The 144,179-nt window shown below is 45.9% G+C and overlaps 3 protein-coding genes across 6 annotated transcripts in view; all 3 read left to right on the forward strand.

Moving 5' to 3' along the window:
* The first annotated feature begins 524 nt into the window (after nt 1–524).
* On the forward strand, nt 525–65,557 carry ACYP2 (acylphosphatase 2). 3 transcript variants are annotated; one of them, XR_014545875.1, is made up of 6 exons: nt 525–750; nt 3,783–3,799; nt 6,833–6,942; nt 37,264–37,314; nt 39,643–39,772; nt 64,181–64,283. XR_014545875.1 is itself a non-coding variant. In XM_083605691.1 (4 exons), exons 1-4 carry the CDS (start codon nt 699–701, stop codon nt 8,563–8,565), a joined length of 288 nt encoding a protein of 95 aa, XP_083461817.1. In that variant the 5' UTR covers nt 526–698; the 3' UTR covers nt 8,566–8,797. The 3 variants fall into 3 exon arrangements, 2 of the variants coding, with proteins under 2 accessions (XP_083461817.1, XP_083461816.1); XM_083605691.1 differs by lacking the exons at nt 37,264–37,314; nt 39,643–39,772; nt 64,181–64,283 and adding an exon at nt 8,457–8,797 and having other exon boundaries at nt 526–750; XM_083605690.1 differs by lacking the exons at nt 37,264–37,314; nt 39,643–39,772 and having other exon boundaries at nt 548–750; nt 64,181–65,557.
* A 16,626-nt stretch (nt 65,558–82,183) lies between these two features.
* On the forward strand, nt 82,184–96,197 carry CIMIP6 (ciliary microtubule inner protein 6). The gene is made up of 5 exons (XM_083605513.1): nt 82,184–82,374; nt 86,764–86,977; nt 88,720–88,876; nt 91,753–91,868; nt 95,437–96,197. The coding sequence occupies exons 1-5, from the start codon at nt 82,319–82,321 to the stop codon at nt 95,869–95,871; spliced, it is 978 nt and encodes a 325-aa protein (XP_083461639.1). The 5' UTR covers nt 82,184–82,318; the 3' UTR covers nt 95,872–96,197.
* A 30,492-nt stretch (nt 96,198–126,689) lies between these two features.
* Nucleotides 126,690–144,179, forward strand: part of SPTBN1 (spectrin beta, non-erythrocytic 1) — a 235,250-nt gene continuing 217,760 nt past the window's right edge. For both annotated transcript variants that reach the window (XM_083604697.1, XM_083604698.1), the window contains exon 1: nt 126,690–127,184. The gene's annotated coding sequence lies outside the window, so the exon portion shown is untranslated. The remainder of the gene's footprint in view (nt 127,185–144,179) is intronic.

Below are 144,179 nucleotides of genomic sequence, written 5' to 3' on the forward strand. Positions count from 1 at the left end.
CAGGAGCAGGGACCGAGCAACGGGAGCTCACCCAGTCGCGGGGATTCGAACCGCCGACCTTCTGATCGGCAAGTCCTAGGCTCTGTGGTTTAACCCACAGCGCCACCCGCGTCGCAGAACCTCAGTTGGTTAAGTATTTTTATTTATTTTTATCAAGAAAAATCCCTGCCCCCACCGGGCTACGCCCATGCCTGGGAAATTATTTTATATGCTGGGTACAGGAACGGTTTTCAATGTAGGGGCCGGAAAGGGCACTGCTCTACATCAAGTGGCAGGGAGTTCCAAAGGGCAGGCGCCAGCAACGCTAAGCCAAGCGAGCGGGTTGTTTAGCAGAATGTGGAGCGGGAGTGAACCCATGAGGGGCCCAGCCTGTATCCCTTCCTCCCTCGGCCACATCCCATCCCTCCAGCAGAGAGCTTGGAGAGAAGTCGAAGCCTCTCCCAACTTCCTTTCTCCTCAGAGAGAAAGGGATACCGGTGGCGGCTGCGCTCCCGGACTAGGCGGGCGGTCGCTATCCCGCGAAGCTTGAGCCTCCCGACTTTCCGTCGCGACCTCCGCCAGCTGAGGCTGCTCGAGCCGCTCTCGCGTCTTCTCCTCGGTGCTCTCGGTGCCCTTTCCCCACCGGTGACGCTGCGCGGCGGGGGGGGCGGCGGGTTGGTCTCCGGTGCCGGGTCTGGCGGTTGGACGCTTCCCTCACCATGTCTCGGGTCCTCAAGTCGGTGGATTACGAAGTGTTCGGCCGGGTGCAGGGTGATTATTATTATTATTGTTATTATTAATTATAATAAAGGAGGGGGAGGGGGAGTGTATTCGAATTACCAGGAGAAGAGAGGGGAAAGGGAGAGAGGGCGCATGCGCGAGGTTCCCTCAGGCTGTGGAAGCTTGCCGAGAGGGGGCGCGAGAAAAGGAGCGAATTCGCATGCGCGAGTACCGTCGCCTGAGGCGCATGTGCGGTTACGGGCAACGTTCGGAGTTCCTCCGCGAGCCAGAAGTGGAGCTTCCCCCTCCCCCAGATACGCAGGGACTCCGTTGCGCATGCGCAACATGCAAAGAAAACGTGCAAGGTGTTTGCTTTGGGTATCTTAACACCTACTGATTTCGTTGCTTCGATTGTAAGAATTCACCCCCCCACACACACAGTTTATTTCTTTCTCGTGCTTCCTTTACTGGTTTCAGGAGGAGCATTCCCCCCCCCCCAGCCTAAGACTGCAACTGTTATTATTTTAAATGGCTTATAATAATAATAATAAATTTTATTTATATCCCGCCCTCCCCAGCCGAAGCTGGGCTCAGGGCGGCTAACAACAATCAAAATAATCCAACATTCTAAAAACATGCATTATAAAATTAATTAAAATCAAATTGATGGCAACCATTAAGCAAAATTCTTAAGCAAAACCCTTAATAGGGTTGTTGTTGTTATTGCTGTTAAGGAGAGGAAATGCAAGAACCTCTGCCACAAAGAACCCTTCAGCACGTATTTCGTCAGTGAATAACATTGCACACTGCCTGGTTGGCTAATTTTAAGTGTTGGTGCTGACCTTTAAAGCCCTAAACGGCCTCAGTCCAGTACAGTGGTACCTCGGGATGTGAACGGGATTCGTTCCGGAGCCCCGTTCACATCCTGAATAAAACGTAAGACGCAACTGTGCATGCGCGGGTCGCGTTTTGCCGCTTCCACGCATGCGTGTGACATCATTTTGACCGTCTGTGCAAGTGGCTCCGTTGCTTCCGGGTCGCCGCAGAGCGCAACCCGAAAATACTTATCCTGAAGCGTATTTATCCCGAGGTATGACTGTATAGCTGTATATCTGAAGGAGCGTCTCCACCCCAACGTTCTACCTGGACACTGAGGTCCAGGCGCTAAGGGCCTTCTGGCGGTTCCCTCACTGCAAGAAGCCAAGCTACAGGGAACCAGGCAGAGAGCCTTCTTGGTAGTGGCACCCGCCCTGTGGAATGCCCTCCCACCAGATGTCAAAGAGAAAAACAACTACCAGGCTTTTAGAAGACATCTGACGGCAGCCTTCTTTAGGGAAGCTTTTAATGTTTGATGCATTACTGTATTTTAATATTTTTTTGGATGCCGCCCAGAGTGGCTGGGGAAGCCCAGCCAGATGGGTGGGGTATAAATAATAAATTATTATTATTATTAACATTGGTAATGAATAAGGGAGAAGCAGAGTAACAAAATGGAGCAAGGGGGGGGGAGATTAAAGACATGTAAACAGGAGCTGTTGTGCCTGTAGGTTAAAGACACATTTACTCACAAGCAAATCCTATTTATTTAATGTTATGTTTCTTACATTTAAATTCTGCCTTTCTTCCATCATGGGACCTCCCAAGGTATGTGGTTCACAGGCAGCCTCCCATCCAGGGACAGAACAGATCTGAACCTACGGTACTTTGCTTCAGCAAAGTGGTAGAAATTATACAGTGGGAAGACATGGGAAAAAATATCTTCTGTATATAGGATCCATAGCTAAAAGGTGGCCAGGATAGAGAGAGTGTGACTAGATGTGAAGAGAATCAATAACATAGAAGTTAAGAATGTATGTACAATGACTTTGGATCCACCATGTATAAAACAAATACTGTAACTTTATATTATAAGATGTTGCAACTTCATTGTTAAATTTATTTGCTTACATAATTCAGCTCATACTGTATATATGAGTTGGAAACCCAATCCTAATCAAGTTTACTGTGACACAGTTCATCGCGTTACATTCAACAGTTTCCTGCATTGCAAGTATCCTTAAATTTGCAGCTTTCATCCACAGGTGCTCAACCAAAGTTAATATGGTGTAAGATACAAGGAATGGTAACCAGTTTCATACACTGGGCAAGATACATCTAAAGAGATATTTAATCCCATTGATTTCACTGGGAAACAAAGAATATGCCATTTAAAGTAATGGGTCTGTCTGTTCCCTCCTGCTAATTGGCAGCAGGAAGCAGGATAATCAGGGAGGAGAATGGAAAAAGTGAATGCAACAGCACCAGGTAGTGGACAAAAATAATTGTGGCTGTTATGTTTCCTGCATGGTACTGACTCCATCCTTTTCCCCCAGCTGCAGAAAACAGGCTAGTCAAAAGAAAATCTTTAAACATGACATTTTCTGGTCTCAGTTCAGCTCTTGTTGCATATCACTATTCAATTAGGTTTATTTTATATATCCTGGCTCAATGAGACTTTCAGGGCAGCTGATACACACACACACATACACAAATCACAAATAAAACCACACAAATGCTGACAAAAATAAATTCTATAAGATTCTTGTAAAAACAAACATTTATTTACTTATTTCATTTTAGATTTACATACATGTCGCACAAACAACTTCAGCAAGTAAGCTCATTAATTCTTACCAACCCAGCAAGTAAAATAACCAGCGAACTTTTAAATAATATAAAACAACTGCAACAAAACCTATAAAAGTAGATAAAAATGCCCCCTGCATACAGCTGTGTATCTTCATGAAATTCAGACACATTCATAAAGATCAGTGGCACACAGCTGAGCTTCATGATGGAAACACACACCCATTTCTACAGCAAATCTATATCTCGCTTGCTACATCAGAGGACATAGGAGTTATTCATAATCATCTGATAATTTGCAAATAGTTATATCGAGCACAACAAAAACTTTGTGGCAAACATGCACCACTTACTATCAGTGTTTCTGGCAGCCTGTTTCCTGAACATACTAAAATGTTGCTGTACTAGTTTGAATAAAAACATTTATTTATTTTAATGTTCTTTTTATTCTTTCCTAGGTGTCTGTTTCAGAATGGTAAGACAACATGAACTACATCAATCTTTCATCGCTACTGTATCATATTTCTAAGAATAAAAATAAGGCCTGTGGCCTGTACAGAGACCCCAACAGTCTATAATGCCAAGTTTTCAAAGCTAATCTGAACAGTTAAGTATTGTGTGTCTGTGGTATGTGTTTTAACGGAGATCCTTTTTTATAAAAGGCAGTAGAACCCTGATTTTATGAAAACTAGTTGTATGAACAATGCATTTATGAGCCATCTTACTCAACCAGATGAGAAAAAAGCACCATGGTACCTGTGCATGAACTTTAACTTTGTGGAAAGGTCTCATAGACTTAAAAGTTTTTGCCCCTTGATCTTCCCGTGGCCCATACTCCCAAACATACAGTATGGAAAGATTACGTATGAGCAACACGCCATTTTTCACAGTGACCAAGAAACGCAAGCGAACTGTGCTCACTTTCCAAAGCAAAATAGAGATTGTGGAAAGATTGGAGAAAGGCGAAACAGCAACAGTGTTGGCGGAGGAGTTTGGAATTGGGAAGTCCACGATTTCGCAACTCAAGAAAAACAAAGACACCCTCCTGCATTTTGTCTCAACAATGGGTAGCGAAAATGGCAAAAAGAAGCGGAAGACGATGAAATGCGCAAAGAACTCAACGTTGGAAGATGCTCTCTATGCTTGGTTTTCCCACATGAGAAATATTGGTGAGCCAGTCTCAGGCCCACTTCTATGTGAAAAGGCCTTAGAAATGAACAGGAAATTGAACGGCAACCCTGACTTCAAGGCTAGCTCAGGATGGCTGGCGCGGTTCAAGTCTCGCCACGGGATTCACCATCTCGGTGTTCATCATGAGAAGCTTTCTGCTGATCAGCCAGCCACTCAATGCCTCAAAAAAGAATTTACAGATTTCAAAACAGAGGAGGACTCTGACGCCGAGAGCATTTACAACACTGTTGTCGTTCCTGGACCCTCACATTCGGAAGCTTACAATGCATTAGAAATAGCTCTGCAGTGGCTAGAAGATCAAGAAGAGAGTGATGTGGTACAGCTCCTGTTTTTGAAAAGCCTTAGAGATTTGGCTGCAAAGAAGATAGCGAATTCTCTCAAACAAAAATAAGACCTGAACTTTTGGCAGCAAGAAAAGACAATAATAAAAACTTGATTCTTGACATAGTCCAATGATCTGTTGCTGTTGATAATGCACTGTATGACTGAAAAATAAATCAATAAGCATTTCAGTTTGTCTTTCTCACTCAAAGCACTGTAGCTGCTGTAATGCTCAAAAGCACAGTTTTCTGAACTTTATTTTATGAACTCCTATCTCCTCAATTAGTTCATAAAATCAGGTTCTACTGTAAATGCTGTAAATGTGGACACATGTTCCTGTTAAAATACAGTGCCCTTGAAAACTAGACAAGGCTCTATTCCTCTATTGCCTCTGTTCAAAGCTTGTGGAGGGTCTCTCTCTGGGCCAGAGGTCCATCTGATGATTTTAAGTGGTGTTACTGAGAGCTTGTAAATAGCTTGATTATTTCTTTGGAAAATGTTAGCCTTTGAGTCTTGGTCTGAGCAAATGATTTTATTTATATGCTGGTGTTGGAAATGAAAGTAGAGCTCCAGAGATTTGCAAGTGATTTAAGAAATGGACCTTAATGGTTTAATTTCTTTCTTAATAGCTGGGCTCTTTGCAGCTAAGATCCCACCCATTCTCTTTTGCCACTTTTGGACATCTGGGGGTGGGGGAGCTTTGGAAACCAAATGATACATGCTTTCAAGATGGGAAGTCAGAAACCATATACAACTGAGCTAACGTTAATTCAGTTTTCTCTTTTTAGTAGATTCCAATGAACTATGCAACATGTTCTGTGTGCCCAAAGCAAGTTAATAACTCTTCAGATACTAATGAGCTTTGTTCTGGCACATGCAGCACCTTCTCCTTCTCTGTGTCCCGCTATCAAACCCAGAAGTCTTCAATTAACCATAGTTTCCAGTTTTGTCCAAACTAGGAAACTGTGGCGAGCAAGTTTGGAACAAGCCAAGTTCTTACACCAATTTCAAATCACAGTTAGATTCTGGTTTGTTCTGAACTTGGTAACCGTGGTTTCCCAGTTTGAACACTAACAGTGAATGAAAGTTAAATGAAGACTTTCTGCCTTATTGCAGCATGCAACTTGTCTTTTTTTCCTTAGTAGTCCAACTTTGTCCTTTTAAACTTAAGATGCCTTGCAAATTATGTTAACAGGAACATAATAGAAGTGCAAGCAGTGTCCTGTAAAAGCATGCAAAATTATATTTTTAAACAGCAGTGGGAGAATGTAACCTCAAATTCACTCTTCCAAGAAATGCCCCATCATAAAGTTCTAACTGCAGTTGTTAAGCACCCATGTCAACACTTGGATGATCTTACACAGACATAGGCAAACTCGGCCCTCCAGATGTTTTGGGACTACAACTCCCATCATCCCTAGCTAACAGGACCAGTGGTCAGGGATGATGGGAGTTGTAGTCCCAAAAAATATCTGGAGGCCCAAGTTTGCCTGGGCCTGATCTTACATCTGTGTTTAATAAGCCAGATATGAAGCAGCCTTTTGGTTTTGTACACAACTCCTTTGTGTCTTTCTTTTTTGCACGCCTGGATGCAAAGCAAAGATTGCTAACTCACCATAGTTTCCTGTTTTGCTGAACCAGGAAACTATGGTGGGCAGTTTCTACACAAGCCAGGATCCTAAATCATCATTTATAAAGGTGGTTTTTTAATCATGGCTCGTTTCACAGCCAGTAACCATAATTTCTTGGTTTGGATGAAACAGGAAACTCTTGAGACTTCCACACGGCATTCAGACATTCTGCAAAGCGAGATACGACTTTTGTGGGCTGCAACTCCATGTCTGTTGGTCCTCTTGAATCCTTAGGAAAGAAATTGTGCAGAAAGAAATGTGATGTTTTAAGGCTGAGCTGCATTATATGATTTCAGATACTGCATAAAATCTGTGTATCTTCTTCTTTCCACCCCCCTCCCATTTACCCGCAACCCTCTTACCAGTATACAGAAGATAAAGCTAGGAAAATGGGAGTAGTTGGCTGGGTTAAAAATACCAGACAAGGGACGGTTACTGGCCAGGTACAGGGTCCAGAAGATAAAGTACAGGAGATGTAAGTACAGCGTTTCCTGAAACGTGTGCTGTGCTGGCTTCACTAACTTGCAGGATTGGTTAAAACGCTTCTGCCGATTAACAAAATGGTTTGGGGAAATGATATTGAAGCTCTAAACTGGACTTCCTCCAGGTCTTAAATGAAACAATTTGCTCACTTGGACTTATATTCAACCTTGCGTTAAGTAAGTAGTTTGGTCAAGCCAAGGATGTCTGTTAGCACGGTGGAGCTCCCCCAGTCCATGGCACCCCCTGTATCTGCTCTGGGGATCCTCTCAACCCTCTGGATCAGATTTGGGGATGGCGAGAAGAGGGAGAATGTTCCCATTGTGCTAGTGGTAATCTGCACACATGAAACTATTACGTTGGATACTGCCCTAGATGTGTAAATTACAGAGATTGGCTCTGTTGTCACTTCCAGATGACCAGCTTATTAAGCATTCACCCTAATTCATTTGCACGAAGTGTGTAGAGGAAATTAGACAATATTGGCTGTTTATCGAGCATTCATTCTGATGTGTTTCTTGGGGAGGTTTTCCAGCATTGCGTCAAATAATTATCACCCCATACTTTTCAGTGCATTTCCCTGTCATACTTCTTATTGCAAATGTCTGATTTGATTTGATTTGATTATTTATCACATTTATATACCACTTTTATCTTCCAAAAATCTCAGGGCAGTGCACATGATTCTCTTCCCCATTTCATCCTCACAAAAACCCTGTGAGGTAGCTTAGGCTAGGAGATAATGACTGGGTCATTTGCTTCATGGCTGAGTGGGGATTTGAACCCTGCTCGCCCAGTGTTGTGCAAGAGCTCCATGTCTGCTTTAATTGTACCACCTGGATTTGCTGGCATATGACTGAATCCCGCCTGAAAATAGCAATGGCTTACAAACGCCCAAGGACAGAACAGTCTCTCGCCAAATGGTTTCCTATTAAGGGAACCAGCAAAATTGCTGCAGCTGTGGCTTCCGTTTATGGAGGTGACATGTGACTTCTGAGGACACCCACCTCCCTAAACAATCTGAAGTCTGCCCAAGCCCTGCAGAAGGAGGGGCTGTTCATAGAAGACCACCTTAGGGCTTCCATTTGCTAGCCACTGTTAAGGATTCCTATTAAGAGTCCTCCTTCCTTTGATATATGGGACGCGGGTGGCGCTGTGGGTTAAACCACATAGCCTAGAACTTGCCAATCAGAAGGTCGGTGGTTCGAATCCCGCGACGGGGTGAGCTCCCGTTGCTCGGTCCCTGCTCCTGCCAACCTAGCAGTTTGAAAGCACGTCAAAGTGCAAGTACATAAATAGGTACCGCTCCGGCGGGAAGGTAAACGGCATTTCCATGCACTGCTCTGGTTCGCCAGAAGCGCCTTAGTCATGCTGGCCACATGACCTGGAAGCTGTACCCCGGCTCCCTTGGCCAATAAAGCGAGATGAGCGCCGCAACCCCAGAGTCGGTCACGACTGGACCTAATGGTCAGGGGTCTCTTTACCTTTACATTTTCCTTTGTTATATAGCTGTTTCCAGCTTTCTAAAGCGCAGGAGATAGGGATCTGTGGACAACCAGCCCATGTCTCTTGGCCCCAAGCAAAGGATGGCATTCAAGGTGGAGTTGGGGTCCGCTGAGATCCCTTTTGGTTTGGGAGCTTGCTGATGACATCGTAGGCAAGCACATGTGATCTTTGATGAGAAGCTTGGATGCAGTCAGCTCCACACACACCCATTTGGCCATACATCATCAGTAGCCCCAGCCGTGCCTATGGGTCAAGCCTAAGCTATAGGAGTCAGAAGGAACAATGTGCGGAGCTTTTTCATTGGAAAATATTGGAAAGCTGTTTGAAGAATGAACTGAATCTGCACCATAGGGAGAGCAGGGGTTCCATAGAGTTCTGAATTCCATAGAGTTGTTTTCGCAAATAGCCTGATGCTTTCCAGATATTTAGACTGCAACTCCCATCAACCGAGATACACATCTGTGTGATTATTTTGCATGATTTGTCCTGCTGTTTTTACTATGGATCATTGTTTACTTTGGTTGTGATAATTAATCTAGTGGGTCAAGGAACTGTGCTTGGCACAGAAGCTCCAGCCCCGAACACTGACAATTGTATTCACACACCCCTCTGACCTCATTCCTCAGCTGCTGCTCACACTTTTGAACAAATCATCAAAAAATGAGGGATAGAAACTTGGTGGGTTTTTATTAAGTTGCACCCCAAACCATATTCTGAATTTCTGCACATTCGTGGCACACATGCATTCATTATATAGCAGGCATAGTCAATATGGTGCCCTCAAGAGAATATTTGACTCCAACTCCCATCATCCACAGCCAGCATGGCCAGTGTTCAGGAGTGGTGGGAGTTGTAGTCCAACAACCTCAAGATGGCTCCATATTGGCTATCCCCAGAGAAAATCCTGGATGTCCTGGGATAGATCCTGAATTACTTGAGCAGTCCTGCTGGGAGGTGAGGGTGGAGTCCCTTTTGTTGCAGGTTCCTCTTATAACGGTGTAAAAACAGAACTCCAAACGTGGCCAGGTGCCAAGACAAAAAGGGTGAGGGCAGAGGGTGGAGACTTGTTAGTCTAGTACTTGGAAGGAAGAAGACGAGAGTACTGAGTACTGCTGGGGAAACAGAATGCAATAAATCAAAGGCATTCTAATTCTGTTGTGTAAGGCTGATTAGAGGCAATTAGTTTGGTAGAAATGCTGTATTTCTGCCAAGATTGCTGATCGTTTCGCATAATACGTGATGGGGCCGTTAATTTATGTGTTGTTTTGACTTCAAGATAGGAATGTCATAATATTTTTTTGGTCTGGGGACGCAGATATAGAGCCAGGTATACGGTGCTTTAAAAAAGGTGGCGGAGCAGCTTTTAAGCTGATTGCATGGGGGAAGTGGAGAGGAGCTGATTCAGAACAAATCATCAGGGTGAGGGGGGAAATATTTATGATTGTTCAGGTGTGGGTGAGGTAGAACTAGACACTTAGAGGGCAGGCGCACACAGCAGCAATTCGGAGAGCCAAAGCTCTGTAGGGTAAAATACATGTATCAAACACATTTGGAGAAAGGCCCTATTTATGTGTTGATGCTCAAATGCTTGAAACTTCCAAGCCAAGATGCGTGAGTTGGAGGGTTGGGTCTTAAGAGAAGTCATAGATACAGTGGGCATAAAGGAAACTTGGTGGATTGGAGAGAACCAGTAGGACACGGTTATCTCTGAATATAAACTGCATAGGAAGGGACAGAGAAGGGCATTCTGGAGGTGGTGTTGCTCTGTATGTCAAAGAGGAAGTTTGAAACCCCACAGAATCGCTGTGGGTGGTGATACCAGGATCCAAGAATAATTGAGCACTGGAGGAGGCATGTTGTCCTGGCTGAAACGCTCAGGGTCACCTCGAGATGGAGAATGAAAACGAAGAAGCATCCTAAAGAGGAAATGCTGGAGTAATGGTTGAACTTCAGTTCCCCTCAGCAACCCTGGACTTATAAGTGGCACCCAGGAGCTGATGCAAGCTGTAGGTGTTGTTAAACTGATATTGAGCACAGCGCTATCTGATTTAACAGATATGTATAAAATCGTAACTGTAGAGTTGGAAGGGACCCTAAGGGTCATCTAGTTCAACCCTCTGCAATGTAAATGGACAGTTGCTGAGAAAATGCGAGAATGTTGATCTAACAAAAATACGTACCTTGTCTCAAAGATCACTCTCTGAGGACTGGAAAGTGGGCAGTGTAACAGCAATTTTTGAAAAGGGATTTTGGGGGATCCAGGAACTTACGGTTTGTTTAGCGTAACACCTGTTTTAGAAAAACTGATGGGAAGTATTATCAAACATAAAATTAGAAAGCTTATGGATAAACAAGTCTTGCTGAAGCTGAGCTAGCATAGCTTCTCCAAGGACCTAACTTTCTGAGCTCTAGGTGGAGCTGTTTGATGGGTAATGGTAACATGCACCACACTTCTCCTTGATGTTCACCTATTTTTAGCTGCCTCCTGAGACAATCTCTTCTTTCCCTGCAACATGGGATCTTTCCTCCTACTGCGTCTTAATAGTCCCTGTGTTGCCAATCAAAAAGGGCCATTACTCAGTGGTGGAGCATCCGCTTTGCTTGCAGGAGTTCCCAGTTTCAATCTCCGGGTAAAAAAGTGGTAAAGGTAAAGGACCCCTGGACGGTTAAGTCCAGTCAAAGGTGACTATGGGGTTGCTGCGCTCATCTCGCTTTCAGGCTGAGGGAGCTGGTATTTGTCCACAGACAGCTTTCCGAGTCATGTGGCCAGCATGACTAAACAATGGAACACTGTGACAGGAACCAGAGCGCACGGAAACACCGTTTACCTTCCCGCCACAGTGGTACCTATTTATCTACTTGCACTGGTATGCTTTTGAAATGCTAGGTTGGCAGGAGCTGGGGCAGGGCAAGGGGAGCTCACCCCGTCGTGGGGATTCGAACTGCCGACCTCCTGATGGGCAAGCCCAAGAGGCTCAGTGGTTTAGACCACAGCGCCACCCGCGTCCCCTTATCTCCAGGTGGGAGTAGGAGAGAACCCGGCCTCAAATCCTGGAGAAGCTCTGCCACTCAGTGTAGACAGTACTGAGCTAGTTGGACCAATGGTCTGACCAAGCAGCTTCCTAAGAGAATCAGCAGTTATTAGTGCCCCTTTTATTTTCATTGATTATGGGGAGATAATCATGGTAAATACATCACCAAAGCAGAATGCTGTCACTAGCAATACAATGTGCACTTTTCTGCTCCTCCTTTTTCTTAGGGGTAGGGCATTTCAGAAGGGATGTCCTTTATAGAGCAAGGAGAAGATACTGGACTCTTGCATCCCCAAAATGCCACCTGTTTCATGTCCTTTATTATTGCTATTTTTTAGGAGCGCACGTCAAGCCAGCACACAGAAAGACACGGCAGTTCTTTAAAGCATAGCCCACATTAATGCATCCAAATGCCAATGGCTTGTCCTTAGAAAAGGGGTGAGGAAATGTCTCCGTCCCGAGGGCCACATTCTCTTATGGGCAACATTCCGAGAGCCAAATGCCCTTGAGGGCCAGGGGCAAAAGTGGGTGGGGCATTGAATGCGAACTTCACTTTGGTACAGTAGGTTTGTTTTGACACCCACCCATCCTTCTCTGTCCTCCATCCAGGGAAGCAAGAGGCATGATATGAGCTCAAGGATACATTCCAGCCCGGCAAAAGTACTCAAGGAGGATGCAAAGCAGGGATGGGGAAGGGACATAGCTGTCAACCGTCCCTTATTTGGCGGGAAACTCCCTTATCCCAGCGCCGTGTCCTGCTGCTGTCCCTTATTGATGATGTCCCTTAAATTTCCCAGGTTTCAAAGGAAGCAGTTCCTCTCCCTCCCTCCCTGCCGACCAGGGAGGAGGGAGGCTCCAAATGTGTTGCTTGGCTGCGTTGCTCACCCAATAAAGAGTCTAAGAACAACTGGGGGTGGAGCTTGCATGCCTTGTGCCGATCAAATCGGCCGCATTGCCTGGGGACTCGCCTTTGCTCAGCGCTTCCCATCAGAGAGGTGACGGTGGTTTTCCTTGCTGCATCCCCTTTGCTGGGTTGCTGCGCTGTGGGAACCACTGCTTGAGGCTTCGTTTGGCTGCTGGCTGGGCTTTCTGCCTTTGGCTCGGAGGGGCTCAGAAGTTGAACCTCCCTGTGCTCTGAAAATCCCTTATTTTGGCTGCTGATCCCTTATTTTCGAGGCTGCTGGTCCCTTATTTTCAAATCTGTAAGTTGACAGCTATGGGAAGGGGTATGGCTCCGGAGCGTGTGTGGCCTGGGGAGATTCCCTGTTTGGTCCCCAGGCCTGAGGTTCCCCATCCGTATCCACAGTTCCCCAAAGGCTAAACTGAACAAGCCCATCTGCAGTGAATGTTGAAAAGGTCATGGCTGCAGGTGGAACCATCAGTAGGGCCTGTCCAGCAGATCTCAAGGCATAGCTTGGCAAATAGTGGAAGAGGTGCTTGTGACGTTAACATATGAGAGTGCTAGAGGTGAATTAGTTAAACGAGTTACCCAATCAGAACCCAGGGGGGTGGAGTCAGAGGGATTATAAAGCCAGCTCTGGGAGGGGCAAAAGGGGAGTTTGTTGGGTGGTTGGTTGGAGTGGGAGTGAATTGGGATAGAGTCTGTGGGTAGGTTGAGTTAAAGGTAAAGGGACCCCTGACCATTAGGTCCAGTCGTGACTGACTCTGGGGTTGCGACGCTCATCTCGCTTTATTGGCCGAGGGAGCCGGCATACAGCTTCCAGGTCATGTGGCCAGCATGACAAAGCCGCTTCTAGCGAACCAGAAGAGCGCGTGGAAACGCCGTTTACCTTCCCGCCGGAGCGGTACCTATTTATCTACTTGCACTTTGACGTGCTTTCGAACTGCTAGGTGGGCAGGGGCAGGGACCGAGCAACGGGAGCTCACCCCTTCTGATCGGCAAGTCCTAGGCTCTGTGGTTTAACCCACAGCACCACCCGCGTCCTGCGGTTGAGTTAGTGTAGTGAAATAAGCTGAGTCAGGAACAGTTACGGGCTAGGAAGACGAGTAAATATCTGAGAGGTGGTTTAATGAGTGAGAGCAGGTAATGGAAGTTATAGGTCTGGATAGGCACCCCATGATTGTAATTGACCGATACCGTTTATGAAACCACACGCTTGTTAAACTGCAATAAATAAACAAAAGTTTATGTTCCAATTTAACCCTGACTGGACTCAGTATTGTCCCAGGTAGGGCCTGGGTGGTGACAGTGAGAAATAAAGTGGTGGCACAGCGATCAGTAGATGGTGAAACGTCCGGGGACCCTGTGTGATCGCCACAGTGCTTACTTATATATACCCTCATTCTCTTTGAGCTCAGCCCTCACACAGGGAGGCAGAGAGAGATGCTCAGCTGCTGGTAGGCACCAGCCATCAAAGTCGTTGAACGATCGTTCTCTGTTTCACAATGTCAGTGCATCTGGCTGTTAAACCAGAAGGTTGGTGGTTCAAGCCCACCCAAGGATGGCTGTGAGCAGGATTCCTGCATTGCAAGGGGTTGGACTAGATGACCCTGGGTCCTTTCCAACTCTACAGTTCTATGATTCTGTGATCCTCTCCAAGGTATTAGAGCTCACTAAGGAAACCTCTTTAGCTATTAGACTATGAGACATCCCTTGTTTTAAAAGTCAGTTCAAGTGCTTTGCAGTCTTGGGTCCCCGGACACTGAAGGACTACAACTCCCATTATCCTTGACTATTGGCTAGACTGGTTAAGGATGATGGGGTTTGTAGTCCAACAACAGCTAGGGACCTGTGGTTGACGAAACCGATTTTATCATTGTTCATTTAACTGCTTCAAAATATTTCAGGGCAAAAACTGAGAAGACTCCTGTTTGGTTGATTTTTGCTTTTTGTTTTGGAGAGGCACAAATGGTGAGGCGTTCTTAGCTGTGTTTTTTGATCTGTAGTCCAAAAATGAAGCTGTTCCAATTGTTGCTATAGTAACCTGCCATGATACGACAGGCCTTCCTTTTTTGGTGCGGAGCTTGTTCCACGTTTACGTTGCAGCATAATTCTCATTTCCAGAGCCGGAGGTAGGAAGCTTGCTGGAGGTGGAGGTAAATTTATTTTCCAGAGCAAGGACAAAATGTAAATTTAGAAGCGATTGAAAAAGGCTGTTCTTTGTTCCTGCCAGAGGCTATAAGTAGCAACCGTGTTCCTAAAGGGTATCATGCCTGATGGAAAATTTGACGAGAGAGCTGGCAATTGATGAATATTGCCCCTCACTGAATTAACACCATTGGGATTTTCAATAATAATTCCAACAGGGTTGCAAACTGACCAGGAAAGAAATGGCCTGGCCTGTGCTTTGTCTGCACTCTCTTAGTACCTTGGTCTGAAAAAGCAGGTGAAGCATGCATGCAGAAAAGCATCACTACCTTCTAAAGCAGACCTTTGTTGGCAACAAAGGTCCGTATGGTTAAAGCTGTGGTTTTCCCAGTAGTGATGTATGGAAGTGAGAGCTGGACCATAAAGAGGGCTGGTCGCCGAAGAATTGATGCTTGGTGTTGGAGGAGACTCTTGAGAGTCCCATGGACTGCAAGAAGATCAAACCTCTCCATTCTTCAGGAAATCTGCCCTGAGTGGTCACTGGAGGGACAGATCATGAAGCTGAGGCTCCAGGACTTTAGCCACCTCATGAGAAGAGATGACTGCCTGGAAAAGACCCTGATGTTGGGAAAGATTGAGGGCACAAGGAGAAGGGGACGACAGAGGACGAGATAGTTGGACAGTGTTCTCGAAGCTACCAGCATGAGTTTGACCAAACTGCGGGAGGCAGTGGAAGACAGGAGTGCCTGGTGTGCTCTGGTCCATGGGGTCACAAAGAGTCGGACACGACTAAACAACAACAACAACCTTCTAAAGCAGGCTTCCTCAACCGCGACCCTCCACATGTTTTGAGACTACAATTCCCATCATCCCTGACCACTGGTCCTGCTAGCTAGGGACCATGGGAGTTGTAGGCCAAAAACATATGGAGGGCCGAGGTTGAGGAAGCCTGTTCTAAAGTCTGTGGAGCAAGCTGCTGCTAAAGGTACAGGAACAGCATCCAGGAAAAAAAAGTTGGCAATGCTAGATTTCTGTTTTGGTCATGTCCCACTGTACCAGAGCCTTGGAAAGAGGAGGCTTGAAGCTTAAGAAACCAAACCAGCTGCTGAATGTCTGTCCAGCTACTGTGCCTTTAATAGCAACTTGATCCGCAGATACGGGAAAGTTACGATGCTTATCTGCAAGCCATGACAAGGTTCACCTGGTGATTGATTAAGCCACCGTTAAAGACAGAAGAGAATATTCAAGCTTGGTCAGACTATAGACCTATCTCATCAAGCATTCGGTGTCCAGTTGTGGCCAACCAGATGTTTTGTGGGAAATCATCTGCTGACAAGGCCACAGGCATGCCCTTCCATCAGTTGCCCCATCAGTGAGGCGGAAAAGCACCCACTTCAACCACCAGTGCTGCACTCCCACAGAGAAACTGGGAGGCTTGGTGTTCAATCCTGACATCCATTGAAATATGCATGTGTTGAAGGGGCTGTGTTCAATGTGGGAGATACAGAGGCAGTGCACCATGGGCAAGAAGACTTATGCACTGTGTATTCGAGGGGGGAATATATACGGAGACTTTATGTGGGCGCCATAGGAGATACTGGCAGGCACACTGGCACCAGTGGGCACCACGTTGACAACCTGTTGCCCCAAGGCAACCAAGCAGTGTGTAAGGATGTCTTGCTCTGAATCTACTGTTCAGCCATTCCATCGGCTGATTCCAAATTCCAGTAATTTGATGCAGCAAACGTTCTGGTCGATGCTTATCCTTACTGCTTCATATGTTGCTTGAGTTGAACTGACTACTGATCTGTTTCCAGGTTCAGTTCAAGGACCCTGAAAGCCCTGAATGGATTTGGATCAGGCTATCCAAATGACTGGGGATGTGGGTGGCGCTGTAGGTTAAACCACAGAGCCTAGGACTTGCTGATCAGAAGGTTGGCGGTTCGAATCCCCACGACGGGGTGAGCTCCCGTTGCTCGGTCCCTGCTCCTGCCAACCTAGCAGTTCGAAAGCACAAAGTGCAAATAGATAAATAGGTACCGCTCCAGCGGGAAGGTAAACGGCATATCCGTGTGCTGCTGTGGTTCGCCAGAAGCGGCTTAGTCATGCTGGCCACATGACCCGGAAGCAGTACGCCGGCTCCCTCGGCCAGTAAAGCGAGATGAGCACCGCAACCCCAGAGTCGGCCATGACTGGACCTAATGGTCAGGGGTCCCTTTACCTTTACCTTATCTAAATGACCGTCTCCTTCCCTATGATCCTATGCACCCTTGTAAGATCTGCTGGGAAAGCACTGTTACGTGTCCTGAGGACTGTAAATGACATTAGAATGCAAGAAGAAATTGGATGAATGGTGGAGGTTTTCCGGGAGTTTTTTTAAAAGAAAATTGCAAGTGTGGTTTGGATCAGGACCTTTGCCCCTGCAGTGCCCTCCTCCCACAGTGGCTGCATGCTCTTAACCCAGGCATAGGCAAACTCCGGCCCTCCAGATGTTTGGGACTACAATTCCCATCACCCCTAGCTAACAGGACCAGTGGTCAGGGATGATGGGAATTGTAGTCCCAAACATCTGGGAGGGGCCGGAGTTTGCCTATGCCTGCCTTAACCTGTACAGTGCAGGAAAGCAAAGCTGACAATTTTGAGTTCCTCTCCAGAGTTTCATACAAACCGGCATCCACACACCCAGTTTCTTTTAGAATTTTTGCAAGCCCTGGTTGATGATGTGCCTTGCTTTCAGAAGGGCCTAGGTCAGCTATCCCCAGGTGCCCTCCAGGTGTTTTGGACTACATATCCCATCAACTCAAGCTGTGTTAGGGTTGATGGGAGTTATGGTGCAAAACATTTGGAGGGTACCAAGTTGGGAAGGCTTCCATAGGTTCACCAGTCCCCAGAATCTCTTGCATCAAGCAGCGATCAATGATGAAAGACTTCTTCCTGAGACTGACCCGTAAAGAGCTGCTACCAGCCAGAGTAGACAATGCTAGGCTAGATGGACAAATAGTACCCCCAGGCAAAAGTCATCTTTCGATGTTCCCATTTTCTTAAACTTTGTCTGATATTGTTTGCACCCAATTTGAAGGCCTGTGTACCCATTTTAAATGCTGGCAATTAAAGTAATCAACATATATTAGCGATTCTCTCCAAATTCATGGAAACCAAATTCCCACGGAGCTGCTGTCCCTCATTTGTATGAATGTGACAAAATTCTTTCTGCCAGCTGAAGGCTTAATACAATCTCTTAATTAGGATTTTGCAGAACGTCTCCTCGCAGAAGCTGAATCATGACATTTTCTTGGCTCTCAAAGGTCATTTTGCATGGAAATGCCACAAGCTTTGCTAGCTAGCAATTGTATATTAGTACCCCCCCACACTTTCAAAATGCATTCACAGCAGAGTTGTGGAGTTTATGCTCTTAGGTGCGTCCCAAAAGCCATTATTTACTATTCCAAAATTTGTAACTAACTTCCATAATTTTAACGAATATTACTTCCAGCTCACCTTCCATATTAATCTTTTTCTACAGCGTCTCACACCCAATTTTGGACATAAAGGTAAAGGGACCCCTGACCATTAGGTCCAGTCGTAGCTGACCCTGGGGTTGCGGCACTCATCTCGCTTTATTGGCCGAGGGAGCCGGCGTACAGTTTCCGGGTCGTGGCCAGCATGACTAAGCCACTTCTGGCAAACCAGAACAGCGCACGGAAACACCGTTTACCTTCCCGCTGGAGCAGTACCTATTTATCTACTTGCACTTCATGCTTTTGAACTGCTAGGTGTGCAGGAGCTGGGACCGAGCAACAGGAGCTCACCCCATTGCGGGGATTCGAACCTCCAACCTTCTGATCAGCAAGTGCTAGGCTCTGTGGTTTAACCCACAGATCCACCTGCGAATTTTGGACATACACCTCTTCAAAGAGCATGTCCATATTAATACTGGCAACAAACAGCCCAATCTAGCCCAAAGAGGTATTGGGCTCCCATTAATTCCATGGGAGAATTAAGCAACTGTTTTAAGGCTGCAGTCCCTGTACCCAGGTACCTTGGTGTAAGCCTTAGAGAACTCAACAGGAGTTACTTCTATGCACCCTGGCCCACAAGAAGCCCATTCAACAGCCCGCTGTGAAAAATTTGCAGCACACTTTGCAGATAAAGTTGCTCAGATCCGATCTGACTTGAGTGCTGTAGTTGAATCAGGTCCTGTGGATGTATCTTGCTGTTGCTTGTCCTGTGGCAATGAAAGCATGTCAGTTTGCGGAGCCTGAGGATGTGGGCAGCATCCTTAGAGAGGTGTCTGTGCTATAACCTTGCCCATCCTGTGAGGTAGGTTTGACTGGGTGTCAGTGACAGGGCAAAGCTCACCCGGTGAGCTTCAGGAATGAGCGGAAATTTGAACTCTGGTCTCCCAGGTCCTAAGTCCAATCCTCTAACCCAGAGCTTTCTAAACTTTTCATGTTGGTGACATACTTTTTAGACATGCATCATTTCGCGACATAGTAATTCCATTGTACTAGCAAACCAGAGGTTCAACTAACCCCTTTCCAGCCCCGGGAGGCGCATGGGGAGCGTTCGCGCGACACACCTACACCCTGTAGCCGACACACAGTTTGGAAAGCTGTGCTCTAACCACTATAGAGCACTATCTTTCATCTCTCTCTCTCTCTCTCTCTCTCTCTCTCTCTCTCTCTGTGTGTGTGTGTGTGTGTGTTGTGTTTCCCAGATTCCCCGCAGGCTCCTATGGAATGCTCACCTATCCTTCCCTCTGTTATGTACTGAGTTGAATAGGATCCAAATTGCAGCAGTCTGATTGGTCCTGGAACAATAGGATTCAGAATGCAGTAGTCTGATTGGTCCTAGAACAATAGGATCCAGAATGCTGTAGTCTGATTGTTCCACAGGAGCCACCCAATCCAACTGCAGGTGGAAGCGAAGCCGCAACCTGATTGGCCTACAGGAGAATTCCGGAATTAGCCAATCACGTGGGGCCCATTGTGTAAATAATGTATATAAATCAGACATTTCGGGAGAACTTGCATTCCTCACTACTATGAGCTGAATAAAGAGCATGAAATCCACACTTGACTCCGAGTATATTTCACCTCTCTATTCATTTTCATCCCTGTGCCCTCAGAAGGCCTCCGTTTCAATCTTTCCACCCCCACCCCCACGTCGCTGGATCAGGAGCAGGCTGCCCTGGCAATGAACTCCCCCCCCCCATTATTATTCCATCAGTTGTTTTTGGCTCCAGGCTCTCCGTCCCACTCCCTTTGAGAAAGCGCGAAGGAGAAAAGAGGAAAGGAGGAGACTGATGGCAACAGCACGAAGGAGGCCAGGGAGAAGCACTCGGGAGTCAAGAGCCCGAGCCGCTTGGCATGCAGAGCGCGCTGGCAGTGTCAGGGCATGAATTAAAGCCCACTGTAGTCGAAGGCTCTTCAATGCACTCGTGCGTTAGTCTGTTTGCTCCCTGTGTCAGCACTTTCCCCAGCTTGGAGTGCCTTTGTGTTCTTTAGCTGAGCTATAGAAGCTGCCCTTTAAAGGGAAGAACATGAAAGGGGCCCCAATACATCCATGGCAGCTGCTCTGCATACAGAAAGCCCTGGTTTAATCCCTGTCCTCTCCAGATGAAGTGGATTTTGGATAGCCGGGTTACAAATAATAATAATTAATAATAATAATAATAATAATAATAATAATAATAATAATAATAATAAAATTATTTATACCCTGCCCATCTGGCTGAGTTTCCCCAGCCACTCTGAGCGGCTCCCAATCAAGTTTTTAAAACAGTACAGCGTTAAATATCAAAAACTTCCCTAAACAGGGCTGCCTTCAGTTGTCTTTTAAAAGTAAAATAGTTGTTTATTTCCTTGACATCTGAAGGGAGGGCGTTCCACAGGGCAGGGGCCACTGCCCAGAAGGCCCTCTGCCTGGTTCCCTGTAACCTCACTTCTTGCATCAAGGGAACTGCCAGAATGCCCTCAGTGCTGGACCTCAGTGGATGGATGATGGGGGTGGAGACGTTCCTTCAGGTATAGCGGACCGAGGCCGTTTAGTGCTATTAAAGATCAGCACCAACACTTTGAATTGTGCTCGGAAACGTACTGGGAGCCAATGCAGATCTCTCAGAACCGGTGTTATGTGGTCCCGGCGGCCACTCCCAGTCACCAGTCTAGCTGCCGCATTCTGGATTAATTGCAGTTTCCAGGTCACCTTCAAAGGTAGCCCCACCAAGAGCGCGTTGCAGTAGTCCAAGCGGGAGATAACTAGAGCATGCACCACTCTGGCAAGACAGTCTGCAGGCAGGTAGGGTCTCAGCCTGCGTACCAGATGGAGCTGGTAGACAGCTGCCCTGGACACAGAATTGACCTGCGCCTCCATGGACAGCTGTGAGTCCAGAATGACTCCCAGGCTGCGCACCTGGTCCTTCAGGGGCACAGTAACCCCATTCAGGACCAGGGAATCCCCCACACCCACCCACCCCCTGTCCCCCCAAAACAGTACTTCAACCTCAATCTGTTAGCTGCCATCCATCCTCCAACTGCCTCCAGGCACTCACACAGGACCTTCACCGCCTTCAAATGCTGTCTGTGCAGTTGCAACGAGAACTGAAGCCATTTGGACCCGTGGTCTTGTTTAGGGGATGGACGAATCCTATCAATTTTCGTTTCGCCTAAGTGTCTCATTATTCCAGCCTTAAATTCAGTTTGCAACATTCCCTCGCTCCCTCCCCTTTACTCCTTCCCTCCCACGTAAGTTGACTATCTATGTCTGATCTTAAGCTGATGCAGCTCTCTCAACAGAAATGGACATACTACTTAGAGGAAGAATTGCATTTCCCCAGCAGCAAAGTCATTGCATCCAGCGGAAATGCTGTTCCCCTTGCACCATGGGCACTTCCGGTAGAGTAGACACTCAGAAGCTGCACAACAAATCATTAACAATACATTTACTGAAAAAAGAATGAATGAATGATCAGATGAGTGGGAAACTAATTAGGAAACCGATTCACAAGACTGTGAATTTAATTATTTTCTAACATTTATATCTCACGTGGCATGGAACCCAAGTCAGTATGCATGTGCTTGCCAGGTAGTCTCCTATCTAGGCACTGACCAGATCCTGACCTGCTTAGCTCCAGGAAAGTGATGGCCTCGTGTGTCTTCAGACTATACTCTGTTTCTGCAGTTACCAAGATCCAAAGATCTACATTAGACAAATTTATGGACTTAGGTTTACTGAGTGTGATTTTTTAAAATTTTGATTGGAAAAGACTACAACATCATATCTAAATATGCTTTTCAAATTTCCCCAACAATCTTCTTATTCTTCTTTGGCAATCACTTGTAGCCGAGTAAGATTGTCTTCCATAAACACAGTTTTAACAGTGAGTCTGTAAGTGACTATGGAGGCCAATTCTGGATCCACACATCCTTCCCATTGGTTTCTGGGTGGGAGTTCATCACGGTGTGGATTTGCCAAGTGTGCCTTCCTCGTAGCATGTTTCTCCCTTGTGTCCTGAGTTCGAGTGTCTTCAAAGCCCATGACACCTTTGGTAAAGGCTGTTCTCCAATTGGAGTGCTTGCAGGCAAGTGTTTCCCAATTGTTGGTGTTTATACTACTATTATTATTTTTTTAGATTTGCCTTGAGACAGTCCTTAAACCTCTTGTTGACCACCAGCATTATGCTTTCCATTTTTAAGTTTGGAATAGAGTAGTTGCTTTGGAAGACGATAATCAGGCATCCTCACAACATGACCTGTCCAATGAAGTTGATGTTAAAGAATCATTGCTTCAACACTGGTGATCTTTGCTTCTTCCAGTACACTGGCATTAGTTCACCTGTCTTCCCAAGTGTTGTGTAAAACTTTTCGGGGACACCATTGATGGAATCTTTCGAGGAGTTGGAGATGGCGTTTATAAGTGGTCCACATTTCACAAGCATACAGTAAGGTTGGTAGTACAATAGCTTTGTAAACAAGCATTTTGGTTTCCCAGCGAATGTCCCAGTCCTCAAACACTCTGCACTTCAATTGGGAGAAACCTGCACTCGCAGAGCTCAGGTGATGCTGGATTTCAGATGTGGAAGCTATCATACTGGGCTGGAAAGAACATTACCAACATCTCCTTAACCGCAACTTCCCAACAGTGGTCTGTGAGGAAAGCTGCTTCTTCCAAAAACTGAAGTCCAAGTTCTTCCATGAACAAAGGGTGTACCATTTTTCAATGTTTGAAAAGAGTGGGGAAATCCAGCTCACCCACATCCAGCATGGAGCGCTCAGCAAATTATCCCCCCGAGGGAAGGCTGCCCTGGACGAGTGAAACAGAAAGGTCTCCCACTCCCAGGTTCACAATTCGTACTGAAAAGGACAAACCATGCTAAACCCTTGATTTCATATGTGGGGAATGTTCACTCGTTAATTTCTTTTGTTCCCTAAGCAGTCATCCTTGGTGAAGAGGAAGCGAATGTTTTATCTTACATGTGTCCAATGGCTTCTTTCCAGTGAGTTGGCTTCAGTTCTCAGGCAGGTCTCAAAGTCCTCACTTCCTGTGCTCTCTGCTTTCCGAGCCACCAGGACCATTTTCCTAGAATCGTTACCTCTGGGAAACGAAACAGATCCTTCCTTGGATTGGCAAGCGATGGAGGGTGGAACAAATTCTTTTCAAATGTGCTCTTCTAAGAAAGCGAAACTCTTAGGGACTTCAAGTTGTGCCAACTGGGATTAATTGTCTGGATGATTTACAGCGTGAGGTGGAGTTCCTACCAGTAAGGGTCCACTCCTTGAACAGGGTGGGCCTTTAGCTGTCTGCTCTACCCTAAAAAAAAGGAAGAAAGAAACAATGAGAGAGTTTTTGGACTTAGAATTTCTGGAAGAAATCCTGAAACAATTCACTCTCTACAATGAAGCCCTTCGTATTATTGCTTCATTGTTCATTCTTCCTCTTAGAGTCAAAGTCAGGCTTATGTATATACCAAATCTTCCACAAATAATATTTGTACTCAGAGTGGCTTGCAGAAAATAAAAGATGGCGTCCAACTCCCCCCTACTGTCAGTGCAAGGAATTTTGCCTGTGCAATAAGACTTCCTCCCTTCTCCTCCTTGTGTTCATGCACTGCGCCTTTTCCAAATCTGCTCCGGGGGGTCGGAGTAATCTCCCAAACAGATTTAAGGGGTGAAATATACTCAAGAGTCGAGTGTGGATTTTATGCTCTTTATTCAGCTCATAGTAGCAAGGAATGAAAGTTTCCCCAAAATATCTGCTTTATATTCATTATTAACACAATGGGCTGCACGTGATTGGCTAATTCCGGGATTCTCCTGTAGGCCAATCAGGTTGCGGATTCACTTCCACCTGGAGCTGGATTGGGTGGCTCCTGCGGACCAATCATACTGCTGCATTGTTCTAGGACCAATCAGACTGCTGCATTCTGAATCCTATTGTTCTAGGACCAACCAGACTGCTGCATTTTGGATCCTATTCAACTCAGTACATAACAAGGGTTATGCAGTAGGAAAAGAGGGAAGAAAGACCCATTGTGGTAGCATAAATCCTTCCACTGATGGGAAGCTTACTTTGCACTATACAGTGGTACCTTGGTTTAAGAACTTAATTCGTTCTGGAGGTCCGTTCTTAACCTGAAACTGTTCTTAACCTGAGGTACCACTTTAGCTAATGGGGCCTCCCGCTGCCACCCCACCGCCGCCGCATGATTTCTGTTCTCGTCCTGAAGCAAAGTTCTTAACCCGAGGTACTATTTCTCGGTTAGCGGAGTCTGTAACCTGAAGCATCTGTAACCCGAAGCATCTGTAACCTGAGATACCACTGTAGTTCATAAACAGGGCTGTTCGTAAACCGAGGCACCACTGTATGTGCTTAGAAGTAACACTATTATACATGGAAATATAATATTATTTTAAAAACAGCTTTAAAATGGGTTTTTTTGTATTATTCAATAAGTCATAGGTACAGTACAACAACAATGCATACCGGGGTAAAGCATCCAGAAAAAAAGCACACCTTAGTGAAAATAATGTAGAAAAGTCCATTATATATTAAGTAGAACCAGTGCTATAGTAGCACCCACCTGACAGGTACCGGAACTGAGTTTCGATGAGTTCCAGCTGAATAAAAAAAGCCCTGGGGAGAACTGTTTTGCAAAAAAAATAAGCACATTAGGCAAAATTGCATACAAAAATGTGTATGTAAGGAAAAAAATTGCCGTCAACCGATGAATTTCCACTAGTAATTAAGAAAAAGCAAATTGATGTGGAGAAAGTGTGGGAAAGGAGATATGGGAAGGAACCAAAATCGACAGAATCCCTACTATATATCCATATTTTATTTATTTTTAGTACAGCTCATTGATTTAAAGATTGCAGTTCAGTCCCCAGCTCTTCAAAAGAAGCTAGGATCAGCACAAGATACATTTCCGCTTGGGGGAAATGGCAAGTTGGTGCCACCCTCCAATCCAGAAAAATCTTACTTCAGTAATGGCAATAAGATACCCAAACCTGAGGGCAACAGCTTTGGATGGGTGGGTTATGGGAAGTATTGTTTTTTTGCTAATATGTTATGTATTTTTCTTTTATTCTGCATTTTTATGTTTTAAACTGTCTGGTGATCTTCAGATGAAAGGTGGTATATTAAATGAATGAATGAATGAGGGGTGCAGGACAGACCATGTAGCATAAACACATCTCTGTCGAACAACAGGGTATGACTTAAGTGGTTAAGATATCTGAAAGCAGCCCTGTTTAGGGAAGTTTTTAATGTTTGATCATGTTTTTACTATTCTGCGGGGAGCCGCCCAGAGTGGCTGGGGAAACCCAGCCAGATGGCTGGGGTATAAATAAGAAAATTATTACTATTATTATTATTACTATTGTTGTTGTTAAGTAGGAACACCTGGGAGACTCTCCCTGCTGCCTCCCAGCATTTGCCGCCTGAGGCAGTTGCCTCACTTTGCCTGGTGCTAGGGCCGGCCCCATAAATAGAATTGTAGAATCATTCATCAGAGGATTACTTACATGATTTGCACACGCTAATTGCTTTGACTGAAGGGGATCCAGTTCTTTTCACCTCAGACTGCAACTGCTCACATGCCCTATAAATCAACCTTTCCAATAAAAGCCACTGTCAGTGTGAATAACACTGGCCTCTAGGGCACCATAAAACATGTCACACTATCTAAAAAGATACGGATTCTTTTATGTTAGGTTCCTTCTGGGGATGCAGGTAGGAGCAGGATGAAATCCTTTGTATTCCTGCCCAACTTGTATATGAAAGTTTGCATGTGTGGTGTTACAGATAAAGATGGCAGCCAAGGCCTAATCTTTCATAATAAATATGTAGCACTGTTAACAGTGCTATTTGTGGCTTCTGCCAAATAATAAAAGAATAGCATAAGGATCCATTGTGCTTTGCTTTCTCCATTTTATCCTCACGCCAACCCTGTGAGGTAGGTTAGGCGGAGAGATACCAAATGGCTCATGGTCACTCAGTAGGCTGAGTGGGGATTTGAACGCTTGCCTCTCCAGGTCTTCCACATCCTAGCCCATCACCCCAACTGCTGCACCACAGTAATAAAATTTAGCATTTCTTCTGTGCTAGATCAGCAGGTGTTATTGATCTCCATATTGCATTTGCTATGTTTCTAGATGCCCATCAACCAAGTTCCCTGAATGGTCTGCAACAATCAATTAAACAGGCAAATCCAATCCAATCCAATCATTAAAACCTTATTAGTGCAACAAATAATAGTAATAGTAATAACAACACAGAACCTAACATAAAACAAAATGAAATTTAAAGTGTAATGACATCAGCTCTCTGTTCACATCTGCCTTTGAGGGAGGGAGATGAATTTCAAGGAAGGAAGGAAGGAAGGAAGGAAGGAAGGAAGGAAGGAAGGAAGGAAGGAAGGAAGCTGGGCAACCATAAAATTAATACAGTAGCTAAAGAGGAGGCTTGGACTGTGACAGGCTTGCCAAAGTGAGATCTTGGAGAAGATGTGATTTGAATCTGGAATTTCTGGTGCACAGCTCTATTTATTAGCCACTACTGTTTGTGGTGGGTGGCACTGTGGTCTAAACCACTGAGCCTAGGGCTCGCCGATCAGAAGGTTGGCGGTTCGAATCCCTGTGACAGGGTGAGCTCCCGTTGCTCGGTCCCTGCTCCTGCCAACCTAGCAGTTCGAAAGCACGTCAAAGTGCAAGTAGATAAATAGATACCACTCCAGCGGGAAGGTAAACGGCATTTCTGTGTGCTGCTCTGGTTTCACCAGAAGTGGCTTAGTCATGCTGGCCACATGACCCGGAAAAACTGTTTGCGGACAAACGTCGGCTCCCTCGGCCAGTAAAGCGAGATAAGTGCCGCAACCCCAAAGTAGTTCGCGACTGGACTTAACTGTCTGGGGTCCTTTACCTTTACCTTTTTACTGTTTGCTAGCAGATCTTCCAGGTTCACACTGTTTAAAGATGGTCAGTGAACAGCAACCATGTCCCCAGATATAAAGGGAGAGGAATACCATTGCTAGGTATTTGTAATCCTCCACCATTAGATAAACATCTACCTTGGCTGGGGCTGTCATTCAAAACATCCGGAGGGCGCTAGGTTGGCAAAGTTTGGATATATATTATCGCTCCAGAAGTAGTGATGGCCACCATCTTGGGATAGCTTTCAAAAAGGATTAGATAATTTTATGGTGGATAGGGCTACCAGCCACCACGGCTGTGTTCTCCCTCTTCTGTTGGAGTCAATGTGGTTCTGAAAACCAGTTGCTGGGGTGTATCTGGGTAGGGTACTATGGCCTTGTGGGCTTCCCACGGACACCTGATTGGCCACTGTGTGAAAAGTATGGCGAAGCAGATGGGCTGTTGACCTGACTTTGCTGGCGAGAGGGAGACGGTGTAGCATTGTGGCTAGGACATTTATCCTTCCGCTTCCAATGTGTTATCTCTGACATTCTGAGTTAACAACTTCTCTCGGAAGTTAGCATTTAAAGGGCACGGCTGTAAATAGCAGCTCGGTCTTCAGTGGGTGGGTGGGCATGTTACTCATCCGTACCAGGGAACTCCCAAACCCATCCGTGAAAGCGTCAGCTGCAAGCAGCTTCCTTTCTCAGATTATCCTTATTCTTTCCTCTAGCACTTGAAGAAGTGTTTGTCATCTGCCCTCCCTAGGAGAATGCATTTCTCTTTTTTGCATGCTTGCAACACATAATCTTGGGGGATTCCTGGTTTTTCACTGGTTCCTCATTCTGTTGGATCACAAGTCTTCTTCTTGTTGTTGTTTAGTCATGTCCGACTCTTCGTGACCCCATGGACCAGAGCATGCCAGGCACTTCTGTCTTCCACTGCCTCCCGCAGTTTGGTCAAACTCATGTTAGCAGCTTCAAGAACACTGTCCAAACATCTCGTCCTCTGTCGTCCCCTTCTCCTTGTGCCCTCAATCTTTCTGAACATCAGGGTCTTTTCCAGGGTGTCTTCTCTTCTCATGAGGTGGCCAAAGTCTTGGAGCCTCAGTTTCACGATCTGTCCTTCCAGTGAGCACTCAGGGCTGATTTTCTTAAGAATGGAGAGGTTTGATCTTCTTGCAGTCCATGGGACCCTCAAGAGTCTCCTCCAGCACCATAATTCAAAAGCATCAATTCTTCGGCGACCAGCCTTCTTTATGGTCCAGCTCTCACTTCCCTACATCACTACTGGGAAAACCATAGCTTGTAACTATACGGACCTTTGTTGGCAAGGTGACGTCTCTGCTTTTTAAGATGCTGTCTTAGCCTGCTGATAATGCAAATATTATATCGTTCAGCTTTTGCTATGAAAGCATGCATAATCCCAGCGGCAGAGAGAAGTTCGTGCAAGGACGGTTGACGTTACACAAAGTCAGCATCAAACCAAGTGTCATAATTGCTGTTCTTAAAAGTCAGAACTGATAGGTAGCTTGATGGGAGATGCAATAAGTGGAAAGGTACTCACCTCAAAAGCTGTGTGTTACCTCCTCTATCAGAGACAGTATGTCTATGTATGCAAGTTGTTGGGGATCACAAGTTGAGAGAGTGATCTCATGCTCAGATATAAGCTTTCAAGCTGGTTGGTCACTGTGAGAGCAGAGTACTGGATGAGGTGAATCTTCAACCTAATTCAGCTGGGTTCTTCATGCATTCTTATGCTTATGAGAGGAAAAACATGGTGTGCAATCTGATGCTCATAGCTGGAGCTAGGCAAACATAGCTTGGAAACAGCAGTAAAATTAATTGCTTGTCCTCAGAACACTGAAATATTTTTTTCTCACAGGCCTCGGTCTCCATCTTAGTCCACCCACAGGCCTCCTGTTTCCCATTACTATTGTCAATTTCACATTTAGCTGTGGGAATGAAAGCCACACGCCGTAGTAAACATCCTTTTAAAATCACACAGCCAGTTCCTGTAATTTCATGGCTCTTAAGGCTGAGGATCATTCTTATATAGATAGTTTCTCTCTCTATTTAAGGGTGAGACAGATTTATGGATGATTCAAAAAGGTATTAGGAACAGGCAAATCTGCCGATTTTGGTTTCAGGCAGTCCCTCATTTTTCCAATCTAAAATCCAGATTTTTACATCAGGGCGTGACTCCCCTCCCCCAAGTCCTTATGAAAATTCAAAAACATTTTAGTACTAATTTATCCTACTGTGCACATTCGTATGTCACTTCCCTTAAACCCCCCTAATATAATGAGTTTTTTGTATGTTTTCTCTAATATATGCCTTTTTGTGCATGCTTTATTGTAGCATATGCAATTTGGTACACATAACTTGGCCGAAGAACTGCATTACAAAATTCAGAGAACTGTGAATTTCAAAGCATGGCTGTGTTTTTGTTCTTCTGCTGCTCCAGAAAGTGTGAATTAGGTAGATTTGCCTTAATTGTCAACTGAATCAAATTCTTCCCCATCGCTAATAGTTATTAACCCCAATAGTTACATGGAACAAAGCACATGGAAAAAGCTGCATGGGCCCTGACCTGACTGAGAGCCTGGAAGCGTTGGGGGCTCCTGGTCCTATATTGGTTCCCTGCCTGAACTTCTACCATTGCTGAAACAATAGTTCTCTTCCTGACTCCAAGCTCCAGCCTTCCTTTCTGGCCTGGGAATAGGAAGGGCAATGATAACGAAGGATGAATGTGAGCCAGTTAATGTATTTAGATGTTGTCACATTTGGGGGACTTCATTATATGGGATGGACATCTACAGAACACGATGTAACATACAACGTGGTCCCGAGAAACGAAAAGTCAACCCCTGCAGATCTGTAACTCCTGATTAGTATAATAACTCCTGCCATACAAATAATAGAATTTTAGAGTTGGAAAGGATATCATGGGTCATCTAGTAGAACCCTCTGCAATACGCAAGACGCACACACATTTCCCCTTACTTTTTAGGAGGGAAAAAGTGAGTCTTATAGAGCAAAAAATACGGTAAATTACAGACTTCGCTGCCAGAGGAAGCTGCGACAGCTGTCAACTCAGATGGCTTTAAATGAGGATTGGACAAATTAATAGAAGATAAGGCTGTCCATGGACTGCAGCCTTAAGGGCTCTGTTCTACCTCCAGTGCTGTAGGCACCTCTGAATATCAGATGTTGGAAATGTCATATGTTGTCTCAGTTAGGTTCTGCTTTGCAGGCTTACCATTGGCATCTAGTTGGCCACTGCAAACTAAATGGGCATTTTGGCATGATAAAGCAGACCTCCTCTTACGTTTTCTGTTAGGCTTCCTTTGGTGATGGATATAGCCTTTACAACGCCACTTTGGATGCAGTGACACAAGTCACTGCCAGAACTACCATAGCTAATGCAGATTTATGGGCTCGAGACAGTGCTCTCACTCAGTTCCCCTTAGGACACTCCAGTCCTACCAGCTTAAATGTCTGCTGGGGAATCGCTAACAAAGAGGCTCACTTAAAGCTGCCGGAGCCTCTACCCGCCCCGCTCACTCCCCCCTTCTGCTGCCCCTCCGACACAAAGGCACTCAAGAGTGCATGGGAGTTATTTAGATAATAAATGGCTTGTAGCTTCATTGCAAAGAAAAGGGACAGTGTGTTCGGAGGGAAGATTCTTGGGGAGGGCTCTGGAGTAATGGTGTGAAAGAAGAAAGGAACACACACACAACAAATGGAAGGCGCCAAATTATTAATCGTTATTGATCAGGCGTTAAGTGGCAGCTTGGCGCGTGATTCAAGAGACAAAGAGAGCACGGGCTATTTAACAAATAGATGTTATCTGGCCATTGCAACGGTGGGCAGAGGGAGGAGTGTGTGGTAATTAGCAGCATGCAGCCAGGCATCAACAGGCTCTACAAGGCTTGTAGCCAGGGTGGGGCCAGTGGATGTGAAGCATTGCTTCACCCACCCCACCTAGGCCAGAAAGACTTCAGCCTTGTGAGGTCTACTTTGTTGTCGTTGTTTTCTCAAGCCACAAGAGCCGCCAAACAGCCAGGCACAAAAGACATGCAATTAGACATCTGCACACATCCAAACCTACCCAAACTCTGAGATCAGCTCCAGAGCTTCCTGTTTCATGGCCCATCACTAGCAAGGGTACTAGGCCCAGGATTTATTTTGTTGGTGGCACCACAGTTGTGGAATTCTCCACCCGGATTAATCCTTCAAATCCCCTCTCTTTGCACATTTAGACTACAGTGGAACCCCAGTTGTCGAATGTAATCCATTCCAGAAGACTGTTTGACTTCCAAAACATTAGGCAACCGAGGTGCAGTTGCTGGTTGGCAAAAGCCATTCGATTTCTGAAGATTGTACGAAAATGGAAGCATTCACTTCTGGGTTGTTGGCATTCGGGTTCCGAATTGTTCAGCTTCCAAAGCGTTCGACAGCCGAGGTTCCACTGTACCAGTGAATGCATTTGTTGCAGAAGGATCACAGAATTGTAGAATTGGAAGGGGCCATAATCTACTCACTGGATTGAGTTCCATTCCAGACATGGGCCAAATAAACAAACAGTGGCAATCTCTGCTCCTATTTCCATTCTCATCAGAATTCTCCAACAGCCCTACACACAATAACAGGCAGCATAAAGAGAGTCAGAGCTGACAGGTCTATGAGTAGATTTCTCCCCCTGTTTGTTTTTTAAGGCAGCAACATGAATCATAAACAGTTATTTATGCCAATGTTGGTAAGGGCCATAAAAATGCATAGGAAGTCTGCCTATATAAGTTATCCAAACCCCCCCCAAAGAACCACCAATTCAGATATCGGTTGCTGTTAATCAGGGTTCAGATTCTTCAGTATGGAAGCACAAATTATGATGGTGAAGGTGCAGCTAATTTTATCAAGCAGCAGCCTGACTTCATGTGAATCCACAGGAGCAAACTTATATTTTGAAACGGCTCTTGTTGTGTTGCGTCACTGTCACCGGAGTAGAAGTAATCTTGGAGATTTCCACATCCCCAGGATTTGATCCACTGATGGAATCAGATGTAAATAAAGCACCCGATATACATTTCAAATGCATGTGGCGGGGCTACGACACCCAATGCTATCTCAGCAGGTCATAACTGAGGAAAGTTCAAGGTCTCTTATAGTTGTCCCTGGCCATAAAAGCCAGTGCGTTGTAGGGAACATGTTCTTTGCTTGCATGTAGCAAGCCCGGAATCAAATCCCTGCTTTGAGTAATCTTCCATTGAGCAGGGTCAGTCCAAGACATTTGGCCGCCTGGGACAAAGGAGAAGGTGATGCTCCCCTAAAGTCCATGTTCAAAGGTTAACTAAACTTACAGGTGGCTCAGTGGAGGCTGGTGCTCATTGGCACTGGTAGAGCAGAAGTCAAAGAGGTCAATTGCAGGTGGAGCCAACTATTTCTGGTTTTGTCCCCATCCTCCTGTTAGGATTTTACGTACCGTATTTTTGCTCTATAAGACACACCCGACCATAAGACGCACCTAGTTTTTAGAGGAGGAAAACAAGAAAAAAAATCTCTCCCTCTCTGTGCAGCGCCATTCGCTCCATAAGACGCACACACACTTCCCCTTACTTTTTAGGAGGAAAAAAGTGCGTCTTATGGAGCGAAAAATACGGTAACCGATGCTGGTTAGTGTGATTAGTATAAATCACATGAGATGTCTGAGAAGAGCGTGGGACTGTCTTATCTCTTCTGTCTGAGAGTGTTATAGGACTGTACTTTCGCTTTTGCTGTATGCTTTCTGTTTCTGCCAGAGTTTGGAGAACACAGACGTGATTATGGACTCTCTGTATATATTGTGAATACAGTGGTACCTCAGGTTACATATGCTTCAGGTTACGGACGCTTCAGGTTACAAACTCCGCTAACCCAGAAATAGTACCTCGGGTTAAGAACTTTGCTTCAGGATGAGAACAGAAATCGTGCCCCGGCGGCATGGCAGCAGCAGGAGGCCCCATTAGCTGAAGTGTTGCTTCAGGTTAAGAACAGTTTCAGGTTAAGAATGGACCTCCAGAACGAATTAAGTTCGTAACCAGAGGTACCACTGTAAAACGTAGTTTAGATCTATGGATGTCTCTATCTTCTTGCTGTGTGATGCCAGAAGACTTGTGTGCGCTTTTCATATGAGAAGTGTCTCAGAGGGGCACTCTGGAGTGAAGGGACATTGCCATTCCAGAGACGAGCCTACTGGGAGACGCTCGGAGGTACTGGGGGTCTGCCGTCCCCCCCCCCCAGGAGCGTTTGCCAACACCTCCCTGGTGAGTTCTACAAAGTCAACATGGAGGAGGCTAACAGGCAGTGCTCTACCTCTAGGCTGGTTGTAAGTAAGGAGAGAGGCTGGGAATGAGTGCTGACTGGGGGTCAACAGCATTGCTTCCACATAGCAGCTGCTGGAAACCCCAGGAGGCAAGAGTGTTCTTGTGCCTGAATCCTGCTTTGCTGGTTTCCCATGGACATCTGGTTGGCCTCAGGATGCTGGACCAGAAGGGCCTTTGACCTGATCCAACAGGCAGTTCAGGTTCTCCATTGCACCTGAGGTTAGCAGGTAGGCTACAATCAGTTCATTGACCTCGGCTGCTACCAAAAAAACCTCCCCACCCGCCCCACTACACAAGAAAGCTTCAGCAAGAAGCAGCTGCTTTTAATGTGCCAAAGAGCCTGTTGGATATTCAGTCAGCCGCTGAATGGCTGTACCAGTGGGGTGGATCCAAGCTGTTTCTCCCAGGCTCTGAGGTATGGAGACAGCGGAGAGGGATCACATCATTTCCCCCATTCCCCCTGCTCTGCCACTGCATGAAGACTCATTCTTTTTCACGTCGTAGCCAGCTTGGATCCTTTCTCTCCCAGGAGAGGAAAAGGGAAGGTTAAATGCTATAAGTAAACATAGGATAGAAAATGCTAGGAGCTTGAAGCAGCCCCTGATAATATAAAGCAGAAGTACTTGCCTTGATCTCTGCTTCTGAACTATTTTCTTTTTACATTAAAAAGGGCGGGTTTTCTAGCATGTATCACATAAAACTTAATAGTTCTATATTCCTACACTAGATGTCACTGTACCAGCATAGACTGCTGGATGATAACAGACTTCATATTCTAGATCCTTCTTTCGTCCATTGGGTTGATTCTCGGTTCCTCCCCTTCATATTGGTTTGGGGTTTCTGAAGAGCCTTGCGGAGTGAAGACCAAGCATGAGTCTTTGATTTGAAGCTCATCTGTGACCAACGTCACCATTTCCTGCACATTACTTGCCTGGGCCAGCTGCAATCGAGTGCTTCAAGTTTCAGCTTGTTCTTGAGGGATCTGGATGGTGCCTCTTTGGCTGGTTGGACTTACAGTGTGCTTGGACCGAGTGAATGGGATGGCGCATCATTCTATTTCAAACAAGGGCTGAATGTGCCCCCCTCCTCTGGCCTTTATCTGGCCCCCAGCACTCTCCCCCGGCCATAATTTGTTGTTGTTGTTTAGTCATTTAGTCACATCCGACTCTTCATGACCCCATGGACCAGAGCACGCCAGGCACTCCTGTCTTCCACTGCCTCCCGCAGTTTGGTCAAACTTATGCTGGTAGCTTCGAGAACACTGTCCAACCATCTCGTCCTCTGTCGTCCCCTTCTCCTTGTGCCCTCCATCTTTCCCAACATCATGGTCTTTCCTAAGGAGTGTTCTCTTCTCATGAGGTGGCCAAAGTATTGGAGCCTCAGCTTCACAATCTGTCCTTCCAGTGATCACTCAGGGCTGATTTCCTTCCAAATGGAGAGGTTTGATCTTCTTGCAGTCCATGGGACTCTCAAGAGTCTCCTACTCCTACTACTGGAAAAACCAGAGCTTTAACTATACGGACCTTTGTTGGCAAGGTGATGTCTCTGCTTTTTAAGATGCTGTCTAGGTTTGTCATTGCTTTTCTCCCAAGAAGCAGGCGTCTTTTGATTTTGTGACTGCTGTCACCATCTGCAGTGATCATGGAGCCCAAGAAAGTAAAATCTCTCACTTCCTCCATTTCTTCCCCTTCTATTTGCCAGGAGGTGATGGGCCCAGTGGCCATGATCTTCGTTTTTTTTATGTTGAGCTTCAGACCATATTTTGCCCTCTCCTCTTTCACCCTTATTAAAAGGTTCTTTAATTCCTCCTCACTTTCTGCCATCAAGGTTGTGTCATCTGCATATCTGAGGTTGTTGATATTTCTTCCGGCAATCTTAATTCCGGCTTGGGATTCATCCAGCCCAGCCTTTCGCAACTCAAGGCCATAATACCTCTTCCAAATCATGCCCCTCTCTAGCCCTGCCCTTTGTCCTCCTCAGGCGTGTTTGTTTGGCTGGAATATGTTCTTGAGGAAGAAAACCCCTTTAAGTCCGTGGCATGGACAGAAAATAGACTGAACGGTCCATTCCTACTTTCACCTGAACATACAGAGGATTCTTATTCACATATATGTTAAGGGGATGGAGGCATTAATTAAAAGGGAAAGAATGGCCCAGATTGTCAAGCAACCACTTTTATTGAAACCCAACAAACGTGGCAATGGTGCCTATTGCCATTGGCTACATCAGGCATCCCCAAACTCAGCCCTCCAGCTGTTTTGGGACTACAACTCCCATCATCCCCAGCTAACAGGACCAGTGGTCAGGGATGATGGGAATTGTAGTCCCAAAACAGCTGGAGGGCCGAGTTTGGGAATGCCTGGGCTACATAGTCTAGGTGTAGGGAACCTTTGGTCCTCCAGATGTTGCTGAACTACAACTCCCATCAGCCCCAGCAAGCATGGCCAATGGCAACCCCTAGAGGGCAACAATTCGGCAATATTTGGAGGGCTGGATCCCTACACCTGATATAGACTCACAGAAGCAGGGTGCATTGTTTCAAGTTAGTAATGGTCAAGGGTGGAGGAACTTGGTTGGTCTACAGGTCAAATGAGCTCATGGGCAACCTTCCAGAGGCCACTTCTGGGGGCAGAGGCAAAAGTGGGCAGGGCAACAGATGTGAGCCTCCTCTTTGTACGGTAGGCATATTCTAGCCTTGCAAAAGCCAGAGGTTTCTGCACATGTAGCTCTGGTGAAGGTAGAAGAGGGGCTACTGCAGCAGTTCTTTCAAGCTGTTGATGGTCCATTAAGTGTGTTCCTTGGCCTGAACTTCCAGGCATCCCCATCCCTGTTCTAGGTGATTTAGGTGTTTCCCAGCCTTGGGTCTCCATCTGTTTTTGGACTACAACTCCAATCATCCCTAGTTACCAAGACCAATGATCAGGGATGATTGGAATTGTAGTTCTAAAACAGCTGGAGACCAAAGGTTGGGAAACTGATTAGGTTATCCAGGGCTGAACAATGGCATATTCATTGGTTTTGGCCATCCCCGCCAATCACCAGGCTTTGCTATGTACTTGACTATGGAGATGAATGCCTAGTCTATAAGGCCTTTTCATTCTTCAAATCTAAAATTTACTCTAGGATATGCTTCTTTGATTGTACACAATGCGTGGCTGGAGAACAGCCTTGCGAAATCTGGAGCAGTGCATATTTTGACAGGTAGCTGGATGGGTTTCAGGTTCCGTATTGTTTCAGAGTGCAAATTAGGTAGGCTTGCCTTTAAATGCAAACTTAATCAAATATCTCCACTCACCTTCCCTCCTAGAGAAAAAAAAACCCATCTCTCCATTTTGAGAGCAGCTTTTGCACTCTAAGCTTGTACAGTTCTCTGCTCCTGCACCATCTTTGAACATGTGCAAAAGCCGAGCAGGAGAATGACAGACTACAGCTCTATGCTGTAACAATACCTCTTTTCCTCTGTATCTCTTGGCACATGTGTAAAGACTTTTGGTGGAAAGAAAGAGAGGAGAATGTGATTTGCCACATCTTTTTGTGCGTGCCAAAATGCTGTCCGATTCCCAGACGCGTCTGGGGAAATCTGGACGTACGGCAACCCTAACATAGGAACCTTTTATGCCTAAACTGTGGGATCATATTTCAATTTATTTTTATTTTTTGTCCAAACGACAGGTTGAAAGAGGCACGATAGTTTCCAGAGCGTCTCTTGATTCTGTCAAGGACTTGCCACTCAGCCACCTGCCAGTTTTCTCCTCCTACCTTCTCTCTGTGTTTTTTTTTTAATTCCAAAACATTAGTAGTCTCTAACAATCACCTTATCAAGGTTTTCCATTATCTGTAGGCACTGGAATGCCTGGAATCCATCGCTGGACTCCACAAGCCCTTCACCACAGTTGGCCTTACTTTACTTGCTTCTCAAATTTAGTTGACTTCCAGTTGTGTTCTGTTACCCTAGGGATTCATGCCATGAAGCCAGGAATGAGTGCTATTTAAATACTAGTGACAAGTGAGTTGCTAATTCCTGATATTTTTGTTGCATGGCTCAGTGTTCAGTATTCGGCAGTCAACTTCATGTGCAAAGAGTGCCTGCGTCATTACCGCATAGGGAGATAATTCCTTGTTTTGGCGTTTTGTATTGTGGTGGGGCTGCTGCTTATCCTTTCCTTTGCTCTGGGGTCTAAACTAAGGTTACCAGATTTTTTTCAGTGAATCCAGGGACACTTCAATCAATCAATCAATCAATCAATCAAATACTACACGTTCAGGACGTTGATGCTGCAGCAATGGCGGTGGCAGAGGGGCGGCCGCCACCTTGACCTCAACCACCACATTTCCCCTTTCTCTGAGGCTTCTATCTCCTTTCTCCATGAGCCTGCGCAGCCCCTGAGTTTGTTGGTTCTTTGGTGGTGGTAGGGAAGCAGTGTGCAGTGCGTCAGGCACGGAAGGCAGAGAAGGAGGGCTAAGAGTGGCAGCGGCGGTGAGGCTTGGGCACTGCGATGCCTCCCTTCCCATCAGAGCAGCCCCAATCCCATGCCTACTTGTGTGCAAGCAGGAGGGGGCAGGGATCCCTCAGCTGGGAAGGGAGGCTTCCCATTGCCTAACTGAGAGATCCCTGCCCCCTCCTGCTTGCACACAAGCTCTGATAGGCAGCGTGAAGCCTCCCTTCACAGCTGAGAGATCCCTGCCCTGCTCCTGCTTGCACGCAAGTAGGAGTTGGGAGGCTGCTCCAATAGGCAGAATGAAGCCTCCCTTTACAGCTCAGTTGCTGGGGTCAGGGAAGGCGGAGGCAGCCCGCAAGCTGCATCTTAGAGTCCCTGCACCACCATCATATGGGGACTTCCGAGCAGCTCCTGAAGCCAGCCAGAGCCAACTGCTCCGGGCTGCTGAAACTGCCGCTGCTGTGTTTCCCGGGGACATTAGATGAAATCTGGGGACATTCCGGGGATGGAATTTGCCCGGGGACTTATTCGCAAATCCGGGGACTGTCCCCGGGAAACAGGGACATCTGGTAACCCTAGTCTAAGCACATCCCCACTTGCATCAAACAATGCATCCAGCCGGTTCACTGGAACCCAGATGAGCATTGTAATACAGGGGCAAATGCCCTTCTAGATGCAAACTTACACCCACAATAGCTGCACGTGTAGAAGGACATTCTTCCTTCTTCAATGCAGCAATTGTGTTCTATTGATGTTTCCTTAACTTTGCTTCCCAAAAATATTGTTGTCAGTGCTCCCCCCCCCCCGCAAAAAAAATGTTTAGGGGTATTTTCCTATTCATATTAAAATACTGCCCCTCAATGAGGCCAAACTTAGATTCAAAAAATGTTTAGGCGTATGCAAGGGCGGTATGCAAGGCCCATTCTCATGTTGCCACCCTCTCAACCTCATGTAGAGGGGACACACAACAAAGGATCTCAGAAGATGATTGCAGGGTCCAGACTGGGTCATATAGGCGGTCCTTGAGCGGTTTAAGTCTTTATTGGTCAATGCCAGCACTTGACCAATCATACTGCTGCGTTGTTCTAGGACAAATCAGACTGCTGCATTCTGAATCCTGTTGTTCTAGGACCAATCAGACAGCTGCATTTTGGATCCTATTCAACTCAGTACATAACAATCAAATCCCGAGGAACCCCACACTGAAGGCTCCATGGGGCTGAAGAGCACTCCCTAAGCATCGCCCTCTGGAAATGACTGCCCAAGTAGGACCGGAACCACTGCAAAGTAGGGCTACCTACCCCTAACTCAGCCAATGGCATCAAAAGCCACTGAGAGGTTGAGGAGAATTTCCCCTGTCTCCCCTGACTGAGGTCACCATACAAGGCGAGGAGTGGTGAGAAGTTCCAGGGGCCAAAAGTCGGTGAGAAAGCGCTAATGACTCAGGTGATATTTGTTCATGGATGCACAAGCAGAACATAAATGGAGGCAAGCAGGATTCCCACCACTGCCGCAAGCATCAGATTCCCAGAAAACTGTTTGTACAGAACTCCAAGGCTATGCTTCTGGGGTGCCTCCACACTAGGTTTTTCAGTTAATTTGCATGTTTGTTTGATTCAGTTTACATTCCATGTTTGTGTATTGTATAGTAAATGCAAATCAGGTAAAGGTAAAGAGACCCTGACCACTAGGTCCAGTCACGGCCGACTCTGGGGTTGCAGCGCTCATCTCACTTTATTGGCCGAGGGAGCCGGCGTACAGCTTCCAGGTCATGTGGCCAGCATGACTAAGCCGCTTCTGGTGAACCAGAGCAGCGCACGGAAATGCTGTTTACTTTACCGCTGGAGTGGTACCTATTTATCTACTTGCACTTTGACATGCTTCCAAACTGCTAGGTTGGCAGGAGCAGGGACCGAGCAACGGGAGCTCACCCCGTCACGGGGATTCGAACCGCCGACCTTCTGATCAGCAAGTCCTAGGCTCTGTGGTTTAACCCACAGCGCCACCTGTGTCCCTGCAAATCAGGTAGGTTCACATAAAAAATGTCTCCTGCCTCCCTAGCTGCAAGCCGTGAATTTTCATCCAAATGTTCATCACCTTGCCACATAGTTCTAGCCCCAGATTGACGTGCGCTTATTTTGCTTGTGGAGCACATGGATGGACTGCGGTGCGTACGTGTGTTCCTTTCCTCTGCAAGATGTATCTCTCCTTCCTGGAATATCTTTTTACGTAATCGCTCGGCGCTTCCGGCCCAAGGACCAATAGCTCTGGGCAAAGTGATGCCTTCGGAGTACTTAACAAGTTTCAGACTTAACGAATCCGAACACTTAAGAGAGCCCAGGGGACGCTGCTCTTGACAGTCTTATGGGTGCCCTGAGCTAACCTTGCAAAGGCGTCGGGGAAGGCAGATGCGCGTGTAAAAAGGGTCAGGACTGAAAGCTTTTTGCCTTGACAGTTTTAGATGAATGAGGGCTTTCAGTCCGAGATGTGTTCCCCTTCCTCCCTGCCACCTTGAGTGCTGTTCAGAGGAGCACCAGCATGAAACAATAGCACTAAGAGGACCTCCAGAGAATCCTCTTAAGTATGCTCTGCCTATTCCTTTCCGGCACTGCAGCGGCCATTTCTTCTATCAGGCGTGGGAGGGCGAATGAGGGTGTAAGGTCCCCTCACGTGCAAAGTAAGTAAATTGAACTGGGAGTGCGGGGAGAGCTCTGCTTATCCAGTGAGAAAAATGCACAGAGCTGCCCTGGCCATGGGAATAAATGGGAAAGCCTGTTCATATAGCAGCTGCATGTTGCCACTAGAGCGTCATGCGTCCCAGCTGGAGGAGGTGTGGCACAGCGGATTGAGTGCAACAGTCCACTTCCGCATTCAGTTCTTCGTTTCCTTGGGCATCCCATGTTACTTTAGAAGTGAGAGGAGGGGTCTCGCTCCAGGAACAGAGTAGAAGCTCTGTTCAGTCCACAACTGAAGGTGGATCCATCTATTTCACTCTTCCCGATGTATAGAAAAACACATATCTTGGGGGAATGTTTATGATAATCATATATGTGTGAAAATAACGTACAGAAATGATTTATATTGGGCAAAGTTGTCTGTCTTCTGTTTGAAGACCTCCACTGAGCAAAAGCCTATCATTCCTTTAGCTAACTGGACCCAAGGTCAAACTGCTGTTACTGCCAAGAGGTTTCTCCTAACCTTCAGCTGAAATGAAAACAAATGTAAAGGTAAAGGGACCCCTGACCGTTAGGTCCAGTCGTGGCCGACTCTGGGGTTGCGGCGCTCATCTCGCTTTATTGACCGAGGGAGCCGGTGTACAGCTTCCGGGTCATGTGGCCAGCATGACTAAGCCGTTTCTGGCGAACCAGAGCAGCGCATGGAAACGCTGTTTACCTTCCTGCCGGAGCGGTAACTATTTATCTACTTACACTTTGACATGCTTTCGAACTGCTAGGTTGGCAGGAGCAGGGACCGAGCAAAGGGAGCTCACCCCATCATGGGGATTCAAACCACCGACTTTCTAATCGGCAAGTCCTAGGCTCTGTGGTTTAACCCACAGCGCCACCCACGTCCCGAAAACAAATGTAGTAAATCATTAAAAAAGGACATTCTTTGCACTGTAAAAATGATCATTTAGAAAGGAGATTTGATCAGGCGTACTTCCAAGCTTTTTTCTCTACAACCTTAAGGTCTGGAAACTTGCGTCTTTTTCAACAAAAAAGAAAACTGGGATCGTAAGGCTGCCAAATTCTGCACCGTTTACCAGATGCCGGACTTGTGTTGTCATTCCGTAGATGCAAATAATAGTCACATGTCTGATTTAAGGCACTGTACTGTGCAAGGGGTCACCTTATGCACGGGTTACGTAGGTGCTGTTTTTATGGAGACCAAAGATCAGCCGGCTGCATTCTGACATGCATTCCTTCTCCTGCTGCTGCCTGCCCTTTTTCCTTCCCTGCCTGGTGAGCATACAGCCTTTCATTCATTCAAAGGTCTAGCTTTAAAAGCCAGATCTGAAGCTTCTTCTTTTAAATTCCAGGGCAGCCAGAGTAACCTTTGATTCCACACTTCAGTTTTCAAATGGAAAGATTGCAGGAAGAAGCAGACAACCGGGGAATGGGCAGAAACAGACAAACAGAGTGATAAAGGCGGGGTTGGAGAGCCTCCTCTTTTGCTACATTCCACAAGTCCTAAATATTTCCAATTTTTCATAGTTCTCTGTCCCAAGAGCTGCAAAGTGGTGGTCTTTTTTTTTTTTTAATAAACCTGGGCTTGCCTTCATTCAATAAAAACTATAGATGCACGCAGTTAAAAGTAAAAAAAATAAAGAATTCTTTGCTTTAAATCTCTCTCTACTTCCTGGTGCATTTAAAAATATATTACTTCTAACTGCTTTAGAGAAAACTAGGAAAGTAGTATCTATTAATATTTAATTGAATCAGATCTTTCCAACTCCCTGCTGCAACCACGTGATTTGCCTTTGTCTTGATAAAGACGAGTGCTTCCTTTTCGCCGCCATATACATATTTGATTTCTTTGTGCACGTAGCTAGATCTGAGCCCAGTTGCCTTACTTAAACTGCGGATGAGGAACCTTAGATGTCCCTCCCCACGTGTGGTTTACAAATGTCGGGAATCCACTTCCTAGGATCGGAAATGTCTATAAATCAACTCTCCAAGGGCGCGCTAGCAAATCCTATGATCTGATCGCTTGCACATTTCCTAGGTAAAGTGCTGCCAGCCAGGACAGCTGAGGCAGCTATGTATTATTTAAACATTGACTGAGAGGGAGGGGAACACACCATCATGCATTAATCAGGATCATGCGTATGAATTTGCTTATTGCCAAGAGAGCTTTGATAGGCGCAAGGAGCCCCCGAACACTCAGCGGGGCAGTGGAAGATCCCTGCTGGGTCAGACGAAAGGCCTATCCGGTCCAGCATCGTAGAACTGTAGAGTTGGAAGGGATCATCAGGGTCATCTAGTCCAACCCCCTGCAATGCAGGAATCATTTGCCCAGCATGGGGCTCAAACCCACAACCCCAGGATTAAAAGTCTCATGCTCTACCAACTGAGCATGTTCCCTGCCATGGCCAAGCAGATGCTTCTGGGAAGTCCACAACCAGGACACCACATCAGTCTCCCTCTCCCATTGTTGTTCTTCAGCACCTGGTATTCAGGCTTGTTCCTTCTGGAGGTAATATACAGCCATAATTACTATAAGTCATAAATAGCCCCATTCCCTGATCCAAAACACCCACCCGACTCACACATGAAAACAAAGACCACCACAGCCAAGCACAAATGAACAACCACTTTCTAGGCCAACTCCAACCTCTCTCATCACCAAAGGAACACAAGTGAACAGCAAAGAACCTGCACAAGCAACGCTGACACCAAACCCTACATACATTAAGCAAAATAGAAACATCGCCACCCGACCCCACCCATCTTCCCCCCCCTCCACCTCTTCCCCCTTTTCTTCCCAATGTCTCAACAAATGAAACTGATTTGCAAAAATGTTACATGGAAAAATATATACAGTGGTACCTCGGGATACGCTTCAGGTTACATACGCTTCAGGTTACAGATTCTGCTAACCCAGAAATAGTACCTCAGGTTAAGAACTTTGCTTCAGGATGAGAACAGAACTTGTGCTCCAGCGGCGCGGCAGCAGCGGGAGGCCCCATTAGCTAAAGTGGTGCTTCAGGTTGCGAACAGTTTCAGGTTAAGAACAGACCTTTGGAATGACTTAAGTACTTAACCTGAAGTATCACTGTATATACGAGAGAGAGAGATTGCACACACTTTTGTAAATCAAGAAAATCTTTAATTAAAAAAAAATAAAAAATAGCCTCATTCTGCATGAATCTGTCCGGTCCCCATTTAAAACCACCTGAGCTAGTGGCTGTGGCCACACCTTTCATTAGCAATTTTTTTACTTTCACTATCCATGACATGTGTGGTGTGACATCATGATGTCACGTGGCCTCAGAACCTGGTGGCACCGGAAGTCAGGTTCCGGGGTCTCGCAAGGCCTCGGACGTGACTTCCAGTGCTTTGTGAGGCATCACAAGTTGCGTAGGGGCCCTGTGGTGTACGTGCTGAGCACCCACAACAAAAATTTTGTGGGTGCTTGGGGCCCCGGGGGCCCCTAGAGATGGTGTCCGCACGCTGTGTGAAGGACTTCCTTTTCCTGTCCTCGTCAGCTGCATTAGATGGCCACAGGCTCTCATTTCAAGAGAGAGAAACTTCTCTCCATACAGCTTGTCTGCAGAACATAGATTCCCCATTAATCCCAGTGGAGCCCATTAATCTTCTGAACATTCAAATCAGGTCTGCCCAATGAATGACGAAGTGCATGCTCACGTGAACTCTCTGTACCCATCAGGATATGCACATTGCAGTGGGTCACTGTGTGGTGTGTGTTTGTTTTGAAGTATGAGCCCAAGCATATGTTGGTTTCTGATCTCAGCACTAGCTGCAGATACATCAGAGGAACCCCAGGAAATGATGCATCTCCTCCAGCAGGGACATATGATGGACCATAAGAACAACACTGGCCGTACGGAGGCAATCAAATATCAACCAGATTGGCAGCCAAGCCGCAACGGTGGCAGGTTGTCCTTCTGCAGGTAGAGTCAGAAGCCCCTTGTGTTACCTCCAACATTTATTCTGTGAAAATAGGGACATCCGGTGGCACTGTGGGTTAAACCACAGAGCCTAGGACTTTGCGATCAGAAGGTCGGCGGTTCAAATCCCCACAACGGGGTGAACTCCCGTTGCTCGGTCCCTGCTTCTGCCAACCTAGCAGTTCGAAAGCACGTCAAAGTGCAAGTAGATAAATAGGTACCACTCCGGCGGGAAGGTAAATGGTGTTTCCGTGCGCTGCTCTGGTTCACAAGAAGCAGCTTAGTCATGCTGGCCACATGACTGTACGCTGGCCACATGAAGCTGTACGCCGGCTCCCTCGGCCAGTAAAGCGAGATGAGCACCGCAACCCCAGAGTCGGCCACGACTGGACCTAATGGTCAGGGGTCCCTTTACCTTTACCTTTAAGGAAAAGCGGGACATTCCAGAATTAAATCAGAAACTGTAAATCTGGGATTGTCCCTGGAAAATAGGGAAGCATGGATGGTTTCTCTGCCTACAATAACACATTCTGGCAATTTGCAGTGGTGACACTGAAGCCCAGCAGAGTGCAATCCTGACAGGCAACCATAGTGGTACAGAGTTCAAGGCATATGGGTCCTGCTTGCAGAGTCCGAGTTCAAGACCTACAGCATCTTATCACCTGGCCTCCAAGCAGGTGCTCCACTGATACAGGACATTTCCACATGAGCCACTGTGGGGGGAAATGGCAAGCACAGCTCTCCCATAATGTTTGATTCAAGCCCTTCTCTAACCCAGACCCTCAATTTCCCCATTTATTTATTTATTAAAATAATTTTTATTGAATGATTTTATGTTACAAAAAACAATACAGCCATACTACCACTAAACATAATTAAGAAGTAAGAATTACATACATCGATATTTAGTTTGTTATTTGTTATTTACCGTCTTATTTCCTCCCAAACATTTCATACAACACAACACACATATGTGCAGACACCCACACACCTGCACCCGCACACAAAATGATAATAATGAAAGTAAATATTTTTTCCCCTTTTATCTTCCAAAATCTTTTCTCCAACTTTGACTTCCTGTCAAGTCCCTTTGCATATATTTTATCTTACATTTGAATGTACACAAAACAATAAACCTTTCTACATAATTTTTCTAACACATTTTGAAAACATAATAAATCCTTAATTGTTGCCCACCTCCTTTTAGTTCCTTTATCACTCAAATGCTAGCACGGAGTCAAAACTATTATTGTATTTTTGAACATATCTTCTCTAACCATCCCATTTAACTTCCCCGTTTATTTTAAGAGAGACTTTAGGGCAGCTCCACCTGTGCGAAAGCGTTTGTGTGAAGTTGTCGCCTCCACCGAAATCTCGCAAGGAGCCTTTTCTGAGTGGGCGAGTCCCATGTCTACTGGGGTCTCTGCAGGGTACGTCAGACATTGCTAGATGAGTGCACAGAAGCTTAAAGAAAATAAATAGGAGAGACCGAATATCTGCAAGTTGGTGAAATCCAAAACGCCTGCCCACACCTTCTTCTTGCTCAAGTGCAATAATTCGTATCAGATTCAGGGTGGAGTTAGATGCAATTTCTCTGCCACAATTTCAGCTGGAAGAACCAAACCCTGCATAAATAAAGGGCCGTTTCTCCCACATGAGTACAAAGGAAAATGATGTAATCGGAGCAGAACCATTTGTACCACAATAGCAGAGGATCTGTCAGCACTCACGCCTATAAACTCTTACTTTTCAGGGGTTTACAGCTAAGCTCAAAAATATTTGGGCTGGATTGTAACTTCCTGTGCTGGGCTCCAAGCCTGAAAAGATTTCTTTTTTGAATTAAGTCAGAATCATTTTTGTTGTTTTTTAAAAAAATTAAATTGCTTCCCTTCACAAAGAGAACAACAAAAAACAAACAAAAACGCTGAAATTGGATCCTAGCCATTCAGTGGGGGGGGGGGATGATGGAGGACCTCTTGCCTGCTGTAGATTTGAAACAAAATGCTTGAGTGCATATATTTGACTTTCAAACGTATTGGGGTGAAATCACAATATGCATATTCCTGCTAAGTGATGATGGATTACAGGACTTTGTCCTGGGCTCTTGTCTCATATCCGTAGGCTTCCTGGGACATAGGGCGTGGCCTTGTGTTGAGTCAGAAGCACAGTACAGTGGTACCTTGGTTCTCAAACACCTTGGTGGAAATATACTCGGAGTCGAGAGTGGATTTCATGCTCTTTATTCAGCTCATAGTGGTGAGGAGGAATGGAAGTTCCCCCAGAATGTCTGCTTTAAATACATTCTTTACACAATGGGCCCCACGTGATTGGCTAATTCCGGGATTCACCTGTAGGCCAAACAGGTTGCGGATTCACTTCCACCTGGAGCTGGATTGGGTGGCTCCTGTGGACCAATCAGACTGCTGCATTTTGGATCCTATTCAACTCAGTACATAACATTGGTACTCGAACAACTTGGAACCCAAACGCTGCAAACCTGGAAGTAAATGTTCCGGTTTGTGAACTTTTTTTGGAAGCCGAACATGCTCTGTTTTGAGTGCCATGCTTCCATTTTGAGTGCCACACTTCCATTTTGAGTGTTACGCTGAGGTCCGTCTGTTTTTGCTATTTATTTTGCATTTTTGTTTCTGAGGCTCTTTTCGTTTTGTTTTTGTGACTGTGTGGAACCCAGTTCAGCTACTGATTGATTGGTTGTGTGACTGCAGTACAATGTTGATTGCTTTCATTTTATGGATCAATGGTCTCGCTAGATAGTAAAATTCATGGTAAATTGCTGTTTTAGGTGTTGTTTTTAAAAGCCTGCAGTGGATTAATCCGTTTTGCATTACTTTCTATGGGAAAGCACGCCTTGGTTTTGGAATGCTTTGGTTTTGGAACGGACTTCCAGAAGTTTGAGAACCAAGGTACCACTGTACATCTTGTTCAGCATTGTCTCCTCTAACCGGCAGCTATTCTTCAGGATTTCAGACACAGAATCTTGCCCAGATCTGCTTGGAGATGCCGATGTTTGAAACTGGGACATTCTGTCTAACACTGAGCTATAGGTCTTTCCTTACATCTTTAAACTCACATTCCTGCCAGCACAGATGAGTTAACATGTATGTATGTATACATATTCCACCCGTCCTCCCAAAAAAGCCCAGGGCAGCAAAACCCATCTGTGATTTTAAAAATGCAATTACGGAAATAAGAAACGCAATTAAACAATTTAGAACCCATTAAAGACACCTGAAAACAATTGGAATCAAGCGTTTAAAGCAAATTTTAAAAAGAGGTGTCACCAAATCACGTGTCTGGACAGGTCCCCAAAACATAAAGGTTTTCAGCAGGTGGCTAAAAGAGTTAAGTGATGGTGTCTGTCTAGTATCAATAGGCAGGGAGTTCCAAAGGTAAAGGAATGCCGCAGTAAAGGAATGTTTCCTTACACATGTGGAAAACAATGTGTGGCACTTGTAGAAGTGCAAGTTCCGCAGATCCGATTGGCACGAATGGGGCAAGGCGGTCCCTTAAGCAAACTGGTCTGGTATATGCATCATTGTATGCACTTTTGCATAATATAATGCCTTTATGTACACTGCCTTCACTAATATAAGCATTATTGTGCACACTTTCCCCCAATGCACACTTTTCCTGCACCCATTGATTTGGGTAAAGGTAAAGGGACCCCTGACCATTAGGTCCAGTCGTGACCGACTCTGGGGTTGCGGCACTCATCTCGCTTTATTGGCCGAGGGAGCCGGCATACAGCTTCTGGGTCATGTGGCCAGCATGACCAAGCCGCTTCTGGCGAACCAGAGCAGCACAAGGAAACGCCGTTTACCTTCCCACCAGAGTGGTACCTATTTATCTACTTGCACTTTGACATGCTTTTGAACTGCTAGGTTGGCAGGAGCAGGGACCGAGCAACAGGAGCTCACCCCATCGCAGGGATTCGAACCACCGACCTTCTGATCAGCAAGTCCTAGGCTCTGTGGTTTAACCCACAGCGCCACCCGCCTCCCTATTTGGTTAGAGGAGTGCAAATTTCAAGGGATAGCTGCGATTCAGTTTGCGCACTGGTTCAGCACGTGCGAATTTGATGCAATTCCTCCCCATCCCTGATCAGAGATGATGGGAGGCGATCCCTCTGAGTTTCTAAAGCCACAGAAATACTCCGGGCCTCTTTCCAGCCCCTGTTGGAAACCGTCCCTGGAAACCGAGCATGGAGTAGATAGTCGTGTCCTTCTGCTCGGAGAACGAAAGAGCCAAACGTGATATCACTTATATAATGCGAACAGCCCTTCATCATTTATTTAGCATATAAATAAATAAAGCACAAGGAAATGGCAGAAGCCGCTATGAGTCTGGCGGATTAAACGCGGGCCACCAGACAGTTTTCTTCTTCTTTTTGCAGCTTTTCTGACCTGGCTGTTACGACACTTAAGCGTCCAGATTTGGTGGCTGAAAGAACCTTTTACCACCTTCAGCTGATCTGTCAGCTGCAACCATCCCTGGACTGGAGAATCCTGGCCACAGCTTATCGATGCATCCAGGGGTGCCATCTCACCCTCAGGATTGTGGGTGCCCAGCGCTGCTACGTGGATGCGCAATGTGACATGCACATGCCTGATGTGTGACATCACACGCAATATGTCCCCTTTTCCCTAGGGAGGGGCGCGGACTTGGAGGCAGAGAGACTGCCTCCGTGTATGAGCTCCACCCCCCAGAAAATGGTGCCTCTCTGGCTGGCTGCGGAGGGCGGTGCTGAATTGCTTCTCTCTCGGGGGCAATGCTTTTTTCATTGACTTTGTGGGTGCCCAGCCCCCACATTTACCGTATTTTTCGCTCCATAAGACGCACTTTTTTCCTCCTAAAAAGTCAGGGGAAATGTCTGTGCGTCTTATGGAGTGAATGTATGGTCAATCGCTGGCTCCCTTTCTGGCCCTGCCCCTTGCCCAGGCCTCCATTGTTGAACGTTCTGCAAGTGACTGGCTGATTAGATTACCTGTCTGGAAACTGTAGAAACGGTTCCCTTCCTTTCCTAAAGAAGCTGCAGAACTGTGAGTTGAACCCCATTTAATACAGGATTTTTTCCCTTTGCAATAAAAGCTCAACAACTTTGAACTGATGCTCAAAAAAGGGTCTTTTCCCCTTTGCAAAAGAAGCTGCACAACTGTCAGCTGATCCTCAAAAAAAGGGTCTTTTCCCCTTTGCAAAAGAAACTGCACAACTTTGAGCTGATCCTCAAAAAACCGGGGCTTTCCCCCTTTCCCCCTCTAAAAACTAGGTGCGTCTTATGGAGTGAAAAATACGGTATATCATTGTGGGTGCCCAAGCACCCACAGCCCCTTGGATTTGGCTCCTATGTATGCACTGATAACCTGGAGACTTGATTACTATAACATACTCACAAAAACAGGCTGCTGGCGACATAAGCCGGTGAGGCGTAATGGTTAGAGTGTTGGACCCGGACCTGGGAGACAGGGGTTCGAATCCTCACCTGGGCATGAAGCTCACTGGCTGACTTTGGGCCAGTTGCTCCATCTCAGCCTAACCCAGTGGCGTCGCAAGGGGGGGCGGTGTGTCCCAGGTGCCATGTCTGGGGGGTGACAAGAAGGCACTCCGCGGGGTGCTCACCCCGCTGCTCCCGGGCGCAGCAGCCAGGCCCAGACAGAAGGGTGGGGGGCCATATGGGCCACTTGGCCTGGGCCTCCGATTCCAAAGGGGGCCTCGGTCAGCAAATTTACATTTTCCATCATGTCTCTATATGCAGATACGGTTCAAGCCTTGAAATAAAATTATTTGTCAGCATAAATTTTGTGAAAATTATTTATATACAGTGGTACCTCGGGTTAAGTTCTTAATTTGTTCCGGAGGTCTGTTCTTAACCTGAAACTGTTCTTAACCTGAAGCACCACTTTAGCTAATGGGGCCTCCTGCTGCCGCTGCACCGCCGAAGCACAATTTCTGTTCTTATCCTGAAGCAAAGTTCTTAACCCAAAGTACTATTTCTGAGTTAGCGGAGTCTGTAACCTGAAGTGTATGTAACCTAAGGTACCACTGTACTTACTTATTTATAAGGCTTCAGTTATCCCCAGCCTAAAAAGGGGGGGGGGTAGATTATCTACCTGGCCCGTGCCTTTGCCTGGCTCTGCAAGGCCCTGGTGGTGGCGCAAGCAGCCATCGTGCCACTGCAAGCCGCGAGCGGAGGATCCTGCCACTGTCCGTACAGCACTCAGGCGGCACCAGCGGCAAACCGCTACGTACAACGCATGTGCGGTGTCACACGCCTGCACTGTACATAGCGATGCCGCACATGTGCTGTACATAGCAGTTTGCCACCACTGGCGCCCGAGCGCCGTACGGACGGCAGTGGGATCCCTCCATCGCCACTACAGCCGCAAGCGGAGGATCCCTCACCTGCTGCGAGCAGAAGATCCCGCCACTGTCCGTATGGTGCTTGGGCGCGCCAGTGGCAAACCTCTATGTACAACACATGCACGGTGTCGCACGCATGTGCTGTACGTAGCAACGCCGCACATGTGCCCTATGTAGCGACACCACGCATGTGTCATACGTAGAGACGCCACACATGCATCATACGTAGCAGCGCAACGCATGCGCAGCCGGCGGTTTGCCCCGCCCCGGGTGTCGGTTAGCCTTCGTTCGCCCCTGGCCTAACCTACCTCGCAGTGTTGTTGTGAGAATAAAACAGAGCCTTGAGCTTCTTGGAAGAAAAGCCGGGACACAGATGCAATACATACAAATAAACAAAGCGTCGTTCCCTTGCTAAGAAAGCTTCACTGGCTGAAAATCTGCTACCAGGCCAGGTTCAAAGTTATTCCGCAAAGTCCTGAATGACTTGGGCTCAAAGTACTTTAAGGACCACCTGGCTCCTCAATCACGGAGATCTTCTGATGGGAGATTCTGGTGGCTCCCTCATGCTCATAGGAGTGGGTGGCCTTTACCAGCAACCAAGCATTTAGTATGGTGGCCCCTGCTCTGTGGAACTCCTTGCCAATAGAAGTCAGTGGGAGTCTTCCCTGATTTTGTTTAGACACCTTTTTCAAACTTGTACTTTTTAGACAATACCTTTGGAACCTGGTTTATTCCCCCCCCAATAGAATTTATTAAAGTTTGAAAGAAAATATATGTAATGGTTATATGGGGTTGCTCGTGCGTAAGTTGCCGCCACTCCTGGCGAGGTTGCCTGGTTAAACCTTTTCCTGGCTGGACAGCCCTTCACTTCGTGGCTGTTTCAGTCGCTAGCAGAATCCGTCCGTGGGCGTTTCTTGAACTTCTTCCAGCAAAGAAGTTCTTTGACGCCAAGTCTACGCCTACTTTCCCTGCACGGAAGTCTTCTGCGCAGGGTGGGTGTGGGTAGCGGAGGACCTGTGCTCTCCCCGCTGGTCTCCGGCGAAGAGTCCTGGAGCCCCCTCGCCGATTCCCCCATCTGCCCCCCTTTATCCCTGGTGTTACGCTGATTTCCTTCCCCAGCCGATGAGTCCCCTCTCTCCCTGCTGGGCCCTTCTCCGGCATCGCTTGGGAGCCTTGCCTCCACTCCTGGCTCCGATGTCAGTTCCCTGACAATATACAAACGTTAATATTAAATACCCAATATCGTTTTGTCATAAGAAACCAATCTAAACAAAAATACAAACCCAAGGGGGGGGGCGGAGAAAAGAGTAAAAGAAAAAGAGAGAGAGAGAGAGAGAGAGAGAGAACTTCTGATTCTTTGTTTGTCAGCTATATATAGACCAATATATAAACCAATATTTTCTTCAATCCTCAAACCCAGATATCATAAGTTCATTTTATTTTTCACGCAAAAAAGTCTATAAGGCATTTTCGATCTTTTGTAAATATCAACAATGATTTCCCCCTGCTTAAACATGTCAGCTTTGCCATCCTAGCTAAGTCCAATAATTTTAACATCCATTCCTCCACGGTAGATAATGATGAATCTTTGGAAATGATTTATTGACATGTGACCAATGTTTTTGCTGATGTTGTTATTGCAATATTGTGCTTCATGTTGAATATCACCTTGTTATATTTTCCATGGAAGCGCCACTTATATTTAAATAAAGAAACAAAGAATCAGGGACAGCCAATCGTTCCACGTACTTGGGCGATCTCTCCCTTCCTCCTTCCTCTCTGATCTGCACCTCCTTCCTCCTCTGCCTTTTGATCTGATATTCCAAAGTCTGCACTCCTCTCCTCCTTGAAGTATAATAACGCTCTTCCATCCATGGTACTCACATTCATACTTTAAAAAATAAAATAAAAATTCACCAATTAATTTTTATTACTTTTCCAAATTTTTAACGGATTAACAACAAATTGCCGTAATTCAAATTTTAAAATTGACTTTTCACCCCCACTTGAAGATGCTTCTTTCCCCTCCTTCCTTCGCTGCTCACAATAAAATGTTTTATACGATTCGTACTGTGATCAAACAGCTTCTTGGAACAACTGGGTGGAGCCAGTGTTAATCTTTTATTGCTGAGGCAGCTTTCTTCGCATGTTTCTTGTCCTTGTATCTCCTGCGGCTAAGTGTAGGAGCCAGCTGAACAGAAAGTCATTGCATTTGAAGTGATCTAGAAGTTTGTCTCAAGGCAGGAAGAGGCAAACCTGCAGCCGTCCAGATGTTGTTGGACTCCTCTGCCCAAGCCAGCATGATGATGTCAGGTCAGGGATGATGGGAGTTGAAGTCCGGCAACATCTGCCAGCCACTTGGTCCTCGGTGTCTAATCTGTGATGACTCATTCCCATATGCAGTGGTGTCCAAACATTTTTCAAAGAGGGCCAGATTTGATGAAGTGAAGGGCCATGAGGGCCGACCAAAGTTGTTAACCTTTTTTTAGGATTGAAGTTGTTGAGGTTTTTTTAAAGGATTTTACCCCAGGAAATATACTGCACAGGGGCCGGATTAAACTGACTATCTGGCCGGATTAGGCCCCCAAAACGGACTTTGGACATGCCCGTCATATGGAGTACATCACTTGATGCTTCTGTCATCAAGTGACAACCAGCTGTGCCTTTTGGACTGGTGTTATGCTCTTTTTGCATGTCAAGGCCCCAAGCCCCTGCTATTTGATTAATAATAAAACATACGGACACCAGTATTTTGGGTTAATGGGATAATTAAGGCCACAATGTTATTGGTAACAGAATGTGAGTGGTGTTGGCTTAGGCACTGGAATTGAACCGACTATATCTGACTCCTGCCCACCATGCAAGTACCGTATTTTTTGCTCTATAAGACTCACTTTTTCCCTCCTAAAAAGTAAGGGGAAATGTGTGTGCGTCTTATGGAGCAAATGCAGGCTGCGCAGCTCTCCCAGAAGCCAGAACAGCAAGAGGGATTGCTGCTTTCACTGCGTAGTGGACCAGCCCCCTGCTGAAAAAGTTTGCTGACCCCTAGGATATAGCATACCCTATACCCACTTACATGTCATTACGCCACATTGAAATCAATGGCATTTTGCAACAATGTTAATCAGATATTGTTTATCAGATCAGATAAGGTACTCCAGATATCATTCTCCCTACTTTGTTCTAAACCAAAGACAGGAGACCAGATGGTTGCTGGAATACAGCTTCCATTAACTCTGCCCACTAACTGGGGTTGATGAAAGCTGGAGTCCCAACATTTTCAGGACTGGGTTTCCCATCCCTGATTCAGAATAAGCTTCAGCTATGGTAAACCCCAGGCCAATGGAAGTTTTGTGGGAAATAATAATCGGCCAAGAACTCAAACAAGGGATAATGAATCAGATTCGTTAGTGGCCTTGTTCTTTGTGAGCATTAATGCGCAATTAATCAATATTCCGCTTCCACTCATGCTAGTTGCAATGCTTGGGGGCTGGTTTTTTGTTTGTTTGTTTTGATATAATCGTATACAATTAATGAAGCGCTTTTTTTCTCCAAGTGAAATCTGAATTTAATTGTAAGGCTTTATTGGGAACGATACAATGAAGTATTCATTAATTCAAAGAGTCTCTTTTCATTTACATGTGCGGGGATCCTGATTTTTCTTTCTAGGCATTGCTAAAATAATATTTGCTACAGACTGTAAAATGCTACGTATTTCTATAGGGAACTGGCTCTCCCTTAGGGCGACATTCCTGCAAAGCACATAATTTATGCTGAAAACTGTGGTAGGATTTGGCAGCTTACAGCTGTAGGCAGGATGGCAGCCTAGGTCTTTAACAAATGCTGTTTGATGTCTTTCATTTAAATGGTAAATCACACAGTGCGGCATTCAGTTTAAGCTTGTACAAAGGAGCGTGGGATGCAGAACGGATCATAATACGTGTGAAATATTCCTCTTTCTGCCTTAAATTGTTTTGTAATTCTGGATCGTGAGCATGTTGACCTTCAGGAAAATGCACACTTTGCTGAATGCATAGAAAAGCTGTCTACCGTATTTTTCGCTCTATAGGATGCACTTTTCCCCCTCCAAAAATTAAGGGGAAATGTGTGTGCGTCCTATAGAGCAAATGCAGACTGCGCGGCTAAGCCCAAAGCCAGAACAGGGAGACGGAGCACTACACAGCGCTCTGTCTCCCTGTTCTAGCTTGGGGATGGCTGCGCAAAGCCTCCGTAGGGCAGCGGGGTGCCTTCACCCCGCTGCTCTGCGGAGGCTTTAAAGGCTGTGCTCCGGGGGTTTCAGGCAGCTATCCGCAAGCCTGTTGTGCTCCGAACTCCTGCTGCGCTCTGAAGGCTTGCGGATAGCCGTCTGAAGCCAGGAGAGCGAGAGGGATCGGTGCGCACCAACCCCTCTTGCTCTCCAGGCTTCGCTTCGCTGGAGAAGCGCTGCACAGTTTTCCCTCTCTGCACAGCGCCCCTTCAGCGAAGCGGGAGGAGAAATGGAAGGGGCTCCGTTTCTCCTGCCGCTTCGCGGAAGGGGCTCTGAGCAGAGAGGGGGACATTTAACCCCCCCCCCCGTTCTCCCCCTCCTATGGTCCGGTGCGTTCTATAGAGCGAAAAATACGGTATGTGCTGCAGCTGAGTTGCAGAACACATGCCTTGTGTGATGAGATGTTGAGCTGCTTGTGCGTAAAGTTCCTAATCCCTCAGTGTTTGGCTAAGTCCACAAACCACTGTCTGTAACGGAGCGCCATAAGCATGGCTCCGTCAGTCGCTGGCAGAATCCGACAGTGGGCGTTTACGGAATTTCTTCCAGCATAACAGCTCCTTAACGGAAACACGTCTTCTGGACTCTCTACGTGACAATTTCCGGCGAGGAGTGGGTGTCCCTAATGGAGGTCCTGAAACCTCCTCGCTGTTCTCGCTGGAATTGTCTCTGAGCCAATTTTCTGACTCGCCTTCCCTTGGAGCTCTTTCTCGCCCCCTGCTGGTTCCCTCCTCCGCTGATAAGTCTCTCTCAACCTCTGGGAGCCCCTCCACCACCTGTTCTTCCGATGACAGTTCCCTGACACCTTGCATGCAAATGGTGGCAGGATCAGTTCCTGATACCTCTGTGTAGAGCTGAGAAAGACTCTGCTTTACAACCTTGAGACAGCCAGTGTAGATCAGAGGTGGCTAACCTGTGATCCTCCAGAGCTTGCTAGACCACTTAGGAGGCTGCCTTGTACCAAGTCAGTCCATGGGTCCATCTACCTCAATGTTGTCTACACTGACTGACAGCAGCTCTCTGGGGTTTCAGGCGGCGACTCTTTCCCAGCCCTTCCTGGAGAGGCCAAAGGGATTGAACATAGGACCTTCTGCATGCAATCAGATGCTCGGCCACTAACCTGTGGACCATCTCTGAACACCATAGCTGTCAACTTACAGATTTGAAAATAAGGGACCAGCAGCCTTGAAAAGAAGGCATCAGCAGCCAGAATAAGGGATTTCCTTTTCCCACACCGTGTGCCCCCGCTCCAGACAGACCTTTTCCCCAGCAAGGGTGAGTGGGCCGTGGATGATGTATCCATCCGATTCCGAGCACAGGTAACTTTTGAGCCCCTCCAAGCCAAAGGCAGAAAGCCCAGCCAGCAGCCAAACGAAGCCGCAGGCGGTGGTTCCCACAGCACAGCAACCCAGTAAAGGGGATTCAGCAAGGAAAACCACTGTCACCTCTCTGCTGGGAAGCGCTGAGCAAAGGCGAGTCCCCAGACAATGCGGCCGATTTGATCGGCACAAGGCACGCAAACTCCATCCCCCAGTCGTTCTTAGACTCCTTATTGGGTGAGCAACGCAGCCAGGCAACACAGTTGGAGCCTCCCTCCTCCCTGGCTGGCAGGGAGGGAGGGAGGGAGAGCAGCTGCTTCCTTTGAAACCCGGGAAATTTATGGGATATCATCAATCCGGGACAGCAGCGGGACACAGCGCTGGGATAAGGGAGTTTCCCGCCAAATAAGGGACGGTTGACAGCTATGCTATACACTACAAATCCCATCATCCCTGTCTACTGATCAGGCTAGCTGGAGGGCTGTTGGGAGTTGGAGTCCAACAGCATTTGGAGGACCACAGATGAACCACCTCAGCTGCAGACAATACTGAGCTAGAGAAATATGTGGTCTGATTCAGTGCAAGGCAGCTGCCCAGATGTCAGAGACCAGGCTGAGGAGTACTGCTCTGATGAGGAATGGTGGGAACCTCACCCTCACCCTTGCTCTGCTCCTGACCAGGATCCTGAAGCTGCCCAGCAGCAGTTGAGCAGTATAGATTTGGAACAGCGGTTTGCAGAAGGGCATAGTTCTGAAGACAAAAGTTGGGACGAACTGGGGGAGGGGGAATGAACAGCAAAGTGAAGAAGAACTGGAAGGGAGAGAGCTAACAGACACTCTCTCTTGCTGGAAAGTGTCCAGCCTATCAGTCCGAGGTCACGGAGAGCAGATTAGGTGGCTAGCATGGTGGTTGCGAGATCAGGTTGCAAGGCACAGAAGTGACTAGGGGGGAAGTGGGTGGAAACCTTAATTGGGGACACCATCATTCCGAGAGTGGCTGCTTCATTCTTTTGCTGTGATAACTAAAGACTCTTTAAACGGTAAGCGACTCTTTTCGCTTTGTCCTGCTTATCTACGGCCAAAGGGGGGGGAGTCGAGTCCCCGAAGCCTGACACTTGTTGTTGTTGTTTAGTCGTTTAGTCGTGTCCGACTCTTCATGACCCCATGGACCAGAGCACGCCAGGCACTTCTGTCTTCCACTGCCTCCCAAGGTTTGGTCAAACTCATGCTGGTAGCTTCGAGAACACTATCCAACCATCTCGTCCTCTGTCGTCCCCTTCTCCTTGTGCCCTCCATCTTTCCCAACATCAGGCTCTTTTCCAGGGAGTCTTCTCTTCTCATGAGGTGACCAAAGTACTGGAGTCTCAGCTTCAGGATCTGTCCTTCCAGTGAGCACTCAGGGCTGATTTCCTTCAGAATGGAGAGGTTTGATCTTCTTGCAGTCCATGGGACTCTCAAGAGTCTCCTCCAGCACCATAATTCAAAAGCATCAATTCTTCAGCGATCATCCAGCCTGACACTATATGAAACAAATTGAAACTGAGGAAGGTTTCTACTGGGCATGTGCGTGCTAGAGGCCAGCATTACAATTACAGTGGTACCTCGGGTTACATATGCTTCAGGTTACATATGCTTCAGGTTACAGACACTTCAGGTTACAGACACTTCAGGTTACAGACTCCGCTAACCCAGAAATAGTACCTCGGGTTAAGAACTTTGCTTCAGGATGAGAACAGAAATTGCGCGGTGGTGGCACGGCAGCAGCAGGAGGCCCCATTAGCTAAAGTGGCGCTTCAGGTTAAGAACAGTTTCAGGTTAAGAACGGACCTCCAGAACGAATTAAGTTCGTAACCAGATGTACCACTGTATATTTATAAATAAATAAATAAATAAATAAAGACATTCTTATTTAACCTTGCCTTTTATCTATTAGGAAAATGCCCATCTTCATTCCCAGTACATTTCCGAGCTCAATTCAAAGTGTTGGTGTTGACCTTTAAAGCCCTAAACGGCCTCGGCCCAGTAGACCTGAAGGAGCGTCTCCACCCTGATCGTTCTGCCCAGGCACTGAGGTCCAGCTCTGAGGGCCTTCTGGCGGTTCCCTCACTGCAAGATGTGAGGTTACAGGGAACCAGGCAGATAGACTTCTCGGTGGTGGCGCCCGCTCTGTGGACATCCCATCAGATGTCAAAGGAATAAACAACTATCTGGCGTTTAGAAAACATCTGAAGGCAGCCCTGTTTAGGGAAGTTTTTAATGACTGATGTTTTAATATATATTTAATCTTTTGTTAAAGGGGAAACCCAGCCAGATGGGCGGGGTATAAATAATAAATTATTATTATTTCATTGATTTAAGTTTCTGTCCCGCCCCTTCCTCCGGGAATCACTGGGCGGTTTACAATCACTGTTGTTCAAACTGTTGGAAGGTTGCAGTGCCTGCTGTGGCAATGTAAAAACTCAGCCATATTCTGGGATGTGATAGATAGATGATAGATAGATAGATAGATAGATAGATAGATAGATAGATAGATAGATACACACAATTGTGCATTTGAGTTACTGCATATCAGGGATTCTAAAATCCCTGCTTCTCTCAACTATGTGAAGTTAGGCATGAGCGGGGAAACCTTTTTTGTCGTTTCTACTGCTAAACAGTTGGGAGTAAAAAGAAGAAACAAACAAATTATTGCCCATTCCTACAAATCATCCAGAGATGTACCAGTAGACCCCTCTCTGCATTCTGCCCACCTCCGCTCTAGAGAGATGTCACGTATTCCCTGTGATCTCATGTGATTAATAGCTTCGTAAGCTTTGCCCAGCACTGTGTCCTGGGTTTCCTCAATCCTTTAGAAAGAGGAGGCATGGAAAACTTAACACCAGCCTCCCCATTTTTGCCAAACGGGTGAATTTGGTTTCCATGGCAGCAGAGACAGGCAGATTTTGACTTTAAGGGCATCGACAGATGAAAGCATTCCGCTTCAGCAGACAAGGCTCCCCAAGTCTTGAGAGCGACACATTCAATTCCTTTCAGTCCATGGTTCTCGTGACATGAAGTGGATCACCCTTCGTGGTAATTTCTAGGGAAGACTTGAGCTCTTCCCCGGAAAGTTTTAGTCTGAATAGGGAGTGCTTAGTTATAACCATCTGGGAGTAATTTTGTGACACAGCCTATTGTCTTAAGTCAGGGACAGCCAACATGGTGCCCATGAGACACTGTTGGACTCCAACTCCCAATCAGTTGCAGCTAGCATGGCAACCTGTGTCTCTAGTGTTTGCAGGGTTAGGAACAAGACTGAAAACTGCCTAATAACATTTACCATGAATGTTCCATGCTGTGTGCTAATTACAGGTAGGTAGCCGTGCTGGTCTGCCGTAGTCGAAACAAAATTTTAAAAAATCCTTCCAGTAGCACCTTAGAGACCAACTACGTTTGTAATTGAGCTTTTGTGTGCATGCACACTTCTTCAGATACACTGAAACAGAAGTCACCAGACCCTTATATATAGTGAGAGGGTGGGGAGGGGTATTACTCAGAAGGGTGGTGGGAATGAGTGACTGGCTGATAGGTGTGGTAAACCTGTTGACGACTGTTAACGATGGCAACAGGTCTTACAGGAAAAAGCAAGGGGTGAGATGGCTAAAAATAGCTTTATCATGTATAATGAGATAAGAATCCAATGTCTCTGTTTAGACCAGGTCTCTTCATGGTTTTAAGCAGGGGTCAGCAAACTTTTTCAGCAGGGGGCCGGTACACTGTCCCTCAGACCTTGTGAGGGGCCGGACTATATTTTGAAAAAATAATAATAAACAAATTCCTATGCCCCACAAATAACCCAGAGATGCATTTTAAATAAAAGCACACATTCTACTCATGTAAAAACACGCTGATTCCCGGACCGGCCAGGGGCCGGTTTGAGAAGGTGATTGGACCGGATCCGGCCCCCGGGCCTTAGTTTGCCTACCCATGGTTTTAAGTCTGGTAATAAGTTACAATTCAGCAACTTCTCTTTCCAGTCTATTGCTGTGTGCGGAAAGCTTATTTGAACAATGGGTAGTTACTACAATCTGCTCAGACTCATGGTTCACGGTTTGTAATCAATCACTGACTTTGTCTGCATTGCCTTCGTATGCGGTGTGTTTGGGGGAATCAGAGCTCAGAAGTAAACCACCAATCCGCAGGACGGAAGATACTAATAATAGGGTTTCTCTGGAGTAAACAGGATGCAAATTTCTCACTTAGCCGGTGCTGAAAATCAACGTAATGGAAGCAAGGAAGGAGAGAGCATTGATTTTTTGATGAAATATTGTGCTGCATATATACCCCAAAGGCTTTGCATTAAGACTAGGCAGAATCCTGACATTTCCTAACCTTTTGGTGCCCATTGTTGAATTTTAATAACATGCTTTTTAATTTTGTCCGCTTTCTGGTTGAGACTTAATGTGTTGACCCTGCCAGACCTTTCCGACCACAGTGATGATAATGTATTTGTGTGTGTTTATATGCTATATTGGTGTCTGCAGAGAGGGCTTTATGAAATCCATAACAACCCACTATATAAAATATGCATTGATTGAGATCCAGCGCCATTAAAATCAGCAGGAATTTTGCCATGGACTTTAATAATGTTGCAGGCCAGCCCAGTCTCCAAGTAATGGGAGATCCCAGGGGTTTCGGCCACACTTACTTGGGGTCCATGTTTTCTTTTGGAAATGAGGCACAGTGGAAATTGTAGTGTCTTTCATGACATATGGTTTATTTGCACATTTACACAACCTGAGCCTATGATGGAGGGGTTCACAGCATAAACATTTCAAGAGGGCCTTGCTTCGTCCATAGGTACAGCCCTGAATCCAAACTGCCATCAGCCACTCTGCTCTGCCCGCTGCTTTGCGTCTCAGTCACAGAACTCTCTAACCTCTGATTTTATCTTCTAACTAACTCTGGGTTAAGAGAGGAGCCCTTCCCATTTGCCATCTGGCACAGAGCCCCCTCTCTTTGGCTTACCTTATGTCCTGTCATCTTCCTTTAGTTCCCCTAATGGCCCATCATCCCAGGCAATTTCTTGGGCATGGAAATCTTAACCTAGGTCAATTATAGCTATAACACTCAAATGGAAGCATGGGAGAGGCTCTGGATGGAAGATATTAAATTTACGTCATGTTACAATCTAAAAGAAAACTGTATGAAAATGCTTTACAGGTGGTATTTGTTAAATTAGCCAAAATGTTTAGATCTAGGCCAAACACCTGTTAGAAATGCAGGGAGGCAGAAGGCACATTAATCCACATGTGGTGGAACTGTAAAAAGATCAGAGAGTTTTGGGAAATGATCTATAATGAGCTTAAGGAAATGTTTAAACACTCTTTCCCTAAAAAGTGTGAAGCCTTCCTGCTAGGAATTATGGGTAACGGAATCCCAAAGAAGTTCAGGAGAGTTTTCATGTACTCCACAATAGCTGCCAGAATTCTAATCGCAAAAAACTGGAAGGGCGAAGTTATCCGATCCAAATCAGACTGGCAAAATAAATTGAGAGAGTATGCTGAACTAGCGAGAATATCAGCAAGGTTACAAGATGTTACAGATGAAAAATTTATTAGAGTGGGACATATATAGAGTTTACCTAAAAGAACATTGCCAAAATATCAATCCGTTGGCAGTCCTTGACTGAGTTTCTGCATGTAATAGGACAACTTTATAAATTTAAAGTAATCAGAATAATTCAGAGAAGATAAAGTTAAGTGTGTAACTAAAGAATGTGGTTTGGGAACACAATGGGGAGATCGGAGGTCATGACGAATTTAATCACAAATTGATGTACACAATAAGTAACAATTATGGAATGAATGTTTGTTTATTTTTACGTTGTCTTTAAAATCTATTAACTATTCATGTTAGACAGTTTTAAAACCAATGAAGCAGTTTAAAAAAACAAAACAAAACCTAGCTTAATTAGCTTTTAACATTTGCTGATTCCAGGGCATTCAAAGTGTCTAGCACACAGCTTGATGCACACAGGTCTGGCTTGAAACACACAGGTCTAGCACCCAGTTTTAACACTCCAAGCATTGATTAAATTCTAACACCTACTGGAGCCAGGAATTTACAGGAGTCTGGAACTCATAAATGCATAAGATGTGGACTGTCCCCCATTTTGAAACTGCTGTATTATGGAGTCAGTCCATTAGTCCATCAAGTCTAATATCCTCTGCTCTTGACGGGTTGCCGCTGGTTCCTCCCCCCATTCCTCTGTGTCCAACCAGCCCATGACAAAGAAGGGGTTAAATACCACAACCACATAAGATCAGGCCATTGAAATGACCTAACCTGGGGAATAAACAGTAAAGACCTGATGAAGAGAGTACAGCAGAGGTTATATTTTCTGAGAATACTCCGGAAAAATAATCTCTCAGAGGACCTGTTGATGGCAGTTTACCATTGTACTGTGGAGAGTGTATTAACTTACGATCTGTGTGTGTGGTTTGGGAGCTGCACAGTCAGGGAAAAAGCAATGCTGTCCAGGGTTGTAAAGACTGTGGAGAGAATAATTGGGTGCACTCTTCCCACCTTGGGTCAAATCTACACTTCCAGGTTGTGCTGGATAGTACACACCCCGGAAATGATCTCTTTCAGCTTCTGCCTTCTGGAAGAAGGTATGGGTTTATAAAGACTAGGACTAGCCACCTGAGAAACAGTTTCTAGCCAAATGCGATTTTGGTTTTAAACGCAGTGTAAGGTAGTCTTTGTGGGAGTATATTGTATTTAATTATGGGGTATCAGAGTTTTTAGGGGGTTGACCAGGCTGGGATAGCAGGCTTGTTGGTTTCTGAATGTCTGGTGTAGATTTTTTCAATTTCGTTGTTCTGTATGGGATAATAACAATAAAGATTATCATATCGTACCGTATGCAAGGAAAAGAACCAGAATATCATGCATATAAACATCTCAGTTCTCCAAGCGCTGGTCCTCATGCAGACAAAACAGCAACATCCGCACAGAAGAGGCACACTGGGGTAGAAGTACCACCCAAGGGGGGGGGGGATTCCGAAGGGACTGGACCCCCCAAATGGCCCAGTGAAGACTGTTGAGGGAGGAGGGGAATGAAGTATTTATTTGTTTTATTTCACAGGATTTCTAAACTGTTTAGTTATTTTAAAAAATCTCTAAATGGTATGTAAAGCACAACATAAGAACAATAAAATAAAAACAGCTAAATCATGAAAGCCAGGAAAACAGTTTTACGGGTAGTATTATGATAGATGTAGACAGGAATTTATTACTAATAGGATCTAGTTTATGGGTTGAGGAAAACCTAGGGGGAAAAATATGCGTCTTTACATGATTGCTGAAGAAGGAATGCTTCACAAAGAGGGGAGGGAATGCCACAGGGCTGGTGCAATGATGAAAAAAATGCCAGGAGTAAAATTTCCCCAGATGACCCAAGTGACCTTTAGGGATGGGGAAGAAATTTGCTTTCGTTGAAAGGAGAACCTGCTAAATTAACATGAAATAGCTTGCAGAAATGTGTATAATAGTCAAAAACTGCATAAAGATAAGTAAAAATACTATATGCACTAAAATAATGCAAATTTTAAAATGAGGATTCTTTTCTTTTTTAAAAAATCACAAATTGATGCAGAAATGTGGAGAACTGGATTTAAGAGTGGGATAAAGGGTGAGAAACTTGGAAAAACTGAATTGGATACTGGTTTTACAGGTCTATACAGGGAAAGGAGGTCTTTCGAAGTTATAGGGAACCCATGAAACACACAAGCAGAGTGACTATTATCCATGAAATCTTGCAGTGCTCTAAATGGTCTGCCCTTTACTTTCTCCTTGCAGGAAGGCCTGGCTGACCAACGTCGGAAGCCCAAGCTCACGCATCGACCGGACTAATTTTGCTAATGAGAAAGAGATCTCTAAACTTGAGTTCACGGGCTTTAGCACAAGATACTAGCCAAACAGAACAACACCAAGCTGATTGTACTGCTTATAGTAATTAATCAATTGAAATTATTGTTGATGTTATCATTATATTATTTGCTTAACTGAAACACTATAATAATATTAATTATAATATTGATTGATTGATTGATTATTATATTGTTAGGTTTCTGCTTTTGCATGATAATGTTTCACGCTTCTCTGAAGTGCACAATTCCACTTTTTGGAACCTTCCTGAATGTTAGGGAAATGTAGCAATTCTCCTGTTTGCATTCAGTGGGAACTGCTGTCTGCTGTAATTTTAGAAAGACTTTTTTTGAAAAATGACGTCTTTACAACCACTGGCTCCCCCAAGCTGAAGCTGTCCCTACAGATTTCAAAAAGGCAAATAGGAGCCTCTCTCGAGGCAAGTTCTTAGCAAGCCCAACTAAGAGTGTGATTGCATTTAACAGTGGCTGTTTCCTTCTTCTAAAGAACAGCTGCGTTGGGAAATGAGGTTGTGATGGAAGTGTCCCTCCCGAGGCCAATAGCAGTTTGGGGGTGTGATTTTCGCTGGGAATATGGCAATGCGAGAAGGGTTCCTGATCACGCCACCACCCATGGCTGCTATTGGAAGAAAACATGGCACATTAATGCATTTAACATCTCATCCAGACTGACCCACAGCCCAACTCATAACAAAGCATTAAGCACACTGGTTCCAATAGGATAACTGCATCAGATTGTGCCCTTGGCAGTTATTGCTGTGTTTATTTACAGAACAACCCTACCCATCTTTACTTGGAAGTAAGTACCACTGCATCCAGTGCGGCTTACTCCCGGGTAAGTGCTGAGTTCTTCAATATAGGGTTCCTCAGCTGTATCTGGTTGGCTTCACATCACAGAAACTACAACACCTTCTCTGTCTCTCTCTCCCTCTCTCCCTCTCTGGCCTATCTTTCAATATGTTTACCTTGCATTCTGATCCAAGTGACTTAGACAATGTTAAAACAATATGAAAACTACCCAATGCCCTTAGTTCTCTTGTTTGAATGACTACTCCTTTGCAGCAGTAGCTGCAGGCCGTTTAGCAACAAGAACACAGTTCTTTCTAGGAAGGAAAGTGGCAATAACCAATCAGAACTGCAAACTGCAAAACATGCTTTGCTCTTCTTCGCGAACCTTCATTGCTTGAATCCAGGGTTCATCCATCTATAACAGGAAAAACCCAAAACTGTTCACAATTGCCTGATGGAAATGTGGAAAATGAATTAAATAAAAAGAAAATAAAAAATGTGTTTCAGTCTTATCTCTGTTTTAAAGGTAAAGGGACCCCTGACTGTTAAGTCCAGTTGTGAACGACTCTGGGGTTGCGGCGCTCATCTCGCTTTATTGGCCGAGGGAGCCGGCGTTTGTCTGCAGACAGCTTCCGGGTCATGTGGCCAGCATGACTAAGCCGCTTCTGGCGAACCAGAGAAGCGCACGAAAATGCTGTTTACCTTCCCGCCAGAGTGGCACCTATTTATCTACTTGCACTTTGACGTGCTTTCGAACTGCTAGGTTGGCAGGAGCTCACCCCGTTGCAGGGATTCGAACCGTGACCTTCTGATTGGCAAGCCCTAGAATCTGTGGTTTAGACCTCATGCAAATTCCTTACTAACCCTAGCAATGTGCTGAACGTGCCACGTGAAAATTATGAACAGAAATTTTGATGGTTGTTTTGCACTTGTATCAATAAGCACTCATGATAACATGATGGAGATTTTGAGGTACCATAGTCAACCTGATGTGACTGGAAGATGCTGCTCATTGAGATCTCCACTGTCTTTGTGACAATGGCATGTAGCAAGAATGCAAGGACACTGGCTCTTGGGTCTCCTCCAGATGACCCGTTTATGGAGAATTTGTTCTTATTTGCCTGCGCAAAACTACCAGGGAGGTTAGACTCCTTCCAGTCTTTATGGAACATTCAGGGTGGTTATATGATAATGAACATTTGCCCTGCATTCATCTTTGTTTGCTTGCAGGGTGTTCATACATCTTTTCTTTAATCATCCACTCATTCTGTACTTTTCCAATGCATTCCCCAACTGCAAAATGTCCCTTTCTTTCTTAAAGTGGATTTGTTGGGCTAGGTTGGTAGAGCTCTTTCATCCATTTTAATTGCACAAACTTAAAGTTCCAGGATGTGCTTGAATTCTTCCTACAAAACAGCAACAGTCCGGAGGCATCTTCTCATGTAGAACCAAAGGAGTCATTCTCCAGCACTGTTTTACTGATGTCATCTGTAAAGCATGAATTCAATTTTTTTAAAAATAACTAAGAAATGGTCTGCCGTGGCGGAACAGCATGTGTGTGGAGAGCACTGTTCCTTCTGACTATTGGATTTATTTTCATTGGGTCTTTTGTCCATGCCTAGCCCTAGGGATTTCCTTCAAGTTCTTGCCTGGGTTGCTAATAAGTTGTTATCGTTCCAGATACACACAGCTTTTGTGATCACCCACAAGGATCTTTTGTTGAGTTCCTAGAGGGTGACCCTTGTTAAAACGAAATGCAAAATGGCAAAGATCAAGTGTAGGTCTTGTTCAATAGCCGGAAAATCCTTCGGCTGGAGACTGTGATCCAGAGCCAAAACGATGGTGATGTTGAGTTACAGGACACACACACACACACACACACACACACACACAGCTCAACGTGTTATTTCCACAATTCATTATCAATGTGCTGTGGTGTAAGGCACGGGGTGGGCAGACTATAGGCATTGTGGATCTACCGTATTTTTCGCTCTGTAGGATACACCCGACCATAAGACACACCTAGTTTTAGAGGGGGAGAACAAGAAAACAAAATTCTCTCCTTCTCTGCATGGGGCCCGTTCAGCGAAGTGGCAGGAGAAACGGAGCCCCTTCCATTTCTCCTCCTGCTTCACTGAAGGGGCATTGCAGAGAGGGAAAACTGCGCAGTGCCTCTCCAGCGAAGTGAAGCCAGGAGAGTGAGAGGGGTCGGTGCGCACCAACCCCTCTCGCTCTCCAGGCTTCAGGGATAGCCACCCGAAGCCTCCGGAGCGTGACGGGAGCGCTCCTGCTGCGCTTCGGAGGCTTCGCATTGCTTTCGCTGAAGCCATGGAGCCTGCATTTGCTCCATAAGATGCACATACATTTCCCCTTAATTTTTGGAGGGGGAAAAGTGTGTCTTACAGAGCGAAAAATACGGTACTTTGTTTTACTAGAACCTCAAGACCTACCAACCAGGTGTAGAAGACATTCAGTGAAAGAATGTGGTGCCTCTGACCACACTGTGAGCCGAGGAATTTGTTTTCAGTACTAGAACTGAAGCCAGTTCTGTCCCACGAAAAGGCCACTTCTGGTTAGCTTGCTTCATGTCCTCAGTCTAATTTAGGTGGGGAAAGTAGTTTGGTTGTTGCTATTGTTAAACAATTGGGAGTTACAAGCTGCAAATTTACTACAAGGTCCACTGCAAATCACCCAGAGATCTAGAGATCTACTAGTACAGTGGTACCTCGGGTTACAGACGCTTCAGGTTAAGCGATTTCAGGTTGCGCACAACACCGAACCCGGAAGTACCGGAACGGGTTACTTCTGGGTTTCGGTGCTTGTGCATGTGTAAAAGCACTAAATCATGGACAGAAGCACCGAATCATGACCCGTGCGTGTGCAGATGCGGCACTGTAGGTTGCGAACATGCCTCCCGCACGGATCACATTCGTAACCCGAGGTTCCACTGTATATCCTGATACCATAGAATCATAGAATTGTAGAGTTGGAAGATACTGTGAGGACCATCTAGTCATAGCTGTCAACTTACAGATTTGAAAATAAGGGACCAGCAGCCAAAATAAGGGATTTTGCTTAGCTTATGAGTTCCATCGGCCCTTCCCCACCCGAGAGGGAGGGACAGAGACTCTCACCCACGCTGCCCGCGAGCCCGGCATGAGGCGGTTGTGGCACGGCGGCAGCCGCTGAAGCGCCGCCCTTCTGCGTCCTCCCCATCCCCTCCTCTTCCTCCTCCCTCAGGCCGCCGCTGCTGCCGCCGCCTCCAGCTTCCCCTGGCAGCGCGGTGGAAGTCTCGCAAGCGAGGGGCTGCCTGCCCGCCCACTGCCACCCGTCTTTCACAACGTGCCCCTGAGGGGGGAAAGGGAGAGACGCGGATGATCTCGAGCCGGGCGAGCATGAAACCGGGGAAATTTAAGGGACATCATCAATCCAGGACAGCAGCGGGACACAGCGCTGGGATAAGGGAGTTTCCCGCCAAATAAGGGACAGTTGACAGCTATGCATCTAATCCAACTGCCTGCAATGCCGAAATCTTTCACCCAACATGTGGCTCGAACCCACAACCCTGAAGAGTTTCATGCTCTACCATCTGAGCTATCCCACCTTCCCCATTCCTGCTGTGTAGGATAAAAAGATGAAGGACCTGTCTAAACTGAGTTCCACAGGAATCTCTAAGGCATGAAGGCCGAACTGCTAATATACATGTGTTGAGTAAGCTCTTCCATGGATCTCTTTTTTGCTACCATTTGTAGTACTCAAAGCCCTTCTCATCCCTGTGCAAAGATTCCAGTGCACATACCAGCAGAATAATCAGATTGTCTACCAAATGCTCAGGAAGGGCTGGGAAATACAGCCAGATGATCAGCAGAGGACTGCAAGCATTAGACGTGTAGAAGCATGGGATCAAGGAATTGAGTAAGCAAGAGTAGAGGAAATGAGCACATCAGTCGCCAGGGGAGAGTAATATAAGGGAGGCACTGAGAGAGATGGAATTGGAGGGTTATATCATGGCTTTGGATGAAGAGATACATGAAATATGTGGGTGCTCTGCATCCAGCAGTCCAAGGCCTGAGGCTCTTTTCTCTAACCTGATGCCCTCCAGAAGTTGTTGGACCACAAGTTGTTGTTCCCTGACCATAGGCCATGCTAGCCGGGGCTGATGGGATTGAAGTCCAACAAACAGGAAGATATATAAATTGAAATCCAACCTCTGTGTGGTGGAGAGATAGGAACAACAATACATATGTGGTGGAGGTGTGAGGAAATTAAGAAATTTTGCATTGTAGTACACGAAGAACTAAAGAAGATGTTGAAAATATCAATAACAAAGAAACAAGAGACATATCAGCTTGGATTGATAGATGATGAGATACCATGGGGGGGGGGGAAAGAACTTTCCTATATGCAAGTACAGTTGCTAGAATAGTGATTTCTGCTAGGTGGAAGTCACAAACTATACCCACAAAAGAGGAATGGATTTGTAAACTAAATGAATATTTAATTTTGGCAAAAGTGAACTGCTATAATAAGAAATCAGTTGAATCAAAAATTTAAAAAGGAGTGGAAATGTTTTGATGAAGATATGGCAAAATATTGCTCAAAAAAAGATATGCTAATATGCCTAGATTAAAATGTGAAGTACTGGTTGGAAGAAAAATTAGTAAGGAAAGATAATAAGAATATATGGATGATTTGAGAAGACTGTAGAATGCAAGGATTATTGTAAATTGTATAATGTGGAGGAAATCGAGTGGGGGCAGAGGGAAGTGGGAAGAGGGAGAAAAGAATTATATGATGGATTGAGGAAATATAAATGTAAATGCATGGGGGGATGGGGAGGAAATGGTGTTGGCTTCGGTACATTTGTATTGTAGTGTAATATGTGAAAACCAATAAAGAAATAAAAAAGAAAGAAAAAAAGAAAAAAGGAAGATACCAAGCTGGCGAGGAGTAGAAAATGGCACCAGGAAAGGAAACACAAATTTCATTCGTTCATTCATTCATTTATATACTGCCCTTTGTCAAAGGATTCCAGGGCAATGAACCACACTGAAAAACATGACAGAATGATAAAAACATAATAAAAATATAGTAAAAAGCATACTGACACACAGCCTAATCATAAAATAATAATCCTCATGACAGTCCCCATACTTTTACAGGTCATAGATTATTTGATAGACATAGGCCTGGGTAAAAAGGAATGTTTTCACCTGGCACCTGACGACATGTAGTGATGGCGCCAAGCGAGCCTCTCTGGGGAGAGTGTTCCACAATCGGGGAGCCACCACAGAAAAGGCCTGTTTTTGTGTTGCCACTCTCTGGACTTCTCTGGTGGGGGAGACAGACATAGAAAAGAACCTCAGACAAAAAGCACAGGGTCTGGAACTGTTTGTATGAGGAGAGGCTTAAAGCCTTAAAGCCTCCTAGAATAGGAATGGAGACCCATAGAATCATAGAATCATAGAATCATAGAGTTGGAAGAGACCCCCTGCCAAGCAGGAAACACCATCAGAGCACTCCTGACATATGGTTGTCAAGCCTCTGCTTAAAGACCTCCAAAGAAGGAGACTCCACCACACTCCTTGGCAGCAAATTCCACTGTCGAACAGCTCTTACTGTCAGGAAGTTCTTCCTAATGTTTAGGTGGAATCTTCTTTCTTGTAGTTTGGATCCATTGCTCCGTGTCCGCTTCTCTGGAGCAGCAGAAAACAACCTTTCTCCCTCCTCTATGTGACATCCTTTTATATATTTGAACATGGCTATCCTATCACCCCTTAACCTCCTCTTCTCCAGGCTAAACATGCCCAGCTCCCTTAGCCGTTCCTCATAAGGCATCGTTTCCAGGCCTTTGACCATTTTGGTTGCCCTCCTCTGGACACGTTCCAGTTTGTCAGTGTCCTTCTTGAACTGTGGTGCCCAGAACTGGACACAGTACTCCAGGTGAGGTCTGACCAGAGCAGAATACAGTGGCACTATTACTTCCCTTGATCTAGATGCTATACTCCTATTGATGCAGCCCAGAATTGCATTGGCTTTTTTAGCTGCCGCGTCACACTGTTGGCTCATGTCAAGTTTGTGGTCAACCAAGACTCCTAGATCCTTTTCACATGTACTGCTCTCAAGCCAGTGACTTTGCACATGTGATTGGATTCCAGTTCCCATCGGCCCCAGTCAGCATGACCAGGAGTGAGGGGTGTGGGAGCTGTAGTCCTGTAACACCTGGAGGACCACAGACTGCCCACCACTCTGCCTGTAGCTGTCAATGTTTCCCTTTTTTTAAGGGAAGAGACTCCATCAGGCAAGGCCTCCTTCCACCTGCCTTGCCCCACCCTCTGCTTCTCAATGTGTATTCTATTGTTTTATGTACTGTGGCTTCCCGTTGTTTTACTGATTATAGTTTAGATATTATTGTAACTGTTGAGTGGATTTCTGTTTAACTTTTATATGTTATTATTATTTTATACTATTCTAATTGATTGTTGAATGTTACTATTTTGATATAGGCTGCCTATTTTAAAGTTATGTTTTATTATCACATTTTTGTATTGCATTAGATTGTTGTTTTTTTAAAAAAGTTTTTATTGTTAAAATAATTCAGCATTAATACACACATATTGTGAATATACAAGCATACAAGCATACATTTCATACAATCCTTAAAGATATTCAAACATACCTACATTCAGTCCCACAGATAATTCCTTTTCCCATCACCATCCACCACCCCTCACCCCACCTTTGTGTTAGACTTCCAATCTACTCAGTTACAATTTCTTTCCACTTCTATTACTTTCTTTCACCCACCTTTAACCTAATTTCATGCTTCTTTTTCTATTACACATTGTTATCCATCTTATTTAGTATTTCAGCATTTAAAACGGAACTTGTTTATTCTAATAGGAGTTCTGATTTTTCAATATGGTTTTGCAAGTATCCTTTAAACACCTTCCAATCCCTGTCTAGCATTAGATTGTTATAAGATGTACATTTTTTGTTTCTTCAGCTTGTAAACCGCCCTGAGTATTGTAAGATAGAAAGGCGGCATACAAATTAAAAATGATGAATGATGATGATGATTCTGAATAGGATTTCTCGCAAGAAAAGGGAAAAGTTGACAGCTATGGTAGAAGACAGTGGGGTGCCAGAACTTTAGCCCACATAATCAAGCTTAATGGCCTTTGGTCACCAAGTCCTCTGTCCAACCTGTTTGGGCCTCTGACATTCCGACAGTATTTGATGCGCCGCAAAGCGACGAGGACGTTTTTGCAGCCACGTCCCCCCACGACGGGGATCTGCTGCTGTACTTTCCCTTACGTGACACCAATCTGTCGCCTCTCATTTCCCTGAAGTCCCCCGGAGCCTTTCCCGGCGCTCCTTTTATTCTTAGAAATCTGTGTGCATGTTTGCTCGCAGAATCCTCTTACTCTGAGAGAGAAAGAGAGAGAGAAAGAACGGGATTAGTCCGGAGAGCTTTACTGATTAATAACATGGGGCTGCCGTCTACTCCCGACTGCAAAGTGTCCACTGTCAAAAAAAAACCTAACAAAACAAAAAGAGGACGGGGATTTAAGCAGCGTTTGTGTGTGCTAATTTGTAGATACGGATGCGCATTTAGAAATAATTACCATAATTAAACAGAGATACACTGCGGCAGCAGAGAAAACTGCGCTCAGGTGATCTGAGTTTCCTGCTCTGTTGTTGATGGGCAACTTCAGGGCTCCTGCTCTCCCATCTTATGGTTCATCATCGTTAAACCAGATTTGCACCAGATAGAGGACTGTCCTCTGACAGTCTTTCAAATAGATTCACTAGACCACCAGGCTCCTTTGCACAAGTGGACATCAAAAAAGAGGGGAAGGTTGAGTTGCGGAGCCGGTGTCCCTCCAAATCTTGCAGGACAATTCCCAGAGTTCCTAGGGAATTCCCAGAATTCCCTGGAAAGAGGGATTCTTAATCCCGCCTGAACTTTGGCTCTGTGAGCAGAATAGGGGAGTCATAACATCTCTCAGCACCATTAACAAACTACAACTCCCAGAATTCCATAAACGTGACTGTTTAAAGTGGTAACTTTAAAGTATTGCACGATTGTGTCTTAAATGAGCAACACACTGGACTGTTTTGCGGTGGACCTGCCATCTTTTAAAGTGACGTCAACAAGTCTCTTCCTGCAAAATCTCTTCCTCGTAATCACTCACTTTGCTTTTCCTGGTGGGGATAATTTCTAACTCAAGCAAGGCTCTGTAACAGGCTCCCGCTCTGGCATCGCTACTTGAAATGCCCAAATCTAAAAAACCTTAAATAAAATATGCTTCCAGAAAGGAAGCCCCCATGGATAATGTATTAGGACAGGCCTCTGACACACCTTAGGTCAGTGGACCTGCTTAGACTCCAACCCAGAGAGGAGAAGCAGCCAAGAAGGTTTCCTTCTTTTCCTTAGAGAAATATGAATGTATTTATAAGCTTCTCGTTATTTTTTCATTGACCTGACTCACAAAAGGGCGCACGTTGCCTTCGAACAGCAACATTGCAAGCCAGATTGTGCAAGCAGAGCTTCTGCAGAAGGAGGCTCTATTGGGCTTCCATGGCTAATGAGCCCTAACAGCAACAAGAACAACCACCTCATGGATGTCTGATTCTTTCCAAAACCATCAAAACTCGTAGCTGCGGCTGGCTCCTTTTGCTTTGCCCTGACTGCCAGCCAGTTTCGTCAGGTGAACCCCAAATCCAGTTGTCTTTTTGGATAGGAAAGGAAGCATTTCTCTCCCCTAACCATGTTTCGTCAACACACCCTGCGTGGGACAGATCTTGCGTTCGCACACTGTTCCTTCTGTCGGGGACGAGTACAAAAAGTACATTCCTTTTCATCAGCCCATTAGGGGACTGCAAGATTACAGGGCCCAGATAATGGATTTAGGTCATCAGCATTGCTGTATTGAAACTGCAGCTTAACTCTGATAAATAGCGCCTAGCAGCCTATTCTTCTTGCCCCGCTGCCTATTGTTGGAAGTTGGTTGCACCCTGTCATCATTTTGTTTTGGAAGAGTCAGCAAACTTAGATAGCCATGCTGAAATCCTGCTCTCCCAGGCCTAATCTATGTCAGTTATTTATGTATTTATTTGTTGTTCTTTTGCAGTGTGTGTGTGTGTGTGTGTGTGTGTGTGTGTGTGTGTGTACACACTGCTTTTTGTAGGGATGAGACTCTCTAAGTCAGGCATAGGCAAACTCCGGCCCTCCAGATGTTTGGGACTACAATTCCCATCATCCCTGACCACTGGTCCTGTTAGCTAGGGATGATGGGAATTGTAGTCCCAAACATCTGGAGGGCCGGAGTTTGCTTATGCCTGGTCAAGCGGGTCAAATCACTCCAAAAGTTCTTTAAACTTTGGAAGTTCTTTAAAAAACACAGTATTAGAAACTCAGCTTGACTGCAATGCAGGTGTTGCATCTCATTCTCTCTTCCACTTCTCATTTTCTAACCACCAGCCAACTTTCTGTGGCCGCTAAACAAGTCATATCCTCAATGAGCTGTTTTTGGGCTTGCCGCCTCTTAGTTCCATGCCACCCAAAATATTTGCAGTATTTTGGTACCCCTGAGCCTGCTGTACGGATTCTTCTCTCTTGCACAAGCATTCCTGCTCAGAGATCCGAGTTCAAATCCACACCATCCATTTAAAGAGGGCCGCCCCGCCCATGAGGTGGTCAGAGGCAGCTGCCTTGGGCCGTGGAATCCCACAGGAGCAATGCTGCCGCCAGAGAAGCGGAGAAAAGTGGCGGCAGCTTCCAGCAAGGTATTACCCCTGCCGCTGCTTCTCCTCGCTTTTCCCACGGTGGTGGTGGTGCGGCAACCGCGGCTGCCGCTGGAGAAGCAAGAAAAAAGCAGCTGTGGCTTCTGCATTCTGGCAAGATTTTGCAGAGCTCTTGTGAGATTTTGCCAGAACCCGAAAGTTGCTGCCACGCAACACCAGAGTGGAGGCTTCGGCGACCACTTTAAGTGTCATGGCTTCCCTCAAAGAATTCTGGGTACTGTAGTTTACTCTACCCAGCACCCTTAACAAACCACAGTTCTCAGGATCCTTTGAGGGAAGTTTAAATGCATCGCCTGCCTGTGACCCGAGTTCACGGCTCATCGTTTAAGATAAAATACTGTATTTTTCGCTCCATAAGACACACTTTTTTCTTCCTAAAAAGTAAAGGGAAATGTCTGTGTGTCTTATGGAACGAATGTGTGGTCCCTGGAGCCGAATTGCCCAGGGGCTAAAAGAAGATCATGCCTTTTTTTTTTTTGGAGAGTTTTTTGGAAAGAGGGAAGGGGGTGTTGAAACAAAGCTGCTGATCCGCAAGCGATCAGGAGTGAGATAAGGGACGCTAGAGACAAACGAGGCTGCTTGGGAGGGGGGGGAGGTAAAGACAGCAAACTTGCAAAGGGGAAAACAGGAAGACTAAAGCAATAAGGAGAGAAATTAGAAGAAAAGGAGGAGCAAAAAACTGTTCCGGCTAAGAGAGGACCCAAATAATTACCGCCCAGTCAGTCTGACATCAATACCAGGGAAGATTCTGGAGCAGATCATTAAGCAAACAGTCTGTGAGCACCTAGAAAGGAATGCTGTGATCACCAATAGTCAGCATGGATTTCTGAAAAATAAGTCATGTCAGACGAACCTGATCTCGTTTTTTGACAGAATTACAAGCCTGGTAGATGAAGGGAACGCAGTGGATGTAGCCTACCTTGATTTCAGCAAGGCATTTGACAAGGTGCCCCATGATATTCTTGTAAAGAAGCTGGTAAAATGCGGTCTTGACTATGCTACCACTCAGTGGATTTGTAACTGGCTGACTGACCGAACCCAAAGGGTGCTCATCAATGGTTCCTCTTCATCCTGGAGAAGAGTGACTAGTGGGGTGCCACAGGGTTCTGTCTTGGGCCCGGTCTTATTCAACATCTTTATCAACGACTTGGATGATGGACTCAAGGGCATCCTGATCAAATTTGCAGATGACACCAAACTGGGAGGGGTGGCTAACACCCCAGAGGACAGGATCACACTTCAAAACGACCTTGACAGATTAGAGAACTGGGCCAAAACAAACAAGATGAATTTTAACAGGGAGAAATGTAAAGTATTGCACCTGGGCAAAAAAAATGAGAGGCACAAATACAAGATGGGTGACACCTGGCTTGAGAGCAGTACATGTGAAAAGGATCTAGGAGTCTTGGTTGACCACAAACTTGACATGAGCCAACAGTGTGACGCGGCAGCTAAAAAAGCCAATGCAATTCTGGGCTGCATCAATAGGAGTATAGCATCTAGATCAAGGGAAGTAATAGTGCCACTGTATTCTGCTCTGGTCAGACCTCACCTGGAGTACTGTGTCCAGTTCTGGGCACCACAGTTCAAGAAGGACACTGACAAACTGGAACGTGTCCAGAGGAGGGCAACCAAAATGGTCAAAGGCCTGGAAACGATGCCTTATGAGGAACGGCTAAGGGAGCTGGGCATGTTTAGCCTGGAGAAGAGGAGGTTAAGGGGTGATATGATAGCCATGTTCAAATATATAAAAGGATGTCACATAGAGGAGGGAGAAAGGTTGTTTTCTGCTGCTCCAGAGAAGCGGACACGGAGCAATGGATCCAAACTACAAGAAAGAAGATTCCACCTAAACATTAGGAAGAACTTCCTGACAGTAAGAGCTGTTCGACAGTGGAATTTGCTGCCAAGGAGTGTGGTGGAGTCTCCTTCTTTGGAGGTCTTTAAGCAGAGGCTTGACAACCATATGTCAGGAGTGCTCTGATGGTGTTTCCTGCTTGGCAGGGGGTTGGACTCGATGGCCCTTGTGGTCTCTTCCAACTCTATGATTCTATGATTCTATGATTCTATTCTAAGTAAAAGACAGTAAGGCAAACAAGAGGGAAAGGAGTGTTGAAAGGAAACAGCTGATCAGTGGGATCCGAAGAGAGATAAGGGACACTATTGGAGGCTGCCTGGGAGGGGGGAGGTAAAAGCCCATGGATCCTCAGGATTTTTGCATTGGGTCACCCCAAATTCACCATCAGATCACATGTCTGTGGCCACAGCATGAACCACAAAAATCATACATCCAGTGTTTCATTCAGAATATTTTTTCCCTTGTTTTCCTCCTCTAAAAACTAGGTGCGTCTTATGGTCAGGTGCGTCTTATGGAGCGAAAAATACAGTAAATTGCTCGTAACTCAATACTCTGTGCTTAGTTCAGAGGACCCAACGAAGATGGCAATTAATCTTATTACGAAAGCTAAATCATCTATTGTTTTGCAACCATTCCTAAACTGTGCACATTTTATTTTTATTTTTGAAAAAGAGAGATCTGCATACAGACTTATCTTAAGCCAAGTATGACATCCTCTTTCCCCAAAGGCTGATGAATCTTTCTCTGGAGTGTGAGGTCAGTAAGCATTTTGTAGCCGGAAAAAACTCCCAGAACCCTTTGCAGAGCCCTCTGGGGGATTTCCTGCTGAGTTTTACACCAGGTTTTCCAGGAGGCTGAGCAAGGATCCAGATTATTTCATTTTAAGGCAGCCCAGAGAAAAATGCCGTTATTTATTTTATAACGTCTTTCTGGCCGTGACGCTATTTATTGCTGATATATATATATATATATATATATATATATATATATATATAGTAACTAACAGCCACCATGTGCGTAGCCAGGGGGGCAAGGAAGGGCAGCCCCCCATGAATAAAATTCAATAAAACTGAGGTTCTGTCCCTCCCTAACAAAAGGCCTGCCCCCCAACAACAAAAATCCAGGCTACACCCATGACAACCGCCACACCTCAGCAACGAAAGGGTTTATCTGTGGATTTTATATATATTTACGCTCCAGCACACACCACTGGGTATATGTTGAAGATGTTCTCTGACAGCATAATGCCACAGGGGATCCCTGTAACCAAGCATGCATAACAGAGACTGGCTAGCCGGGGGTGGGATGGGGGGCAGAGGGACAAGAACACACTGAAGGGGAAAATGGGGTTTAGCTTGTTGGACGAGATGCTATCCTTCTTTTGAACAAGAGGTTCTCCACAGAAAAATAAATGTGCAAATTAAACGCCATCTTTGTTTGTTTGGGGAGGGTTTTTTTTTAAGCATGAAAAAATATATATAGCTGTAATAATAAGGCAGTTTATAGTACGATTGCTTAAGCCAGGGGTAGGCAACCTAAAGCCCGGGGGCCGGATGCGGCCCAATTGCCTTCTCAATCCTGCCCGCGGATGGTCCAGGAATCAGCATGTTTTTACATGAGTAGAATGTGTCCTTTTATTTAAAATGCATCTCTGGGTTATTTGTGGGGCCTGCCTGGTGTTTTTACATGAGTAGAATGTGTGCTTTTATTTAAAATGCATCTCTGGGTTATTTGTGGGGCCTGCCTAGCATTTTTACCTGATTAGAATGTGTGCTTTTATTTAAAATGCATCTCTGGGTTATTTGTGGGGCATAGGAATTCGTTCATTAATTTTTTTTCAAAATATAGTCCGGCCCCCCACATGGTCTGAGGGACGGTGGACCGACCCAAGGCTGAAAAAGTTTGCTGACCCCTGGCTTAAGCATTATAGTTGGGCGGTCAGCCAGTTCCTGTTCCCTTTGTAGGGTTTTTAACACGCAATATCTTGCTCCACTGTGCTTAAGATTCTGGATTAGGATTCCTTCAGCCAATGTATCCCTTCAGCCAATGGTTTGTAGCAGGCAAACCATTCCCCATCAGTTTACCTCCATGCTGGCTCTTGGTCACACCTGAATGTGACACTGGTGAGACTACTCATTAGCAACTCAGCTGCAAGCAACCCTGGATACAAGTACCAAACTTTTAAAGATTCAGGTGGATAGCTGTTTTGATCTGTCATAGTCATAATAAATAACAAGATGAAAAAATCTTTTTTCATCATTCCAGTGGCACCTTTAAGATCAACTAAATACAGTGGTACCTCGGGTTAAGTACTTAATTCGTTCCGGAGGTCCGTTCTTCACCTGAAACTGTTCTTAACCTGAAACTGTTCTTAACCTGAAGCACCACTTTAGCTAATGGGGCCTCCTGCTGCCGCCACGTTATTCCTGTTCTCATCCTGAAGCAAAGTTCTTAACCTGAGGTACTATTTCTGGATTAGCGGCGTCTGTAACCTGAAGCGTCTGTAACCTGAAGCGTATGTAACCTGAAGCGTATGTAACCTGAAGTACCACTGTATAAGCTTTCAAGGTATGAGCTTTTGTGTGTAATACAAACTTCGTCAGATACTCTGAAGCAGAGGTCGCTTCAACCTTATAACTGTTGAGGACTGTTATGGCAGTTGGTTCCACAGGGAAGGGCAAGGGATTTTTAAAGGGATGGATGACCAAAATTAGCTTTAGTATGTATAGTGGGACAAACAGGACAAACTTTATGCCAAAGGATAAATGGGCACAAATATGACATCAGGAATCATAAAATAGAGAAACTAATAGGAGAACACTTCAATCTCCCAGGACATTCTGTACAAGATCTTATTGCTAAAAAATTTTTAGAAATACGCTTGAAAGAGAAGTTGCTGAATTACAACTCATTACCAAATTAAAAACTATGGAGAGAACTATGGATTCATGTCCCATTATACATGCTCCAGAAGTCCACTCTTCTCTTTTTCAAGATAAACATACCCAGCTCCTTCAACTGTTCCTCAGTTTCCAGACCCTTGATCATCTTGGTCGCGCTCCTCTCCACACCTCCCAGCTTGTCAATATTCTTCTTAGCTTGTGCCCAGAAGTGGACACGGTATGGACTAAACTAGATTCCTTTGGATACTCACCTGCCTTCTCCAGAAGTTTGTTTTCCAGCTTCTAATACACACAGATATACTGCCTCTGGACAGAGATGTTCCACTTGATTGTCATAGAAGAAGAAGAAGAGAAGAGTTTGGCTTTGATATCCCGCCTTTCACTCCCTTTAAGGAGTCTCAAAGCGGCTAACATTCTCCTTTCCCTTCCTCCCCCACAACAAACACTCTGTGAGGTGAGTGGGGCTGAGAGACTTCAGAGAAGTGGGACTAGCCCAAGGTCACCCAGCAGCTGCATGTGGAGGAGCAGAGACGCGAACCCAGTTCACCAGATTACGAGTCCACCGCTCTTAACCACTACACCACACTGGTCACCCGAAGACCTTGCTCCAACAGGACATCCCTGTGGACCAGTTCTAAGTTTTGTCTTCTGGCAATCTGTTTCTAGCAAAGCAGCACAGACTGATAGCCTACATAAAATAAAAGCAGTGGGGAGTGAGTTGGTGGGAACTCTAAAATAAATGGTTATGGCTGAGCACAGAGGCAAATAGACTCTCATCATTTGGTTACTTCCACTTTGCAGGGATGTTCCACCCCTTGGAGATCATGGACGTTGGAACCAGCTGGGCTGGGTGAGAAATCTGTTAAAAAATCAGTTTAGAGCAGGAAGCTGGTCCTGGCAAACTCACTAGTGGATGTCTTCCCGGATGCTGTGATTATATAAAACTAGGGGACTACTAGGCAGCAATTAATGACTGCCATGCGGAGTGAGTTTACGGGTGAACAAAGGAGCAAGGCAACCTTTCTGTGCTACGGAACCTAAAGTTTATTTATTAGTGCTATGCCACAATGCTTTGATGAATATATTTCTGTAGGCAAATTAGGGATTCTTCGTTAGACTTGGCTGTTCTGTCACCATAAAACAATACTGTGGTACCTCGGGTTACATATGCTTCGGGTTATAGACGCTTCAGGTTACAGACTCCGCTAACCCAGAAATAGTACCTCGGGTTAAGAACTTTGCTTCAGGATGAGAACAGAAATCGTGCGGCAGTGGTGCGGCGGCAGCAGAAGGCCCCATTAGCTAAAGTGGTGCTTCAGGTTAAGAACAGTTTCAGGTTAAGAACGGACCTCCGGAACGAATTAAGTACTTAACCTGAGGTACCACTGTAAATCGTCATTTTAAATAAAGAATGAAAATTTTGATTTGGTTGGCCCAGTTATATAGATTTGAGGTGAGACATGTTCCAGAACACCCCAAGAGATCTGGGTGCAAACACCATACATTTAAAACACTAACGTCTCAACAAATGAAACTGATCTGTAGAAAATGTAACTTGAAAAAAAGAGACATTGCACATACTTTTGTAAACCAAGAAATCTTTAATAAAAAAATATGGAGAGGAAAAAAACCCTTCCCCAATGAATCCTGGGAGCTGGAGTTTACCCCTCACAGAGCCACACTCCCCAACACATTTAACAAACTACAGCGCATCCAAGCTGAAATAAATATTATCCAATATGGATTTCCCCACTAATTAACTCAAAGCACAATCCATTGGGAAGTTCCCTGGGGCTTGTGCAACACAATGGCTTATGTCCAGCGTTGCCAGATCTGTCTGCCACTCCGGTTTCCAGTCTGCATGGCACCCAAAACCCACCAGCTGAGGCACTCGCCTCTGTGCTACAACCTGAACACGGGAGGAGCAAAAGTACATAAGTTCCAAGGCTGAAAACACCACTTAATTAATAGATGTCTCCTTAATAATTTAAACGTCTTAATTTTCAGGTTTTTAAACAAGGGACACACACACACACACACACACACACACACACAAACGTACATCACATTTCAGCCACCAAAGAATCCTGAGAACTGCAGTTTGCCCCTCACGTGCTACATTTCCCAGCACCCTTAAGAAACTATGTTTCCCAGGATCGGGGGCAAGGAATGTGCTCTAAATCTATGGTGCGCAGGCTGCCTAGGTCCGATGCAGTTTGCAACACAACCCTCTGTAGGGCTACTCAAAAGCAAGCCCCCATTGAATAATTCTAGGAGACTTACTCCCAGCAGGGCAGGATTGCAGCCCTTATCTTGAATAAATCTCCACCCTAGTCACACTTAGCAACCGAGATCCAGTCGCAATGCACGAGGTGCGCGACTTACTCCCGAGTAAATGGGCAGGAGATTGTCCCTGGCTCTCTCGGCTTTAAAGCATGAACAGGTACCTAACCATCCGACGGCCAGCGGGGCAATTCTGATTGGCCAAGGGGAGCGCGCACCGCCTACATTCCGCCCTCCGCGTTCTGTCCCCGCCTTTCTCCGGGCTGCGGTCGCCTAGCAACCATCCGGCATCAAAGCATCAAAACGCGGCGCTGCCTCTGAAGTCTCGCTGTCGCGGCGTTCGCAGCTGCGCGCCCTCCCACGCCCCTCTCCCCCTTCTGTCCCCGTTGGGTGCCAGGCCAGCACCATGTTGTACGAGATCCTGGAGATGGGGCGGCGGAAAAAGGCCCCCCCGCGCTACATGTAAGTTGCTGCAGCATCTCTTGCCAGGGGGCTCTGCGGGAGTTGGCTTTGCAGAGGCAGCCCCCCTGCCTTCCCCCAGGAGGGTGCCAGGGCTGGTTTGGAGAAACCCTGTATGAAGGGTGCCGGATTTACGTACTGTATAAGCTAAACAAGCTATAGCTTAGGGCACCACGCTCTTGCCCCCCCCCCCAATTCACTATTAATATACTTCTTAATTGTATTTCAGCTCAACAATCACTTTGATAAAATACATATTTTGTTATGTGCAAATGGCTTTAGATACCTGTTAGGTCCATTAATTACCATATAGCATATACAGTGGTACCTCCGTTCCGGAGCCCCGTTCGTATCCTGAATGCAACGTAAGACGCGACGGTGCGTGCGCGGGTCACATTTTGCCGCTTCCGTGCATGAGTGTGATGTTATTTTGGGCATCTGCGCATGCGCAAGCAGCGAAACCCGGAAGTAACACACTCCGTTACTTCCAGGTTGCCGCAGAGTGCAACTTGAACGTGCTCAACCCGAAGCACATTCAACCCGAGGTATGACTGTAAAAGGTAAAGGGACCTCTGACCACTAGGTCCAGTTGTGGCCGACTCTGGGGTTGCGGCGCTCATCTCCCTTTATTGGCTGAGGGAGCCGGCATACAGCTTCCGGGTCATGTGGCCAGCATGACTAAGCCGCTTCTGGTGAACGGAAACACCGTTTACCTTCCCACCGGAGCGGTACCTATTTATCTACTTGCACTTTGACGTGCTTTCGAACTGCTAGGTTGGCAGGAGCTGAGACCGAACAACAGGAGCTCACCCCATTGCGGGGATTCGAACTGCCGACCTTCTGATCAGCAAGCCCTAAGCTCTGTGGTTTAACCCACAGCACCACCCGCGTCCCTACTCAGCACAAAAAACAGTGGCAATTTGTTGTTGACAAGAAATACAAGACAAACTAGAAGACACCCAAATGCCCTGGTTAACACAACACCAACTACATGCCCTCTTAAACAACCCAACAGTAAAATCAGCAGCAACTAGGCCCCTGACAACCTTCGAGGTGCTTTCGAATTGCTAGGTTGGCAGGAGCAGGGACCGAGCAACGGGAGCTCACCCCATCGCAGGCATTTGAACCGCCGACCTTCTGATCGGCAAGTCCTAGGCTCTATGGTTAACCAAACTCACAAAATGTATTCAACCTCCATCAGGTGATGCCGATTTCATAAAACCATTTATATTTTTCTTACTAAAACAAACAAACAAACAAACAAACAAACGCATACCTCCCACTCGCCCCCAAAGCTTTCCAATACATAAAATAAAAACAAACCCTTCTAGTTCGTAAGATAGAACAGATGCACTCGGTTATTTGAGACCAATTTTCTTCGCTCACAAGAGCTATGAAAAATGATGCAGCTATCTAAGCCTTGGCACTGTCCACCCAGGCAGCTGTTCCCAAACGAACAGCGTGTCATGATAGGCAACTGTTAAAAGGCCGCTGCTGGCCACCCAAACTCCACGCTCACAGTGAGTGATGCTCTTCTGTCCCAGAGCAAGTCTCTGCATCAGCTGTGATTGGATAATCCAGTCACATCTGGTGCAGAGGTGCAGGGGCTGCCTGTTTCATCTCTCCATGAGTCCCTCTTTTTAATATTTCCAAAGAGGCATGCCTGGGTTGGTGTCAGGGGTCAGGGATAATTCTTCTCTTCTTGCCATCTCTGCCTGTTCTTCTCTCCCTCTGGCCGAGAGAACAGGTAACACGGGCAAGGAAAAGAAATAGCAGCTGCTTCTGGCTCTTCAAGGAGAGGGCATTTAGAGCTGCATGCAGAAAGGCTGAAGTCATTGCTTTTGTGACTTGGGACAAGCTTCTTGCCCCGTGGCCCCTGAAAACAACGTGATAAATGAAAACTGGGGCTTCCCTCTTTCTTGCCTGGACAAATGCCCCTCTCTATCCTCACATAGCAGCAGGACCTGCCTACCCATGGGGCAAGAGATCCGCCAGGGCAGCAGATCCCAATGTCCTGATGTTCCTGATGTAGATGTTCCTGATAGTCTTCTTCTTTGGCGATCACTAGTAGCCGAGTAAGATTGTCTTCCATAAACACGGTTTTAAAAGTGAGTCCATAAGTGACTGTGGAGGCCAACTCTGGATCCACATGTCCTTCCACAATAGGGACATAGGTTTCCGGGTGGGGGTTGATCACAGTGTGGATTTGCCAAACATGCCTTCCTCTTAGCATGTTTCTCCCTTTCGTCCTGAGTTTGAGCATCTTCAAAGTCCATGCCACCTTTGGTAAAGGCTGTTCTCCAATTGGAGCACTCGCAGGCCAGTGTTTCCCAGTTGCCGGTGCTTATGCTACATTTTTTTAGATTTGCCTTGAGAGAGTCTTTGAACCTCTTTTGTTGACCATCAGCATTACACTTTCCATTTTTAAGTTCGGATTAGAGTAGTTGTTTTGGAAGATGATAATCAGGCATCCGCACAACATGACCAGTCCAATGAAGTTGAGGTTGAAGAATCATTGCTTCGAAACTGGTGATATAGATCTCCCCTCACCCCTTATTCCCTGGCAGGGAGAGGGGGCTCAAATCTGGGGTCCACCTCGGGTGCCAAAATGTCTTGGGCCAGCCTTGACTGAAAGCCTGTTCTATCCATTTAGAAGAGTCCAGAAACCCTGAAGTAGAAAACACTCCTGCGCATGCACACACACACATGCCAAAGCACATGGCATATATAGATAGATCTAGCAATACGTTCAATATCTTGAGAGCTTATTGACCTTGAATGGTGCTTGAAAATTGCCTTGTAGCAGGGCCCTGTGGAGACGACATCACTAAGTGCCTATAAAATGCAGGCCAGGGAGCAGTGGAGTGGGGAAGAGGTGGGGTTTTTCAGCTGAGAAGCAGGCACCAGGAGCAGATATGGGCCATTATTCGAGGATGCTATCAGGGGTGAGGAGGAAAAACGCATTAGAGACAAGGTGATGGAGATGCTGAGTCGACCCTCCAGTGTCAGAGCTCAAAGGGAGATGGGTCGTCTTTGGCTTGACTTCCCAGCAAGCCGTTAATAAATCTGGGAGGAAGGGCTGTTGCTGTTGGAGGGGAAGGGTGTGGACCAGGAATGCGAAGCCTGGCAAGGTGGAATGTTGAGTGGGGACAGGCTCGCCCATTAATTTTAGAACGAGCCCTTCCTGAACAGCCGCTTATCGAGAATGAGGTATTTCGGACGCCCAGTTGCTGGAAGGCCGCAGACAAGGCACAGCAGACTTGGATCAGGAAAGAGCGCAAGAGCTAAGGGTGTGTTCTCATTTCTGTCTTGGAGCCCAGCAAAGTGCTCCTTCCCCCTGCCTGCTACATGCACTTCACATCGGTTCACATCTGTATGGCTTCGTTTCTGATTGCATACACCAAAATCAACAATAAATTTACAGCAGCGAAACAAACGTTAAACGCATCGCAAATCGGTAGATCAGATTTATGAAACCTAGACAACATCTTAAAAAGCAGAGATATCACCTTGCCAACAAAGGTCCGTATAGTTAAAGCTATGGTTTTCCCAGTAGTGATGTATGGAAGTGAGAGCTGGACCATAAAGAAGGCTGATCGCCGAAGAATGGATGCTTTTGAATTCTGGTGCTGGAGGAGACTCTTGAGAGTCCCATGGACTGCAAGAAGATCAAACCTATCCATTCTGAAGGAAATCAGCCCTGAGTGCTCACTGGAAGGACAGATCCTGAAGCTGAGACTCCAGTACTCATGAGAAGAGAAGATGCCCTGGAAAAGACCCTGATGTTGGGAAAGATGGAGGGCACAAGGAGAAGGGGATGACAGAGGACGAGATGGTTGGACAGTGTTCTTGAAGCTACCAGCATGAGTTTGACCAAACCGCGGGAGGCAGTGGAAGACAGGAGTGCCTGGCGTGCTCTGGTCCATGAGGTCATGAAGAGTTGGACACGACTAAACGACTAAACAACAACAACATAGCTGGATCACCCTTCGGGGAAAGCCTGAGTGGACAGGTGACTTTTCAGTAGGAACCTTAATGCTGATACTGGATGCCAATATATACACCAATTGACACAAGAAACGTTGTTTTCCTTGCTTGCTAGCTATGCTATGTTACCGAACTCCCATTACATTTCCCACCTACTCTGTTTTATTTCCGTTTTACCTCGCCAGTATTGCTCAAATACATATTGCATTTGTTGTTGCAATTATATTGTGATGGAGAGGCATTTTTACTAAATATCCATGCACTTAAAAAAAATGCCTGCTGTTTTAACTTGAGGGAGATATCCACACTTTAGAGCTTCAGAAGTGGTTTTTATGTGTGTGTTTTTAAAACCAGCGTCATTTCCAGGGTAGTAAATGCTGTCCTGCTTTCTCATATTTTTTTCAGCCCAGATTCCTACAGAGTACTTAACCTCGAGTTCCCAGAAAGGAATAAGATGCTAGCTAAAACCAAAGAGGAACATACGCCAAAGGAACAGCAGTATAAGCTGGAGTGCCGTAATAACCCTCAGCCGATACACGCAAAATGCATTAAGCTGAACACCAAGTTTTTAAATAAGCCAATATTGTATATGGACACAGACAGCACAAAATCAAAGCAGGTAAGGGTTACTTAGTGAAAGTGAGATCATGGTCCAGTTTTGCCACAGTGCTAAACCCAGACTGGGGAATCTCAGGCCTGGGGGCCAAATGTAGCCCTCTTGGTTTCTCTGTCTGGCCCTCTGGACTCTTCCCAGGCCACAACCCTCACTGGTCTTGCCCTGTACCTTCAAATATTTTTTTGCCTGGCCGGAATGTGTTCTGGAATTGTAATAATGTTTTTTGCATCCCTGGAGGGTGTATAGAGTGCTGTGCTTGCATTTTAATAATAATAATAATAATAATAATAATTATTTATTATTTCTACCCCGCCCATCTGGCGGAGTTTCCCCAGCCACTCTGGGCGGCTTCCAATCGAGTGTTAAAAACAATACAGGATTAAATATTAAAAACTTCCCTAAACAGTGCTGCCTTCAGATGTCTTTTAAAGATAAGATACAGATAGGTAGCCGTGTTGGTCTGCCATAGTCAAAACAAAATTTTTTTTTTCCTTCCAGTAGCACCTTAAAGACCAACTAAGTTAGTTCTTGGTATGAGCTTTCGTGTGCATGCACACTTCTTCAGATACCTGAAGAAGATAAGATAGCTACTTATTTCCTTCACATCTGAAGGGAGGGCGTTCCACAGGGCGGGTGCCACTACCGAGAAGGCCCTCTGTCTGGTTCCCTGTAACTTGGCTTCTCGCAGTGAGGGAACCACCAGAAGGCCCTCAGAGCTGGACCTCAGTGTCCAGGCAGAACGATGGGGGTGGAGACGCTCCTTCAGGTTATATACCTGAAGGAGCTGAGGCCGTTTAGGGTTTTAAAGGTCAGCACCAACACTTTGAATTGTGCTCGGAAACATACTGGGAGCCAATGCAGATCTCTCAGGACTGGTGTTATGTGGTCTCGGCAGCCGCTCCCAGTCACCAGTCTAGCTTCCGCATTCTGGATTAATTGCAGTTTCCAGGTCACCTTTAAAGGTATCCCCACATAGAGCGCATTGCAGTAGTCCAAGCGGGAGATAACTAGAGCATGCACCACTCTGGCAAGACAGTCTGGTTTTTGTGTACAAGAACCACAAATTTCTGCAGGAAGGTAACTGGCACATCCATTTGCTTTTAGAGCCCCCTGCCATTGCTATGCGGCCCCTAGAAGCTTGCCCATGAGGCAAAGTGACCCTTGGTCTGAAGAAGGTTCCCCACCGATGCACCAAAGCATGGTTTCGTCAGAAGGGGCGGGGGGAGAATTTTGGGAATTATAGGAGCAGAACTACCTAAATTGTATAGAAATTTATTTATGTGTGCTACTACAGCAGCAAGGATGCTACTTGCACAAAAGTGAAAAGGAGCAGAAGTCCCGGTAAAGGAAGAATGGATACAAAAACTTATGGAATATGCAGAAATGGCGAAACATACCGGAAGAATAAGAAATAAAGATAGCAAACTTTTTATAATAGAATGGAAATGGTTTATTGAATATTTACAGATAAATTGTAAACAGATAAAAAAACATTAGCAGGATTATTGTAATAATCTGCAGTTTCACAAGAACATATATTTACAGTAGATAATGAAAGGAGCAAGTATATGCAGAAGATATTAAAAAACATACATTTAAAGAACCACAGAAAGAGGGGGCAGGAAGTAAAATTTTGAAATGTTAACTTGATTGTAAAATTAATTAAATGTATAAACTTGAAAAGTATAAATAATGGCAGCTCTATAGGCTAGTTGCTGACAAATTAATTTATGTTCCCTGCAAAGGAACATTGGTGGCCAAGCAGCGAACCCTTTGTTGTGCCGTGCCCTAAACCACCTTACGACAAGCAGAGCACTCAAAGAAGTCATTTCCAGAAGCCAGCCTGTAGATTGATTCGGCCCCTTAAGTTTGACAATAAGCGGCAACCTTCGCGTGGAATAGGTAAGATTTTAAAGGGAAAGCTTCCCTTCCCTTCTCTCTTTCCACCAAAACTAGACGAGTTAAAATATAAGGGTGGTTCAGCTTCTGCTTTTACAAAAGCATAGTTGTTGTTGAGTCGTGTCCGACTCTTCGTGACCCCATGGACCAGAGCACGCCAGGCCCTCCTGTCTTCCGCTGCCTCCTGCAGTTTGGTCAAACTCATGCTGGTAGCTTCGAGAACACTGTCCAACCATCTCGTCCTCTGTCGTCGCCTTCTCCTTGTGCCCTCAATCTTACCCAACATCAGGGTCCTTTTTAGGGAGTCTTCTCTTCTCATGAGGTGGCCAAAGTATTGGAGCCTCAGCTTCAGGATCTGTCCTTCCAGTGAGCACTCAGGGCTGATTTCCTTCAGAATGGATAGGTTTGATCTTGCAGTCCATGGGACTCTCAAGAGTTTCCTCCAGCACCACAATTCTAAAGCATCAATTCTTCGGCAATCAGCCTTCTTTATGGTCCAGCTCTCACTTCCATACATCACTACTGGGAAAACCATAGCTTTAACTAAACAGACCTTTGTTGGCAAGGTGATGTCTCTGCTTTTTAAGATGGGGCATTAGATTCATATAAACACTGAATTTCCTTCTGCTTCTCCTCCCAGGAGAACCTTCGGTTCTGCCTTTAGTCAACTTCTCCGCAATAATTCAGCCCCACAATAGCTATCCAGCTTGTCTGCGAACGATGATGGATGGCTGAGCTATAGCAAGCAGCACATAGCCAGAGCATGACAACTCCAGTCACACTTCCGTGTTTACAAGGGCGGCGGCGAGGATAGCTTCCATGTGTGAGCGTGTTTGTTGGACTGCCAACATGGAGCCAGCTGTTTGTCTGGATTTGGGCTGGGGCTCTTCAAGGCAAGGGGACAGCGTCTCGGCAGAGATGCTGGGCTTGGCAGAACTGGTCCCTAAAAGGCTATATGCACACACAAAGAAATATTCTGCAGAAATCCATTGTGGCTCCTGCAAGCCAGATTTCTCATAGAAGCTGGAGACAATGCTTTGAATGTGTAGGTCAGCATTTGGGCTTTGCATTCTTTGAAACAACCGACAGCTAACCTTTCCCTGGGCATTAGTGTAGCTTCGCAGGGGCTGAAAAGGACATCCTGGGTCACCAAGCCGAACGTGAATGCATTGTAGCCGGATTTGCTAGTCCGGCTCTTAAGCCACTCCTGACAGTTGTTTATCCAGCCTCGCTTTGACCTACTGAGCCACAAAAGAAACTGTGTCTGTGGACTAGTTCTGGATGGTGGAGACTTTTTTTCGGGCTTCTAGCCAGAAATGCTGTGATGCAGGGAGCCTTCAGATGCGTGTTGCGAGGGTGTTGTGTAATGTGGAACAACAGAAGCCTCAACAAGTGATCTAACAGGTTATCTCCTATCGCAGTTATCTAATATTGTAGAAATTTAGTAAGATGCAACCTTACCATTTCTTAAATGTTGTTGTTTAATAAAATACATCAGCCCTACTGAACCGATTGTTCAGAGCCCAGCTCCGAGGGCCTTCTGGCAGTTCCGTCACTGCTCGAAGCGAAATTACAGGGACCCAGGATTACAGGGCCTTCTCGGTAGTGGCACCTGCCCTGTGGAACACCCTCCCATCAGATGTCAAGGAGAGAAAGACTACATGACCTTTAGAAAGCATCTGAAGGCAGCCCTGTATCGGGAAGTTTTTAACGTTTGCTGTTTTATTATGTTTTTATATGTGCTGGAAACCACCCAGAGTGGCTGGGGCAACCTGACCAGATGGGTGGGGTATAAGTAATAAATTTTTTATTATTATTATTATTATTATTATTATTATTATTATTATTCACCTGGGACAGATCAGGAAAGTGGCATAGCTCAGGGGTAGAGCATCTGTTTTGCATACAGAAGGTCCCAGGTTCAGTCCCTGCCAACTCTATGTAGGGCTTGGAGAGAACTCGTCTCTGAAACCCTGTTGAGATGCTACCATTCCGTGTAGACCAGTGGTTCTCAACCTGTGGGTCCCCAGATGCTGTTGGACTACAACTCCCACAATCCCTGAGCTCTGGCCTTGCTAGCTAGGGGTGATGGAAGTTGTAGTTCAACAACATCTGGGGACCCACAGGTTGAGAAAGGCTGGTGTAGACAATACTAAACTTGATGAACCAGTGTGTGCTGGTCCCGAGGGATAACCGTGAGGCCGGTCCGTGGTCAAAGGTGCAACGTGGAAGCAGTCCGTAGTAGCTGAAGCTGGGTGTAGGGCAGGGAGTTGGGTGAAGTCAGGAGCTCCGGCAGAGAAGCAGGACAGGGTGCAGACAGGAACAGGCTACCGACAACGTTGCTCCCGCAACTTGGGACTGGGGCTGGCTGGCTTTTATCTGCCCCGAGGCATAGGGCGGCCCCGGTCCACAGGTGACTCGCCTCTCCTGGCCTGGAGGCGAGCACTCCTCCTGTGGGAACTTAGTTCCCTCCGCCTCTCTGCCCTGAGCCTCTGCAGCTCAGGAGAGGCTGGAGGGTTACCGGACCCAGAGGCAAGCTCCGCTTCCTCTGACAGGGCTGAGAGTAGAGCACCTGCAGGCAATGGGTCCTCCATCACCTCAGGAGCCAGAGCAGACTCAGCTGGTGCCTGCACCTGAGGATCCAGCACAGGTGAGGACCCTTCAGGCTCAAGCCCCAGCCCCAGCTCAGCTGGTTCTGGAGGTGGGGAATCCTGTGCAGGCTGGGATTCCTCAGGTTCAGCCTCCGAGTCCGAATCCCAGGCCATCACACAATGGTCCAACTCACTATAAGGCAGATTCCTGTGTTCCTGTCTCCCGCATGCAATGTAGCCATGCAAACTACCTGGAAGCAAGACTATACTGTGCATTTTCTGTCGCAGTTCCACTCGCAGCTCCTCCGTTGCCGAACCGCCTTCCGAGAATTTTCCAAGAGCAGATCACTTTCAAATATGACTACAATGCCAGAGCCACCCCCTGCATCCCTTATCAAGGGAAGGTAAGGCCATGTGCATCCTGTGCTGTGGACGTTCAGCAGGAAGCCAGAAGGATGTGTTTACCCCTAAGGCCTCCAGCACATTGTTCTGGGACCAAGGAATGTCATTGCGTGCGTTGCAGTCACCGGTTTTGGGTATTTGCAAACGGCAAGCCTGCTGTCACACCAGCCCTCGGGCCTTAGAAAGACAGGGCAATGTCTTTCTTGTGACTTGGTGGCCTTACAAAAGACCCTGGGATGTTGCAGCAGAAGGCAAGAGGTGGGCAGGTGCTGGTCTTGACCTTTAAAACCCTTTGTGGCTTAGGGCCCTCGTATTTACGGGACCGCCTCTCCTGGTATGCCCTGCAGAGGACCTTAAGGTCCATGAATAACCATAGTTTAGAGGTCCCGGGCCCTAAGGAAGTCAGACTATCCTCCACCAGGGCCAGGGCCTTTTCAGTGATGGCTCCGACCTGGTGAATGCTCTGTCCCATGAGACCAGGGCCCTGCAGGATTTAACCTCCTTCCGTCAGGCCTGTAAGACAGAGCTATTCCACCTGGTCTTTAATTTGAATTCAGCCTGATCTTTTATTTCCCTTCTCTTCCCTCCCCCTCCCCTTTTTATAAAGATTACCCGCTCTGAGACCCCACAGCTGATTCTCCCCTGGCCTCCTCGCTGGCCCAAGTAGAACCAATTCAGCCAGCTAGCCCTGGGGATTATCTAATGCTTATTTCCCCTAAATTGATTTCTGAATTTTGAATTTTATTGTTATTCATGTTTTTATACTGTATTTTATGCTGCTTTTACAATTAAGTGTTTTAAAATTGTTGTTAGCTGCCCTGAGCCAGGTTTTTGAACCGGGAAGGGCGGGGTATAAATAAAATATTATTATTATTATTATTATTATTATTATTATTATTATTATTACCACTGTGATGTGAGGGACCAAGGACTTCCTACCACCCTCCACCTCAAAGACTAAATTCAGTGCAGGAGGAGTAGTTTTTTTATTGTTGTTAAACTTCCCCCTTCCCACATGCTGTGTTCCTGATGTAGTCCCTTTAAAGCCCTAAACGGCCTCGGTCCAGTATACCTGAAAGAGCATCTCCACCCCCATCGTTCAGTCTGGACACTAAGGTCCAGCTCTGAGGGCCTCCTGGCAGTTCCCTCCCTGCAAGAAGTGAGGTTATAGGGAACCAGGCAGAGGGCCTTCTCAGTAGTGGCGCCCACCCTGTGGAATGCCCTCCTTTCAGATGTCAAGGAAATAGACAGCTATCTGACTTTTAGAAGGCATCTGAAGGCAGCCCTGTTTAGGGAAGTTTGATGTTTGATATTTTATCGTGTTTTTAATATTCTGCTGGGAGCTGCCCAAAGTGGCTCGGGAAACCCAGCCAGATGGGCAGGTTATAAATAGTGAATTATTATTATTATTATTATTATTATTATTATTATTATTACTATTATTACTATTATTATTAAAATTGGAACCGTGTGTGTGTTGCACCTTAGTATTACCTATTGATTCATGCATTACAGGAGGTTGGAGTAGATGATGATAATAATAATACATTTTATTTATACCCCGCCCTCCCCGGCCAGAGCCGGGCTCAGGGCAGCTAACACCAGTAAAATCACAGTAAAAACATAATAGAGGCAACAGCAACAACACCACCAATTTAAAATACAGGTTAAGATGACTCTTGAGGTCCCTTCCAACAATCCAGACATGGTTTGCTAAGCGTAAGAATTATTATCCCTCAGTATGCCTAGGACTGAGGCTCCTCCAGTGTCCCAGCTACATCATTGCTGCAATTATGGTTGTAAGCCGCCCTCAGGGAAGGCATGAAGTCCGATAAGAAATTAAACTTCCGCTGAGATTCTCTGAAGCAGGGGTTTGCAGAGGTTGCCAAAGGGCTGGATCCGGACTTCCCCCAAGCCCCACGGCCAGGGCTACTCAATTTCAATATCTTCAGTCTAGTAGGAGCTGACTTTCAAAAACTTCACTGAAGAAGAAGAAGAGTTTGGATTTGATATCCCACCTTTCACTCCCTTTAAGGAGTCTCAAAGCGGCTAACATTCTCCTTTCCCTTCCTCCCCCACAACAAACACTCTGTGAGGTGAGTGGGGCTGAGAGACTTCAGAGAAGTGTGACTAGCCCAAAGTCACCCAGCAGCTGCATGTGGAGGAGCGGAGACGCGAACCCGGTTCCCCAGATTACAAGACTACCGCTCTTAACCACTACACCACACACAGTGAAATTATAATTTAGTAATTTGATTTTAGAGAAAACGTTGACTATTTGAGAAGCCACCCAGTTTCTCGTAATTTTGATTATTCCTTTGTATCTCCCAGTACCAAACTTTCTTTAATTTGGAGATACGTGAAAAATGACAGGCTGTCTTCTGCTTTTATCAAAAGATGCTAGTTTTAAAGTCCACATGAATTTTGTCGTACCACAAATACCCATTCCGTCCAGTCATGTCCTATTTCCAGGAACCTCTCATTTCTCAGCTCCTTCATTCACCTTAAACAACAGGCTGCAAGGTACAATTTTACATTGGTATGCCAATCCTCCCCTTTCCTTTGCATCTTGTAATACTTTAAATTTAACACGTGGTGTTTTTTCCTTTGCCATAAAAACTTGGTTTTTTGGATACCATTGTCTGAATGGTAAGTCATTAGCTATAACAGACATTGTTTGGAACAAAAACATCATTCTGGGCAATATATTCACATTTTATCACAAAAATTCGACCCTGTAGAGACAATTTTAATTTCTCCCATCCTAACATATCTTTTTAAATGTCCGTCCATGACTTAACATAATTATTTTTGTCTGTTTGACTTTGTCAAGTGCTTCTGTACTGAGTGGACTTCTAAGTTGGTAACCAAGAAATGGTTATGGGATAAATCAGGATTAACACTGGAGAAGTGGGAGCAGAGAGAGATTTCCACTGAATCAGGTTTCCAAATGGAGAACCTTGTTCTCGGAGACATGCTGCAACAAAACAGAGCCCTGTTTGTTTCCACTTTGGCTTGTTGTTGTCTTCCACCCCCGCTTTATAAATATAAAATCAAATTAATCCTATTCTTCTCATGCAACCCTTAATGGCCAAAGTCATTTGGCAAGTGCTCATAAATCCTTGGCCTGCATCAGCCAGGGGTTTGCAATTGTATCCATAGCAACCCGTGTGGCAAGAAATAAAATTTGACGGGGATAGGCACTGCCCTGCGGAAAAGAAAATGCCAGTTTGCAAGAGTACCGTAGCCATTTTCAAATTAAAAAAAGCAGAACTGGGGGGGCAGGAAAGGGGATGGCATTGGCAAGGTTTTGTCTCCTTCGTTTTCACCTGTTGCTTTCCCCTGTCCACCCACATCCTTGTTTTGCAAAGCAGGCGAGATGATGGCTCAGCCGTTCTTTTTCGCTCCCAGCTACATCCCAGCCCCCGTTGGCCAGAGGAGAGGCCTGAGAGAGAGAGAGAGAGAGAGAGACCAGCCAGCGCTTGAGCTAATAAATAAATTCAGCTCACAGCTGCATCTCCTCACCGCCGAAGTCCCCCTGCTTAACGTCAACCTTGCTTCCCTTTCCAGAAACGCGGCGCTTTTGTGTGGACGAAGATAAAACCGGAGAAGGGGGAGTCAGTTCCTGAGGGGACCAGAACCCAGCCGGGCACTGGGGGACCGGAGATGCTGGAACAGCCAAAAGCAGAGAAAGAGGACTCTGCGGAAAGCTGCATGACCTCAGCCGGCCTCCGCCTGCCAGATCCCCCAGAGACGCCCCCAGACTCCAACCTACGCTTATCAGAAGCAGATAGCGGCGCAGGAGCCAAAACAGATCCCGGAGCCCCGGAGAAAGGACAGGAGGAGGGTTCAGGGATTTCTCAGGCAGGGGAAGGGGATGTGAGCCATCCCTCCGGGGAGAAAAGGCCTCTCAGCCCACCAAAGTCGGGCTACCTTGAGAAACAGCAGGAGGACACCCCCATCCATGAAGCCGCACAGTCCCCGGCAGAAATTCAGAAGGCCTAAGAGGTCCAAGCGCGGGGGTTGGCCTGGTGTAATTTCAGCAACGCCAAACACAAACTGACACCAGCAAACGGTCTGAGGCGACGCGCTCTCGCCTTTACATAACAACAGCTGCAGCCTGCTTTGATGCCTCTTGAAAATGAGAGTCCTATATTTATATATATATATAAAATCTATGAATCTTTTATTATGGTTTCTCTCTGCCACTGCAGTTAGGTGATTTCCCTACCCGCCCCCTCAAATCAAAATTATCGGGATTATCTGCTCTCCTGAATATCGAGAGCGATTAAGGACGCCACTAATGAATAATGAGCAATTAATGTCAACAATTGTGTTGCTTTGCTTCCAACATTTTGACTCTTTGCAAGCGTTGGGTGGTGGGGTGTTTTGGGTTCCTGTCTGATACCTTTAAAGTGTGGCTTCTTGGCGAGAACGGCAAGCAGATCCTAGCAGTAATTTTTTTTGGATGTGTTGCGTTGTCATCCTGTGATGAGCAGAAGCCATTGTTATTTCTCTTGAAAACAGTGACAGAGGAGACAATGTGCATAAGAATGTAAGTTATGTTCCATTGCTCAGCCCAGTCAGGAAGGACACCGTGACGACAACCTTCACTTTTTGCTGTAACAGTTTCCTGGAATGGATTTGTTCTCAAGGTCAGGGCTGCAGATCTGATTTAAAATCTGTGTACAGATTTCTCTTCACGGCACCCACAATGCTATACCTTGCATTTCACACTTTTAGCAATGAGCAGGGGTCAGCAAACTTTTTCAGCAGGGGGCCGGTCCACTGTCCCTCAGACCTTGTGGGGGCCGGACTATATTTTGAAGAAAAAAATGAACAAATTCCTATGCCCCACAAATAACCCCGAGATGCATTTTAAATAAAAGCACACATTCTACTCGTGTAAAAACACCAGGCTGGCCCCACAAATAATCCAGAGGTGCATTTTAAATAAAAGGACACATTCTACTCATGTAAAAACAGGCTGATTCCCAGTCCGTCCGGGGGCTGGATTGAAAAGGCGATTGGGCCGCATCCGGCCCCCGGGCCTTAGTTTGCCTACCCATGCTAATGAGTGCCAGAATAAATGAAATGTGCATAATATCTCTGTTCTTCAGTGGAGATGAACTATTACCTATCCTTATTGAAAGATGCTTGCCATTTCCATTTCTTCTTTCTGCTCACTCTGAAAGTGCATATACTCATTCACAGAGAAAGAGATGTGCCATATAATGTGTTTAGCATGTCTAGTATCTTAACAAGTGGAAATTCCATTTGAGATGCCAGCCGGCCATGCAAGAGACTCCATTCTAGTCCCTTCCTCACCCAATGTTTCTGTCCTACCATCAACAACAGGCAGTAAACATTACATGTCCACTGAGCATGCTCAGTCCTTAATTAACTGTTTGGGGGCTTCCTCCAACTTTCCCCTAACATGTTTTTTTTGTGCTTCTGCAGACCTCAGGATTCCCCCAAGCCTGCTGATATACCTCCCTCTTGTTTGTGAGTGTTGCCATTTTAGTTATATGGGGTTTTTTTGATAGGTAAGTGTGTGGCTCCATTAAACAAATCCCTTACTAATGATCTCCGGAGGGGAGAATCAGTTTTCAGGATACTTTACTTGGAGTAGTTCTATACACCCTGGAGTTTAATTTCTAAGTATACCCATTTTTACAAACAAATACATTTTCCGACAGGACACTTTTGAAGAACAGGGAAATTCTATGAGATAAACCCCGAAAGACACTGCATCCAACCCAAAGGTCCGTAAAGCCTGGTATCCTGTTTCCAGCAGTGGCAAGCCAAATTCTTTGGAGAAACTTAGGGAGGAGGCCTTAAAGGCAACAACATTAGAATCACAGAATCAGAGAACTGTAGAGTTAGAAAGGGCCTTGTGGGTCATCTAGTTCAATCTCCTGCAATGCAGGAATATGCAGCTGTCCCATACGGGGATCAAACTCATGACCTTGGCATTATCAGCACCACGCTCTAACCAACTGAGCCACCTCCAGACCACAAAGAAGCATAGGATCTCTGTACATGAGGTTATCAGGACTGATGCCTCCCCCTCTATGGATTTCTCTCTTTTTAAAAGGCTTCTTAAGGCTATACGTGCTAGATGCTTGTGTAGCAAATGTACCTAGAGGGGGAACAGGATCGTCTGCTCTTCCCACCTCCTATGTGCAACTAGCATAAAAGCTTAGAGGCATGCAAGTTATATATGTGTAGGGTTTGTCTTCACCATAAGGAACTCTGTCAGTCCTACCTACATATATGGACTGTCTTCCATATGCAATCCACGTTGACAGTCCTTAAGGCTGGTCATCGCGTCTAGAGGCAATGAATTCTATTGACCTAGCTGTTCAATGTGGGAACATTAAATGTTGATGCAGCCGGTCCTTGCTTTTCCTGGGGGCGCCCTTTCACTCAGGCAAATGTGAAAGTATTCTCTGAGTTGTCATAGCTTGTGCCACCTTGGTGCTTGTGGGTGCGCAGGTGCCCACAGAGGCCTGTTCTGGTGCCCGCAGGGTCTCCCCGGCTCAACTGAAGCTCTGTTGGAAAGAAACTCATTGTAGCCAATAGAATGGTTCTGGAGGGTTTGTCTGGTTTGCAAATATAGCCCAGGAGCTCAAAAGGGTTGGAACCCCGTGATCTAAGTGATCAACGCAGGTATGCTACTGGTATGGTAGCCGTTTACATGACTGCAGCAGCGATTTTCCAAATCATGTAGCTCAGTGGCAGAACATCCACTTGGCATGCAGAAGGTCCCAGGTTCAATCCCCAGGTAGGGCTGGAGAAAGAGGAGGAGGAGGAGGAGGAGGAGGAGGAGGAGGAGGAGGAGGAGGAGAAGAAGAAGAAGAAGAAGAAGAAGAAGAAGAAGAAGAAGAAGAAGAAGAAGAAGAAATTGTTTATACCCCACCCATCTGGCTGGGTTTCCTCAGCCACTCTGGATGGCTCCCATCATCATCATCATCATCATCATCATCATCATCATCATCATAGAGTGACAAAACATCAAACATTAGAAATATCCCTAAAGAGGACTGGCTTCAGATGCCTTCTGAAAGTCAGATAGTTGTTTATTTCCTTGACATCTGAAGGGAGGGTGTTCCACAGGGCGGGTGCCACTACCGAGAAGGCCCTCTGCCTGGTTCCCTGTAACCTCACTTCTTGCAGTGAGGGAACCGCCAGAAGGCCCTCGGTGCTGGACCTCAGTGAACGATGGGGGTGGAGATGCTCCTTCAGGGATTCTGGGCCGAGGCCATTTAGGGCTTTAAAGGTCAGCACCAACACTTTGAATTGTGCTTGGAAATGTACTGGGAGCCAATGTAGGTCTTTCAGGACCAGTGTTATATGTTCTTGGAGGCTACTCCCAGTCACCAGTCTAGCTACATTCTGGATTAGTTGTAGTTTCCGGGTCACCTTCAAAGGTCAACACCAACACTTTGAATTGTTTTTGGAAACATACTGGGAGCCAATGTATGTCTTTCAGGACCAGTGTTATATGGTCTTGGTTGCCACTCCCAGTCACTGGTCTAGCTGCAATCTGGATTAGTTGTACCTTCAAAGGTAGCCCCACACAGAGCGCATTCCTGCGAAATCTTGGAGAGCCACTGCCCATCTGGGTCATGCTGAGCAAAATGGACCAGTGGCCTAACTTGGTATTTGGCAACACCCTATGTTTTGGACTGACAAAAAATGTGGCCTGTAAAGCAATCCTTTAGCTCTCACCAGTAAGTGCTTATGAAGGAACATGGCATAGTGATGTCATCACCCAAGACCATCCCCTTCAGGAACCACAGGTGGTGGCTGCGTAGTGCAGGGCTCCAGTGGCCAGGTGAGAGCAGGGCTGTGGCACCTTTAATAGTTATGCAGATAAAATTTCTGCAGAGGTGTGGTCTATGATATACAGGGATTCTCCACACTGGACTTGTGGGAATGTTGTGGATCGTAGGAGACGATATACTGATTAAATATTATCCTTCCTCACTCACGCTAGTAGTGTGTACATTCCCCCGTATATTGCAGGAAGCTGGTTGGTAGATTCATTTGAATCTCTTTACTTAAGCAGTCCAATCTGGCTTGCCCAGGTTGGGTTTGTTCCTGGTAAATTCCCCTTTAATCCCTCTTAAAAAGAATAAAGACACAACAGTCTTCTTTTAAAAGTAATGATAATAAATTTACATACATTCTGTTCACAGTAGGTTCCCTGAAGGCAGGCTTTGAACAGTCATATCTCAGGTTGAATGTGCTTCAGGTTGAGCACTTTCGGGTTGCGCGTTACTTCTGGGTTTCGCCGCTCGCGCATGCGCAGACGCTCAAAATGACATCACGCACATGCACGGAAGCGGCAAAACGCGACCAGCGCAGACGTGCCGTCGCGTCTTACCTTCTGTTCAGGATGCGAACGGGGCTCCGGAACGGATCCCGTTCGCATCCCGAGGTACCACTGTAGTTACAGAAAAGGATTTGAGTTCATCCCATATGGGAATGAGCCCGTGTGCTGCTGGCCGAGAACCAGCAGACAGCAAAATACATCAATATCAGAAGAGAGTCAAAGAGTCTCAACAACAACAAACAACAAACAACAACAACAACAATTTATCATTTATACCCTGCCCATCTGGCTGGGTTTTCCCAGCCACTCTGGGCAGCTTCCAGCAAAATATTAAAATACAATAATTCATCAAATATTAAAAGTCAAAGAGAGCATGGCATCAAGAGGAAGATGGCTGCGTGACTGGCCCTTTTACAGGGTTTCACAGGGTCATGCCCATCTACCTGGTCACAGGCAGGGGGAGGATGCTCCAGACAGGTGTGGCAGGAAGTCCTCCTGGCTGGAGTAACATCCCCCTGTGTGTCCACTCTGGGCAAACTGGAAGCGTTGTACTTGACTGCTTACGTTACATCCCACAGGACTCGCCTCCAGTCATGCTTGGGGTCAACAGGCGCTGGAAAACGTGCTTAGGGCTCTTTGACTGAGGCTCTCCCCCAAGCTTCTACGATGCTCTCAGCACAGCAATGATTGAGCGCTGCTAAAATGTCCGCCATGCGAAGCACCCCTGAAAAGCTGTACGTGCAGGATTGCTGGTTTGGAAGCCAAAGAGCATTCCCACGCCTTTAAAACCTCCCAGATACGGCAGGAAGCAAGGCAGCTGCAGTTTATTGCCTGTTCCCACCCAGCCCCTGTTCTTCCCCGACCTGGTGCAACTGACTGGGGCTACAGATATGCCACACGGCAAGCAGCAGGGCCCGGGAAGAGGCTGGGCAGGAGAAGGCCCTGCCACAATGGAAGATCTGAATGCTCTGCAGGGAATGGGATGCTCAAAATAACCTATTTCTGGAGGGGTGGGAGAGCAATTCTGACTGCTTGAGTCCCCACCGTTGCTCAGCAATATCTGCTGCATACGCCATAAACTATTTCAGTGTTTTAAACAACCAGATGGCCTGCAGGGAGTCTTCATTTTCCCTACAGTTCTGCCTATAAAGTTTACAGCTGCAACAGTATGCCTCTCCCTTCTCTATTCACTTTTGAGATCTGTCAGTCTCGGTTCTCTCAGTTTCTCATTTTCTCTCTCTCTCATTCTACACATTTCTGCAGCAATTTGCAATCTGTTTTTTTAAAAAAAAACTTCACAAATTCTTCGGCATTTTGGTGCAAACGTTTCCTAATAAACGCAATCATGTATGCCGTTTTGACGAATGCACGCATTTTTGCAAGTGATTTCTCCTAATATAACACATTTTTGTATGTTACCGTCGCTGCTGACGTCTGAAAATCATACTCCCTGAAGTCGCTGCTGCTGTTATAATTATTGTTAAAAATATTTTAGGATGCCTTCTAGGGTCAGTTCCAACTTCCAACATATAATTAAAACAACTAATATATACCAGAAGCATCATAAAGACAGCAGCAGGAGGAATCCATAACAATAACATAGCAATGTGAGCAGCATTCATCGCTAAAATCAAGCAAAATGGTTATATCCATTGAAATCTGGTTAAATAATATTTGGAACTTGGAACTGGAATATTTGGAATATTTGGAACTTTGGCCTCACGTACCACAGAAAGGTAATTAAAGGCACTTAAAGGATAGACACTTTTCGTGAGACTTGGCTTCACAGGAGATACTTTTATTCCACCCCAAACACGAGAATCTCCGTGGGGAGGATATTTGAATTGGTAATACATAAATAGATGAATTGCTTGTGTGCTGTGTACTTCATATGAAACTTAATTAGAATGTACCACTGGACAAGTTACTGTAGTCATGTGTTGTTCTTGTATTTACATGAAAAGTAATACAAATTACTGGAGGCGAGAATACATATACATCACATACAATTCCAGATACTGGACCTACCCATAACAGTTGCAATAATTTAGCTATATGCCATAATGGAAACAAAAGAAACATTCAGAGCAGAGCCGCAAATTTAGCTTCCTGCCCGCCAGCAAGAATAAGGAGACATACAACGTAATGTAGCTTTTCATCCCCAAACAGTAATACATACATAAATCCTCTAGGTGCAATAACAAAAGCCTTTCTGAAACTCAGTTCATGGTGTATTCACATTAACAGCTGGTTTTGGGGGGGGAAATGCATCAAAACGCAGTATTTCTGAAGAAGTGACAGGATAGATATGGATTGTGCTAATGTCATACGTACAGGAAATGAGAGTGTGCACATAGCTTGAGACATATTTTTTTCAAAAACATCTCCCTTACTTGAGAAGACCAAACCCACCCATAGCTGTCAAGCGTCCCTTATTTGGCGAGACAGTCCCTTATCCTAGCGCCATGTCCTGCTGCTGTCCCTTATTGATGATGTCCCTTAAATAAGCTACTGAAGGTAATGGTGCCCTTTCTATGTCCAGCTGTGCTTTGTCAGCAACAAATTGTTGCTGTTTTTTGTGTTGAATATATGCTATATGGTAATTTATGGATCTAATAGGTATCTAAAGCCATTTGCACGCAACAAAATATGTATGTTATCAAAGTAATTGTTGATCCCTTATTTTGGCTGCTGATCCCTTATTTTCGAGGCTGCTGGGCCCTTATTTTCAAATCTGTAAGTTGACAGCTATGAACCCACCTAACCTACAGATGCCTAGGCTAGGGAGTTGTTGTTGTTGTTGTTTTTAATTGCAAGAAAGTTTGATCTAATGAAGACTTATCGAGGCAGCACTGGCATTTTTCTTCAGAAACGTTCTGAACTCTGGCGAAAGCCTTTCAAATCACGCCCTGGCATTTGTAGGGTTATTCACATTGGAGAATAAGCCCCCGCCATCGAGCTCCTGGGATCTGCATGTCTCTCTGCAATAAGCAGTGACTTTTTCTAACATTTCAAAAGCATTGTAGGGAACCCAGACATGAGGCATTACCTCAGAAACAGCTGAGTAAACTCTCCAGCTGGGCCATTGATCTGGGCGAACTGAAAACTCTTCAAAGCGGCAAAGAGGAGATTAAAGGGGACATTATGTCCTCACAGGTCACTGGGAGAGGCTCTAATGGCCTCCTTCGCATTCCACTTCAGACAGCAACACGTGTTCTTATGCAACCAGGGATGGTAAACTCGAAGAACTCCCACCATGGAGCTGCTTTCGTATCAAACTGCCATGGTATTGTTCTTTTTTTGCACGCAGACAATTGGAGCATCACTTCTAGACAGGGTAGGGGATGAAGAAAGAAATGCCCTCCTTCCTGGGGCAACTCCCATCATCCACCTCCAATGGCAACAAGTCACCTGTACTTGGCCTTCCGCTTTACATAACAGAGACATACCCATTTAGCAGTCTATTTTTTTGAAAACAAAATTGCTGGGGCACGGGGTTCCCGTAGAGATCATGCTTGTCACCATAGGAGGGGGAGACACCTATGACGCTGCACCAGTCAGACTCATCTCTGCCTCTTGGCCTCACTCCTCTCCTCTCCAGCTCCTGTCCATGATTCTGGACTGCTCTCTGCCACCGACTCTCCCAGCTCACTAAGCCCTGTCGCCAACTTCAGCTTCAGACCCCTCCTCCTCCCAGTCTTCTCCCTCTGACCACTCATTGTCGTCCAACCACAAATCCCTGGGCTTTGAGCCTTCTCCCCTTGGGGGTTCCCCATCTAGTTCTCCCCCCCCCATTTCTCAGCATCCAACTGGTCCATGACACAACGCTAGTCGAAGGCAACAACAGACAATGAGCTAGATTGCCCAGTCGTCTGACTTTGTATAAGATAATTACGAAATTCCACTTGGAGATGTGGACATTGAACCTGTGGCCTTCTGCATGCACAAAGCACATTCTCTGCTCCTGATCAACTTCATGTTGACATAGAAGGATATGAAGATTGCATTATTATCTTTCCTTTTTGGTCCCCATAAAATCAGTAGGCTTTCTTTCCCGGCCAGATAGAAAGAACCACAGGCAAACTGCTGCAAAATAGCATTCTCACTCCTGGTTCTGTTAAAGTACCAGCTCCCGAAACCTTAGTTTTAGTGTGGAGTTATACCAAGATGCTTTCTCAGTATAGGAGAGAAAGAGAAAGAACGCTTTTAGCAGCCTCCTTACCTAGAAATGTGACTTTCTTGTCTCCTAGGTTACCAGGCAACTGGGGAGGAACTAATTGGCCAAGCAACCTGCGGCAAGGCGAGGGTTGAGGAAGAGTCTGGCACCCAAGCAATTAAGGGTTTGCCACAAGTGGCACATGAAAAAATGGACTCTGACTCTTCGGCGTAGAAAAGATCCTTGCAGCTAATAAAGGTAGACCTGTCTTCCAGCTAACTTCCTGTTGAACAGTGACATGGGCAGGACATACCCATGTCGTAAATCACTGTTTGGGTGACGTTTTCACCTGTTAGCATCTCCATTGGGGAGACTTTGGTGGCTAGGTTTACAGGAGCCCAGGGTCTGGAATGATCACACTATTTCGGGCTTGGAAGGAATGTTCTTGTAGCTTGTGGCTACAAGACTTGTGGCTTTCTAGATGTTGCTTGAGTCCAATTCCCACTGGTCCTAGCCACCATGGCCACAGGTCAAGGATGTTACAAGTTGTTAAGCTTTTTCGCAAAAGCACCAAAAAAACACTTTTTTTAATTGACTTTCCCAAGATCCTGGTCATGTCCAGGAAAATCCAGACATATGACAGCCCTAGTAAGGCTGCATACTCTCTGTACAGTGGTACCTCAGGTTAAGTACTTAATTCGTCCCGGAGGTCCGTACTTAACCTGAAACTGTTCTTAACCTGAAGCACCACTTTAGCTAATGGGGCTTCCCGCTGCTGCCGCACCGCTGGAGCCCGATTTCTGTTCTCGTCCTGAAGTAAAGTTCTTAACCTGAAGCACGATTTCTGGGTTAGCGGAGTCTGTAACCTGAAGCATATGTAACCTGAAGCGTATGTAACCTGAGGTACCACTGTATCTTCAAAACTCGTTCTTTCCCTCAGACAATTCTGGGCACTGCAGTTTGTTAAAGTTTGCTGGGGATTGTATCTCTGTGAGGCGTAAACTACAGTGCCCAGAATTCTTTGAGGGGGAAAATGTGCTTTGAATGTGCCTTATAGGTCTAGTGTACACAGCCTGACTGTGCTGTGCTGTGTTATGTGAGATATTTATTCACCACCTACTAACCAAAGTGCTTGAGGTGGGTGTGTCATTTTAAGGGGCCAAACTTAATTTTTGCATTTTTCTTTTCCGTGAGGAGTTAAAAAAATCTATTCTTCAGTGTGAGGAATTAAAATCTGCTATTATCGTTGTGACTGGACAACACTTAGTTTGGTAAGTCTACGTCTGATGAAGAAGCGCATTAGCTGCTTTCGGAAAGTGAAATGTTTTTTAAATTTTACCTTCTGAAAATGTCAGGTACAGCTAAATAATAGTAATAATAATAAATAAAAATAATAATATATAATATAACTGCAAGTACATGGGAATCATTTTTAGTGATTCCCATGAAATTTCACACACATCTTACTTACCAAGCAAAACTGAATTATATTAATTTAAGCAAAATATCTTTTGAATTCCCAAGTCATGTTGCAACTTTTTTAGCACATCCCTCATTTTTGGAATTTGAAAGCTGAAAAATGCAACATGCCCTAGTTATAATGCTGTAATAATGTATCCTTCATGCTTGTATGAAGATATGTGTACATGGAAATGTTCTTAGAAACTTCCAACTGATTGCACAAAGGCAAGAATCACACCTGCATACCCTGAAAGTGTCCCCCAAAAACCATTTTTTTATTGCAAGAGAACAGTGGCCATTTTGGTTGCTGTGATCTCGCACAATTTTGTGGCACATTACCCCCCCCAATAAAGCAGTTTTGGGGGGCCGTGATCTCATGTGGTGCCCGAAATGCACATTTTGGGCACGCTTTGCCTGAAAAGGTGCTTTGGGGGGGTGGGGTGGGACTGTGGTGGGAAATCACACAAGATCATGGCAACCAAAATGGCCACCATGCTATAAAAATGGGAAGATGGCGTCCGGGAAGATGATGTCCTGGATTTTGGCTTCAAAGTGTTGGCAGTTATGCACCTTTGACTCTACCCATTCTTATCTCTGACCCATCCTGGTTCCCTACCCAGATGGGGTACGCTTGTCCCCTGAGATACATGGATATTATAGATCACTGTTATGTACGGAAGTTCTCACCCTGGGCCAGCAGGGGAATACTGTAGATAGTTATGCAAATGAAGGATCGAAAGTGACGTTCAGTGATTGGATAGTTTGTATGCAAATGAAGGATCGAAAGTGACATTCAGTGATTGGATAGTTTTAGAAAAAGGCAACAGTTACATTGTTCTGGAGTGCCTGGCGTGTTCTGGTCCATGGGGTCACGAAGAGTCGGACACGACTAAACGACTAAACAACAACAACATTGTTCTGGAGCTCTATATAAGCAGGCTGACTGAGCTCCTCAGTTCAGTTCTGTTCTAGCTTACAAATAAAGAGCTGCTTTGGAAGAATCGCTGTGTCGTCTGATATGTTCGCCCACAACTTAAATATCACCACTGGTGCTAAGCCAGTCCTGCAAAACTTACGATTCAACAACCTAAACGCTGCTCCCCAGCTGTAAATGGCAGCCAATGAAGGGCATGTCTAAACCCCTGGTTTTGCTGTCTGCCTGGCACTAGCAGCAAATGAAATAAAATAAGGAGATGTACTGAGTGACTGACTGGCCACCATATATTAGTCATACCTTGTGCAGGTCGGATAATCAGTGACTTTGAACTTATTGTTCTCATCTCTCTCTTTTCCCATCTTCTGTCTTGGCCTAAGAGCACTTGTGACGCAGCCCCTCGTTTTATCTCCGTCCCGGCTATTTAGAGCCCTTGTTCTTAGAACCATTGACCTTTCAAAAAGTAAGAGCTTATTTGTTGATCATTCAATACTAACACTTAAAAGTGCTTCAGCTGGGCCTCGAGAACACCTACAGAAGGGGAAGGCGACGTCAGCAAAGAATTTCATGCAGGACTTATTTGAAACTGGAATCAGCACTGCTTTGGGGAAGGGGGGTTATAGTTCAGTAGTAGATTGTGTGCCAGATGCGCCACATTCAGCCCCCAGAATTTTGGGAGTTGGGAAAATCTCCTGTCCAAACCCCTGGAGAGCTTGTATACCATCTCAGACTACTGATCCATCTAGCTCAGCTTCAGTGTAGAAAATGCTGAGCTAGGTGGATCACTTATCCAAAGTTGTATAAGGCAGATTCCTTTGTTCCCACGATGCCTATTTGCAATGCCAGGACACAAATCAGACCGTATCCTTAAGCTAGGGTTGCCAATCCAGGCTAGTTGCCGTACGACCAGGCTTTCCTAGATATTTTGCCAATCCCAAATGTATGGCAGCCCTACCTTAAGCATGTACAGCAGCCTTCCCCAACATGGTGCCCTCCAAATGTTTTGGACTATAACTCCTATCAGCCCCAGCCAGCATGGCCAATGGTTATGGATGATGGGATTTCTAGTCAACAGAATCTGGAGTAGGGGTGAGCGCATCAGACTGAGGAAGTGTGGTTTGTTGTTGTTTAGTCGTTTAGTCGTGTCCGACTCTTCGTGACCCCATGGACCAGAGCACGCCAGGCACTTCTGTCTTCCACTGCCTCCCACAGTTTGGTCAAACTCATGCTGGTAGCTTCAAGAACACTGTCCAACCATCTCGTCCTCTGTCGTCCCCTTCTCCTTGTGCCCTCCATCTTTCCCAACACCAGGGCCTTTTCCAGGGAGTCTTCTCTTCTCATGAGGTGGCCAAAGTATTGGAGCCTCAGCTTCAGGATCTGTCCTTCCAGTGAGCACTCCGGGCTGATTTCCTTAAGAATGGATCGGTTTGATCTTCTTGCAGTCCATGGGACTCTCAAGAGTCTCCTCCAACACCATAATTCAAAAGCATCAATTCTTCAGTGATCAGCCTTTTTTATGGTCCAGCTCTCACTTCCATACATCACTCCTGGGAAAACCATAGCTTTAACTATACGGACCTTTGTTGGCAAGGTGATGTCTCTGCTTTTTAAGATGCTGTCTAGATTCATCATTGCTTTTCTCCCAAGAAGCAGGCCTCTTTTAATTTCGTGACTGCTGTCACCATCTGCAGTGAGAAGTTTACAGAGTGGGTTTCCCTATTCAGTATGGAATCTCCTACTGGGCATCATACAGGTGGGATTTTAGAGAAGGCTTTAGGATAAGATGGCATAAATTTTGGGAAGATTGATTACCACACCCTCTCATTTTATGGTTCAAATATGGTTTCATTGTTTTATCTTAGCATCTGGACTGAAATCGGCCGTGGAGCAATCCATTAAGATTAGCACTGGGATCATTCATTGTTTTGCCCAAATACATTTTGCTGCCTGTCTGATGCCAGAGGGAGGTGGAGTGTCATTGAATCCTACTTCAACACTCAAGGTGGGCCAGAGTCCTCCATCACACCTGAGGCAGCAGGCTAGTTTAGTGGGTGCAGCATGGACTCCCCTTTGCCCTTCCTTCTCATCCCTTCTTGCAGTAGTTCTTCAGAGGTTTTGTGAAAGGGGAACTCAGTGGTACAATAGATCCTGAACCTGGGACATTTGAAGAGGGGTGTCTGCTTATGTCTGCAACCTGCACTAACCAAATGGGGAAACTATGGGAAACCAGCAAACTCAAATCGGCAAGAAATCTTCTGAATCATAACAGGCCAGGTGCCAAGACATTCTTCTGCCTGACATGAAAGACATGAAGGCGCTCCTTCACGTGTAGAAGCCAAGTGGACTGAACATGAAATCTTCCTCCAAGTTTAGCTTAGGGCTAACTTAGGGGTACCAGGGCTAACTTAGGGGCATCATCCTACAGCATCCCGCACCTGAGGCAGCTGCCTCACTCTGCCAAACGCTAGGGCCAGCCCTAGCTCCCTGGCCCTATCATAAATGGATGGTTGGGGTATCTCATTGGCCAGTTAAGAGACTCTATTCTCACTGTTGGCCTTCTCCTTGCTGACAAATTGGCAGGACCCAGGTCTGTCACCCCCTGAAATTTGCAGCTACAAAGACCCAAATGGGCTGCAGCTGCACACACAGAATTATTCTGAGTGTGTCGCCGAACTCCTGGTCATTTTTGCCTTGGGCAAGAGAAAGGATAAAGTCAGCCCTTGTAACAAGTGTATACAAGCAATATACAATAATCTGAAAATGCAGTTGTCCATTTCTCCAGAAATTGGCTGAAGAGCAAATCTTTAAAAGCCGTGTAAAGACCCAGTAGAACATTAAACAAGCTTCCAGGGTTAAATGTGTCCAATAGCTCAACCCCAACCATTCTCACCAAATCTTGCACAGAAGCTGCCAGAACGTGTGAAGGTAGCTGCAATATTTCCCCATTAAATATAGTTAGGTACAGTGGTACCTCAGGTTAAGTACTTAATTCGTTCCGGAGGTCCGTTCTTAACCTGAAACTGTTCTTAACCTGAAGCACCACTTTAGCTAATGGGGCCTCCTGCTGCTGCCGCCCCGCCACCACATGATTTCTGTTCTCATCCTGAAGCAAAGTTCTTAACCTGAAGCACTATTTCTGGGTTAGCGGACTCTGTAACCTGAAGCGTATGTAACCTGAAGCATATGTAACCCGAGGTACCACTGTATTGTTTTATGGTGACAGAACAGCCGAGTCTAACGAAGAATCCCTAATTTGCCTACAGAAATATCTTCATCAAAGCATTGTAGCATAGCACTAATAAATAAACATTAGCTTCCCTAGCACGGAAATGTTGCCTTGCTCATTTGTTCCCCCGTAAACTCACTCCTCACGGCAGCCATTAATTGCTGCCTAGTAGCCACCGGATTTCTGTTCTCATCCTGAAGTAAAGTTCTTAACCCAAGGGTACTATTTCTGGGTTAGCGGAGTCTGTAACCCGAAGCGTATGTAACCTGAGGTACCACTGTATTTCAAATCTTCTAACTCCAAAAAAAAAAAAGAAAGAAAGAGCAAAAGCCATGTTCCAGCCCTAACAAGCCCTTCTCCTGCTTATTTCTTGGAGATACAGAACCGTTTGGAGGGACAGAAAAGGAAGGTTTCCTTCCCGGCTCCGGGCGGCAGCTGCTCCCTGAATGACAAGTGCTGGCTGTTCTGTGAACCAGCAGCCAGAGACAGTGCACAAACACAGAGAAACACAGAAGCTGCCTGGCGCCGGCTGGCCCGCAGCTCCCTCCCCATCCTTGCCCTCTCCTCTCTCTCTTTTTTTCCCCTTTCCAGACTGCAGCTTGGCAACGGGCATGGAGGAAAGAGCAGAGATGAGGTAAGGTGTGGCTTCCTCCAGCTCGCCTCCCTCTCTCCTCTCATCGTGGGGGCTTGGGGTTCATGAAAGCAGTGAGCTGCTTTGTTTTGGAAAGATGCCTATCCATCTGCGCAGCATGGTTCCATCCTGGGTGGAGGCCTTGGCACCCGAGAGAAGCCAGGAATTGGTGTCTCCGAGAACCACAAGACAACCTTCTGCAAGTCTCATTCTTGGGACTACAAATGCAGCCAGCTTCCTCGCACAGCTCCCTTGAGACCCTGACAGTGCCTTATTCAGAATACTGTACAGCATTTTTCTAAGTTCATAGCTGTATCCCATAAAAAACAACAACACACCATGAGATTAACTGCAACGTGCTCTACGTGGGGCTACCTTTGAAGGTGACCTGGAAACTAGAACTAAACCAGAATGCGGCAGCTAGACCGGTGACTGGGAGTGGTGGCCGAGACCACATAACACCGGTCCTGAAAGATCTACATTGGCTCCCAGTACAGTGGTACCTCAGGTTACATATGCTTCAGGTTACATACGCTTCAGGTTACAGACTCCGCTAACCCAGAAATAGTACCTCGGGTTAAGAACTTTGCTTCAGGATGAGAACAGAAATCGTGCAGCAGCAGCACAGCGGCAGCAGGAGGCCCCATTAGCTAAAGTGGTGCTTCAGGTTGAGAACAGTTTCAGGTTAAGAACGGACCTCCGGAACAAATTAAGTACTTAACCCGAGGTACCACTGTATTGAGAAGCAAAGCAGCTAGTAACCCGAGGTACCACTGTACGTTTCTGAGCACAATTTAAAGTGTTGGTGCTGACCTTTAAAGCCCTAAATGCCCTTGGCCCAGTATACCTGAAGAAGCGTCTCCACCCCCATCATTCTGCCTGGACGCCGAAGTCCAGCTCCGAGGGCCTTCTGGTGGTTCCCTCCCTGGAAGAAATGAGGTTACAGGGAACCTAGCAGAGGGGCTTCTCAGTAGTGGTGCCCTCTGTGTGGAATGCCCTCCCTTCAGATGTCAAGGAAATAAACAACTATCTGACTTTTAGAAGACATCTGAAGGCAGCCCTGTTTAGGGAAGCTTTTGATGTTTGATGTTTTGTCACTCTTTTATTATTATTAATATTCTGTTGGGAGCCATCCAGAGTGGCTGGGGAAACCCAGCCAGATGGGCAGGATATAAATAATAAATTATTATTATTAACTTAAGGCGAGGCGAGATATCAAAATAGCTCCTTGTGTCTTTGCCAGTATCAGCTGCAATCCACCCCCCCCATCCCCATAGCCTATAAATTCAACAGGCTATCTTCCCCTCCCAAGAAACAAAACCAAAACACATCCACTATATGGACTGTTCTCAAGTTTCAACTCATATTAAAAATTACTAGAAGCAGCCTGTGCCAAGTCAGTTCACTGGGTTGACCTTTATGCACTCCAATGCACTCCAATTCATGGTGTGTTATCCTACACACACCTGGATGTACAAGGCATAAGAAGACAGGAGTCTTTAGACAAAAGAGCATGATTGTGCAAATCAATATACAGTGGTACTTCGGGTTACATACGCTTCAGGTTACATACGCTTCAGGTTACAGACTCTGCTGACCCAGAAATATTACCTCAGGTTAAGAACTTTGCTTCAGGATGAGAACAGAAATCGTGCAGTGGTGGCGCAGCGGCAGCGGGAAGCCCCATTAGCTAAAGTGGTGCTTCAGGTTAAAAACAGTTTCAGGTTAAGTACGGACCTCCAGAACGAATTAAGTACTTAACCCGAGGTACCACTGTATATTAGTAGTGTCCCTGAAAAGAGGATGGGGAGAAATGCTGTTTGGCTCACATTTTCATGAGAACCTACCCAACTCCCACTCCCCAAAACGATACGCCAACCGAAACGCAGCTATCCTTTGAAATTTGCACTGCTCTGAATTTTTTGATGGAGCCTGCCAATCAAAAAAGTGTAAAACAAATGCCTATATTAGGGGAAAGAATGCATAAAATATGTGACAACAACATACAAAATTGCACTACGTTCAGGGAAATCTGCTTGTGAAAAGAACTTGCACATTGGAAGAAATTCACACAAAAAGGCCGATTTTCACGAGGAGACGATCCGCATAAGCTGGCGCCGAAATGCGAGGAACTGAACTGAGCACTGGGGAAAGGGGAAAAAACAGAGAGAAACTGAAACTGACAGGTTTCCTACACGGATCTTAAGAAAGATATTGTCTGCCTGGGGATTTGAGAATTATAACATTCGCCTCTGGCACATCTTATACAATCTGGCGGCGGGTGCAGCTTGCCGGAGGAGCCCGTTCACTCTGCTGGCTCTGTATTCTTGCTATCAGGAGTTCAACTCTCATAATGCAAAATAAGTCCATCACTTTTCACATGTGCCTACACTGGAGGCTACATGCAACATGAATTCATCCTGATGGAGGTGAGACTCCACCTTGCCCTTTTCCACACTTGCTAGCAGTCGGGGGGGGGGGCGCTGTTATCTGTCCCCAGTTTGACAACCCCCACTAGGCATTTTCCCTTCTTATAACTCCTGCAGTTTTGTTTTCTGCCCAGGCATGGCCTTGCATATTTATGGCCTTGATCCAAAACTTATTAACATCTACCCAGCTAAGGCCGCTTGACTACTGGGGACCTTGAATTAGGCCCTCGAGGCATGAACGACCTCCGAATGAGCATTGGAACCACAGCTTTGATCAAGCTGGAAAAGGCTTAGTGAGTTCCAACAGGTGGAATCCAAAGCAAAACAAACCCAGGCTGCAAACTGCAAGCACATTCCTCCCGGTGGTAGTCAGTGACCCTTATAACAATCCACCAGTGGGCAGGAGAACTTGCCCGTGAATTATTTAAAAGAAGATCAGTGCTATTCATAGCCATATGACTGGTCCAATGCTGTCCGTGATCCGTCACTGGGAGGTGGGGGTAGGAAAGTAGGCAAGTGGGAGGGGCAGGTTTGTCTTCATTACCAAACTTCTTGCTAACCCTCAGATACTTGTGTCTCTTGCAGGGTTGGCAGCCCCTAGGGTGGTGTAAAACATTTCATGATTTCAGCGGGAAGTTACAGGATATGCATGGACTGGGAAGCGACAACAGTGCAGCCACCTCCAAAGCTTTTGCAGGCACAAAGAGTGCTGGAAGCGGCATTGTGTTGATGAATGAATTTTATTATTTCGGTCACAGACCAGTTCCAGCCCACATATAATATCAAGGAAGTCATAAAACACGATGGGGATACATTTGAATTTGCAATTAGGTATAACAGGGACAATACAGATATAGCAACAGTTAAAAAATATATAAATTAAAACTTGGTCACTAACATATAACCTAAAATTATCACAGCATTGTGTGTGACCACCCCGAGAGCATCGTGAGCACAAATCGTCATGAAAGCGCAGTAAAAATGGGCATCTTGGCTGTTGGAAGTGGCTCACCAGGGTTTTCTCCTACCCTTACCTTGGGGTGTCAACTTGAATAAAATATTTTGAGGGCCCATGTAAGCCCTGCTCCGCATAATCGATCACATGATGCAGTGGACTTCTTCTTCTTTGGCGATCACTCATAGCCGAGTAAGATTATCTTCCATAAACACAGTTTTAACAGTGTGTCTGTAAGTGACAGTGGAGGCCAATTCTGGATCCACACGTCCTTCCACAGTGGGGACATAGGTTTCCAGATGGGAGTTGATCACAGTGTGGATTTGCCAAGCGTGCCTTCCTCTTAGCATGTTTCTCCCTTGCGTCCTGAGTTCAAGTGTCTTCAAAGCCCATGACACCTTTGGTAAAGGCTGTTCTCCAATTGGAATGCTTGCAGGCAAGTGTTTCCCAGTTGTCGGTGTTTATAGTACATTTTTCAAAATTTGCCTTGAGACAGTCTTTAAACCTCTTTTGTTGACCACCAGCATTACACTTCCCATTCTTAAGTTCGGAGTACAGTGGTACCTCGGGTTAAGAACCTAATTCGTTCTGGAGGTCCGTTCTTAACCTGAAACTATTCTTAACCTGAGGTACCACTTTAGCTAATGGGGCCTCCCACTGCTGCCGTGCGATTTCTGTTCTCATCCTGAAGCAAAGTTCTTAACCCAAGGTACTATTTCTGGGTTAGCAGAGTCTGTAACCTGAAGCATCTGTAACCCGAAGTACCACTGTAGTTGCTTTGGAAGACGATAATCAGGCATCCAAACAACATGACCAGTCAAATGAAGTTGATGTTGAAGAATCATTGCTTCAACACTGGTGATCTTTGCTTCTTCCAGTACACTGGTATTAGTTCACCTGTCTCCCCAAGTGATGTGATGGGAATGCCCGTCAACTTTTCAGGGGCCTGGCCCCCTCAAATATTTTATTGTGGGGAGGGGCCAAAGCCCCCACAGCCCTTAGGATTTGGCTCTTATGCCCCTATGCAAAGATGCCACAGCTTGAACCTGGCATGCAGAGGAGATTTTCTCACACCCTGAGCTACAGCCCTTCCCCAAAGCACTGTTTCTGCCTGTTATATAACTGAGTCTTAACTACTTGGGCCATTTTGGGAAAGCTTATTCTTTCAGTATTCAGATTCAAACCAAACAAACACAAAAGCTACACTCCTCAGATTTTGAAATCATGTTTATAATACAAGCCAAGGAGCTTATCTGATCTGTTGGTGGTGATTGGAGTGCACTGGTGTGGCCTGCGTGTATTTCTCTTATCTTCTAGCTTTTGAAATATAAAATATTTTTTCACTGGAGCAGAGGGAGTTGAAGTCCAGGGCACAACTCTTTTGTCTGGTCCTCCTGACTGAGCTCTTTGTCCAAATGGAATTTTGAAATGCAGCGGACTGACGGACACACCTCTCCCGTTTTTCTCCTGGGGAAAGAATCAGAATTTAAATATAACTCTGTTCTTTCCGAAAGGAAAGTTTTCATTTACAGCAGGCTAGGAATCCGCCCTGTTATGTATCTTTTGTTTATTTGCAAGATTATTTCCTGTCTCCACCATCCTCCCCAGCATACCCTTTCAGCTGCAAATTAAAAATAACATGGCACGTGGTTGCTGGAAGATAGGCAGGGGCTGGGTAATCACTTGGTAAGAACAGGGCAGTTTTCAGTATTAGGTACACAGTACAAGCAATGGTGAAGGGACGTGGATGGCGCTGTGGTCTAAACCACAGAGCCTAGGGCTTGCCAATCAGAAGGTCGGCGGTTCGAATCCCTGCAACGGGGTAAGCTCCCGTTGCTCGGTCCCAGCTCCTGCCAACCTAGCAGTTCGAAAGCACGTCAAAGGGCAAGTAGATAAATAGGTACCGCTCCAGCGGGAAGGTAAATGACGTTTCCATGTGCTGCTCTGGTTTCGCCAGAAGCGGCTTAGTCATGCTGGCCACATGACCTGGAAAAACTGTCTGCGGACAAACGTTGGCTCCCTCGGCCAGAAAAGAGAGATGAGCGCCGCAACCCCAGAGTCATTCGCGACTGGACTTAACTGTCAGGGGTCCTTTACCTTTTTACAAGCAGTGGTAAGCTAAGAAGCAAAAAATTCTGATGCCTAAACCAAAGGAAGCCCATATTCAAGAAGAGGATAACTAATGGTTCAGCCACACTTCAGTCTAATGTGGAATATGTAACCCTACATGTTTCCTTTAACCCTCCGTCATCCATACAACATTCACTGTAAATAGCTGCGGCCCCAAACTTTGTCCCTGCTAAATCCAGAGCTTCTCTATCCTTGGGAAATCAGAATATGATATCTGCTACATCGTCTACATTCTGCTACCAGATTTCTGTGGACAAATTTGTCCTTTTGTCCTTTTTCTTTTCTTTTCTTTTTTGATGCAGACTTTTTTTAAACATGAAACAGTTTCTACAGAGGCAGGTTTGCTTGGGACGGCAAATAGTTTCCTTTCATTTCATTTGTTTTACATATTTCTATGCCGCTTTTCACTTGTACGAGTCACAAAGTGGCTTACGAACAATAAATTTCAATAGCACAATAGAACTTCACAACTGCAATGTAAATATGATAGGGTCAGCAAAACACAAATCGTCAGCAAAACAATTGTAAAATCGTAAGTAAAACCACCTTCGTTCTGCCCGGACACTGGGGTCCAGCTCCGAGGGCCTTCTGGCGGTTCCCTCACTGTGAAAAGTCAAGTTACGGGGAACCAGGCAGAGGGCCTTCTTGGTCGTGGCACCCGCCCAGTGGAACACCCTCACACCAGATGTCAAAGAAAACAACAGCTACCAGACTTTTAGAAGACATCTGAAGGCAGCCGTGTTTAGGGAAGCTTTTAATGTTTGATGCATATTTTGTTGGAAGCCGCCCAGAGTGGCTGGGGAAGCCCAGCCAGATGGGCGGGGTATAAATAATAAATTATTATTATTATTATTATTATTATTATTATTATTATTATTATTAATCACTACAACAAAACAAGTAAAAATGAATCACAATCAAAGTCATATAATGGTGGGAGGATGGACATGTAAATGCCAGGTGAAAATCGTATCCAAATGTAAGCCACTCAGGTAACTGCCAGGGGATAAATTCCATTGTATAATCAATTAGATGTCTCTGGGAAGCTCAGAAACAGGACATGAGCCTGGAAGCCCTCTTCCATAATGTGCATGTACCGAAATTGTGGAAAAACACCATATGGACACAGAGTGCACTTTTTAATCCTATGATTGCTATTAACCCCCTCTTGCTTTTCAGACCTACAGCAACTGGTTTTAGTTCATCAAATATAAGCCACAAAGTCTCCCCCGCTCTCGTCGCTATTATTTTTTCCTGGTGCCACCACTGACTTGAAATCAAACACATGGCTTCCAAAGGCACAAATATAGTCTTGCCCTGCGTCCTTCCAGAGATAATTTCCATATTATCACAAGCTCTCTGTGAAAGAGGGTTTCAGATTGTTTAGCTGTTCCTACAGAACGCTGAAACGCAAACCATGTTACGTGTAGAAAATCTGTTGAATGGAGGTGTTGCAAAGTGTCCTATGGACAATTCCTCTTGGAAGGCTGAAAGGTTTTCCTGTTTTAAGTAAATTTGTCTGTAATATCACTTCTGCTGGGGAAACAATTTCTCACAGCCACACACTTAAACTGGGGGCAGAGAACCTTCAGCCCAAGGACGACAAGCATGTTTAGGGTATATTTTATAATTTGTGACTTTCCTTCGAGTAATCACAGAGGGTCCATCATTGTAGGGGCAGAGGTTACCGTTATCCCACTCACTTGCCCTCTGGTTCTGCCTTTGCAGACAGGATGAAAATCAAGGAAAAATATGTTATAAAAAAATGGAAATCACAGCATTTGGACACCTGGTGTCCTAGAAATGTTTTGGACTACAACTAGTTGGAGCTGATGGGAGTTGTAGTCCAAAGCATTTGGGACGTATCAAGTTGGCGAAGGCTGATCTAGAGCTTTCAGAAATGTTCCTTTTGTTTTTGTAGTTGTCGTTATCGTGAGACATGAAAACAGTGGACACACTGGAGCATAAGGGCAAGGGTTATTTATTTACATCTGTCTAGAGGAAGAATCAAACTGTCTGTCAGGACTTTTGCCCGTCAAAAATAATCGCGTCTCCATAGATTTCACAAATGTGGGACGCTTAAGATTATCTCAACTTGATACAGTTATTGGGGCATGCAGCACACCATGAAAAAGCAGAAGAAATACGGTAATAACTATGGGAATATTACAGGGAATTATGCAATTGATTATACTGCTGAAATGCTTTAAAAGCTGTTGCAATTGTTGCTTTTTGTTAAAGAATAGTTAAGCACTCACCGGTGAAATAAGGGGAGCGGGGGATGTATGCCACGATGTGTTGTTGCGATTGCTATTTGCAATGTGGAGTCATGGATGAAATAACACACACCCAGCCTCTGTAACAGCTGCAAGACAGGCAGAAATCAAACAGGGGCGCCTTTCCCAAGAAATCAGGAAAGGATTCATCCAAAATATTTGGCTTTGTCAGGTTCCTGTTCAACAAGGCACAGCTCTCATGTGAAATAATAATAATTTATTATTTGTACCCCGCCCATCTGGCTGGGTCTCCCCAGCCACTCTGGGCGGCTTCCAACAAAGATTAAAAATACATTAAAATGTCACACATTAAAAACTTCCCTGAACAGGGCTGCCTTCAGATGTCTTCTAAATGTCAGGTAGTTGTTTATCTCTTTGACATCTGATGGGAGGGTGTTCCACAGGGCGGGTGCCACTACCGAGAAGGCCCTGTGCCTGGTTCCCTGTAGCTTTGCTTCTCGCAGTGAGGGAACTGCCAGAAGGCCCTCAGCGCTGGACCTCAGTGTCCAGGCAGAACAATGGGGGTGGAGACGCTCCTTCAGGTCTACTGGGCCGAGGCTGTTTAGGGCTTTAAAGGTCAACACCAACACTTTGAATTGTGCTCAGAAACGTACTGGGAGTGAAATGATGCCAGCCATCAGGAGCTACTGCTGTCTAGCTTGATCTGAGCCTTTTCCAAGACTCAGTGAAACTCCCTCCATGCATTTTCTGGTTCTCGGATATATATCTGGTTTGGCTTCTTCAGGTTCCAGAGAAGGTAGTGAGCAACCAATTCTGACTGATATAATGGAGCCAGCAGAAATCAGAAGATACTGAAGGACCTTTTCAACTCTGAGAGCATAGCAGGGAAAGTTTTGGCATAACTAAGTACTAATAAACACATCCCTTTTAGTTTTATGACTGCATGAATTTAGATCAAAGTTACATCCAAACACCCAAGCCCCGTACGATAAGGGTTCTTCTGCAATGGAGCTTTAGCCAAAACAAAGCTGGTTTTATGTTTGCAATGGAAATAAACTTCTTCCCATGGGAAATGTATTTAAAATGAACATACATTATTTTCCTGTGAAAGTATTCCAACCACCTCAGATGTCACCTCCAGTGTATGCTCTCTGGGTTATATGGTTTATACACGCAACATAAACCTTCATTGTAGATCGACCATCAGACGATAGCTTTACTTGTCATGTTTTAAAAATCTGATTTAAGTTCTTCATGCAAAACTTTGCCATCTTTCATTCCTGCAAGCTGGGAAATATGTGATGCATTTGCAAAGCCATCTTGACTAAGATGGTGAGTCAACAAACACTGGACTATTAAACAAGAATTCAAGATTCTGAAATGTGGGAGCTTATTCCAACAGCCACCATTGGCATGGTCTCAAGGAGAGTAAAAAAAAGGCAGGCATCTGTGTTGATTCACTATACAGTATGTATCATAAAGAGTGTTAAACAAGCCTTTTGGTTTCCCTGTGAATATCCCGGTGCTCAAAAACTCTGCAATTCATTTGGGAGAAAGCTGCACTCAAAGAGCTCAGGTGATGCTGGATTTCACTATCAGTGTCGGCCCTTGAGGAAAGATAATTGCCTGGACGACAATACCCCTCTCTTGATTTCACTGGTGTGGTCCAAATGAAAGTAGATTTGGCACCAACTTGGCTGCAGGAGTTGTTGGAAGGAGCCGTACAAGGTGCCATCCAACCATCTTAGGGACTCCACTCTGGATTTGTGTAGCGTATACTCCTTGTCTTCTCCTGAATATTTCCCACAAGGCATCAGAGGTTTAGGATCAGAAGTTTCCTTCTCTTAGATAGGCTACCTTCCCAGGTTGATAACCCCCATCTGCCCCTTATTTCCTCTACAGTAAGTGAAGAAATCACCTTCTTGACGGTTGGGCCTACTATTGGTCTCAACCTCTCAATCCATGAGAGCCTTTCTTCACGTGCAGAGTCCCTAACTCATGGACAGTGCATGTAACGTACTGAAGAAAAGAATAAAAACCGCTTACAATTTAATAGGCTACTGCTAACATTACTTGTTAGAAGGAAGGCTATCTTTAATATTTTATTCCCTATTGCTGTAACATGCTGGCCTCAGAAGCAAACCAGTAGAAACTCAGCCACATGGGTTACAATCTGCCCTTATCAATTAACATTCAACAGCAAGGTTTAAAAAACCAGATGTCGCCCGGCATCTAGACAGCAACTTAAAAAGCAGAGACATCACCTTGCCAACAAAGGTCCGTATAGTTAAAGCTATGGTTTTCCCAGTAGTGATGTATGGAAGTGAGAGCTGGACCATAAAGAAGGCTGATCGCCGAAGAATTGATGTTTTTGAATTATGGTGCTAGAGGAGACTCTGGAGAGTCCCATGGACTGCAAGAAGATCAAACACATCCATTCTTAAGGAAATTAGCCCTGAGTGATGAGGGGAATAGGTAACGGTAAAGGGACGCCTGACCATTAGGTCCAGTTGTGGCCGACTCTGGGGTTGCGGAGCTCATCTCGCTTTATTGGCCGAGGGAGCCGGCATACAGCTTCCGGGTCATGTGGCCAGCATGACTAAGCCGCTTCTGGCGAACCAGAGCAGCGCACATAAACACTGTTTACCTTCCCACCAGAGCGGTACCTATTTATCTACTTGCACTTTGACGTGCTTTCAAACTGCTAGGTTGGCAGGAGAAGGGACCGAGCAACGGAAGCTCATCCCGTTGCAGGGATTCGAACCGCCAACCTTCTGATCGGCAAGTCCTAGGCTCTGTGGTTTAACCCACAGTGCCACCCGCGTGAGGGGATTAGGGGTCTCCTAATAACTCTAATCACCCTTGGCAAGCTAAATTTCCCAGGATTCTTTGGGTGAAGCCATGACTGTTTAATGTGGTTATTATACTACAGTACCTGGGCGCTCTTTCAGTCTGGAGATCTATATCTATCTATCTATCTATCTATCTATCTATCTATCTATCTATCTATCATCTATTTATCTATCATCTATCTATCTATCATTCATCTATCTATCTATCTATCTATCTATCTATCTATCTATCATCTATCTATCATCTATCTATCATCTATCTATCATCTATCTATCTATCTATCTATCTATCATCTATCTATATCTCTTTATCTATCATCTATCTATCGTCTATCTGATAGTTATAGATGTAATAGAAGCAGATAGTAGCTCTTCACAAAAAGGTACAAGCTCCACGCTTTTTGGAAGAATGATGTCTTCCCTCTTTGACCCTCTTGTTTTGCCTAACAAAACCAGTCATGTAGGGCCACTCAGCATATCATGAAGACTTGGAGCTGACCATTCCATTATTTTTCCTGCTCTAAAAAGACATTCAGCATCTATCCAGATTCCCCCCCTTTTAATTAAGAGATTATTTAAACAAGTTACGCCCTGATGAAGTACCATTTCCTCTAGGGTAAGCCCAGCCATTGTGTGCTTCCATGTTCTCGTGGAGATGTTTATAATACTGCTGAAGCAGAACTGCCAAATATTCGCTGGGCGTCTTTTGCTGCTTTCAACTGCCAAGGCCTTTCTGAAGGATGCAACCCAGAAGGCCCAGCTTGACCTTACCAAGGTCATGGGAATTGTTGGTGCTGCACTCCATCGCTTCCCAGATCTGGGCTGTTGATCATCCTCTTCCCTCGTCCATCACATTCTGTAGCAAGTCCTTTCACCCCTAAAAACACACTTCTCCATTACAAGTGTCCCTATTTTCCAGGGACAGTCCTGGATTTACAGAAGCCGTCCTGGTTTCTTCTTTGATCCTGGAATGTCTCGCTTTTCCTTAGGTCATACCTGTTTTCACTGGAGAAATGTTGGATTTTGGAGGCTATGGAGTTATGCAACCCCTGAACCAAGGAGATAAGTAACTTTACAACCTTTAGAAGACATCTGAAGGCAGCCCTTTATGGGGAAGTTTTTGGACATTTTATGTTTTCTTATTTTTTATATATATGTTGGAAGCAGCCCAGAGTGGGTGGGGCAACCCAGTAAGATGTAGGGTGTAAATATAAAATGTTGTTGTTGTTGAATAGGGTGCCCCAATTTTACTGGATAAATGTTGGAAGGAATGCCATTGTCTCCCGAGACAGATAGATGCCAGCTACAGCTCATTGAGAAATGGCAGAATTACATATTGGAAGGAGCCGCCTCTTTTTAAACTGCCCACACATTTGCTCCTGTGGGGATGTAGTATGTTCAGGAGACCCAGGATATTATTAGGCCTCTTGCCCAAAATGTTGTTGATCAGTCACTCAAAGGGCACATTTTAATCTTTCGAATTTCTAGAGACTCCAATGGTACCTTGGTAGTCGAACGCCTTAGGAATCAAACAAATCGGCTCTCGAACGTCACAAACCCAGAAGTGAGTGTTCTGGTTTGTGAACGTTTTTGGGAAGCCGAATGTCCGAAGCTCCTGTAGCCAATCGGAAGCCGTGCCTTGGTTTTCGAACCGTTTTGGGAGTCGAATGGACTCCCAGAATGGATTAAATTCGAGAACCAAAGTACGAGTGTAGTTACAAAATTTTAAATGCCCACCTTGCACATGTCATACTCAAAGAATTTGCATTTAGGGTGAAATGAACATCACTAAAAAATTTGATGGCTGAAAAAATTCCTGAAAGGCAACATGCTCTATTTCCCTGTCTCTTTTCCCTCAAACTTTCCTTATGGCAACCTTAATTATCCATGAGAGCCAACCAATACTTTTACCACCCATCTGAATAAATGAGGCCAGTAAAAAGTCTACTGTCTGCAGAATTGAGTAGCAGCCTTATGTGTTTTATTACACTAAAACTTCGGCGTCGTTACATTTACCACAAAGGATTCTGGGTGGATTTGGAACTAAACATTGTACAGGGTTAGTATACAGCCCAGTGTTATCTGAATAAACAGGGAAACATATGCTGTTAGTTTGCTCTAAGTGCCTGCTTTAAGAAGTTTCAAAAGGAAATGCAACAGTTTCCACGCCCAAGTAAAATAGCAGTGTGCAAAAAGCAGCAGTTGTGATTAACACAGAGAAGATACCTGCAGTAGCGGGTGACACAAACCCTCCAAGTGTCCCGATAGTCTAGACACAGTCCCGGAATTACGAAAGCCACCCCAGCTTCCAATTTGATCCTGGAATGTCCCAGTTTTCCCTGCCAGTATTGGATACCCAGAAAGTGATGTATGGAAGTGAGAGCTGGACCATAAAGAAGGCTGATCGCCAAAGAATTGATGCTTTTGAATTCTGGTGCTGGAGGAGACTCTTGAGAGTCCCATGGACTGCAAGAAGATCAAACCTCTCCATTCTGAAGAAAATCAGCCCTGAGTGCTCACTGGAAGGACAGATCCTGAAGCTGAGGCTCCAATACTTTGGCCACCTCATGAGAAGAGAAGACTCCCTGGAAAAGACCCTGATGTTGGGAAAGATGGAGGGCACAAGGAGAAGGGGACGACAGAGGACGAGAAGGTTGGACAGTGTTCTTGAAGGTACCAGCATGAGTTTGACCAAACTGTGGGAGGCAGTGGAAGACAGGAGTGCCTGGCGTGCTCTGGTCCATGGGGCCATGAAGAGTCGGACACGACTAAATGGCTAAACAACAAAATTGGATACCTGTGCTGAACCACTGAACTATGGACACTTCTGCTTTGATAAGGCTCCCAAAGAGCTCCTCTAAAAATAAAAGAAGCACCAGGCGTTTGACTCGGTGCAGAACCAATTACAGCTCTTGTCAGGGAAAAGGGGCCTGAACAGAGGTACAAATCTCTCAAGCACAGCTGAGAAATGCCCTGAAATCTTGAGGGGATGAGGATGGCATAGATAAGCGGTTCCTTGAAGGAGCCTTGTGGGAGGTTCACACCGCTTGTTAGCAACGGTGACTCATAAAAGCTCCCCAAAGGTGCTGTGAGGAACCAAGTCAACAACTTCCCTCATCACTTGTAAGCACACAGGTACTCCACTGTCAAAGGAAGTGGGATATGGATCCGGAAGTGGTTATTAAAATTAGCTCTTAATTCTGTTTTTGCATGTTGCTTCTGATGTGTCTGGGGCTGACAGCTCCATATGCACGTTTGTTTACATCCTTATTATTAAAATGAATGGGATGTTGGGGGGGTAGTATCTTTGGTGGGTGACACATCATGCTCCTTCTGGGGTAGTTTGTCCACCTTTGACCCCCACCCTGTATTCAGCTTTCAGATGTGGCTCCTAGAAGCTACCAGCATGTGACAGAAGTCACACCTTGGGAAACGGCTTCGACTGTTGGACTAAAGCAGGTGTGAGTATCTGATGGGTCTTGAACCTTCAGTGAGTTAGGGACTTCTCCTGCATGCAAGGACAGGCTCTGGCAGCTTGCGCAGACAGGACCAATAGGGGATCCAGCAGCCGAAAATGTGGTCATAGCACGTGGTGGAGAGGGAAGTCCCTTAGGAAGGTAGCCCATCTAGAAGGAAAACTCTGATCCTAAACCTGCCTTGCACAATATATTTGGGAGAAGAAAAGGCTCAGGAGTAAACCTTACACAAATCCAGAGCGAAGTCCCTAAGGATGGCATCTTGTACACCTCCTTCCAGCAACTCCTGCAGCCAAGCTGGTGCCAAACGCATAGCTCTACTTTCCTTTGGACCGTATCAGCAAGGCAGAGAATGGGTCGTCATCTGGGCAGCCCAGGACCTCCATGCACCCTGCCCAGGCTTTAGTGCTGACAACACAGCAGTTTTTTACTTCACCCCCAGAGGCGCACTCCATTGTCTCTTGAAATGGATGGATGCCAGCGACAACATTTATATACCACCTTTTCCTTAAGTGAACTCAAGAGCAGTTGGGACGTATTACCGTATTTTTTGCTCTATAAGATGCACCAGACCATAAGACGCACCTAATTTTTGGAGGAGGAAAACAAGAAAAAAAAATTTTTGAATCCCAGAAGCCAGAACAGCAAGAGGGATCGCTGCGCAGCAAAAGCAGCGATCCCTCTTGCTGTTCAGGCTTCTGGGATAGCTGCGCAGCCTGCATTCACTCCATAAGATGCACACACATTTCCCCTTACTTTTTAGGAGGGGAAATGTGCGTCTTATAGAGCGAAAAATACAGTATTTTGCTGCCAAATCCCACCCCAGAGAGCAGGGAAAGCTACATTCTAGTGAAAGTGGCTTCCTTATTTACTCAAAATGAGTATCCCATGCTGTCTTCAGAATCGCATGTAGCTTCTCTCTCTCTCTGTGTGTGTGTGTGTGTGTAACAATAAAATCAAGGTGGCTGTATAGGAAACAGAACTCCCATGTTCACCCCAAACCTGGAGCCATTTCCCCACTAAATACACTCACAACAGACCATTACATTTTAATGTTATTTGTTATGTCCAGCAAAGGAGCTGATATGGGTACATTCTGTGATTCCGAGAGGAAATCTCTTGGAAGGAATGACAGGAATTTAATAATATTAAAAATACACAGTCAGTGCAAAATAATAATAATAATAATATGCCAGCGATGAAAGGGTCAAGAAGCCCCTCTCCCTCCTTCGCACAAGGATTCTGCTTCATACTGCAGCCCCTTTGGCTGCCTGCGGGGGGGGGCGCGGGCGGCAAAAACCAGGGGCTGATGGGAAACCAGGACTTGGGCCTCGCCGAAGTGGTCAAGCGGTGACTGGGCCGCGGCACCCCGAGCTCCACGCAGCCCGGCCGAAACAGACGAACCAATCCCTCCCCCGCTCCACCAAGTAGCGCCTACACGCCGGGCGCGCAGGGATGAAACGCAGGCGCCTCCCGCCTTCTCTCCGGCACGCAGGGGAGGGCTGTTCCGCCGAGGGAGCCCCTCCTTAGCGAGCCCCCCCCAACCACCTGAAACGTGAAGAAGTGGTACATCCCAGGCCGGGCGCGAGAGCTTGCCCAATCCCGGACTGGCCCACTCAGAAGGGAGCGCCAAGGATGCGCTCAAGGGCGCGCGAAGCCCTCCTCCGGGACCGTGGCGAGGGTGGTCGAGAAACCGCGCCTCCACATGCGCCCCCTCGTTTGAGACCCGAGTCATTGGGCTCACACGTTTTTCTTATGCCTTATGCGTGTAGAAGCCTCGTCCGCTGCGGAAAGCGAGGAAAGAGCCCTGTGACTCCGCGGCCATCGCCTTCCCCGCCGCGCGCCCTCATCCCTCCCTGCTCCCTCATTCGCTGGGCAGCCGCGCTCGCTCGCGCTCTCGTCTCCATTGTGAAGCGCGCTCGGGGCTGTCCGTGTGTGCGCGCGCGCGCGCGAACGCGCATGAGTACGAGCGTTCTGTCCCCGCCCCCTCTCCCCTCCTCTCCTCTCTCAATCAGTGCAGCTGTCGCTGTGCGGGCGGGCATCGGAGGGGGCGGGCAGGCCGGCTGGCTGGCTGGCTGCGGATTCCTGCCGTCCACTCCCTTGAACCCCCCCTCCTCCTCGCTAAACGCCACCCGCCGCCATCCATTGCTAGCCTCCTCCTCTGCCGCGGAGCCGCTGCCTGCTGCTCGGATCTCCTCTTTTCTCAGCCTGCCCCCTCCCTCCTTCCTTCCCCCTCCCTCCTTCTCTCTGCCAGCTCCAGCCAGAGAGGCTGCTGCTTCTTCTCGCTGCCTCTTGCTGCTGCATCATCACCATCACCACCATCATCATCGCCACCCACCCACCCACCTCCTCCTCCTCCTCCTCCTCCTCCTGCACTTCGCCGCCGCCGCCACTGCTGAGAGAGAGGGAGCGCGCCGCATTGCATACAAGGGCGAAGGAGATCGGACACCCCCCGGCCCCCCACCAGCACCACCACCCTCGCCAGGAGAGGTAGGCGATTTCGTTCCAGCTTTGCTAAACCGAGCGAGAGGGTTATGCGTAGATTTAGGGGTGGGGTGCGGGGGTTGCCTTCCCCTTGCGGATCGGGGCACCGGGGATCGCAGAGACGTTGGCACTCGGTGGCCGATCTCTGTCTGGGTGGCTGGTGTCGTGGGGCTGGTGGCGCTGCGTGGAAAGGGGCCGCGGTGGCGCTGCAGCGGCTGCGGGTGATGGGGGAGCCCTTTCCGCAGGGACGAGATCGCCCTCCCTCGAGGGTCACGGTGCCCGGCGGGCGAGGAGGAGATGCCTCTCTCCAGCGAATAAACGCTTCCAGCATCGCGTTGCTGCTGTTGCAGCAGCATCGCGACGAGGGCTAACTTAGCCCCCCTCGCTTGCTGTCTCGCCCCGTTTCCCCGGGACGATCGGTGGGAACCGGGGTCCGGCATTGCCCGTAAGAGGTTGATCCAGGTCCGGGCGAGGCGGGTGGCACCAAGCCGGAGACGGCGCACTAAAAGGAGACGCGGCGGCGCAGCATCCCCGGCGAGCGACCTGGGCGGCTTGCTGGTTCGCGTAACGGTCCGTGGGTTGCAAAACAGGCGTGGTCGGTTGCTCCCTGGTCTGCCTCATTGTCTCCCTCCTCCTCTTTGCACCCAGTGGCTTGGAAGAGAGGGACTGGGGGTCAGGCAAGCTTCCTCTCTCTCCCCCCCCCCTTTCATACTTCAACAGGTTTGTGCAAATGGATCCATTTGGGGAACAGAGGTGGAAAGCGGATTGTGAGGGGCTTATTCTTCCTGATCATAATATGCGTTTAAAAAGTCGCTTTCCCCCATTGATTTACCTATCTGTATTAGATGTGAGGACACCCCCCAACTCCACCTGTCCCCACCCCCGCCCTCACCTGCCTCCATTGCGATTTCTCCCTTGGGGAGCTCTTTATTATTTTCGGAAGCGTGAGTGTGCGTGCGTCAAAGGTTGGGAGAAAAGAATCTGGATCAGACGTGTGTCTTAAATTATTTCACTTCTCCACCGAACCCCCCCCCCCAAAAAAAAATTCTCTCTCTTTTTTGATGCCTGGGCAGAAATGCAGCAAAACGCATCTGAATCCCTCCCTCCTTCTCTGGGACACATTTTGCATGAAGATCTCTCCCTCCCTCCCTCCCTTGGGCATTACCACAGCCCCACCCTGCAGAAAACCAGGTCCAGTTTTCCCTCCCCCTTTCCCTTAATGCCAAAGGGACAGGATCGCTACTGCTTTGTCACTGGAAACCTTTCCCACCCATCCTCTCCACCAGCCCCCCCCACCCCACAACCCCAGCTGTCATATTATGCAGATATCTCTATAGGAACTGTTGGCATTTCCACTTATTCCACCAGCAGCAGCCCCATTCCCCGCCCCACGGTCTCTTGCAATGAAGAGGGGAGTAATGTGATTGCAGCCCTGCAGATCTAATGCGGTCAGATGGGAGTCCAGCCTGCAGCTGTGGAAGATTAATCTGATACTACAAAAAGTAGCGCCATAAGGGAGGGGTTGCATTAGGGGGGAGAGTGTTGTGCATGGCGAGAGGTGATGGCTGGGCATTTCCCTTCGCATCCGGACTGTTCTGCAGGCCGCTGGAAGGAGCCCAAGGCGGAGAAGTCAATCCCAGCTGGGTGTTGTGGGTGAAAGTGCCCTTCCATATTGGAAAGGATAGCAGGTTCCACTTAACCGCTCCTTTTGCTCTGGAGAAACGGTCGTTTCGCCCGTTGCCCTTTCACGTGAAACTCTGGGTGACACCACAAAAAAATTATCAAAATTAAAATGGTGCAGCTGATTGTGTGTGGATACGTTGCAATAGATCGTGCTCATAGCTGCGTCTCAGAGAAAACTACATCCGGATAGCCATTTGTTTCCATTTGACGAGGGTATATATTTTTTCTGTCTGCTGTACATTATTTGAAGAGGAAGAAATTAGCAAGTTGCTTTTAAAGGTGTTAGCGCTGTACCCATTTTTTTCCTGATCGTTGGAAGAATTACTTTGTCCTGTTTCTTACTGCTTTTGCCGATCGTTTTATGGACTTTGCTGGGGGATGGAGAACAGAAATCCTACATTATTACAACCATCACTTAATTACTCACCATCATAAAAGGCACCGGATTCTGTGTATTCCTGGCAAATTTAGACCGTGGATGCTAACTGGGCCAACACTGTATCGGGAAAAGAAGGCACACTTGAGAGATTAAAGCAGAGCAGACAAGTCTCTGACAGACAGACTCCTTGACAGCTACATTTTATTTTTATTAGCTTTGACAAACCTTATCCAGGGTAAGCCTTGCCGTAGAGTAGCAATGTGCAACATCTGCATAGCTCTGTTGAAGTATTCAAAGTGCTTCTTGTGCTTTATCTTGTTGTAATTCTTACAACCACCATGGAAAAAGTCAGAATTACTAATATTCGCCACAATGCGGATGGAAAGGAGTGAAGCTGAAAGTGCCTAAGGCCATGTAGTCTGCCCATGGCAGTGGTGGGACTTGAAGCTTCCTAATTCACCGCAGCCTCTTCGGATATCCAAATTGCATTTCATAGAATCATAGACTTGGAAGGGACCACTAGGGTCATCTAGTCCAACCCCCTGCAATGCAGGAATCTTTTGCCCAACGTGGGGCTTGAACCAGTTAACCTGAGATTGAGAGTTCCATGCTCTACCAGCTGAGCTATTCCACCTCTCATTTATGTAATTTCAGAATGTAGTGAACTGGATGTTGTTGTTTTATTGTTTCGGCTCTCTCTTCTGACAAATTTCTTTTTAAAACCCTTGCAATTTTATTGTTTACCCTTGCATTAAAATGCGATAGGGATCCTCTTCCTTTCCAGACTTATCCACTCAGGCCTCCGTGGGCTTATGGCAAGATTGTTCTGCATCATAAATATTGAATGAATCGACAGGATGTGCCAGGAAATGGAAAAAACAGAGAGCAGCCTCTTAGGGTGCTTGGAGATGCATAGAAGAAGCGACTTTTTAAAAGGATTAGAGGTATTGGTGACTGAGTGCTGCTGTTGTTTTATGATAGCTAGGACTGGAGCCTCCATGTTCCAAGGCACTATATCATTGATTATGAGGCAGCAGGGTCAAACAGCTAGAGGTGACCTAGCTCCATCATGCCCTCTCTTGTGATCTGCTGTGTGGCCCTTGACTGAGCTCTGTTGGACACAGAGAGCTGTGCTAGACGGATCTTTTGTCTGGCTCAGCAAGGCCAGTTTGGCTTTTAAGTGCAGCCGTCACGGTTTCTCTATTGGAAATTGATTGGAATAGAGCATTGTTTTTTTCCAGCCCGTGTGTTATTTGTCTCAATTAGATGCAGCTTCTCAGCACAAACGGTGCTCTGTGTGGTGTGACACAGGCAGAGGGCCACACGGATTTAAAGGTGGCCTAGGCAATAGATTGTTTGCGGTTTTATTTTAAGATCAGTGTGACAGCGTCACGGGGGACCATTGGCGTTTTGAGTAAGAAACCAGGTGCAAAATCACCAGCCGAGAAAAACACTTGCATGCACTCCGATGCCTCAAGGGTGAGAGAAACAAGCGCGCGGTGATGGCAGCAGGGGCGGCAGCTAGCAGAAGCAAGTAGGCAAGGGATATTGGTCCTTGCAAAGCAGAGAAAGATTTTAATGTGAAGCTGGAGCAAGCGGTAAAGATTTTCCTGGACTGTACCATTTCATGTTCCTGTTGGTAATGATGGTGGCTTTTGTGTGTGTCAAGGGGAAATCCTCTCTGGGCTTGCAGTTAAAAACAAACAGCCTCAGCACAGTCGCAGGGAGAAAGCTGGGCTGAACCCTTCTCTTTTACACATGAGTTTTCTGCATGCAAGTTTTTGTTCAGTGGAGAATTCAAACATAAAACTCATTACCTGATGCCTAAACTGGGTTCAGATAAAGCTTCATGGCTTGGTTCAAATGCACATGTAAATAGCGACAATGCACATATTTTTGTAAACTAAGAAATATTGAATAAAGGTGTTTTTTGTTGTTGTTTTTAAATGCATATGACGTAAATGAACTGAACAGTCACGGTGGCACAAAGGGGTTTGCCTTGCCTGGGGTGCATCAGTGGCTACTGGAGTTATCAACTTGGTGACCATGCAAACCTGCTGTCTTGCTGGGCAGGTTATAAACAGTACCTTCATGACATGACATGAGCTTGAGTTGTGCATGTATTGCTGTGATGTTTTATCCTGCATTTTATCCTTGTAGCTGCTTAATGCAGATCTGAACCTTAAACATAACACTTAAACTTCGGCAGAGTAATTCAGTCATCTACACACAGTTAAAACAACTTTGTGAATTTTGTTTTTATCGTTCGTTTTAAATATTGTATTAATATTTGCAATCTTTGTGTATACCATCCTGGAATCCCTGTTTGGGATGAAGGCACGATTTAGAAACTTTCAAAGCAAAACGTTTGATAAGTAAAAAAAAAAAAAGATGCACATTTGAAAAAGCAACAACATTCAGAGATGCTATGTCAGTGATCTGTATGACAACCCTGCAAGGTAGATAATAAAATCATAGAATTGTAGAGTATGAAGAGACCCCAAAGGTTCTCTAGTCCAACTCCCTGCAATGCAGGAATCTCAACTATTAGCTTTTCTATCGTCTCACAGCCACCCCCTGCCCAAATCACTGCTTGCTGGCTCCCCCAATTTTGCTTATCAACATCACCCACTCACCATCAAGGTGAGGCAAGGAAGCAGCAACTGAAAGCCACCTGCCATTTTGTTTACCCATAATGCCCCAACATATTGCCAACATGGCATTGTGGGAAATTCAAAATGAAAGGCGGTATACTAGGCATGGATGCATCTTCTGCCACCAAATGATCCCATGGATGGCAGAATGGAGGCCCAAGGCAGGTGTCAAATCCTGTAACCTCGCCAATGCCCTTGAGCCCCAGGAGCTGTCAAAGGGTGACACCTGATAGACGCCAGCTGATGTCAGAAGCAAGATTCAGAGCTTCCTAGTCTGCAGCTCCTTTTCTGGGCTTGCAGTCCTAGCCATGCCTACCCCGAATTCAAGTCCTGCTGAATACCCTGGGGCTTACTCCCAGGTAGCTGGGGTTAGGGTTTGCAGCCTTAGCCACTGTGGTTACTGAAATAGATGTCATTTATGGTTTGAGAGAGTTGATAACCCTGAATGGTGAGAGCTATTCATGTGGCATTTTCTCACTGAAATAAAAAAAGGAATGAGTATTATATTGAGGGGAAGGAGGTCATGGTTGTGGTTTAAATGTTTTCCAGCAACATCCCAGCCATTCACCATGTAAATCCATGCCACTGAAGCTGAATTTTCACAGATGTGCGGGTTGTTGTACCCTGATTTCCGGGATCAGTAGATGAGGGGATTGTTGGCCATTTTCTGCTGGGAACCAATTGAGAAAGTCACTTCCCCCCCTGCTGATGTGTTTGGAAAATGTCTCAGTGAGGTTATGGAAAATCCAGCAGAAGTCCCATGAGTGACCCCACATGCGCACAGTGTCACACATTCTCTCGCTCACACACACACACAAATCAGAATTTGAGACTCATGCATTCACTGAACACTTTCCCTTATCTTGGGACTAGTCTTTGTAGTTTTTAAGGAGGAAGTCTGGTGATGATTCCTGTGACATTTAAATTTTGCACTCTGATTGTGTTAAAGGGGTTGTTTGTTTGTTTTTTTGCATTTTTAATGACAGGGCAAGAACTTGCCCTGTGTATGAAAACATTTAGAATCAGGGAAACCATGAAGACTGTGAGGAATGAAATCTTACAGGCTGTATTCAGCTTCCCCATACGCCCACTCTGTTCTTGTTTAATGATAGCCACCTTGAGAGTGCTCCTTGTAGAAAGGGAAAACAACAACAACAACAATTTCTCCACCTTGGCCTACTCTGACTGGCAGCATTGCCTACTCTGGCTGGCAGCACCTCTCTGGAGTCAAAGGAGATGCCAGGGAGTAAAAGGAGGACCTTCTGCGTGCCAAAGCATTCACCCTATCACTGACCTATGGCCCATTAATTCATCTACAGTACTTGCCTCCAGATAAGTGTAAGCAGGATCGCAGCCTTCAACTAAAAAAAAAAATTAAGAATCTTGAAGTGCCCCTTAGGTAAAGGGACCCCTGACCATTAGGTCCCGTTGTGGCCGACTCTGGGGTTGCGGCGCTCATCTCGCTTTATTGGCCAAACGAGCCGGCGTACAGCTGGAGCGGTACCTATTTATCTACTTGCACTTTGACATGCTTTCGAACTGCTAGGTTGGCAGGAGCAGGGACCAAGCAACGGGAGCTCACCCCATCGCGGAGATTCGAACCGCCGACCTTCTGATCGGCAAGTCCTAGGCTCTGTGGTTTAACCCACTATCTTACCTAATATTGCCACGGTGAGCTTGTAGCATGGATACAAACTGCAGCAATCCTACCAGTTGTATTTTACAAGCTACAGTGTATTTGTCCAACTCAGCATGGTCTTGCAATGTCTCCGATAAAGTGTCCTATAAAATGGACACAAATCAAACTCGCCCAAACTACATTTCCCAGTACTCCCCCCCCCCGAGAAATTTCTGCGGAAGGAGGCCCTGATATCCCATCTCGCTTTTCCTGGAAAACATCCAGTGGAAATGTGTACTTGGTTCTGGAGAGCTAAAGAAGCATAGCACGTCTGCAGCTAGAGGGACACGTTTTATATAAGTCAGGAATACAGTCGTACCTCGGTTGACGAATGCCTTTCGACTCAAACGTTTTGGCTCCTGAACGGCGCAACCCCGGAAGTGAGTGTTCCAGTTTGTGAATGTTCTTTGGAAGATGAACGTCCTCCGCGGCTTCCGATTGAGAGCAGGAAGCTCCTGCAGCCAATCGGAAGCTGCGCCTTGGTTTTCAAACATTTTCAGAAGTCAAACGGACTTCTGGAACGGATTCCTTTCGCCAACCAAGGTACGACTGCAGACACATGGAGAATCTAGACCTCAAAGCAATTCTATCTGCAACCCCTCCCAATGAGAGTACCAAATTTGAATTAAGGGTAACCATCTTTGCATGGGAAGCAAAACACTTTTTTTTTTTTTAAGATAGCAAAAAGTGTTGTGGCACAGCCTTTGTTGCCCATGGTGTGGACGGTCATTTCTCTTGTTTCATAGTTACCATCTTTAGTCGAAATGGGTCATGCAGGGTTTTGAAGACCTGCAAATGCCTGCAAAGGCTGTTTACCCAGAGTCAACTGTAAATCAGGAAAATGAGTCAACGTACAGCTGGCAATACTGGTTCTATTATACCACCTTCAACTGTAAAATAAAAATAAAAATACCATCTTTCTTCAGTGCAAGTGTAATGTCCTCCTTTTCCTGGTGGTGGGTGGGACTAATAATAGAGACCAGCCTTTCAGTATTGTGAGTATGAATAAGATAAATGTTGTCATACATTTGCAGATTAGGAAAAAATATAATGTGGTATTAAGTGATATAACCATCACCTAATCATCTGATCTAGTAATGATCCTGTAACTTTTTGTGCTTCTGAATGGGGACTTAATATTATTATCATTCTCGTTTAATTTATTTATATACTTAATTTATATAGTTATATATTAAAAGTTAATTAATTTATATACAAGTTAGACACCAAGGTGACTTATAAGTGGTTTACAGATGTAAAGCCAATTAAGAAATATCCACACTCAGTTAAAATATACAAAAAAAAATCCATCAAAACATTAAAACATCCATAAAATGAAATGGTAAATGAAGTGTTTAAAAAGGACCTTAAAGAGAGGGGATATATAGAGAAAGAATCGAAATTTCAAATAGAGATAATTGACAATGATGTTAAGACAATGTCAAAAATGTACAAAATACTTTTGGAATGGCAAACGAAAGATGAGGAGATAAAGTCAGTTATGATACATTGGGCCAGAGATTTTGGTTATAATATACAGTTGGCTGATTGGGAAAAAGTATGGAATGAAAATATGAAATTTACTGCATGTATGGCGTTAAAGGAGAATATTATGAAAATGGTATACAGATGGTATATTACACCCGTAAAGTTAGCAAAAATGTTCAAAACATGTAACAAGTGTTGGAAATGTAAAGAAAAAGAAGGATCATTTTTTCATATGTGGTGGGAATGTAAGAGGGTAAAGGGTTTCTGGGAACTGATATATAATGAGTTGAAAAAGATGTTTAAATACACGTTTGTAAAAAAACCAGAAGCCTTTTTGTTAGGAATAACAGGAAGAGAGATAAATAGAAGTGATCACAAACTTTTTCAGTATGCAGTAACAGCGGCAAGAATATTAATGGCCCAAAAATGGAAACAAGAGGAACTACCGACCTTGAATGAGTGGAGAATGAAACTTATGGACTATGCAGAATTGAATAAAATGACTGGAAAAATCAGATATCAGAAAGATCACAAATTCATCGAGGACTGGGGAAAGTTCACGGATTATCTGAAAACTATCTGTGATGAACAGACAACCCTAGTGGGTTTTAAGGAGGCTTTGTGATAGTATAAGGTATATTGTAAAAAAGAAATAGAGATGGAAAGATAATATTAAATTGGCAATATCATATAGAAAATGCGTGAAGATAAGAAAAATGGATGATTGAGGGATGTGCTGGTGGAAGTTCAAAAACAGGAAATTTGTAAACATGGTTGTACGGATTTATTTGTAAAGGAAAAGCTTAATAAAAATTTATAAAACCAAAACATCCATAAAAAAATATTCAATTAAAAAAAACCCAAACCATTACAAACAGAGCAATTGAAACAGGGGGTTGGGCTGGATGATCCTCAGGGTCCCTTCCAACTCTACAATTGTATGATTCTAGGAAAACGGTGTAAAGAGCAATTGAAACAATTTGATCAGAAAGTTCAAGTTCAGGGAAATGCTTGGCTGAACAATGGTCCATCTAGCTCAGTAAGTCGTGACAAGTTTATTTGTTGCTGTGACCATCCTGGTCATTTCAAGCAAAAAGAAAATACAGTGGTACCTCGGGTTAAGTACTTAATTTGTTCCGGGGGTCCGTACTTAACCTGAAACTGTTCTTAACCTGAAGCACCACTTTAGCTAATGGAGCCTCCTGCTGCTGCTGCTGCGCCGCCGGAGCACAATTTCTGTTCTCATCCTGAGGTAAAGTTCTTAACCCGAGGTACTATTTCTGGGTTAGCGGAGTCTGTAACCTGAAGCGTATGTAACCCGAGGTACCACTGTATAGAAGTATTCTATGCCTGCTGTGCAGAGTATGCATAGATTCACCATTTAAATACACCAATAAATCAATTTATACACGTATACCTTGAGATACAGACCTGCACTAGTAAGTTTCTATATGGCCTCAGTATTGTCTGGAGCCCAGAGTTTACTTCTGATTATCGGACTCTTTTGGAGAGTTTTGAGGTTGCTTGTGTTATGGATGCTCTGCGGTTTTGTGTGTGTTGGCATGACTTTTGTGACATGGTGGCCCCCGAGATATAATCATCTCCAAGAGGAGGCTTCTCAGAGGATATATTTGTTGGTCTTCTGGTGCAGAAAAGCATTTGCAGTTGGGCAAATTGTGCTGTCTTAGTAGATTTGGTTTGGTCACACTGTGTATTCTTTTTATTATTATTATTAAAGATTTTCTTGTTTTACAGAAGTATGTGTAATGTCTCTCGTATTTTTTCCATGTAACATTTTTACAAATCAGTTTCATGTGTTGAGATATTGGGGTGGGGGAAGGGGTGGAGGGGGGAAGATGGGTGGGGGGATCGGGTGGCAATGTTTCTATTTTGCTTAATGTATGTAGGGTTTGGTGTCAGCGTTGCTTGTGCTGTTCACTTGTGTTCCTTTGGTGGTGAGAGAGGTTGGTGTTGGCCTAGGGTGTGGCTGTTCATTTGTGGTTGGCTGTGGTGGTCTTTGTTTTCGTGTGTGAGTGAGGTGGGTGGGTGTTTTGGATCAGGGTAGCCATATTGATTTGTATGCTGTTGGTGGATTATTGTCATTGTCTTGTTGGGCTGTGTATGTGATAAAGGGGATAAAGGCATCTTCTTCTGTTTGTCCCGTGTCAGTTTCAGTTAAAACCATATCAACGAAAAGAAAAGAACTCACACTGTGTATTCTGAAACCCTGGAGAAGAACCACCGCAAGTCAGTCTGGACCAGACTTTCCCAAACTTGGGTCTCCAGCTGTTTTTGGACTACAACTCCCATCATCCCAGTGATGGGAGTCAGGGATGATGGGAGTTGTAGTCCAAAAAGAGCTGGAGACCCAAGTTTGGGAACGCCTGGTCTAGAAAATACTATGTTAGATGGTCCATTGGTTTGACTCACTATAAGGAAGCTTCTTCCTCTTTTCCTATGTTTATTGGGGGCTTTTGGATGCTTTCTTGAGAGCCTCCAGGTCAGGCATAGGCAAACTCGGCCCTCCAGATGCTTTGGGACTACAACTCCCATCATCCCTAGCTAACAGGACCAGTGGTCAGGGATGATGGGAATTGTAGTCCCTAAACACCTGGAGGGCCGAGTTTGCCTATGCCTGCTCCAGGTAACCCAGGGAGTCAGGACGCAAAACCTTTAAATAAGAAAAGAAAGGTGTAGATGGTTCTATAGTTGTATGGCTATTAGGGGAAATAGTTCAGTGGCCACCTGTACGGTCAAGAGTTGTGGTCCTCTCCCCAAGGGCAAATTAAGGTTGGAGAGTTATTTGAGACACGCTCTCTAATCCACACAAACGTTCTTTGCTGAGACATGGCATGTTAGGACCTGTGAAAATTAACATAGGTACGTAATGGAGAGCCTTGTCAGGGCAGACCAAACACCCATCTACTACAGCGTCCTCTTTCTCAGAGTGTCCAGCCAGATGCCTTTGGGAAAACCCGCAAGCAGGGCATGAGGGCAATACCCTCCTCCTGTCTTTGTCCCACAGCCTCTTAGTAATCAGAGGCGGGCTGCACCTGAGGGTGCTTCCAGATGGGTTTTTGTCATGCAATGGGTGGTCTTCAGGCATGCCCTTCTTTTTGCAGCCGCCTCACAATGTCACGGGCAGCAGAATGCCGAGCCATATATCCCCCTATTTAAACCAGATTTTTCTCCTTCTGCAGACCATCTTTTTTTAAAAAACACCCTGTTGCCAACAGCCCATTTGCAGTATCTCCGTGAGCAATATGTAATGTTAAGCCCTCGAATGGAAGCATCATAATTCAAGAGGCAGCATCAAGCCATTCTGGTTACTAGCCATTATTAATAGCCTCAATGAAATTGTCTATTACAAAAAAAAGCAAAGAAAACCAGAAATTCTTTCTCCCTGAGATCAAGGGAGTTGTGTTTTTTTGCAATGGAGGAGTATTCTGTAATGGGCCCGGTCAGATGGGCGGGGTACAAATATTATTACAGTCATACCTTGGAAGTCGAACGGAATCCATTCCGGAAGTCTGTTTGACTTCCAAAACATTCAGAAACCAAAGCACGGCTTCTGATTGGCTGCAGGAAGCTCCTGCAGCCAATCGGAAGCCCTGTTGGACATTTGACTTCCAAAAATAGTTTGCAAACCAGAACAGTCACTTCCGGGTTTGCAGCGTTCAAGAGCCAAAACGTTCAAGAACTAAGCTGTTCGAAAACCAAGGTACAACTGTATAATAATAATAATAATAATAATAATAATAATAATAATATAATGTAAACCTCAATTTACAGTACAAAGAGGCACAGCCCAGACACAGGTTTCCCACCTCAATGAGAGCTAAACATCTTCTGTCCACACAGCTGTGGAGCATGTCTAGCAATCACCTGTGTGCCTTTTCAGGAACATCTGGATTTTAGAAATCCACACACTTGGTTTCCTAAACAATGGGAGTGGTGTTGGGGTCACTCCAATGACATAATTTCTTCCAGATGTTCGGAGGGGAACGGAGTTTGTTAAAGATAAAACCGCACGGCAGAGATTACAAACAGAAACACGGCTGAAACGGCACAGCTTAAGGACGGGGGTGGGAAAAACCTTTCAGCCTGGGGGCCATATTCTCTTCTCGCAACCTTTTTTTGGGGGCGGCGGAGGAAATGTGAACAGAGCAAGGGGTGTAAATTTTACCTTTGTACAGCAGGCTAGTTTCCACACACACTTGGGCATCTCTCTCTATATTCTCCATACAGATAAACAAGCTGGAATACCAGAGTTCAAGGACACATTCCAGCCAGGCAAAAACTCTCAGCGTACAAAGCCAGGACTGGCGAGGGGTGTGGCCTATGGAGAGTTCAGAGGGCCACATAGAGAGGCCTTGAGGGCCACATCCGGACCCTGCTTCAGAACTTAGAATCATAGAATTGTAGAAGGGACCTCAAGGGACCTCTACTCCAACCCCCTGCATTGCTGGCATCTTTTGTCAGATGCGGGGCTTGAACCCATGAAGCTGAGATTAAGATTCTGATTCTCTAGCGACTGAGCTATCCCGAGGAACACATGTGAGGCTAAGGAAGCAGTTGGGCTGGTTGTTAAGCAGGAAGGCTGGCAAGTGGTAGACATCTGGCCTGGCTGAGGTCTTATCGCTGCCACCCTCTTTGTGTTTTTCCCCTAGTGTACCTGCAGTCAGTTCTAGTGGAATACATTGCAGTTTAGGTAAAGGTAAAGGGACCCCTGACGATTAGGTCCAGTCGTGGCCGACTCTGGGGTTGCAGCACTCATCTCGCTTTATTGGCCGAGGGAGCCAGCATACAGCTTCCGGGGCATGTGGCCAGCATGACTAAGCCACTTCTGGCGAACCAGAGCAGCGCATGGAAACGCCATTTACCTTCCCACCAAAGCGGTATCTATTTATCTACTTGCACTTTGACGTGCTTTCGAACTGCTAGGTTGGCAGGAGCAGGGACCGAGCAACGGGAGCTCACCCCGTCACGTGGATTCGAACCGCCGACCTTCTGATCGGCAAGTCCTTGGCTCTGTGGTTTAACCGGCAGCGCCACCCGCATCCCTTACATTTCAGTTTACTTTGGCACAAAACTGGGTGGAGAGCCAGGTGTTGGTGGATGCCAGCTTCCGTCAGCTGCAGCCAACATGGGCAATGGTCAGGGAGGCTGGGAGCTATTGCCCAGCATCTGGTGCGTCATAGGTTCCCCATCCTTGGATGGTAGAATTGAAACCTGTGTGTCCCCTGGGTGTTTCTGTTGGGACGCCATGATACTGATAATTGCTGTGCATACAAAGAACATTCACTGATTAAAGCTGCAATAGGGTAAGGCAGGCTTTGGTCATAATGCATTATTGCCTGAAATTAAGGAGGTAGTGCTCTTAAGATTGCTGCAGTGTAAATTTAAACGAGATATTAAGAAAAAGTACAAGGAAGTGGAACAAGTTCCTTGGGGGGGCAGTGGAATCTTCTGTGGAGGTTTTAATGGGTTCACATTATACACCAGCAAACTCTGAAGAAAACCGCTAGCATATAATTATCGTGCAGAACATCCATACGAATAAGCTGCGATTTTGGATGACTAATCTTGTCTGTATGTTAAATTCCCATTTGAGTGAAAAGCCCATTCCACTAATATAATGGGGAAATTCATGAGTCTTGTCAACCACTTGAAACTTTTAAAGAGTTAAACATTTTAATAGGATGAATTCTATGCTTTTTTAAAAAAACAAAAAAAAACCAAAAAAAAAACCCAGTTGATTGATTAACTGAGGCGCTGCAATCTTCAAATGCAGAGGGACTTCTGAGTAAACATGCATATGATTTTGTCCTGTTTCATTGTTTCCTATAAGTCCACAAAAGTTATAAGTTTGTGTGTGTGTGTTTGTGTGTGTGTGTGTGTGTGTGTGTGTGTGTGTGTGTATATATATATATATATATATATATATATATATATATATATATACAAGCAGAAAATGGATGGTAAGCTCTGTCCCTGCTTCTCCACTAGCCCATTCACACAAATTAATATCCTTCCATTCATTCTATGGTTACCAGGTTTGTGCTTATGTACAAGGCTATCGGGCGCTACCAGCCAAAATGATTATGTTGTGCCTCTACTGTCAGAAGCAGCGTGCAAATTCCAAGTGAGGAATGCTGTTGCCCTCAAAAGTTTTGCTTGCGGGCTGCCCTGGTTGGTTGGCAATCAATTAGCTGACAATCAACCAAAGGTTTTTTTCTGCAACCGCTTATGTGTTTATTTGCCTGTTTCTTTTTTCTAAACAGGCCGCTTTCCTGGGCAAGTGCCTGCTCAAAGCGACTTACAAATCAAAATAGAGATAAAAAGGAAAGGTAAAGATAAAAAGGAAAACAAGACAACATTTCAAGACTTAAAATGGCCGCTAAACAATGTTCCACAGAGCTGGAAAGAGCGTGGTTTCGTCAGCCCATCACCCTGTTATTAAACATAATGCCTTGAGGGCCATAAAAAGGAAGTTTTCAGGGTCTCCAGAAAGGCCTGAAATGTAGAAATTTGACACAGGTCCAACAGAATGTGATTTGATACCCGTGAGGCCACTTAGAGAAGGTCCTCTCTCTCGTGGTTATCCCCCTTGCTGTCCTATGGGGTATACTAAAGGGATGGACCACAAGATGGACTCAAGAGCACTTTCCATTGGGCCTGGAAACCCACCAGTAGGCCCTGCAGTTGGTATAATACAGATGCTGACCATGTTGTCCCCAATAGGCCTCCAGCTGTATCTGAACTTTATTTAAGTGCAGCCCCACTTAGAGCGCATTGCACCAGTCTAGTCTAGCCCGCATGTGACCAGGACACTGGTCACTGTGGCAAAGACAGCTCCCTGCCCCAGGTAGAAGTGCTGTTGGCGTACCAGCCGAAGCTGCTAAAAGACAGTCCTTGTCACCGATGCTTCCCTAGTCAGCGCAGAATCCAGGAGAAACTCCCAAACTGCCTCCCCATTGCAGAGTAGCTATCAAAAGACCTTCGGGAGTTGCAGATCTCCCTAGGCACAGTGCTTCCATCTTGTTTGGATTCAACCTCAGTTTGCTTGCCCACATCCATCCCAGAACGGCCTCCAGGCTCTGGTTTAGGATTCCGCCAGTCTTTCTGAGATCTGAGGGTGGAAAGAAAGGCAGAGCCGAGCATCAGCAGCAGACTTGAAAACCAGTCTGTGCACTTAGACCAGAGGACAGCAAACTTACTGCTCCCCGGGCCGGTGTCTCCAGCGCCGATTGCGCGGAGGGTGGGGTAGCGCATGCCCATACATGTGCGCACACGCCATTTCCGGCACACTTCCGGGTCGGAGGAGCACCGGAAATAGCTTGTGCGCATGTGCACGGGCCTCCTCCGACCCGGATGTGCACCGGAAATAACGCTTGTGCATGCGCAAATACAGTGGTACCTCCGGATGCGAACAGGCTCCGTTCTGGAACCCTGTTTGCATCCTGAATAGAATGCAACCTGCGCGTGCGCGGGCCGCGATTTGCCACTTCTGCACATACGCGTGACATCATTTTGTGTGTCTGCGCATGCACGAGCGGTGAAACCCTGAAGTATCCCATTCCGTTACTTTCGGGTCGCCGCGGAGCACAACCTGAAAGCGCTCAACCTGAAGCATATTTAACCTGAGGTATGAGTGTAATGCTTGCGCATGCACGCAAGCTATTTCCTGTGCTCCTCTGACCCGGAAGTGGGCAGCCGCACAGCGCAGCACCGATAAGAATGGGCGTCAGCGGGCAGCGGGGGTCGCTGCGGGCCGGATAAACAAGTCCCTCAGACCTTATCTGGCCCGCGGGTATTAGTTTGGGGACCCCTGACTTAGACAGTTATACGGAGTCATATCCATTGGTCCATGTAGCTCAGGATTGCCCACACTGACTGGCAGGGGCTCTTCAGGGTTTCAGGAGGGGTCTCTCTCTCCCAGTCCTACCTGGGGTTCCCGGGGATGGACCCAGGGACCTTCTGCATGCCAAGCAGATGCTCTACCACTGAGCTATAGCCCTTCCCCAGGTGAAATCCCTAGTGCATGGGATGGGGTACCTGTGGCCTCCCAGATCTCACTGGAGCACAGTTCCTAGCATTTTCAGCTACTGTGGCCAGTGGTCAGGGATGATGGGAGTGCCATCAGGAGAGACCCAGATTCCCCACCCCGGCCCTTGTGGGAGCGAGAAACCACTCCTTGCTTTCCCCTCTCCATTTGCCGTGGGACTGAAGGCAAAAGGAGACTCACTCCTTTCTCCTCCTTGGAGTATGAAAGGCAAACTTCCCTTAGCATGCAACTGAGTATGTTATGTACTGAAGTTTGCACCCTGGGCCAGCAGGGGGATACTGTAGATAGTTTTCACTCAGGTCCACATATGCTAATAAGGGATCGAAAGTGACGTTCAGTGATTGGATAGTTACAGAAAATGGTTACTGTTACATTCTAGTGGAACTCTATATAAGCAGGCTGGCTGAGCCCTTCAGTTCAGTTCTGGCCTGGCCTGTGAATAAACAAGAGCTGTTTGAAGAATTGCTGTGTCGTCTGATATGTTCACCCACAACTTAACAGAGTGGGCCTCTCCAGAAGGAAGGGTGGGGTCCAGCTGGGGTCTGGGTTTGCCTGGTTTTGGATCCCACATTCAGGGGTTAGGTGGTTAAGTGAAATGATGCTCACTTGTGTCTATGGCCAACCATGACTGTAGAGCATTTCTCCCAAGTGTGTTTATTTTTTCCAGCTGCGAAAGACCATTTTGCTGGCAGGCAGCCACACGTCTCATAAGAATCCTGTGTCTCAATTAGGACGCCCACTTCCCCAAAGACCCCACTCGCCTCCCCGCCCCGCGCCCCCCCCCCGCATCAGAATCAATGGCTGGCTTGCATATTTTTAAAGATACACGGCAAAGGTATTATATTACGCTGGTTCACCTCTTGCATGTGTAAAAACTACAAAGAGTCCTGTGGCCCTTTAAAGACTTAACATGTTTATTATGTCGCAAACGGCTATTTCGTCTTCTTTTCTCCTCCCCCCCCCCCCCCCGCACTGGCCCTGCCAGCGCTGCCTCTGACTTCCCTTGCAATAAACAAATATCTAATTAAAGCATTTCAAGATGATCTGTAGC

Source organism: Podarcis filfolensis (assembly GCF_964270895.1).
Source record: "Podarcis filfolensis genome assembly, chromosome: 3".
Classification (NCBI taxonomy): domain Eukaryota; kingdom Metazoa; phylum Chordata; class Lepidosauria; order Squamata; family Lacertidae; genus Podarcis; species Podarcis filfolensis.

Coding starts and splice junctions, on each gene's coding strand:
- ACYP2 (XM_083605690.1), top strand. CDS start 699: ATGTCTCGGGTCCTCAAGTCGGTGGATTACGAAGTGTTCGGCCGGGTG. Junction 6,943..64,180: donor GAAGATAAAGTACAGGAGAT/GTAAGTACAGCG, acceptor TTCTCCTTGCAG/GAAGGCCTGGCTGACCAACG.
- CIMIP6 (XM_083605513.1), top strand. CDS start 82,319: ATGTTGTACGAGATCCTGGAGATGGGGCGGCGGAAAAAGGCCCCCCCG. Junction 82,375..86,763: donor AAGGCCCCCCCGCGCTACAT/GTAAGTTGCTGC, acceptor TATTTTTTTCAG/CCCAGATTCCTACAGAGTAC. Junction 91,869..95,436: donor GCATCCCTTATCAAGGGAAG/GTAAGGCCATGT, acceptor TTCCCTTTCCAG/AAACGCGGCGCTTTTGTGTG.